Raw genomic sequence first — 132,895 nt, forward strand, 5'->3', positions numbered from 1 at the left:
CCCGCCTCAACCACCCACCAGCACCACCATCACTCCCACCTATCCACCACACCCTCCACCCCACCTCTCACACCTCATCCCCTATTAACATCCACCCCAGTACACCCTCGGCCGCGCCTTCTTCCAAGAAGCCTACCTCATCACCGACTGGACCTCTCGCACCTTCTCCCTCTCGCAGCGCACATGGAGCGACAACGCAACGCCGTCCATCGTCCCCATCCTTCCCAACACGAGCACCACTTCGTCGTCGTCATCGTCGTCATTGAGCGCCGGCGCCATCGCAGGCATAGTGCTAGGCGTCCTCGCGGCGGCAATGGCAGCGGCTGCGTGGTGGTGGCGGCGACGGCGGCGGCAGCGTGCCGGATTCGGTGGCGGCGGGGGAGGCGTTGCGGAGTTGGAGGGGGGTAGTGGGGCGGTGGAGCTGGGGGCGCCGGGGCGGACGGGGGAGGATGGCGATAAGAAGGTGCCGGTGCGGGAGGATGGGGTGGGGGTGCAGGAGTTGCCGGGGGAGATGCCACCGGCGGCGGCTGTGGTGCATGAGATGGATGCGGGGATGGTGGCGGAGATGCCGGGGACGCTGGGGACGCTGGAGAGGGATGCGGAGGGGAAGTAACGGTGGTGGGTGTCGTGGTTGTGGTAATCGTTCTTCTGCCTATGTGAGCTGTATGTCGTGTGAAGTGTTTAGTGAGGTTTGTGACTGTGCCGTTCCGGATCGCGTTCGTGCTGGTGTGGAGAGTTGTGCTTGGTCGACCACGAGACCTCGGACCTTCTGGACGACGAAGCTCTTAGCATGTATTTTGGTGAAGAGACTGTTGTTCGTGCTATATCTTGTTTTTCTGCTTTACCCTTTGGCGGAAAATCAGCCTTGTGGGCTCCGTATGCTCCGTTTCTGCCCTAATCGTTGGAAAAGTGCATATACACTTACATTAACAGGCCATACATCCATTCAGACCAAGTAGTTTGTTTTCATGGCCCGCAGGGTAGACAGGTGCAGGTGGGGGCGGGCAGAGTAGGAAAGTGCAGGTAGAAAATGCGGATGGGCATAGTGCGTTTCGTGCCTTAAATGACCCAATACGGTCATTCTCTGGGGCTACGACAAACGACTACATGGTAACAAACTAGAAAAAGAACAGCTTCCCTGCGTTCCCAGACTTTTCCTCAACACCCGACTCAACACCCGCCTCCCTCAACTTCTCCTTCAACCGATTCGCTACAGCTCTCGGATATTCTGGCGACGAGACCGCTGGGCCCTTTCCCTCGGCTACCAGCCGGCTGGTGATGGCGTTGTCCACTCTAAAGAACGGGACAGGAAGGGCACTCTCGGACCCGCAAGCGCCAACACATGCCTGGAAGAGCGTCTGGAAGGCTTCATCGCTGTAGCCGCCGCCGGTGACGACGGCGCGCGGGGCAAGCTGGAAATCGTTCGAGCCGACCTGGGTGTGGAGCGAGGCCGAGGGCGGCGGAGACCCGGATAGGATTTGAGGGACCTCCTTGGCGGATGCGGCGAGGTCGAAGCCAGCGTAAATGACTGGGCGGGAGAAATTGAAGAAAGTCAGACGAGACCGGTGGGTGCTTCTCGCAGGCAAATAAGGGCCGGGACTATGGAGGCGTACCGTTGAATTCGGGCAGCATGTTCGACCTCACCATGGTGGCCAATTGCTGCTTGGCGCCGCAAACGATGATGGGAACGGGGACAGACATGGCAGGATTGTCGCGGGGGCTGGGGGACGTTGTGATTCAAAATAAATATTCTGGAATATTATTTCTCGTCCTTCTTATATCATGTGTCTACTAGTGCTTATGCTTCGCATGCTCGGTAATCATCCGGATCATTCGGACGTGCCAAAAGCCGAACTACCGAGAGAAACATGACGTCATGCAGCCATATGAGCAGGACTGAGCTTCTCGTTTGCGTTATGAGCAAGTGGAGCTGAACAATTGATTCTAAGCGCACTAGATAGCGTCAGTCCTCCTGTGAGATCCTCCTAGAAGTCGGACTTGATTTTTAGATGCTTGGCTTTATCCGACCTGGGTCCGGAGGACGTCTGTCTGTTGATCCAGCAGTACATGAAGAACCTGAACATCGCCGCCTTCTGTATCCAGCGCGCTAAAGAACAGGATGGAGACCGGATCAATGAGCTCGCCCACCAAAAGATACATGCCGTTCACCATGCTCCTCGCCTCCAAGTACGCCTTCATATGTTCCGGCGGGTTCTTCGCCCATAGCTGACCCGGCTCGAGGTTCGTGTAGCCCAGCGCTCTGTCACTCGCGATGTACTCCGGCACCCGCTCACCCTCGCATGCGTCGATGAGAAGTTGAGCGTCGGGTTGTCGTCGCCTAGGTAGCAGCGCACGGCGGTGAACATGGGGTAGTGTTCTCAATCGGACGTCTTCCACTCAGTTAACCAAGACTAAAATATATACAAAGGCGCCGATGAAATCAAAATACGGGGAAATTACTAATACGGAAGACAAATGGAAGTTAAGATGAGCGTTATTTGACAAAGTCAAATGACAGTGATGCATTCTTTCCACAACCTCCAGTGGCTTTCAAGCGAGCTCGGGAGCTTCGATCAATTGAAGCAGCATCTTCGCGACTGCAGCTGCCGTTACAGCAGCATAAGCTTGCCACGTATCATTCTTGTGAGTGTCAGCGTAGTTGCTGATGCCTCGAATGACCAAGCATTGAAAGTCGTTCATGAGACCAGCCGCCTCCATTTCAAAACACAAACACTCTCCGACATCTTTCTGACGTAGTTGACTGACGACACTGTCTCTCACTTCCGCATTCTTGATGACTTTGTCTCCAGAAGCAATGAGGCCGTAGTGGATTTCCGGCGTCCATGATGAGTCTCGGTTTCCTCGTTCCACCGCTTTGTTTCGGTTGCAAAACTGACAATCTTTGAGCTCTTGCTGGGATGAATTGTCAGACCGTTGAAAAAGTCTAGATTTTGCGGCAGAGAAGCGCGACTTAGACAACTGGTGCTCGTATGAGGCTGGAAACAAGCAATCATTTTCCGGACCGGGACACGCGGGAGAGGGACCATCGTTGAATCTCGTGATCCCGGTACCCAACCTTTCCACTACCTGTCCGATGCTATGATCAAGATGAGATGGCACCATTCGTGCTTTGAAGACATTGAGCACAGTACGAAGCTCTCGTGGAGGAGGGCCCAGCGACCCCGTACGTTGGAAATAGCTGTTGCCATCTTTTGATTGCTCCTTGCCGAGATCGTATTGCACTACACCGGCGGCTGCGCCGGACGGGGCGCTGATGACAACATCTCCAAGTCGAACTTGATCCTTGGGTTTCTTGTTCGGATATGGTACACCTCCTCCAGTGCCTACGATGAGGAAGAACCGAATGGAAGGAATTGTTGTAAGCATAGCCATCGCAGTGGCTGCAGAGCTAACCTTTCCCGGCTCCTTCATTTGAACGATTGCGACATTGTGATTTGCAATACGACCCCAAGTATAGTTGTTCTGGTGTGCACCAGGCTGCGCGAGGTCGGATGGGGGGTCGTGTTCCTCGGCCAGTACCGCAATGGCCGCCGCCAGCTCATTGGGCAGAACTGTGATAATGCCTACTGTATAGGCACCATTATTCAATTGCTGGCGCGTGGGGATCTCGGAGCTCGACATGAAGCTATTTCGATTGGGGTGTTTTCTGGAGGAATGCTATCGAGGCTTTCCCCGTCAGCCAGAGTCCGGTGTTGGATTTCATGTTGGCTGGGAAACGAAGAGATCATTCCAGTAACCCTGGAATGACGAGATGGAAACTGGTTGCAATTCGAAAGTAGGGTAATGGCAATTGGGAAATACCACGCAAGAACGAAATGGGGGATGGGTTTGTAATCAAGGAGACTAACAGGAAAAGATTGGTGGTGCAATGCGTGAAGCGTGCGTTGAATTTTCTGATGAAGATTGAATCGAACAGGGAAAACAAGGCCGATGATTGAACGGGCAAAACTTGTTGATTAGAGAGACTGGGTAGGCAAATGAATAGCGAAGACTTGTTCAATCATTTATGCCCGGGATTGCATTTACATACGCGCCTCGATGGGCGCCTACCGTAGGCAGCAACCATTGCCTGGTTGCATTTTCGCGTACCTCTGGGCTGCGATTGGCTGTACCGGGGGCCAAGTAATCAACGAGAAATCCGACTTTGGCGACCGTGCTCCACTAATTGTATCGACTATGAGACAGGTCTTGCTTGCTGTGCCACACATGCAGATCCTGCCGTGTCAGACTCGCTCGTAAACTAGTGTTCCATAGCAGGTAGCTTCCCAGAGTGGACACGCCATATGAAGCATGGAGAGAAGGTTTATGGCGGTAAAGCGTGCGTTGATTCTACCCCGTGCTTGGGAGGGCGCTTAGAGAAAATCGTATCGTTGCCACTTTTGAACCGAAGCGCTCGTCAAGCGGGTTAAATCACAATAGCATCGCTTGGACGACCAATCGAAGTGGGGAGGCCAATCGCGGGCGCGATCCTTCCCGCCTATCCCTTCCCTTGTCGACAGACGGATTCTCTCCAGACAGCCATAGAATATTGAGGCGGTTATCGCGGCTCGTTGGTCTTTCATCCCACTTAGCCGCCGAGGCATCATGCTTTTTTAAGTTTGGAGTGCTTTGCGTCGCGATAACCGCTCACAATACCCCTACAGACGCAGGGGTCTTTGGCCTTTGCCGACAGAGGCTGTGTACAGCCACTCCGCCACCTTGCGAGTCGGTGACGCTAGTCCACACAAGGCAGGAGCGTGGCTGACAGTATGAGGCTATAGTGAGGACACCATGCACCGATGTCGTAACCAGCAATGCAGTGGCGGATAATTCGTAGGTTACGCAATACGACGACTTTGGCCACGCTTTTTCCCACCATCCCTTCCACGACACCGACACAAGAAACCCTCGACCTCTCCCCACCTCAATGCTCGCAAAAGTTGAAAACCCTCTATCGCACCACGCACACGTTAGCAAAACCCCAGCATCACACAAACACACACACACAAACACTCACCTCCTTGACCACCCCTTCCAACTCCTTCCCCAACCTCCCCCTCTCCGCCATCACTTCCTCCCTCACCTTAACCGCCTCCTCCCACCCCCACCCCGCATTCCATTCCTCCCCCTCGCCCAGGTACCCGACCACCTCCCTCCACACCGCCTCGGGCAAATCCCTCAACCTCGCCACACTCTCCCTTACCTCCCTCACCCACCAGTCCCTCCGCTGCGGCGGCACATTCGCACTCGACAAGACGCGCTGTCTCGGGTCGACGAGAAACATCGCAAGGATCTTCCTCCAGCCCGGACGCGTAGGATCAGCGAGCTGAAACGCGTCGACACGGTGCTGCAGGGTGTTGGGGAAAGCGAGGAGGCGGGCGGGGGGCGTGGCGACGCGGCCGAGGGGCTGGACAGCAGCGGCGGAGGGAGAGGTGGGGATGCCGTAGTAGGCGTGGAGGGAGGAGTGCTCGTATTGCGCGGGCTTCATGGCCATTTCTTCGATGTTGATGCCCTGCCGGAAGGCGAGGGATGAGGGCGTGGTGTTGTGGGCGTCGAGGTAGTACAGGGCGGTGGCGCAGATGCGCTCGTTGAGGGAGCCTTCGACGTGCCAGGTGCTGCCGCTGTAGGACGGCTGCGATGGCGTGAGATGGATGGTGGCGAGCTTGAAGATTACTTGCAGGCCGTCGGTGGCGAAGTCGCGTTTTAGGTCGATGGGGTGGGCGCCGGGGCGGTTGAGGGTCGAGGCGAAGGGGGCGAAGGCGGAGGGCTCGATGGGCTTGAGCACGCGGTTGGCTTTCCACCAGCGGTCGTATTCGGCTTCGAGGCTGTGGTCGCAGGCCCAGATTCTGTCTTGGCGGGGCGACCAGTCTTCGTCGCCGGGGAGTTGGCTGTCGGGGTGGTTTGTGCGTTGAGGGAATATGGGGACCTCCCAGTTGTCATCGTTCAGTTCCCCCGGGTGGATGCGGGTACGGTCGTGGAACCACGACAGACTTTCGTTCCAGAGAGGAACGGCCTTGTCTACGAATTGCTCGAGGGTAGTATAGAGATGGGCATGGTCTTGTGGATGGAGGTTGTTGATGTAGCTCGCGATTTTTGCGTGGCCGTCGGGTGTGAAGTCGATCTGCGCCGGCAGCCATTGGAAGTTGCCCCACGCCGGCAAATCCCAAGATTCATCCGTCCATTCGTCGATTATTTCAAAGTCATCGGTGTCATGCGCTGGAATCACCTCACCTTTTCCGATATACTTGGCACAGTCGTTCAGAGGGACACGCCCGCTGGGAAGCGCCCGCGTACGGCCAAAGACCACGGGATACAGCGAAGGATGGACCAGATCCAGGACCATCTTGTTTGAGCCGGGATGCCAATCCTTGAGAGGTTTTGGGACATCCTCCAACGGCCGAACATGTTCAATCAGGGCCTGCCTTAGAGTTTCGGGCACGGCGACATCAGACTTCATCACGGCGACTTCGACGTCCAGAACCGCGACCAGTCCTTTGTCTTGGTGCACCAGCGCTTTCTCCCGGAGTTCGAGGATGCACTAAGATGTCAATAAAAACTCAACTGCCTTGTACATCTCATCATTGACCTACATGATCGAACATCTGCTTGGAAAGATAAACATCCTTGATCTCATCATCGTAGCGCGTTGCTTCCATTTGCCATTTGGACACAATGGACTCGTCGAAGACTTTGCGATCCCATTCAGGCTTGTCTGAGATTTTGTTGACAAAATCCAGCATCCGTCGCTCCCGCAGCGTAATGCCATTACTAGCACCGAGCTCGAGAATGGCGTGAGGAAAGCGCTGTTTGTTGTCCTCTCGGCTCCATGGCGGCAGTTCGTCGAGAGGTAAGCCAAACCCTGGTAGAAAAACGTCTTGGCCAGGAAGCACGGAAGGCTCTGGAGTACTTGGGTCGTAACTTTCAAATGTCAATTCCATGTTTGGGATGTGCAGTCAAAATTTTACGGTCGAGTGCGGGGACATTGTATCTTAAGTCACCAAGGCTTGTGAGAGATGACGCAACCGGGGCCGAGCTAGACCAAAGAGCGTTAATTGAAAAGCCACTAATTTAGGCAGAACAGACGCTATCACAATTGGGGCGATCTCAACTCAGCTATGATTCGCCAACTCTCTTTGTTTTCATCGAATCATCAAACATTGACTTTTTAACAACTCGGTAGGAGCGGACAGCCCTCGTACTTAGGAGAAGTTGATGCGCGACGCTACATCTCCTAGAAGCTACATATCATATATTTCTCTCACGAGTATCTTTCTCTCAAGTATTGCCACTCTCCCCTATAGGCCCATAACTACCATATCGTGCGTCATCCGAGCTCGGTCCAGACGGATTTGGACGAAAAGATTTGTGAAAGTTGTAGCTCATACGTCCCGTATACATCGCTATAACAACCAAGATCTAGAGCTGCTAGCTTATTCGAAATCGGCATCTTTGTGAAGCAAAAATCACCATTTGACATTCACCTTAGTAGATTAGATGAGTATGATGCAACCGCAATCCTCCATGACGCTACCGCCTCGACTCAGTAGGCAGAAAAACGTCGAAAGCTTTTGTCGGTCGGGGTGATCACAGCCGGGTGTAGGAAGTGAAGCTGATAGCTGGATGATCTATTGAACACTGCTACTACATGAGGTTTATATACGCGCGAAGAAAGGGACAATAAGGGTCCTGATCATGATGATACGTTGCTGAATGAGACCCTTGTGGGTCTGATGATGAAAATCTTCCTCAACGAGGGTCATCTGCATGATGATGAGGTCCAACAGCTTTACTTACCTGGTCGAAGCTCTGTTGCACTACGTGACGCAATCACCGAAGCCTCTGCATCCCTTATGCCTAGCCGTTATCAAACTCAGCCCGGTAGCCGCAACCCCATATCATCTACCTACATTTGCTGGCGCAGCACATACCTACTCTCCCACTTTTGCCGCTGTACCGGCCAGGCTAGCTGGCAGCTCGTGTTCCAGCTCAGCGGTAAGGGCCGCAGTGCCCCTTCGTGGCCTGAGAACGCAGCCGCCGTCAGCAAGGATGAGACAAATGGATGCACACAGCGTGGGAACCTTCCTAAGACTACGTTAGCGAGATATCCCCTTGCGAAACTAATGGCCTCGGCACCGACGACAAGACGACGGTGGGTGAGGGTGCGGCCGCTGTGTTTCAGTGTGGTCGCGCGGGCCCGGAAAAGGCCGATGTGCAGATTTTCTTGACTGATAGCTTCCGGTCCCGAGAGCAGGCTTCATGCGAAAAAGTAGTCGCTGTCTGTGAGCATCGACATGCGGTGATATTTTGTCTCGCTAGTGATTACGTGACATTTGTGCGCCGGCTTGAGTGAATGCGAACGGTAGTCCGGCCCGAGACGCAAGGGAGCGCTCATTGCAGACCATGCAGTGGGGTATCATCGAGGGATAGACTAAGCATGAAAGAAGGGGGTAGAAAGAAAGAAATGGAGAGTGAGAGTGCGAAGGAATGAAGGAAGTAGATGTGTCAGTCGGTTGATCACAGCCGAGTGCAGAAGAGAAGATGAATGACTGGATGATTTATCAAACGCTGCTACTACATAGGTGAACGAAGAAAGAGGTACCCAACAAGGGTATTGTTCATGATAACACGTTGCTGAATGAGACCCTGTTGGGTTGGTGATGACGATCATCCTCAACGTGATGATTATACATGATGGTGAGGTCCAACAAGATGACATAGACAGGGCGTCTAGCAGGGAAAGTAAGCGCCAAAAACAGTTAATACATAAATCACTATATCTCGATGACTACCAACGTAGTCTCATACCATCTTTGATCTGCTCAATCGCATGAACCATGACAAGCACAGACCCGGATTCGAACGTGGAAGCGGTTCACGAGATATATCCAGATGGCGACATTTTACTCGTCTGTGGCCCGAATAAGGTGGTGCTCCTGATCCACTCCATCTTCTTGACGAATGCGTCCAAAGTGTTTGCTGCCATGCTCAATGGCAACTTTCGCGAGGGGCAACCGCAAGCCAACGGTGGCCGTCGGACCATTCCTTTGCCCGAGGACGACCCTTTTGCGATGGAATGCATTTGCGCCTCCCTCCATTCTCGGAACGAAAGACTGCCGAATTCGATGACACCAAAGCAGTTGCTAGCAATTGCCTATGCAGCCGACAAGTACGACCTTGTGTCTTCCTTGAGAATCATCTCATCGCATTGGTTCTCGGCGAACAAGGCAACTCAGTCTTCCTTCCACATTGAAGACTTCTGGAGTACAATGGCTGCCGCCTACATCCTAAAAGATGACGACTTTTTCCGTAGCACCACTGCTACCATCGTTTTAAACCACGACCAGTCTTTCCTTGGCCTTGACCAACTAGCCGGGAATATCGTGCCATCAGAAATCACACGTATGTCCCTGTCACCCAGACCGTGGAAAATGTCGCTAAACAGTGCTCGCAGTCAGCCTAGAGGAGAAACGCAACAGTGTCCGTCTAGCCCTCATGCAGCTATTGTATAGACAAGCATACATAACCCCGAACGACTGTTCCTGCATGGAGTCGAGCAGGTGCACCTGCGGATGGAACGCCCAGCATTGCTACGAATACATGCAAAAGCTGGGTTCTACTGAATTGCTTCCGGAGAAGATTTCCAGAACCGCTTTACATTCGGTCTTTACGACAATGGCGTTGATGCATCAGAAGTTCAATTTGGGGTTGTACTTTGTCACCAAGCTGGACGAATTGTTGAAATCTTGTGGTATTTCTCTTGATGCTTTTGAACAGGCTGAAGGGTATTTGTAGGGTTACGCGTAACCGAGAAACAATGCAGATCCAATCAGACGTTGGTCTATCTTATGAAAGTGCTTGCTCACGCGGCCAGAGTCTGCATTTATGAGGATTGATGCAGATTGAGCATTCATTCCCTCCCAGGCGTTACTTGGTGGGACTTACTTGCGCTCACTCTAAATTTTGGGTGCGACTTCCCAGCCTACTCCAGAGACCCTGCCCCGCATCTGTCCTACTAGCGGTGCAGACGACGACATGATAACCCGGGGAGTCTGGTAAGATCGACCAGGTGCGCTTCAGAGCTTGTCCAATACAAAAGTCTTCCTGAGTATCGTGGACCACGCCAGCACCGGGCGAGGTGATAGGCTGACAGCAGCGGAGGAGAAAATACACACAAAGTTCTTGACGGACGGGTGACTTGGTGAGCCATTCAAGGCGTTGGTGAGCCCGGCTACGATGTCTGGTATCATCTTGTTGGTTTGATTCGTTGCTCATCACCACTCCCATATGGACAATGGCGGTCACGTGTGGATTGAAGTCAGATGGGTCAGTTGTGGATCGGGTCGAGAAATGGACAGCCATATCATTCGTTGCGCTGTGGAATGCGTTCACGGCGACCATGTTAAGGGCTTGAAAGAGCTCAAATCTGTTGTGTCCGTTGACGTTGTCGAACTGGTCTCGCGGCCTTCGGTTCTGTTCCATGTTGCGCACAGCTCATCGCACGCGGTAACCCACTGACAGCCATTCACTTGCGACATGGCTCGCCAAGTAACCGTTGACTCCAGTGAGAAGCACGAGGTATCCTAGCGATAAGGTAGTTCTCGAATCCATTCCCTTTGGTTGGACCTCAGTGACAGTACTTCGGTGGAGCTGGTTAAGTCTGGTTCACGACGGCCGCGAACAGTTGTTTCACCATCTTAGCGCTGGCCAGCCGCATTCATTACTGTTTATGCCGCCCTAGGCATGCATAAAAGCTTACTAACGACGGTCGGGTAGAGCATTGGATAATGCACTGCAGGGGCAGTCGGCCCAAGCTCATTGGTCAACCCAGCGGAATTACTCGCTGATGAATGGTTTAATCTACTCACTGATGTTTGCAGTTTTGTAACTGTGTTTCATAGAGCAGAGAAAATGTATGCACTAAGCTCTGGATAATGTATAGCGTAAATTATCCAAAGACGGACTGCCCCACTGCCTACACGCAGTCGGTACCATATATATTAGCCCCATTCTTCTCGCCTGACCAGTCTGCACCATCCTCGGCAGCTCCCGATACAACGGCAGCGACCCCTCCATCCCCCACTTGAGCACATTCTCCGCCCTCACCGCCGTATGCACCGAGTCCGTGCCCCACAGATACCTCCCACCTGGCCACATCCCCTCCACATCCCCAGCCCCGGCTCATCCACCTCCCCCGATTCAAGCCACCCCCACCTGCACGCCTCCTGCACGACCTTCCCCAACATACCCCAACACTGCTGCCCCCGCTCCGCGAGATAACACCCCCGCACCCCCCCACGTCGACGTTCCCCGCCTCCTCGCCAAGCCTCAGGGGTACACTACTCACCTCCCACACATGCACGTTGCACCACCGGTTCCACCCCGCGCCCACCCAAAATGCATTCCCGTGGCGCAGCGTGCATCGAATCATCACTGGAGCTTGGACAGAGTGGCGGTTGGGTGTCCACGACCGGTGCCGGAGATCATCGGCGGGCATATGACGGCGGGGGTGATCAGGTCTGTGGCATTGTCGAGGACGATTACGACGATACAAAGCAAAAGAAAGCATCAAGAATACTCGGTTCACATGGTCAACACGCGGCACATCGTGATGAACCGCTTATTGTTGTCGTAGACTCTCAAAACTCTAACCGAAGAAGTGGAGGGGAAGGTTTTGATTACTCAAAATACTGTGATTCCGTAGGCTCGATGAATTTTGATCTAAAACCCGACTGCAATCTCAGGCTCTTAGCAGACCCGCTCCCGACCCAAACAAACGTATGAAAAACTCGTAACGATGCAACACTTTGGTGCAACAACCCCATGATCTATCAAACTCAACACAGACTCTCTATCTCCACCACGACCCCACCCCCTCTACGACGACGAAACCAGCTTCCCCAAGCTCCCCACCAGTCCACCCGCGCCCTTGACCCTCCCATCCGCCACCGCCGCCGCGCCCAGCGCCACAACAAGCGCGCTCACAACAGCACTGAGATTCCGCCTGCCCGCCCACCTCCGCAAGCTCCAGACGCGCCACCAAGCGGAGCCGCCCTCCATCTCGAACGCCTTCCAGTCGGGCCACAGGGTGGCGAACCAGTACTCGAGGGCGAGGCCGGGCCAGCTGGCGACGTTGCGGCCGAACTCGCTGCGGTACCAGTTGGAGCAGTTGCCGCTGAAGACGCTGCCGCGCAGCCGCAGCTGCAGCGCGTTGGTTGTGCGCGTCTCGACGCACTCCTTGACCGCGATGGCGCGCGCGCGGTTCTCGAGCAGCGGCGCGAAGAGCGCGCGCGCGGCGTAGCCGACTTGGGTTTCGCAGGCGTAGAGGGCCGAGTTGTTGGCGGGGAAGGTGTTGGGGCCGAAGCTGTGGGAGGGAGGTGAGTTAGCGGGGAGGTTTCTTTTTGGGGAAGGGGAGAAGGGAGCGGGGCGGGCTTACAGGATGGCGAGGTTGGGGAAGTTGTGGACAAAGGTGCCCAGGTAGGCCTGGGGCCCGCGGGTCTCGCGCCACTGCTGCTCGAGGGTGGAGCCGTTGGCGCCGGTGATGTCCATGGGGGTGAGGAACTGCGAGACCTTGAAGCCGGTGGCGAGGACGATGATGTCGTACTCGTCGACCCGGCCGGACGAGCTGACGATGCCCGTCTCGGTGATGCGCTGCAGGCCCTCGGGGATCAGCTCGACGTTGTCGCGGTGCAGGCACTCGAGGTAGTCGGGGTTGGCGATCTTGCGCTTGCAGCCCAGCTCGAAGTCGGGCACCAGCGTGTCGTGGTACTTTTGCGGCGCGGTGGAGAAGATGTACTGGCGGGCCTGCTCCTCTTCCTTGAGACGCTGGGCGACGCCTGCGTCGGTACCGCGGTACGAGTACGACTGCTTGTCGATGTTCCAGAAGATGCTCATGCGCCGCAGCTTCATCAGGCCGGGCACGTAGCGGAACAGGAACTTCTCCGTGGCGCTGAAGACGTGGTTCGGCCGCTCGTGGTACCATTGAGGGCTGCGGGCGTACTGCTTGACCGAGGCGGCGTGCTTGGCGAGCGAAGGGATGACTTGGACGGCGCTGCAGCCGCTGCCAATGACGGCCTGGGGGGTTGCGGTCAGCTCGGGCTCTCTGTGTGGGAGGCAACGGACGAGGGGGTGGACTTACGACTCTCTTTCCGGCGTAGTCAACATCGTGGCGCCAGCGTGCGGTGTGGAACATGGCGCCCTGGAAGTCCTCCATGCCCTCGAAACGGACCTGGAAACGCATTCATGTCAGCAAAAGGTCGACGGGCGGCGCGTGTTGACGGCGATGCTTACGTCGCGGGGGTGGGAGATGCCTCCCACTGCAGAGACAAAGACGTTTGCGGTCCGGGAGAACTCGATGCCGGTGCCGAGGTCTCTGAGGTTGACGTGCCATAGGGAAGCCTCCGAGTCCCAGCGGGCGCCGAGGCATTCGACCGACGGGTTGATGTGGGAGCGCAGCTCGAACTTGTCCACCGTGTCCTCCATGTACTGCAGGATCTCTGGTTGCTCGGCGAGCTCCTTTGACCAGTTGGGGTTCAGGTTGAAGCTGAACGAGTAAAGGTGGGAGTGGACATCGCAGCCGCTGGGGTAAAGTCGTCAGCAACAAGACGGAGCGGAGCATGCAGCAGCATTGGGGCTTACCATCCGGGGTATGTGTTTGTCCTCCAGGTGCCTCCAACACCATCCAACTTCTCGTAGATGGTGAAGTCCTCGAAGCCCATCTCATGCTTCAGCTTGTGGGCCATGGCAATGCCCGAAGGGCCTGCGCCGATGATGATGGCGTTGATTCCCATTGTTGCGGCGTGGGAGAGTTGGGGGTATCGAGTGCAGAGTTGGGTTGCTCGGCGGCTCTGTCTAAAAGAAATGGGCTGGCGAGGCCATGGCTTTGCAAGAGACGTCACCGGAATTAACTACTGCATAGAGCGGTCCGGTTGGCGTGATGTCGGAATTTGCGGGTTCGCCGCCGTGCCCCATGGGGTTGACATCACGTGCCGGATTCCAGTGTCCGAACGCACGGAAATGCCGACCGAGTGCGGGGTAGAGGCTGGCAGAGGCTGGCAGTTGCATCGCTATTCCGACGCCGGCAACGACGGTGATAATCCGCCGCTGTCCCCCTGCACTGCCGGCCGCCTGGCGCGGGTTCCTTGGTTTCCTTGGCTACACAAGTTCATTTTTCCGCTACGCAAATTACATACACGAATTCCGTCTGCGTCACGCCACGGAAAGCACCACGCCTGCCACGCCTGCCACGCCTGCCCTGTTTTTCGCCTTATAAATACCCCACATGCATCCCGCACGCACCCCACACGCCCCCCGCCATCTGAACAATTCCCCACTCCCAGCCCGCTGTCCTCGTCCAGCAACGTCCACATCGCCACCAAAGCCATCACTGCATTCCCACGCCCACGTCCGCAACGGAAACAGGGCGGCGGGGTGCGTGATGGAAGAGACAGAGTCCCGTTCGCGGTTCCAATTCCAATGCAGCCTGCTATCCGCAGCGCACGGCGCGTGGTGTTGCGCGAGATCCGACCTCCCCTCGTGCTGGCCATGGCCGAGGCACGACTACCACTTCCACAAACCCCGATCGTGCAATCCTTACGCCGGCGGGTTGGTTGAAAAAGGCGTGGTCGAGCACTCAAGGGCCAGCCGGGCAAACAAACAAACCCTCCATCCCCGGCTCCGTGCCACACGCCAGGCAGCCAGGTGGCAGGCAGGTCACATGGAGACGCCCGTCTCGACGCCATGCGAAGCACTGCGGCGCTTGGCGCGCTCGTCGCTGGCAAACGACTGAGCGCGGCGCTTGGAGCCGGCGGCGGACGAGGCGGCGACGAGGCGGGCCTGCCAGGTGCGCTTGACGTGCAGCAGCACGTCGAGGGTGCGGGTGGCGTTGTCGAAGGTGTTGCCCAGCTCGGCGAGGGCGCGGCAGCACGTGTCGAGGCGGGCGGCGATGAGCTGGTGGCTCTGCACGTCGCCGCCCTCGGACACGGTCGCGTACACGAGCACCAGCGCCGCGCTGAACGTCATCTGCACCGCCTGGATGTTGATCAGCCCCAGCGAGAACCGCTCCTCGTACCACGACAGCAGCGTCGCGATCCGCGACGCCGACCGCACGCACATCTGCCGCGCGTGCTGCGGCCCGGATCCCACCAGCGGGTGCGGCTGGATGTAGCGCTTGGCCACGAACGGCCGGTGCAGCAGGATGACGAGGTACTCGTAGAACATGCTGTGTCTGCGTGTTAGCGCTGTGGTCGGCGGCTGGGCGCTGGGGGGAACCTACTGTAGTATGAGGACGTGAGGCACGCAGTTGGCAGGCATCGCGCCGTCGAGGTCGAGGTCGAGCTCCCTCGGTAGGTTGCGTCTCCAGGCGAGCAGGCGGTCCCATGTCTTTTGTGCCAGTTTTTGCAACTCCACTTTGGAGGCGTCGGCTTGGAAGTACCTGCATCGGTCAGTGAGTCTGTCTTTGAGCCTCAAGTGCAGTGCCCGACTCACAAGGCGCCTTCGAGAGCAGACATGATCCTGGGGAGTTGGATGTACTGCTCCACCAGAATCTCTTGGTGATCCAGCACCCCGTGCTCCAGCCCTGACGCGGATGGCGTCCAGTATGTCTCCCGATGCTCCGAGAACGCGATTGGCGTTTCCATAGTGACCGTCGCCGAGATGTCGTGCAGCGGTCTTCCAAGATAGAGGCCCCACATGCTACCGCACCCGTCAGTTGACTTCTCTCAGCCCACCTACGTCGGGGGGAAGGGGCTCTTACCGGTCCGTCGCGAAGGCACCCCAAAATGCCACGCTTCGACCCCTTGCCTCTTCGATCGACATGGTCCCGGCCTCGACATAGGGCTTCGCGCTGGTGTGCAGCCCAAAATCAATGGCGAGCCGGACGGCCATCCCTAAAGTCACAACCCGGCGTCAGTCATGGCAGTTCCGTCTTTGAAGTGCATGCTCGGATCATACCGCCAAATAGCCATCCTTGCGTGTCTCGCGTGCACGCCGCCTCATGGCTGCTGAGGATGGCAAGCGCCTGCACCGTGGCGATGCGCGGGGACTCGAGTTCAATGTCGAGCAACGTCGTGGCTCGACTCGCGAAGAACTCGGCCAGGGGGGTGGGTAAGCCGGGGTGCTTGCGCGTCTCGAAAATGGCGCCGACAGCACACCTGCACACGTGTCAGTCTTGCCGCTGGATCGGGGGTGGGGGCTTGGAAGTTTGTACATGGCATTGAGGAGGAACGGGGAATAGAACGAGGTCGAGCGATCCCCGTCTTCGAACCTCTTGCGGGCGGCTCTGAAGATGTCTCGGTCAACCAGGTACAGGCTGGGATTGTGCCAGGTGAAGAAGAGGTGCAGGAGATGATCCTCGAGATCGCTGCTGATGCATTGATCGACACCGGCGGCTTCCAAGCGGGCGTGCGCCTGCCGACCCTTCTCGCGGCGTCTGGCATACAGCGCGGCCACCGTCTTGCTCCGGGCCAGGTTGAGGTTGGAGGTGGCGCCGTAGAAATGGCGCTCCCCGTTGTCGCCGGTCAGGAGGGAGCCCAGGCGGGCCGAGAGCTGGTTGGTGACGGCCGAGTGGTCTTCGTCGTCGGTCGAGTCATCGTCATTGAGCAGGGTAGGGGGAGAGGGATCGTCGGCAGAGCTGGAGGCGAACTCGGCCCGCATTGCGGGATCATCGCCTCGCGGCGCCCACAGGTCGAGCTCGTCGACGTTGACGGCGGCGTCCATCTGCGGAGCCATGGTGTGGTTCCACACCCAGTCGACATCGAAGCAGTGGTTGAAGGGCAGGGCTGTCCCCGCAAAATCCAAGTCGGCGGGTATGCCCATGGGCGGGACCTCACACGGATGCTCGGGTGGGTCGAGCATGGCGTGCAGGGAAGGCGTCGGCATGCTCAGGATGTCAATCGGGGGGCTGTTTGACGGCTGGATGGCCGGAGCATTCAGGGTGGGTCCCAGATCCGGCAGAATACGGGGCTGCTTGTTCAGGGCGGCCTCGGAATAAGCCGGCTGTGCGGGGCTCAGCTGGGGCGCTGGATCCGGGGCGTACAGGCTGGAGAGCTGGCTCATGGTCGCCTCGTGGTCTTGGTTCGGGGCGGGCGGGACGGCGAGGCCCTGGGAGCGGATATAGGACTCGAGCTGCGACACGCGCTGCGAGTAGGCCTCGACGGCCTTGCGAAGCGATAGCCTGGCCCAATCAGCCGTCTTGCGCGTCGAGACACGGCGCAGTCACGCTTACTTTCTCCTGTCAACGCCGGCATAGCTGCAGCCGCGGCCCTTTGCGGCGCACTGGCGACATTCCGGAGTGGTCCCGTCACACTGCAAGGGAGAAGGCATGAGATGCGGTCACCAATCAGCACGTGCGGAGGAGGCGGTACCTTGATCTTGTCCTCTCTGCAGGGCCAGCAGGCGGTGGTGATGTGTCGTCGGCTCCGGGCGGGCCGAATCTTGCCGTCCATGGTCGCAAGGGCAAGGAGAATTACCTACAGCCGCAAAGATGCGTCGCGTACGTAGTTGGCACGAGATGCTGTGCGGAGGTGGGATGTTTGTCGCAAATTCCAGGCCAATGCGGGGAAACGCTTTCCCCGCAATTTACGAAAATAGGGTTCCCTCGGCACTCCCCACACAAAACCGGCCAATCACGAGCCCGGCTCGGTATATAGACTCCGACACCGGCACTGCTACTTGCATGGCGATGCATCACAGCATCGGCTTAAAGCAAAGAGATTCCATGAGAAGAGCCGCCAGGAATCAATTCTGAGAAGAGCCGTCTCCTTGTTCTTGAAGATCGACCAGAAATCAATCAGTCATCATGGGTTCCATCGCATCAGCCAACCCCCTGGACGCGGTATGCTTGCTCCCCGCCGTCCTGGACAACAACCATTCTCTGACGTCTGCTCCAGATCACCGATCCTTCCCTTTTCATCTCCGACGCGTTTGTGGGCGGCAAATGGTTCAAGTCGGACAAGACTTTTGACGTCACAGGTAATATGTCACGTGCCCTGTCTCAGCCCGGCCCCCACTCACACGGCAACAGCACCCGCAACCGGCAAGGTCTTCAGCAAGGTCGCCGACCTGACAAGAGAGCAAATCGTCCAGGCCATCGACCACTCGGCCGAGTACCAAGACCAGTACTTCCAGTCCACCACCGCAACACAGAGATCAAACCTCCTGCGAGCATGGCACGACCTCGTCCTGAAAAACATCCGAGACCGTGCGTCCCCCGCTGCCCCCAGCCCTCCCCAGTCCATGTCTCACCCGCATCCCAGTGACCATCATCCTGTGCCACGAAAACGGCAAGACGTACGCTGAAGCCGAGGGCGAGATCAAATACGCCGCCAGCTTCATCGCCTGGTTCGCCGAGGAAGCCAAGCGGTCCTACGGCGACACCATCCCGTCCTCGCACCCCAACAGCACCGTCCTCACCTTCAAGCAACCCGTCGGCGTCTGCGCCATCATCACCCCGTAAGCCCCCCCTACTCCCCGTATCCACCGCAACGCTGACCCTCTCACCCCCACAGATGGAACTTCCCCGCCGCCATGATCACCCGCAAGATCGCGCCCGCCCTCGCCGCCGGCTGCACCGTCGTCATCAAGCCCCCGAGCGAGACGCCGCACACGGCCCTCGCCCTCACCCAGCTCGCCATCGCCGCAGGCATCCCACCAGCCTGCATCCAAGTGGTGCCGACGCGCGACCGCTCCGCCGCGACGGAGCTGGCGACGAACCCGCGCATCGCGAAGCTCAGCTTCACGGGGTCGACGGGCGTGGGCCGCATGCTGGCCGAGAGCGCGGGGCGCACGCTGAAGAAGCTGTCGCTGGAGCTGGGCGGCAACGCGCCGTTCGTCGTGTTTGGCGACGCCGACGTCGACCGCGCGGCCGAGCAGGTCGTGGGCTGCAAGTTCCGGTGCGCGGGCCAGACGTGCGTGTGTGCGAACCGCCTGCTCGTGCAGCGCAGCGTGTCGAAGGCGTTTACCGCGAAGCTCGTCGAGAAGGTCCGCGAGACGCTTCGCATGGGCAGCCCCTTCGACTCGGCTACCACCCAGGGCCCGCTCATCAACGCTGCTGCTGTGGCTAAGACGCACGAGCTCGTGCGCGATGCGGTGGCTAAGGGCGCGGTCGTCGAGCTTGGCGGCAAGCCTCGTGAGGGCGACGGCTACTACTTCGAGCCCACTGTGCTGACTGGCATGACGTCTGACATGGCCATTGCTAAGGAGGAGATCTTTGGTCCCGTCGCCGCCATCTTCGAGTTCGAGGACGAGGACGAGGCGGTGCGTATGGCTAACGACACCGAGTTCGGCCTGGCTGGGTACTTCTTCAGCCGCGACGTGAGCAGGGTGATGCGTGTGGCGCAGCGGTTGCAGTATGGCATGGTCGGTGTGAACACGGGCGTCATCAGTGCTGCGGAATCGCCGTTTGGCGGCATCAAGCAGAGTGGCTATGGACGCGAGGGAAGCAAGTACGGCATGGATGAGTACCAGATCCTCAAGTCGGTGACGATTGGCGGTATTGATAAGTGAAGAGGCTGGCATTATAGAGCTCTGTAGTAGATAGATGAATCCCCATATCGTAAATTTTCAGTAAATCAATCCGTTCTCACTCGTTTTGAATGAAAAGCCTGGTGATGCGATGTACACATTTACATGTACTTGGAAGTGTAGCTTGGGATAACGTGTTCCACCGGGTTATGAGACACACCAATGAGGGCGCGAGGTTGATTCAGGGCCGAAGAAAATCCACGAGTTGGATGCAGCATGTGGTTGGCTACCTGATAACCCGGTGCGTCGCATAACCCGATGGAACACGTTATTCATATGTGGTACACGCCATCGCATAACAGACAAAGCAGGCGACAATCAGGGCGGTAGAATCATCGCCTCTATCAGCTCCCAAAACTTGACATACCCTTCCCTCTGTATTAATGTCCTCTTCAAACCCCCCACCTCTCTCGACCGTGAGTCCCTCTCGAATTCCAAATCAACCAACACAAAACACGTACGGCCCCCCGATATTCCTTCACAAATACTCTTACATCGATGGCTACCTTCTGCAAAGACAGAAAGAGTCTGTATACACGACAACAGGAAGGACTAAGCATCGTGTCATGGTGTTGACAGGCAAAGGGAATTGCACGAGCTGAACGCGATTTATTTCTGTTTCACAAATAGCCGACTCGGCAAGCAAAAGAAATGTGGCATAATCATAGTCTATTTTCGAGCTAATCAATGGCTAATCAAAAAGCTATACATGGTGGCAAAGCGAAGCTGTGAACAGGTGGCACACTAAGTTCTACCGGCATGGATGCCTCCAGTGATGAACATGTCCGAGGCAGTCTGGTAGGAACTGGCATCGCTAAGCAGGAAAACCGCGGAGCCCTTCAGGTCCAGGCGGTCTCCCATTCTCCTCATGGGCGGCTCTGTCACGAAGACCTTGAACAGATCGGGGTTGGATTCCGCAATGGAAAAGGCCATGTCGGTGCCGATGTATCTGCTGTTGTTAGCCGGAGGTGCTTTCGAGGAGGTGGTGGTTGACGTACCCAGGAGAAATGGAGTTGACCCGGATTCCCCGTTCTGCGAGCTCGCAGCCGATTGCCGTGGCAAGAGAAACGACGGCTCCCTTGCTGGAACAGTAGTCACTTGTGCATTGGCCCTTGCTTACTCTGTGTGCCGCGACGGACGCAATCAACACCATGGAGCCGCCCCTGGGCTCGGCCTTGCCCTCGTCCTGCTTCACAATCTGTCTTGCCGTGAGCTGTGCGGCATAGTACGTTCCCAGGGTGTTGATGTTGAAGCAGCGGGCCACGCTCTGGGGATCCCTGTCCAGGAAGGGTTCGTCGGGGCAAATGCCGGCAGCCGTGATCCTACACACCAGGTCAGCCTCATCGAAACCGGGGGTATACAGGGCCAGGGCTCGGATGCTTACAGGCCATCAATGTGACCAAAGTCCTTGACGACTTCGGCAAAGGTCTTCTCCAGAGTGGGGTAGTCGGTGACGTCGGTGCTGCGTTAGGGTCAATACGCAAGCCGTGCGACGAGCCAATGGGGAATCCGTACTTGTACAGCTTGACCTTGACGCCGTAGTCGCTCACAAGCTTGTTGAAGTGCTCGTGCGGAGAGGCGAGGCGGTCAAGGATGGCGACGTCGCTGCCAGCCTCGGCGCAGGCGAAACCCAAAGCCAGGCCGATTCCGCGGGCTCCGCCGGTGATGACGGTGACCCGTCCCTTGAGCGAGAACAGATCTTGCACCGTCCTCGACAGGTAGAGGTCATTGGCGCGTTCGGCGGCTTTGCTTCCCATTTTGACGGTGATGACGAGGTGGCGACTGGTGATGGGAGGCGGGAACAATAATGAATTTGAGTTGGGATCAGGCGATGAGGGGCTCCAGGGTGCCAATGCCTGGCCCTTCTTTTTGTACGCAAACCCCGCCATTCAGGGACTGCGGGGTAGCAGCCAATCGGAATTCGCGAATAGCGCGGGGTGCGGGGCGGAATTGCTAGGCGGGCGGAGATCGACGTCATTGGCCCGGATTTTGAATTCCCGCGGCGACGCACTATTCCACCACCCACCTCCGAAGCCGGATGCCAAGCCCATCGTGATACCCCGTTAGAGAAACTGTTAAGCTCGCCGTTTGCCCTGGTCGTGTGCAAGCCATTGAGTGTTTTCCCCACCATCGCCTTCAACATGACCAAGCATGCAGGACTCGACACCGACGTCGCCGTGAACGGCAACGCATCACATCCCGAAACTTTTTCTGGCGACAACGAGAATGCTGTTCTTGCCATCCGCAACCTGGTCTTCGACATCTGCACCCAGAATGGTGGAGGCCACGGCGGTTCGGCCTTGGGCATGGCGGCCATCGGAGTCGCGCTGTGGAAGTATGTCATGCGCTACAACCCAGCCGACCCCGAGTGGTTTGACCGGGACCGCTTTGTTTTGTCCAACGGTACAGTTCTTCGCCCTTTCCGAGCGACGACTCCAATCTAATCCGAATCCACAGGCCATGCTGCCATGTTCCTCTACGTCATGAACCACCTCACCGGATACGACGTGTGGACCATGAAGGAGCTCAAGGGCTACGGAAGCGGCAAGGAGAACGGCTTCCACACCTTGTGTCATGCCCACCCGGAGGTCCAAGTCCCCGGCGTCGAGGTGACGACCGGTCCCCTTGGCCAGGGCGTTGCAAACGCTGTTGGCCTGGCAATCGCCTCGAAGAATCTTGCCGGCAACTTCAACAAGCCCGATTTCCCGCTTGTGCAGTCCAGGATATGGAGTGTGTGCGGTGATGGCTGCCTGATGGAAGGAGTTGCCCTTGAAGGTATGACATTCTCCAGAAACACTTGCAATTAAACCACTAACGTCTGTTTGACAGCCATCTCCCTCGCCGGTCACTTGCAGCTGGACAACCTCGTGCTCATCTATGACAACAACGCCGTCACGTGTGATGGGCCTCTGGGCTGGATCAACACCGAGGACATCAACGCCAAGATGAGGTCCCAGGGCTGGCACGTCATCGACGTCGAGGACGGCACCCATGACGTCGAGTCCGTCCTGGCTGCCCTTCGACTTGCCAAATCGTACACCGGAAAGCCCGTCTTCATCAACATCAGGACTGTCATCGGCGTGGGCACTTCCACGGCTGGCACCCACAAAGCTCACCACGGCGTCTTCGACAAGGAAAGCATCGCCAAGTCCAAGGCGCTTGCGGGCCTGGATCCCAACTCTACCCACGAGGTTCCAGCAAGAGCGCTCGACTTCTTCCGTGAGAGGCGGCACCATGGAATCGAGATTCAGCGGGAATGGGACGATCTCCTGACACGCTACTCGAAATTATACCCCAAGGAGGCAGCCGCCTTCATCAGACGGAGAAGTTCCAGCGTCGAGGATGGAATCCAATTGTTGTCGAAGATGGACAGCAAGGAGCTCGAGGGTAAGGCCACGCGACAGAGCAACGGTATCATCCTGGAGCGCCTGTGGGAAGCAGTGCCTTCGCTTTGCGGCGGAGGTGCCGATCTGGTCAACTCCAACATGGTCAGCTACGCCACCGACGACGTCTTCCTGCCGCAGACGGGCCACAAGGGCCGCTACATTCGCAACGGAATCAGAGAGCACGCCATGGCATCCATCGCCAACGGAATCGCCGCATACAACCCAGGAACATTCCTCCCCATCACGGCAACCTTTTTCATGTTCTACCTCTACGTAAGCGCCCCACCCACACCATCCGCGAACCACTAACCAACCACCCACCTCACGCAGGCAGCTCCAGGTGTCCGCATGGGCGCCCTCAGCAACCTCCCAGTAATCCACATCGCCACCCACGACTCATTCCGTACGTATCCCCCCGCCTCCCAGCACCTCTACCCGATCTCTCTAACCCCCCTCCAGAAGAAGGCCAAAACGGCCCCACCCACCAGCCCGTCGAGCTGGACTCCCTCTACCGCGCCATGCCCAATCTTCTCTACATCCGGCCCTGCGACGGCGAAGAGGTCCTCGGCGCCTGGACGCTAGCCCTCAGCAACACCTCGCAACCGACGCTGCTCTCGCTCGCGCGTGACCCGGTTCTGCGGAGCGTGCCCAACACGGACCGCACCAAGGTGCAGCGCGGCGCCTACGCCGTCGTCGCGCCCGACGCGTACGACGTCACGCTCGTGAGCTGCGGGTCGGCGCTGCACTACGCCGTGTCGGCGGCCGAGGCGCTCGAATCCAGCAGGGGCATCAAGGTGCGCGTCGTCAGCGCCCCGAGTCTGGATCTGTTCGAGGCGCAGGAGGAGGCGTACAAGGACGAGATCTTCCCCAAGGGCGATGCCAGGCCCATTGTGAGTGTTGAGGAATACATCGCGACGACTTGGGCGAGGTATGTGACGGCGAGTGTGAGCATGACTGGGTATGGGTACAGCGGGTCGAATCGCGGGAATTATGCGCGGTTCGGGCTGGATGCGGAGGGGATTGAGAAGAGGGTTGGGGGTTATTTGGACTGGTTGGCCGGACGGGATGCGAGGGGTTTGGGGTGGAGGCAGTTGTAGGCGGGGTGTGGAGGGCTTTCCTTTTGGTTTGATGCATGGGACGGCTTAGAGCTCGGTAGTTGTCTGTTTTTGTCTCTCCTATTACACGCGATAGATCCCAGCATGGTGAAGAGGAAAGAGCTCTTCCCGGGTATCTTTTCGTAGATTCAATTAATTGAATAGAAAATTATGCTTATAAGCTGCAGCATCTCTCATGGAAGTATGAGAGTTACAGACTGGTTTAGTGGAGAAGTCGTAAACGGTCTCTCTGATAAATGCACGCATCTTATTTACAAAAGCGCCGCGTGTCTCGTCGTATCGGTAAATGGAGGTCCTACCAATTTGGCCATGCTGCACTCTTATAGGAGAGACGAGTAACACGTTTCCACTTTTCGCATGGCTTAATTTGTTTCTATACAACGCTAGGTGAATTCCCTCGCCAGCCCGGGAAGCTAATGCACGTCGGGGTAAATTCACTCAGTAAAGCAGTGCTTGCTAGAATGGGCGGGTATGACTATCATAATAGTGACGGATGGTGTGATTGCAGCTATTGGTGTTGAGGTCTGCCCACATTTTGGGTAATCGATCTGCAGTCGGCGGACTGGAATTCCAATTCGAAGATTCGACGTCCTGTTTTACGGGGGTTAAAACAAAGAAAAATGTTGATTTCATCATTTCAAACTTTAAAAAAATTTATTACAGGTCTGTTCAAATGAACGACATCACGTTCAGCAAATCATAAAGAAAAAGATCTTCTTTCTTCTGAAACGCCTTACTATATAACGAAAAATACAATTTCCCATGTCGTACGTTATCTCCAAATGCATATTCCCGTTTACCGTTAATATTTTATTGGGAGAAGCGAAGAAAGGTTCTCAACCGACACCATACCATGCAAAATCCACCTCAGTGCTTTTCCCTTCCAGCATGTGACCCTCTTATCCCAATCATCTCATCACTATCAACCGTACTATGCCTCCCCAGGTTCCCGTCGTGCCCACCATGCCCACCCCCAATGTCATTCCCGTGACCGTTGTTGCCGTGTCGTCCGTGCGGATCCATGCTACGCTTTGATTCTGCATATCCGCCGTTGGCACTCTCCATATCGGACGCCGACTTCTTTCGGCGATGGTCGCGAACTTCGTGGAACGCGGCTGTGATGGCGTGGAGGATGCTGTGAGATGGGGCGGCGGGTCAGTCTGTGTGTCTCCGGAGCGACAGAGGGAGAAAAGCAGGGAAGAATGGAGAGGGAGGAGAGGGAGAGTGTAACGTACGTGCTGATGATAGCCAAGATGAAGGTGCCCCATGGGAGGTTGCAAGTGTCGTCCTGCTTTCCCGTCCTGCCCGTCCCCGTCGTAGATCTGTCATTATCCCCCGAAGTGTAGCAATGCCTCGGCCCCGCCGGGCCTCCGTTCGGGCGCGTCAACACGGCAACAGCAGTAAACGCCCCCACGAAGGCGAGGTCCAAGAGTACCCACAGCCAGCGCAGCCACTTGGCGCCACGCCCTTTGAGGATGCACCCCAGCAGCGTCGAGATGAGCGTGTACAGCACCGCTGCGGCGAGGATCCCTTCGACGGCGCCGAAGGAGTGGTTGATGCCGTGGCGTCGTTTGATGGCGTTGGTGAGGCGGTAGACTTTGTAGACGCGGGAGGAGAAGATGCCGAGTGAGATTACGGCGGAGAGGAATTGGAGGAGGCGGGTGAAGCGGAGGAACCAGCGATAGAAGGCACCGTGTTTGAACCTTTCGGGAAGACACCGAGTGAGGAGGCCAGTTTGGTTGTGGGTGTTGGACTGTGTCATGGTGGGGGTTGCAAATTGGACGAAGGTGAGAGTCCCCTTAGCCTTCCGGGTCCGGTCGGGCTGTCTTTTCAAGTGGCCATTTTTTGTCCATTTCAATGACCGCGGATGATGGTGTTTCCGAAACCGGTTTCAAATTTGATTATGACGAGTGCATGCTTGTATGGTAGAGGGGACGCTCAATAACCGGATTGAAGACTAGCGTAGAGCGGCGAAGGTGAAGTCTCATCCAGTCCTTGGGAGTAATGTTGCCATACGGTCGGATAGCTGCCCGATAGTCTGCAGTGGCAGATGGTCTAAATCTTTTCGCCCAGGCTGAGGGTGGGGTAGCGGGGTGCGGATGGATCGCCGCTACGGGTCGATGACGGCTCGCGACGTACAACGGCTTGCACAAACTCCGCTAAGCCTGGCACCAACGCCAGCTCGAACCCTTTTATTCGTTCGCTTCACCCCTTGCAGCCTATATCCCGATGCGCGTCATCCGCCGCCAAGGGTCTCGCCAGGCATGCCTAAGCTTGTTTTCCGGCTTGTCTAAACAAGTTGACAAGCCGCTGACCCAAGTTTCGATGGCCGAATATGTGAGCTCAACATGGAGAAGGACGTGATAGTCAGCGTATGGCCAGTACCCAAGTTGACTGGGGCAGAAGTGAGTATGTAATGGCCGCCTTACGTCAGCCAAGGAAAAACGCTGACAAGGTGCAACAACTGGTATGAAGTCCAATACGCGAATGGCCCGACTGCATCTGTTGTTTGGGATGTAGACACTAACATCGGTGGCAATAGTTTTGGAGAGGACGGGTGGCGGCTGTACCCTCAATATCTCGCCGGTAACCAACAACACCCCGTACTGCCTCAGCCGCGAATTCAACCCCGACCGTTCCACAGGCGCGGATTTCAACAGCCGGTGATGGCAGTGGCAGTTCGGCATCTTGTCCACCCGCCATTATGACATCGCTCGTCAGAAGATCCCCACCAGCTAGTTCTTGTCTGCCAGCTGTCTTGAGTCTCATCCGGCGCCCATGAAGAATTGATTCGGAGATGATGGGACTGTGGCAGTATTGCGTCATGACCTTTGGGTGGTCAGGCTGATTCCTAACGTCACAGTTGGCCATATCATGGACTTGGGTGGGGGGTTAATTTGTTCCGAGTATATCTGAATGTGGGTAGTAATACACGTTGCGGGGTGATGGCAAACGACGGAGCTGGATCCAGAAGACCGCCCGGCTTAGAGCAGCATGGAAAAAAGGGTGTTGGAGACAAGTAGAAAAAATTGAGAGAGAGATCTTTTCAGAACAGATATTCTGGCTGCGTGCATTCGGTATCTTACAACTCATAAAGCTGTTGCCACTATTGATGTGTTGTTTTGCCAACAAATACCGCGGGCTACGCTCTGGCTTGATCAAACAACGGACTACAACACCAATCTTCGAGCATCACTTCGATTGCCTTGTCTACTCGCTCAAAGAGAAACTACTTTGTTCGTGGGACGTAGAAAAACGGCCTATCACACTCATAGTACTTCATTCACAATGACGCCTGCAGCACTGCCCATTATCAGCTAACAATTCGGGGAGAGGAAGCGTGATTCGCAAGCTGCTCTGACTATGTATGCACAACAACCGCCTCCACACTCATATGATGGCTTTCAAATACACGCCGCCACTGGAAACATACTAGCCAGACGTAATTGTGCGGTGTCCCTTTCAGAGTTAAAGCGGTGTTCAAGGCTTTGATGGTTCCAAGTCATGCCCAGCATCGACGACTTGCGCCGGAGAGATTTGAAGTGTATATAATGCGTCTTCTGTTGCTCCACTTCTCTGCATCAATCACCTCCTCCACTGAATTCTCTACCCGACAGACGATCCCCACGACCAACTTCTACAAACACCATTCAAATCAAACATACCTTACTCTTTGCTCAAAATGTCTTCACCTACACAACAGGTGTCTTCACCTACACAACAGGCGTCTTCACCTACACAACAGGCGTCTTCACCTACACAACAGGAAGCGACACCGGTCACCAGTGCGACACCGCTCACCAGTAAGCCACTGCCCGTGTCGTACATACATGGCGCCGACCCCCATTTGGAACATACTGACCTTCGAAATGCAGGGGTCCGGCTCAACTGTCAGACTCCCAATGACGGCATGCCTGAGGTCGATGCATATGACCGCGAATTCACGCACGTATCACCACGGGAATTTCTTCTCGCTCCCGGAGCGATTGTGCCCTTCGGTTCGTTGGACCCTGTAGAGATCGAGCAGGGCCTCAGGCCTGCAAAAGACAATCTTTACACCTACAATCCAATCCTCGATTCTTGTCATGCGGAACTCACGACCGGTAAATACCGCTCAGTGAGTGCCCCCCCGCCACCCCACGCTTGTATGTACAACACACACAACCATAAGCGCTAACAGCATCCTCTTTCCGCGCCGCAGAGCATCTTCTTGAGGGACCTTGGCTCCTCAACCGGTACGTATGTCAACCATATGAGACCAGGAAAAGGCAAGAACGAGTACAAGCTGCTAAAGCCCTACAAGAGCATGGAAGTCGAAAGCGGGGCTCTGATCCAGTTCGGCAGAGACCCTTACATCGTTAGGATGAACGGGCAACAGATAGTGTGCCGGCCGCCTTCATGGACGCTCATTGTTGAGCCCTACGATCCGGAATTCGATAAGAAGCTCAAAGAGTCAATGGACAAGAAGGTTCGGGAACGAGAGGAAGCGAGTCAAAGTTCCAGTGCTCTACCATCGAGCGTGGGAGGGGGCTCTACTCGTTAGGTGCTGCTGCTTCATTTCACTCTTGTGTTTTCTTTGCTTGTAGGAGGTAATGGTGGCTTCATGACTGGCGTTTGTGGCGGGGTCCATGATTGGCGTTTATGGTGGGGTCGATGGCTTACGAGGTTGATGAAGGGATGACGCTGTGGCGGAAGCATACCAGTTTGGAGTCTGATTTACATCCTAGAATGACCAAATATTACTCCACAACCATTGATTTAAAAGCTGAAGAGAGAGAAACTTTACGTGCAGATGTTGGCTTCGGCGACCTACATAGGAACCACTCGCTTAGAGCCCGCACCCACCATCAAGACCACAGAAAGCCACGGATGAGGGTACGCACCGACCGCGGTTCCTCCACCTGGGGAATTTCATCCCCGTCTCTGAGCGGAAGATCTGCTGCTGTATGCACGGACGGATATTGACGGAGGATGTCCGTGTCAGTACAGCTCAGGTCTTCATGGGGGACTGCACCACATGCACTCATGCCTCGTATCCCTGCTTGGGTAGAGTTTCCTGGATCCATCTCAGGTTTGCGTAAAGAAATCGATATCGGAGAATCGTAGCCAATGCGTCGGTGGTCCGATTGTGGTGTACGGCATGCGGTGAAGTCGCTGATTCGGGGTGGGGGTCTTTGTCGACTATGAGAGATTGGAATATCAAAGCCTTGATCTTGCACAATAGCAGTGTTGTGAGTCCGAGCGTTGCCAACACTGGCAGTGTTCCAAGCATTTCCTCCACCACTACGTGTGACTGGGAATTTTCTCGACATTTCTACGCATCATCTGCTCGTGCAGCAGTCCATCCCGCTCTCTCTCTCTCTCTCTCTCTCTTTTTATGGCGTCTACGAAGCAGCTCGTGGATTTCCTCAGTACACCACTACTATCAAATAAAAGTTCCCCACACGCGCCACAGATTCAGGCTGGTCACCCACCCAGCCGCAAATTCGTCGCGGCGAGGCTGCGGCTGCTGCTGTTGACGATGTCACCCACCAGAGCGCAAGACAGGCGAACCGACACTGATGCTACCGCTTTCACGCGGTGGCGGCCATGCGGTGCGCCGGCTCGTAGTTACCCGCCCAAGCGCAAGCCTCGACGCGGCTGAAGACATTACCGTCACCACGCCGACCAATACAACCTCTTCCACGTGTCTGTCCTTCACGACCGACCACGCCGCCGCTCGTCCCCCATGCCGTCAGCGCTATGCGCCCTCCTCGTCAATCCCGCGAGCGAAGCACTGGCAATTGTTGGCTCCGCCGCACTACACACAAACACACGGCCCAACGCCATCCCGACGACCAGCTTCTCTCCTGCCGCCGTCTGCCAGCAAACTTCCTCCTCCCGGCAGAGACCACAGCACCGGAATCATACCATGGAACAATCGATGAGGGAGCGGGTCCATCGCCCCAAGATTGAGGGTGCCCGTAGCGTAGCCATGTCCCTGGTGAGCTCGAGATGGTAGACCGCAGCGCTGCGTGGACAAATACGACCCCGCTCTGAGCCAGCGTTGGCACTGCGTGTTGTTCATCCAGCTGCGTCTCGATGCTCGTGACCTGTGGTGTGGAGCACCTGACCTTCGCTACGGTGGATATGTGAAATCACCGCTCGACTTCCTTTGTCCTTCCACCGCACTCGGATACCCCGTCTCTTCGTGGTTTTCTCGCCTGGACGTGTAAAATGCGTATGTCTCCTGGTCTTCCATCTCATCGTCTTTTTCTGATGCCATCATTGGCATCCGCTGCCCTCCTACCGCGCTAAGTAGAATCCACCTCGAGCCAAGGAAAACTAAACGCCGCCGCCTGCTGCGTGGATTCGTCTCAATCGATCGTGGACTTCGCGGACAAGAGCGGCGCTTGGGGTTGTCATTCTGCCGTCGATAGACTGGAGAGGTGGTGGCCTCTGTGAGCGGGGTGTCGTCGGGATACATGGAGGAGGAGTTGCTGGTGGGCGGCGAAGGGGCGTGGTGGGTAAGCAGCTGGGAGGTTAACAGGGTCTATGGAGGGACTGGAGGAAGGGGGCAGTGTGGTAGGGTAGAGAGTGGTAGTGAGAGGATCGAGAAGTTTGGAGGAGTGAATGGAGAGAATGTGAAGATACGTGGGGTGGTGGGGCCTCGGATTCCAGAACTGAGGTGCCTGGGTAGAAGGATCAGCTCCTCATTCAGCGGAGCCGTCGATGCTGTGGAGTGTGGACCATTGCATTTCTCGGTGAGAAAGCCGACCCAGCGGTTCCGGGTGACAATCTTATAATCTGTAAGAGTAGTAGCGTCGTGCGTGCCGCTCACAGGTCCATGCATGGTTAACAGCAGCGCATCGTCCTCAGTCATGTTGTGGGCTGCGATGAGGCCGGGCTGCGGATCTATCGGGGTAAGACATTGTAGAGGTGAGATGTTGTCTGGGTGAGATGATGCCGGGGTAAGATGGCGTCGGGGTGTGGAAAGAATCCAATTCGGCATCAGCGATGACGGATGTGGTGGGTGCGAAGATGGAAGGCACGCTGGTCTCGGAAGGAACCAGGGAGTGCGCCTGCCGGATTTGGATTCACTTCGCGCAACGACGCGCACAAGACGGGGTTCGAATGTTCTAGTAAGCAAAAGCCCGCCGGCTGAAGAGCTTCCTCAGTGACGTCATTACAGATGAATGTGGCAGCTGCCACTGGCTGTGTTGCCTCCTACCGCATCACTTAAATAGAGCCGCGCCCTCCTCTTTTTGTTTTCTTTCTCATACTCTTCCTTCCCAACCGCATTCAAAGTAAACTTGCTACCTCCTCTTGCCCGCCCCCCAGCATCCTCGTCACTCGCCTCTGCCGCCGGCCTGATCTTTTCGTCTTCGTTCTCACTGACGGGCGTAGATACTTCATGCTCGTTGTCACTCTACCTTGTCCCTTCATTTCCTCGACCCCATCGAAACATTGTACCCTCACTCTCAGGCCTTTGGTCAACCGAGTCGCTGCTACTACGCAACTGGGCGGAGAGCAGGCCGGGGGAGGCTCACATTTGTGTGGCACGTTCGAGCCCAGCCAACCTCCATCTGTGGTGTGTGGGCGTGAGTCGGACTGGAAGACCCATCTGGAAACTACCCGGCCGTCCTGTCCACGACTTGACCGCTGCGCAACTCCGATGGACCATCTGCACCTCCGAGGGCGAGATGGTGGCGATTTGGCTGCACACCGCTTGGTCGGGAGAGTGAGGGGACATCCTATCGAGTCAGGGCTGCTCTACAAAGCCTGGGTGGGTGGGCATCCTGCTTCGGCAGGGGTCACCATCGAGTCGAGTAAGTGAGCCCCCCATTTTTTCGCCTTTTGGTTAACCCTGAGTCGGAGCTGCTCAATGGAACCAAAGCTCGGGTGGGTGGGGATCCCGCTTCGGCGGGGGACATCACCTTTGAATATAGTAATGAATTGCTTTGAACTTCGCTTGTTTCTTGTGATTTTATGTATGCGTGCGACGGAGAGTGAAGCATGGGAAGAGAGCGTAGGTGCCAGCATCCCTCGTCGCGTCCTGTGGTGGACTCTGAGGAACACCAGTCACGTAAGGTACATTAACTTCAGCTGCCGTGCGTACGTCTTGACCATGTGACATGCACGTTTGACCTGCGGTGAGAGTAAAGGGAAACAGGACCGGTCTTGCTATTTGGGCCAAGATGGGTGAGGGTGACACTGGGTGGGCGGACGCGTGATCGGTCGTAAATTTCATAATTCTTGAGCGAGGATGAGTCGGAGCTGGCGGCTCACACGGGTCACATAGTGGGCAGCTGGAGCGAACTTTCCAATAGAGATGTATTCTGAGCTGTCATACTTGATGGGGTAGTTTGAAATAAGACCCAGAGGTAAGATAGACCAAACACACTTGGTCGTTGGATCCCACTACCTATGGAAACCCATCTAATAGTACAAGCGCAACGTTCCTCCAATCATGTAGTACCTGAGCGCCTCCTTGTGGAACTCGTCGAGACTCTTCAGCACGTCAAACGCCGCGTACTCATTGCCCCTCTGCTCACCCATGCTCTTCAGCCACTTCGACGCACACTTGTGAAACTCGCCCATGTGCAGGTTGGACGCGTCGAACCGCAGGCTCTTGAGATTGGTGACGGTGGCGAGGGTATCGAAGAAGAGAAGGGCATCGCTCTTGTTCTCGGGCAGGGCCTCGCCCACCTCGATGGTCGTGATCCAGCCCTTGGCCTTCGCATCGGCCCCCAGTCCGCGAAGGAACATGTACATGGCGAACCAGGTCGGGAAGTGGAACGTGTTGTGGCCCCAGAAGATGGGGCCCGCCTCGGTACGGCGCTGCTTGTCGACGAGGAGCAGGTTGAGGCTGGTGGCGGGGCGAGGGATCTGGGTCGAGCCCTTGTCGTAGGTCTCCACCCGGTGCGGCTTCATGGGGCCCTTCTCGGTGATGGTCGTCTTGATGGGCGTGGGTGAGACGAGGGCGAATTCGTACACGAGGTTCTTGAGCTCGTTGGGGAGGTCGTGCCAGTTGAACGGGTCGACTTTGGCCGGCTGGCGTCCCTTCACCTTGCGGGCGGGTGAGGTCGCGTTCGAGGCCTTGCGTCGTTTGTCACTCGGCGACAGGGTGGCGGCCCTCTTGCGCTTCTGTGTGAAGGGAGTGGTCAGCGGGGAGAACGAGTGAGATGGGATTGGCGTCGGACGCGTGTCGTACCTTGGAACTGTAGCAGAGTTCGCCTCCAGGCTGGTAGTCCTGCTCGTCTTCATCGTTCCTGTCACGAACTGGAGTCTCTGTCTCTGCGTCACGGTAGCAGACGCGACCGTTGCGTTGGACTCGAGGGGAACGGCGGGCGGTCATGTTTGCTGAGTGGACTCGTAGAATGAATTGGTGAGCGTCTCGTTGTGCTGAGTGAAGCAGAGGTTCTCGGCGATGCAATGTGACGGTGGGTCAGTGACCGGAGTCGACAGGAAGATAGATGGAGGCGCTTTGAGCTGAGCCGCAGTCTCAAAGACGGAGGTTTGATGGTAGTAAGAGAGAGGAGGGAAAGAAGAGGTGGTGGGTAAAAGTAGTCGGGAGGAATGGAAACCGCCAAGCACGAACAATAGCAGCCGAAAAGCGGGTCCAAGGCGGCAGTGTTACAGCCCGTGGTGTTGTTCAGTCGAAGTGAAGTGAGCCGGCCGATCCCACCCAACGCTCTCTCCCGCAGCCAGTCAACCAGGGCAAACAGTACTACGCCTGCAGCGTAGAAATTCGTGCTGAACAGGTGTCATGGCACTGAAGGACTGTCTACCCGGCGCGCGGCTCATGGGTCGCATTGTTTCGGGTTGAGGTGGTGACGTCATCTGTCACGAAAAAGTGAAGGGGCCGGTCGGGTGGTGTTCACCTGGTCACGTGCTTGCTTTCTGGACACGAAACCGGGCGCGGTGAACGCCGACCGCGGGGAGCGCGCCCTCGTCCCACTTCGACCGTGTTTGTCAGCAACATCAACAGACCCTGGCGAAGCTCACCATCCAACCCATGGCTCCATCGGCGTCCGTTTTCTGTCCGTCGGTCATCCGATCGTCCGGCTCGGGTACGTGTTCATCCGTCATCTTTGTCATATTTAACAGTGGCGCCACGCATTGCTGACGCTTTATTGGCTCTCGTTTTCACCCCACTTCCCACTCCTGGTCCTGCGAACACGGCTCAGGTAAGCACAGGCTGAGCCCGATCAAATCACGCAATACCGTCAGACAGTATAATATCAGCACCAGCCGTTTAGCTTCAACAACCCTACAGACCGACCATTTCACGCCATGGCTGCACCAACGAACCTAAACATTCCCGCCTCGGATGCGACCGTCAGCGTCAGCATCATCAACACCGGAGCCAGGATCCGCCTGCCTTTGGCCGGCTTCATGGAGCCGCCAATCGAGGGCCACACTCATCTAGATGCTCCTGCCTATTCCTTCCTCATCGAGCACCCGCAGCACGGCAAACTGCTCTTCGATCTATCCATACGTAAGGACTGGAAGAACCTCGCGCCGGCCATTGTGGGTCAAACCGACGGCGATGCCCTCATCGAAGTGGAAAAGGACGTACTCGATGTCCTAGAGGAGAATGGAATCGCATCCACCGAGATCAAGTCCGTCATCTGGAGCCACTGGCACTGCGATCATATTGGAGACTCTTCCCGACTCGCCAGCTCCACCGAGCTGGTCCTCGGCAAGGGTTTCCTGGACGCCCTCACTCCAGGATACCCCGTAAACCCCAACAGCCCGTTCTTAGAGTCCGACTACAAGTACGCTTCGAGCCAATCACGCCCCGCTCCGATGGTATGAACTAACCCCACACCACCCCCAGGGGCCGAAAAATCCGCGAGATCGACTTCTCCACGCACCCCAACCGCCTCCAGCTGGGCCGCTTCGACGCCATCGACTTCTTCGGCGACGGCAGCTTCTACCTCATCAACACCCCCGGCGTACGTCCCACCCGCTTCTCCTCTCCCTCCCTCCCTCCCTCCACTAACACAAACCCCCCCAGCACGCCCTCGGCCACGTCTGCGGCCTCTCCCGCACGACTCCCACGACCTTCATCCTCACCGGCGGCGACGCCGCGGGGCACCACGGCGGCGAGCTGCGCCCCTCGCCCTACCTCCCGCTCCCGTCGCATCTCTCTCCCTCGCCCTTCTCCCTCCCTCGCCCCTTCCAGCCCGGCACCGCCTGCCCGGGCTCGCTCCTCGAGCAGCGCATCCAAGCGCCGCGCGGCCGCGACCCCGGCGCCACGACGCCGTTTTACAAACTCGCGCCGACGGGCATGCCGGACTTCGAGCTCGACGTGGCGCAGGCGACGGTGGATTGGCTGGCGGCGTTTGATGGGGACGAGCGCGTCTTGGTGGTCACGGCGCATGATGCGAAGTTGAAGGGGGTGGTGGAGTTTTTTCCCAAGACGGCGAATGCGTGGAGGGAGAGGGGGTGGAAGGCGGAGGGGTTGTGGAGGTTTTTGGAGGACTTTAAGGGCGCGGTGGGGGAGGAGGGTGGGGATGATCAGGCGGCGGGAGGGGTGTAGGGATCGTTGGTGAGGATGGGGCGGGGGCTGTGGGCGATCGGTGGGGCTCGGTCTTGTTTCGTCATGTGCTGTTGTTTCCCTCGAAGATTTGGGTCTTTGGATTGGTTGGAAGATGGAATTAAACGTGGCAGATAGAGTATATGCAAAGAGGTCTTTCGCTTAGGTAACTGCAGCCCCTTGGCGAATTGCACTGGAATACCTACTGCCATGTACAAAGAACATCCCTGCATATCTCTGACCTCAGCACTACTATTTCTTATAGTGAGGCAGAGCGGGTGCCATCAGAAATCAACCTACGGCGATCCTTCGTGTGGGCAGTGGAAGCAAGTGCACCGACATAGATGTAAGTTTCAACAACCTTTTTTCATTAGTAGCCAAAGCAGATATCCCGGTGTCGATGCGTGTTGGGCCGATACAAATGCATCGACTAAGAGGATGGGTTAATTTCTTTGGTCACCTACTGTGGAGGTACTACGATCGAAACGAGGGTGATCTACTAGCACGTTCGGCCCTCGGCTATTAGGCTGCGGGGATTAACAATTGTGGAGATCATTCACAGGGAATCCTTACAACCAAGTGGGGTTCAGGAAAGTCCGCGCTCGGCCGAGAGAAGCGGTGTGAAGATATAAGCCTTCTGAAGAAGCTTGACTGCACACCCAAAGACAACCGCCGTCAACATGCTGCTCGACACAAAGGTCAACCTCACTACCGACAAGCTGGTGTTTGCAGGACCAGCTCTCGTTGCTATATTCTTCGTTTTCACTTGTGTCTACCGCCGTTACTTCTCACCGCTTGCCAAATACCCCGGCCCCTTCTGGGCGAGCGTGACTGATCTCTGGTTGGTGTGGCTGCACTTTCAACCGGACCACCACCACAGACTCGTCAAGCTGCACAACCAATATGGTCCGGTGGTCAGGCTGAAGCCCAACAAGCTGTGAGACTCGGCAATCATGTGTTTTGCGGCCACGCTAATGGCTTTCCCAGGAGCATCTCATCTCCCGAAGCGTTTAGGATCATATACGGTAGTGGCATGCTCCACCCCAGCATGGGGGAAGTCTAATCGTGTGTTCAACAGGCGCCGGGAACGGGTTCCCCAAGAGTGATTTCTACAGCGTATTTGCAGGAACACGGCCATTCGACCTGTTCGCGCAGCAGGATGAGCGTATCCACGGACAGCAGCGTCGGCTTGTCGCCACTGCCTATACACTGGAGACGATGAAGAGCCTCGAGCCGTATGTCAACACAACCATTCACGTGCTGCTGGACAAACTGCGCGAGCTCGGCGCCAAAGGCGAGCCATTTGACATTGCCTACCTGCTCCAGCTCTTCGCCTTCGGTGAGTCTTCTCCTTGATCCAACATATTCATCTCCACCCCCGAACTCCCACTCACATCTCCAACAGACATCATCGGCGAGCTCAGCTTCGCCAAACGCTTCGGCTACACGGACGCCCTCTCCGACTTCGGCACCTTCTCCCAAATCAGCGCCGCCCTGGCCTCTGGCGCCCGCGTCGGCGAGGTGCCCTGGTTCTACCGGCTGCACCAACGGCTCGCTCCCTACATAGGCAACCACCTCGCCCTCGCCGCCCGCAACGGCGCGCTGCACGACTTCACCCTCCGCGCCATGGCTTCCCGCAAGGACCGCATGACGCCGAACGACGACGACAACAACGAAAGCAACCACGGCGACATCCTCTCCAAGCTCCTCGCCGCCAGCGCCCAAAAGCCCCAACTAACAGACCAATACATCGGCTTCGCGCTGACCAGCAATGTCGTCGCCGGCTCCGACACGACCAGCATCTCGCTCTGCGCCATGCTGCTGCACCTGCTGCGCCCTTCGTCGTCAACCCCGTCCGCCCCGTCCGCCCTATCCCGGCTGCTGCGCGAACTGCGCGACAAGGTCGACGCGGGCGAGATCCCCGACCCCGCGGCCGACCCGCACGCCGTGGTGCCGCAGCGCGTCACCGAGCGCTGGCCCTTCCTGCAGGCCGTCGTCTACGAGGCCCTGCGCTTGCATCCCGTCGTCGGTTCGCTGCTCGCACGCGTCGTGCCGGCGGGTGGGCTGAGTTTTGATGGCGGTTGCTTTGTGCCGGCTGGGGTGAGTTTGTTCGTGGTTGCGTGGCCCGCCGCCCCCGCGGGTGTTGGGGTGGATGGATGCTGATGATGCTTGTGCTTGCAGACGGAGGTCGGGACGTCGGCCTGGGTTATTCATCGGGACGAGAGCATCTTTGGGCCGGATGCCGATGCTTTCCGGCCCGAGCGCTGGTTGGATGAGGGGAATAAGCAGAAGATGCGTCAGTGTGCCTGTGTCTTGTTTGGATAACTTGGAGCTGTGCTGAGTGAGATGGTGCTGCAGATCGCTTTTTCTTCGCTTTTGGTGGCGGGTCGAGGACGTGCATTGGCAAGAGTGAGTGCTGTTGTGTGCTTGGAGTTTTGACTGGTGTTTTGGCTGACCACCCTTTCACTCCAGATATCGCCATGCTTGAGATGAGCAAGGTATGGCTGAGGCTGTGGCTGGAAGCTGGGAGAAGAAGATTCAAGCTGCTGATAAGACATAGGTCCTGCCCACGCTGCTTTTGCATTTTGACTTCAGGCTTGCCGACAAGAATGAGCATCCCAAGGATACATATACGTAAGGATATTCATCATGTGAGGGAGGGTTGAAGCTGACTTGAGCAAGTAACCTGGTCTCCCTCAAACCATTCCACGTGGTCGCCCGCCGGAGGAACATTCTGCAAGAGGCGTGAAAGGGGAAACAGAGGTCGATATCATGGATTGGGGATAACTGGCCTTACAATCTAATCGGTGCAGCCGGTAGTCTACGCTAGAGCTGAGGGATAGTTTTGGGTGGCGTCGATCGCATTAGATAAATTGAGCATGTCCGGGAGTAAAATGGAATTGGCAAAATCATTGCATGCTGTGACCTATGCGCGATGAACTCAGAGTATGAGTGATACGAAATGATGTTTCTCTGAAAGTCACTAACACAGATATCCATGTGCAAATTGTTCCCACTGGATCCAATCCTCATACTCCCTGCTCTCGGCCTCGAAAGAACACACTGAATGATGCGTTCCTCAACCACTATAGTCTGCGTTCGACACACCAACATGTCGTCCAATATCCTCCAACTCCTCGGCGCTCGGAGGTCTCTCAGGTGGTATCTGCTGCTCTGAATGCTCATTAGACGAAGTATCCCGAACCTCATTGACACCACGCCCAGGGTCCAACTTCGTAGAAGCCGCCAGATCGTACTCCTTTGTAATGCCGGGAGACGCTCCGGGGTTCTCATTGCTTTCACCGGCGAGCAGATTGTCGAAATGCGTCGGTGGTGCCTCCAGCCGTGGATGTTCCGGATTCGCGAGGTTAAGCGTGGCCAGCCTCTCGCCGTTGTCGGTGTAGGGAATGGCTTCCGCGCCATGGTGCCAGGTTCCCACGCCCAACCCCTCGTGCGCCATGCGTTGCAGTTGCAGCGTCTCGTTCGCACACCACTCGAGACGCGAGTAGTTGTCGAACCTGCGGCGCTTTTGGATCCAGCTGGCGAGAGGTTCGATTGTGTAGGAGAAGACGATGATGATGCAGCCGACTATGAAGGTGAGACAGAGACCGAAGGTGTTGAAGCTGGTGTAGGCGGTCGTTACGATTTTCTGGACCATGGACGGACCGAATTAGAACATCAAATTATTTCCGTAATCCGGGAGGGAGTGGATGATCCTGTGCTTACCTGATTTCGACAAATGGATCTTTCTACCTCATTCTTTGGAGTATCAACCCAAGCCATCATCTCTGGGTTCGAGGGACCCGTGGCATACAAGACCATTGATCCTTGCATGTAGGCCAACCATACCGTGAACCAGTATTCGACATCTATTTGCCACTGGCCATTTGGAAGAGGTCCCTGAACTCCGTAGGTGAGCCCATATCTTGCAGTCAACCCAGTTATTCCCAGATTCATTATTACTTGAGCTATATCGCTATCCAAAACAGGTAAGTACCACTCAATCATTGCCTCCTGTGTGCGACTAAGCCGAAGATTGGTAATTCCACCAAATGCATCCCCCATTGGACCCAAGGCGGTACACTGTTTATCCGAGGGTAGGTTGGGATTACAGAATTGGTATTGGGAGACGCATGCTAGAGGTGACGCTGGCTCATCCCCGGCATATGTACTGATGGTTCCGGTTGCTTGGATAGTCCCTACTTCGAGTAACTCGGAGTGTGCTGAATACCAAGGGTCGTCTGTCTCTTTCGCAAATGCCACGAAGTTGGACGATAAAAAAAAAATTTTAATGTCGCCATCATAGTAACGAAGCTCTGGGATGGGATCGAAGGTAGAAAAAGCATCCAGTGACTGGTTCCGGTACAACGCGGACTGGATACTAGAATTTGTAAGTGGTCTTTGTTAGTTTACTAGCGAAGAGGAAGGAACAAGTACCTGAGAGTATAATCTTGAAACGGACCGGTAAAGTTCTGGTCTAGCCACTCTTGAAATGATGAAATAGGGTACTCGTAAGTGTAGTTGTATGGAGACCTTAGCTCCCCATAGTAGTACCTCACGTACCGCGATTGCGTGCCTTCCGAGGCGTACGTGTACGGCTGCTTGTAGCCTTGTGTGGCCAAAGGTGCGCACCTGAGTATATGCCTGAATTTGAACCGTAGCTCAGGAGGGTCATTATGTCCCAGGTGCTCGTTGCTATCGATATACCCTGTGTCGATCTCGAGATTTCCGAACTCTGTCTGACAAATATCTCCTCCAAATGGACAGCTTGCGTTCCTTTTTGTCGAATATGGAAGCTTCAGCTGGACGTATCTTTGGCATTCCGCCGGATTAGAACTGTTTTTGTAACAAGTTTGGGCGAAGTTGGCCCACTCCACCACTTTCTCGTGTACAAAGGGTTGGTAGACGGTGTCTAATAGTGTTTCATTAGTATTGCCGTCTGTATAAAGTTGACCACATGAAGGGCCGGAGATGAGGACTTGTGATGCCGTCGAGGTTGCGATCTTGGAGGAGAAGATGCCGGCAACGGCGAAGCAGCCGAGGCAGGTGATTGTGAACAGCAGGAGTGGGACCATGCGACGATGTGCGTGAGGTGTCTTGTCTCGCCAGACCCAAGCCATTTGCGCAAGGGCCCAGAGTCCGCTTATTCCGTTGGCAGAGTTGCGGAGAACTGCTTGTCGTTGATGATGAACCCCATCTCGGGGAGCTTCAGACGAGCAGTAATGGTGAATGAAGAAACATGACAGTCTCCAAAAAGCTGTGCCGGTCCAAGTGATGAAGAGTGCGATTAGGGAGATCAGGAAACCACCGTCGCGGCGGGTGAGGGTGATGGTGCCCCCAAGGATTCGACCATCTGACCAGTTGATCCACGGACCGGTGTGGATGCCATAATAGTCTGCAGTGCTCGAAGGGGAGGTCGTACTCATGTTTTGCTAGCGTTGGGATGAAAACAAGTGAGTGGAGACAAATGTTCCAAGAAGATCTCATGCGCAAACGCCGAGGTTTGAGCTCTGTTAAAGGAACCAGCGTTGGTATTTATCAGGTTGCATGACCCCCAAGATACTCCAAAGATACCTTGATAGCTGCCCGATACAAGGGAGCTGCGATAAACAACGCATGGCCTTGACTTGTAAGGCGAGCACACCCTCAGCTGAAAGCCTCCTCACCAATGTGGTCTGTTTCCAGGTTTCGGAACTGTCCACACTTCGAAGCTGTGATACTTGAGCACAAACATGGGCGATGGCCCCAAACTCAATTCCGGAATCTCGCGGAACGAAAGGCTAGAGAGGATATACATCTCACAAATGGAGGCAGCATTTTTCTTGTTGTGCACAGCCTTACATACTACAGAAACTCACTCGGGAGGTGACGCCAGGCACCAACTTGGAATGTGGGCATTCTTGCATAACTGCATAGTGTACAAGGGGCGGAAGCCTGAACACACCACGGAATGCGTGCGATCATCGGTTTGGACTACTGCCTAGCACTAGGCACCGAAGAGGCCGCACCTTTGTGTGTGTCGAGGAGAGGGCTGAGGTGAGGGATGGGGCGGCCTCCGTTGTTCGTGATACATCAACTACAACATTGATTCGCTAAACAAAGCAAGGCAGTGCTTATGTGGTGGAGGGTGCAAGTTACCTTGAAGGAACTAATCACCTGGAAGAATATCCATATGCCCGAAAAATGAGGAAAATACATTCCGTACAAACAAGCTGAGCTATAGGGGCCACGCTGCACAGGTTCGGCGTACCCAGGCTGCAAGATGAGACACGTAAGTAAGGAGCACAAATGAGTAATGCCGCAGCGATAGAAGCCATCTGCAACAGCATCTACGCCTTCTTTCAAAGCCAAATGGTTCGCACTTCAGCCTCTCCCAAGTCTTTTGTGCAGGAACGGTGACTCTCTGCCGAAGCTGATTGAGACCCGGCAGTATTGCGTGTTAATCAGTGATAGGGTAGAGCTATTGCGACACTTCATCGCTGGTCATTACGCATGAATGGATGGGGAAGAAGATCCTGTGCAACATCCCACACTGCTATCCAGCGGACACGGGTCGCTCTTGACAATTTTCCTCGTAGATGTCGATAAGCCCTCAGATCTCGTCGCTAGAATGAACGGACGCAGGTGAGCTATCATCCATGAACTATACTTAGCAAGGTAGAGATTGTTGCTGGCTAGCGGGCCAGAGAAAGCTGTTGTCGCGCGGGACCTCCTCCTTCTCCTCGGCGGTCAAACGCGGCTAATGGAATTAAGCTTATCAATAGCCCAGTTTTTAATTATAGTCGCAAGACCCTTCTATCTTGACAACCAAAGCGGAGACAAGTCTAAACGTCTCAACGGATGCTGTAAGTTGTTTTTACTTTACGCTCTCCTACTCACTCTTCAAGTAGCCCTGTCAACAAAAAGAGCTGTTCATCAAGTAAAATTGATCTTCTCCACACTCTCCTAAGTATTTGGACTACCCGAAATGGCAACTCAGTAAGTAAACCCATTAGTAAAGTTAAACAAGTTGCTCGGGTCCCACGTGCTCTTGATCGACTCCAGCTTGGGCAGTTTCGCCGCCGTGTACCACGCGTCGCGGCCCTCGTCGCCGTGAGCATAATTGACGTATACCTCAAGGCCCTTGTCGCTATTCAGCTCCACCCACACCGCACGCCTCTCCAACGCAAAATCCGAGATGGCAGACGTCTGATCGTCCGTCGAGAAGCCGCTGAAACTCATAAACCTGCGGCACGCGTCAATCAGCACTTGCACCGAGCCACGGGTGAAAACGAAAGCAATCGCACTCACAGGTATGCCAGGGTATTTCTGTACGGATACGCGGTCGCGTCGTCGGCCGTCTGCAGGGTTACTTTGGTCGGAAACATCTCGACAACCGTGTACGAGGTGGTGAGGCCGGTGGCGGCGTAGAAGGCGACGTAGGCGTCCAGCGCGGCCTGGTGGGTGGCGACGTCGTACTCGTAGAGGTTCAGGCCGTAGGCGGCTTGGTTGGCGCCGGCGATGCAGCCGAGTGCGTCGGCGCCGAAGCGGTTCTCGTGGATGAGCCTGTTCCACGGGATCGTCGTGACGTTGGACTGCAGCGACGTCGCGTCGAGGAAGGGCGCGATGACTTCCCTGCCCTCGGCTTCTGCGCCCGCGTAGACGGCGTTGACCATGATTACGGTCTGCGGAGTGGGTTAGCGGTGCGTGGGGGGTGGTGGAGGGATGGTCAGCTGACTGAGTTGAAGGTGCTTGAGTATTGGATGGCGGTTGTGAGGGACAAGGCGTCGGGCTGGTTGCCGGCAAAGTCCTTGAGGATCTGGAAGATGGTGGCGTTTTCGCTGGCGGGGAAGAGGAAATCGCCGTTCAAGGCCGATCCGCTGTTGGTCTGGTCATGCAGTGTATACGTGGCGGAGGTGATGATCCCAAAATTCTGGCCGGCGCCCTTGATGCCCCAGAACAAATCACTGTTCTCAGACGCAGATGCATTCACGATGTCGCCCGTGCCGGTGACGATGGTGACGGAGTCGAGGGCGTCAATGATCAGGCCATGGAGACCCTGGTATGGACCAATGCCGCCGCCTAGTGTGGCACCAACCATGCCGACACAGGAACATGATCCAGTTTCTAGAGAAAGTATTAGTCAGTGCTCGGTTGCGGGGGATATACAAGGGGTCCAGACGGATTTCCTTTCCAGCTGCGAAGACAGGATCAAGAATGTCACCGAACGTGACTGCTCCGCCGATTGTCATGGTGCTTGCCGACTCATCAACAGAGACAGAATCAAAAGCACTGAGGTCAAGATTGATGCCGTTCTGCAGGGCGCTGGTCGTTGTCGTATAGCCATGCCCGCCACCGGTGCCCAGGAAAGGGATGCTGTTATTCGACGCATACTTGATCTGCAGCACTTTGATTAGTGTTTGCTTTCGTTGAATATAAGGGAAGACGTACGATGGTAGAGACGTCCTCCGCAGTGGCAGGCTTTACTCCCACGATGTAACTTGGGGCATCGTATGCATTCCATCTCTCGGTCAAGTCACTAGCATAGGCCGAGTCACTGGGAAGAAGGACTTCGGAGCCAGAGGAAAGATTGTCCTTGAGATAGGCCTGAATGGTTGCCGCGTCAATGGCCGAAGCCAAGTTGACAACGGAGAGTAGAGAAAGAATGAGTGCGGCAGCCATGTTCAAGAACGCCCGCCTTGCAGAGCCTTCTGGGCGAGATGGCGGTTTATGAGCGCCTGATGAGCAGAAGCGAAATTGCTGCAGAAGGATGATGGCGGGAGCTGAGCGGAGAGTGCCGAATGCTTGTATCTAGCCCCGAGTCAGCCAAGGAGCCGTGCGTGGATTGCCGCGTGTTGGCCAGGATTGTTGTCGGGCTAATAATATGCGAGGAGTCAGGACCTTGTTCGGCATCGAGACGCAGCCGCGCCGAATCGCGCGACTGACACCGAAAACAACATATGATGATCAGGCCGCGAGTCCCCAGCTGAAACCTCGTGCAAGCCACTTGGTCGCAAATTGCAATGGGGAAAATCGACGTGCACCACCACATGCTCCCGCCGGAGTATGTGCAGAGTAAGCCGCCGTGCCGCAACCGCCCGCTCGGGAGGCTGACTTGATGATAGAATGGAACGAAGCGTCCGGGATCCCCAAAGGGCTGACACTTCCATCGTGGAGTACTGAGATCGACCTGGAGTTCATGGACCGAAACGGCATCGAGGCTTCGATCCTGTCCCTCAGCGCCCCCGGGCTGGCATTTGTCAAGTCTCCCGACGACGCCCTGCAGCTCTGTCGATGGGTCAACGAGTACGCGGCAAAGATCAAAGCAACGAACCCTTCCCGATTCGGCTTTTTTGCGACCCTACCGCCGCCCGAGCCGGTTGGGCCTTGCATAGAGGAGCTGCGCTACGCCCTCGACGTGCTCGAAGCCGACGGCGTCACTCTTCTGTCCAGCTACAGCGACAAGTACCTGGGCCACCCGGATCTCCGCCCGCTCTGGCAGGAGCTGGACCGGCGCAATGCCGTAGTCTTCGTGCACCCAACCTTTGCCAAAACGTGGGGCGCGTCATCCGACGCCACGATCCCCCGGCCCATCGTCGACTTCCCGCACGAGACGACGCGCACGGCCGTCAACCTCATCACGTCCAACACGGTCCGGGATTTTCCAAACTGCAAGATCATCCTGTCGCACGGCGGCGGCACGCTCCCGTACGTGGCCACGAGGATCGCGAACCAGACGGCGGATCTGGGGCTGAAGGAAAAATCGGCCGATGACTTTCTTCGGGACGCGAGAGGCTTCTACTATGACCTCGCCCTGACCGGCTACGAGGGCCCTGTCGAGGCGGTGGTGAAGTTTGCTGACGAAGGCCATGTTCTGTATGGGAGCGACTTCCCCTTTGCTCGCGAACGGACGATTGTCCCGCAGATTGCAAACATCCAAGCGGCGTCCATGGATGAGGAGACACGGCTGTCGATCGACCATGGCGCTGCAAGGCAACTGTTTCCTCGTTTCTCCAAGTAGGGTTCGAATTTATCTTGTACTTCAGTACACTGTAGTCGTGATAACAATACGAGCCCCCGAGTGATGTATCCAAACCACCGATTCCCCACGGACCACCCCTTGACGACACTGCAAAGAAGGCAAAAAAAAAAAAAAAGAATGCCGTGGAGCTCATTGCGCCATGCCGTAAGCCCGATGTGTCAATGCCACCCTCGCCCTGCGGGGCTCCCTTACGCCACGGTGGAAATAGCCAATTGGTCCTGCAGCCAGTCAGCCAAGGTTGTAACACCACGGATATGGGATCCAACTCACCGGACCACCAAACGGCAGCACAAAATCCGCCGTCTCAGTCACATACGCATACCCCTCCGGAGACTTCTCCGCCCTACCCCTCTGCGCATAAGCCAAGTACTCAGGTGCGCCAGGAAACACGATGTTATCAGCCAGCACGACCGACCCAGGCCTCAACAGCGACTCTTTCTCGCAGATCTGCAAGTCGTCAATGTAAAAGTCCTTCCAGTGATCCAGCAGCACGAAGTCGACCTCCCCCTTGCCCACCACGCCCTCCTTCACCAACCTCCCCAGCGACTCCCCCGCGCTGCCCACGCTGATGGACACGACGTCCCGCAGGCCAGCCAGGTCGCACAGGCTCGCCGCGACGGCCGCGATGATGGGGTTCTTCTCGAACGAGAGGTACCGCACGCGGCGGCCGGTGCCGGCTGCCCGCTTGGCCATGGCGCTGGCGAGGCAGATGGCTGAGTACCCAACGTAGGAGCCAAACTCGAGGAAGGTGGTCGGGGCAGGCCCGGCGTCGCTGTCGTTGCCGGCGAGGAGGCGGGTGATGAAGGCGCGTTTGTCGGCGCCAATGGTCATCAGCCCGCGCGGGATGGTGGCGGCGAAGTCGTCGATGGCGTTGCACACGGCGTCGGGGTCGCCGCGGAGCTGGGCGAGGTCCGGTCGTGCGTAGACGTATTTGAGGAGGGCGAGCTCTTCGGCGCCTTCTTTCTGTGGGGGGAGGAAAGTGGGTGGTTAGTTTCTCTTTTCTGTTTTTTCTGGGCGAGTATGCTGGGGTGATGGGCGTAGGTACGTGGTTTGCGGCAACGGTGGCGTTGAAGAAATTGGAACTGTTGGCGACGGCGGGGGCTGAACCGTCAGCGAGGGCGGCCGTGTCGAAGTAGGTGGAGGTGCCGCCAACGGGCATTGCTGGGGCTTGGGTGGTCAGGGCTGCCATTTTTTTTTCTGGATGGTGGTTCTCTTGCAAGTGGCATATCAGACCTCCGCGCAATTGCATATAAAGCCACTGTCGACAGCCAGCGGGCCGGTCCTTTTCGGCCAGATTCGGCGGAGATGCAGGCGACTCAGCTCCCCGCATCTTAACTCCAGCATGGCGGGCGTTAGTCCCGGACATAAGGGTTATCCCCGATGTAAATATCGAGCCAAGTGTGCAGGCTGCCCGGGAGCTTCTTCAGCAGTCTACTCTCGCCGCCGCCATGGGTTTCGCCACTACCATTCTCCACTCGCAATTCTTCGTCACGCCGCCGTTCCCGTCGTCCGACTTCACCGGCCAGACCGCCGTCGTCACCGGTGCCACCTCCGGCCTCGGATTCGAGGCAGCTAAGCACTTCCTGCGCCTCGGCGCATCCCGCGTCATCCTCGCCGTGCGGAATGTCGCCAAAGGAGAGCAGGCGGCGAAAGAGCTCGCGTCCGCCAAGGCTGCACCCTCTAGCACCATCGAGGTGTGGCAGCTGGACCTCGGCAGCTTTTCGTCCATCAAGGACTTCGGAGCGCGGATCGGGACGCTGGACCGGCTGGATGCCGTGGTGCAGAACGCCGGCATCATGACCAGCCAGTTCACCCTGGTCGAAGGGTGTGAGAGCCAGATTGCAGTCAACGTCATCAGCCCCGTGCTTCTCGGATATCTGGTGCTGCCCAAGTTGCAAGAATCCGCCGCCAAACACGGTACCAAGGGCAGACTGGCCTTCGTGGGCAGCGATCTCCAGTTCATCGCGCCGCTGAAGGAGAAGTCAGTGCCGGGGAGCTTGCTCGACGCGCTCAACTCGGAGAAAACGGCGAGCATGGGCGATAGGTGAGTTTCAGCTCGGAGTATCGCTCGAGGACGTTGCTGATTGAGCCCAGATATGGCGTTTCCAAGCTCCTGCTGCTGTGGGCGGTGCGGGACATGGCCCAGCGCTTCCCCTTCTCCGGCCAGTCCAACGTCGTCATCGCCTGCCTGACGCCCGGCCTGTGCAAGAGCAATCTCGTCCGCGACGACGAGAGCTGGATTGCTGGCGTCATCAGGCGCATGCTGATCGGAATCGTTGCTCGCTCCACCGAGGTGGGAAGCCGCTGTCTCGTGAATGCGGTAAAACCAGAACTTGGCGACGAGTGCCACGGCGCCTTTCTGATGGACTGCAAGCCTTGCCCAGAGTACGTTTCTTCCCACGCCTCCGAGGATGATTGTTTGAACTGACCGGTGCCCGACGCAGCCTGACGGGCAACTCGAACAAGCCCGAGATGAAAGAAGCCCGGAGCAAGTTCTTGGACGAGCTGTCTACGCGCCTACAGAGCATCAGTCCAGGCATTTTTTAACCTTGAAAGGTATAGAGGGGTAGTACGCGGATAGATAACTTGCAAATTGACCGATTCCGAAGCGCGGGCAACTGTGCATCCATAAGAGTGATCCTCGCCCATCGCCCGTGCATCCTGGTCGACACGGCCTGGAACCCCCCTCCACCATGTCCTGGCCTTCCCAAATTCCCTTGGGCGCAGCCGCAGCCGTCCTGGTACGCAGCGCCTTCCCGCTCCCACGCCAGCACCCTAACGTGTCCAGCTCCTCCTTTTCCTCTCCCTCCGCGCCGTCTACCGCCTCCTTCTCCATCCCCTCCGCGCATTCCCCGGCCCCGCCAGCCGAGCAGTATCCCACATCCCACACGCGCTCTCCACACTGAGCGGCCACTTGCCACGCGACCTCACGTCCCTCCACGCCAAATATGGAGAGGCGGTGCGAACCTCGCCCGACATGGTCTCCTTCTCGGCTCCAGAAGCGTGGAACGACATCTACGGGCACAGCACGCGACAGCGGTTCCAGAAATGGGGCATGACGCGCAGCCAGGCAGGCGTGGACCACATCCTGTGCGCCAACGACGCGGACCACGCACGGCAGCGGCGCACCATCAACCACGCCTTCAGCGAAAAGGCGCTGCGGGCACAGGAAGGGATCCTCATGGCCTACGTTGACGGGCTGACGCAGGGGCTGGAGCGGCGGGCGGGCGCCGGGGCGGCGGCAGTCAACGTGAAGGAGTGGCTGGAATGGACGGCGTTCGACATCATCGGGGAGCTGGCGTTCGGCGAGCCGTTCGGGTGCCTGGCGGATGCGCAGTACCACCCGTGGGTGGCGCTGCTGTTCCCCTTCATCAAGGCGCTGTCGTTCTTGGGCGTCGCGCGGCTGTACCAGCCGTTCACGCCGCTCATCGTTGGGTTGATGCCCAAAGACGCCATCCGCCAGCGCATGCAGCACATCAAGCTCTCGGCGGCCAAAGTGCACGCGCGACTGGCCGCGGGCGAGCAGCCGGACCGGTCTGACTTCTGGACGTACATCCTGCGGCACAACGGCGACGAGAAGAAGGGCATGAGCCTGGCTGAGATGGAGTCCAACGCAGGCATCTTCATCACCGGCGGCAGCGAAACCGTGGCCACTGCCCTGTGCGGCATCTTGTACCTATTGGCCAAGAACCCCGTCGCCATGCGCGCCCTGCGGGACGAAGTGACGGCCGCCTTCGCCCGTAAGGAGGACATCGACATGATCGGCGTGGCAGGCTTGAAGGTACTGCACGCCACCATCTGCGAGGGCATGCGAATCTACCCGCCCGTTCCCGCCGGGCTGCAGCGCTTCGCTCCCGCGGGCGGCGCCGTCGTGGCGGGGCATTTTGTTCCCGAAGGAGTACGTCGTCCCGTTCTTGTCCTTCTCCTTCTTCTTCTTCTTCCCCTGACTGACCACCACTTCCAAACAGACCATCGTCAACGTCTCACAGCAGCCAGCCTACCACTCTGCCGCCAACTTCTTCCGGCCCGAGGCGTTCCTGCCCGAGCGCTGGCTCCCCTCTGCGCCACCCGCCTTCGCCAACGACCGCAAGGACGCGTTCCAGCCCTTCAGCACCGGCCCGCGCAACTGCGTCGGGAAGAACCTCGCCCTCGCCGAGATGAAGCTGGTCCTGGCGCGGCTCGTGTGGCAGTTCGGGTGGGAGCTGGCCGACGACGGGTTCGCACTCGACGCGCAGAAGGTGTTCATCATGCGGGAGAAGCCGGCGTTGAGCCTCAGGCTGTGGTTGCGCGCGGACGATGCTGCTGTGGAGTAGTGGTGCCTGGGATATATATACGTCTGAATTACCTCTCCATCTGGATATGTTACTGGCCTTATTGTCGACGTGTCGTGACGTGCTCGTCCCGTGGTGTTGAATGCTTCGTATAACCGCCACTACTACGCATGAATGCATTTTGCCAGAACGCAAAACCTTGCTTTTCCTGATTTCAACGCCATTGCTTCAATATCTCGCTCTCACTCCGTGCCCGTGGAAAGCGTCTGGCGCTCCTCCCTGCCCCATCGACTTCGCCGGGTGCTCGGCATGCGTGAAGGAAGTAATTGCCGAACCAAAGCGCACGAACGTCCAATCAAGTTTTTCACCGAAACTGACCGAAGACCGGCCCGGCCGAACCCGCCCGAAATTACCGAAATTCCCGTACAGACGTTGGCGCCGACGTTGAAAATCCGACGTGCCATAATGGGTGGCCGAAGCAGCTGTCCGGACGTGGATTCGAGCGTCAAAGCTACAGATGCATCTAGATGGAGGATTCCACTGCCGACATGAGCTGAATAATGCATGTAGATCGATGTTGGTGCAAAATCGGCCGGTAATCCCGACACCGAATCGATTCCCGAACGTCACATCACGCTGCCCACGGTAATGGCTGCCATGCACCCGCAGGCGAGTATCAGAGCCCGGACGATTCTTGTAGTTTCTGTCAACGTACGACAGTGTGCTCTCCAGGGTGATGGAGCTGGGTAATGGCTTGGAAAATTGTTCGCCCAACGCCGACTCTCTAATGAATGAAGGCGCTGGGAGCAAAGCCGGTAGCTATTAATGGTAAGGAAATGCGTTGCATAGTTTTCCACATATGTGTTTGTAGGAATTAAACTATAGCCGAAATCGAGTGTATCACCATCTCTTTTCATGTTAAAGTCTTCAATCTGGTTTTTATGTTCCATCGAAGCGTTAACCTAATATACAGAAAGGTAAATATAATAGCACTCACTCAACAACACATTAAACTCCACAACAATAGCAGTAACAATAAAAAAAAATCAAGAAACCCCCCCATCAGCCTCAGACGCCAAAAAAGAATATGGTGTCCCCTACCCTCTACGCCCCCAAATGCCCCAAAAGAAACTCATACCCCGGCGCAACCGTCTCCTCCCACCGCTCGCTGCCGGGCCTCAGCGACACATCATGTATATGCCTCGCCCCCCGCACAGTCAACAAGTGACCCTCCACGCCCGCCCGGCGCAACGCGTCGACAAACGCGCCCGCGCTCGCATACGGCACGATCTCATCCCTCGTACCGTGGATGACGAACGTCGGGACCCCGTAACGACCGCGCCGGACCTGCGCGAGCGGACTGATGGCCGCGATGCGGTCCGCGTCGGGCCACCGCGTCCACGCTTCCTCGTCGCCGCTGGGCAGGCCGTTGAGCATCAGCGGCAGGCCGTTGCCTTCTTTGAACAGCGACAGGACGAGTTCGGACCGCGGGTCGCCGGGGCGGACCCAGCCGAGGCCGGTGGTGTCGGTGGAGCCGTCGCCGTCGTAGCCAGTAATCTGTAGGGAAGTAAACGCGGTCAGCAACTGTTGTTCGTACGTCTAGCAGCACCGTAGCAAAAAAAAGGGCCACCGCTCAGTCAGAGAAGAGGGGAAGAGGGGCTAGTCTGTATCCCGTACCGGTCTTGTTGGCAGCGCCGCCACAATATCTCGCATGCGCAAGCTCCTCTCCGGATACTCCTCCGCCCTCCGCCTATCCAAATCGCCCGACTCGAAATCCGTCGGCGCATAAAACGCCAGCACCGCACTCGGCGGCGCCACCCCCGCGTCGCCCGCCGTCCACGCCGTCGTCATCGCGAGGTGGCCGCCGGACGACCACCCGACGACGACGACCCTGTCCGCGTCGACGAGCACGCCGCGGCGGAGGGCGAGGCGGGGGAGGGCGGCCTTGACCCACTTGTAAGCGTCGAGCGTGTCGGTGATGGGTCCGTTGACGAGGTCGACTTCGGGGCAGAGGCGATAGTCGATGCTGATGGGCAGGACGCCGTTGGCGAGCAGGAAGGCCGTCTGGTGGGGTCGCACGGCTTTGCGGGACAGCGTCATGTGGCCGCCGCCGTGGATCATGAGGGCTGCGAGGAGGTTGTGGGTGTTAGCAACGCGGGAGGGCAGCAGTTCTGTAGGCTGTGCACGTTCAGGAGGATGACGCACCGACTCCCATGGCGCTCGCGGGCGGGTGAGGTGGCCAGAAGACGTCTGCGTGGATCTCGACGTCCTCGACGCGCTTGTACGTCACCGTCTCGCATTCTGGCCGCGGGAGAGCGCGTTGCGGCACTGCTGCGTCCATCAGCATGCTGCCGATCAGCAGCCGCTGCGTGTTGAGCTCCGCCGTGGGGCCCTGCGAATACGTCACGCTGGGGAAGCCGGCGCGTTTGAAGCAGCGGACCCAGGCCTCGGGCGGCTGTAGGGCATAGGCGCCGCTCTGGTCGAGCCACCAGCTGTCGAGCAGGCCGTAGACGATGTCGTACCAGTCGACGACGTCGGTGACTTCGGAGAGCACGACGAAGCCCGACGATGGGTGGAGGAGCTGCTTGAGCCGGCCGAGCGTCGCGCTGCGGTCTGCCGTGGCGTGGACGCAGTTGGTGCCGATGACGATGTCAAAGGGCCCGGCCGCGGCGAGGGCGGGCGGCGGCGCGTGTTCCATGTTCCACGTCTGGAAGTGCAGCCACGGGTACTGGTTGGCGAACGCCTTGAGAGCGCGGCTGACGAGCGTGGGCGAGATGTCAGTGAAGGTGTAGGATACGGGTCGGCCCAGCTTTGCGAGCGTTTGGACCAGTTTCCTGGTCGTCCCGCCGACTGTGTTACAGCGTCAGTGAGCGAACAAAGTAGTGACGGAATCCTCATGTAAACTTACAGCCTGCTCCAACCTCAAGAATCCTGACTGTGTTAGTGGCCTTGCTAGCAGAGACGGCATTGACGACTGTGTCAACCAGCATCTCGGTTGCGGTGGCCAGCATGGGGGAGTTGAGATAGAAGTCTTCCAGAATGGCCTGCGACTGTTGCGTCTTGAACAGCAGGCCAACCGGGTCCTGCTTCCCGACCAAACACTGTGCCAGCTGTGATCCCGTCACGTTCATCAACCTGAAGTCACAGCGGTACGCTGGGAAATCCTTCTGCAGTCGCGCCAGAAGCTCTGCCGAACCGCTCTTTGGACACTCGGCGCCTCCTCTCACGCGCTGCATCTCGTCTTTGGTCTCCACCAACCCGTGCTTCTCCAGAATGATCCACACGCGCTGCATGAGCCGGTCATACGCACGTTTCGACTTGTAACGCACGGCAGGCAGCATCTGACCCTTCTCCATCGATTTCAAATCGACACCGAGCTCCGCGAGCGCCTCAACCATGTACGCCAGCATGAGTGCATCCTGAGCGGGGGCGACCGCTGCATCGAAAGCCTCGAAGCCGCATTTTGCCGCCTTGGCGGGATAAGTGTTCTCACTGGCCACTAGAGCGTCGAACGGGCTGCCCAAGTCAGCTGGAACTGCCGCGACAGCAACACTCTCGTATGGGACCGAGATCGAAGTGGTTGACGTACTGACGGAGGAGGAGGAGGGAACAGAAGCGCTGACGGTGGCGCTGGCGGCGCCCACACCTCCGCAGCTCGCAATTGTCTCTGCGATAGAGAGGTCGAGCAGGCTGTCGTCCAGGTCGGCGTCGAATGCGTCTTCCAGCTCGCCCTTGAGCTCCACCGCCGCCAGCGAGTCGACACCGAGGTCGCGGAGCGTCTCATCGTCGCGCATGGACGAAACAGCAGCACCACATGCGTCCGATATGATTTGGAGAACGCGCTGACGGACCGTGTTATCCCCTACAGGCGCGGGAGCCGGCGCTACGGAAACCTGCACCGCGGCTTGCACCGCCGGCGCAGCCTGGAACGACGGGGGAGCCGCCACGCTGGCGGTTCCGATGCCCAAGTATCCGACAATCTCGGCGATGGTCGAGTCCAAATGGACCGCATTCTCGTCGACCTCGACCGCAAACGCCTCCTCGATCTCGCCCTTCAGCTCCACCGCTGCCAACGAGTCCACGCCCAGGTCGCGCAGCGTCTCGGTGTCCGCGATATCCGCAATCGGGGCGCCGCACGCATCCCCCACAATCTTCAGCAGGCGATCGCGCCCTGGGCCCCCACCACCAGCGCCACCACTCTGCACAGCCGTCGTCGACGCAAACACCTCCACCACGGGCGGCGGCTGCGGCAACGCCAGCTGCCTAGCCCCCCTGGCCTTGGTCTTCGGCTTCGGCGCCAGCGACAAGCACAAGCGAGACAAGGCGCCGAGGTCGCAGCCCAGCAGGTCGGGGGCGGCGATGTCCTTGCCGAACTGCTGGCTCAGGTCCTCGGCGAACTCGACGGCGGCGAGGGAGTCGACGCCCAGGTCGGCCATGGTGGAGTCCGCGGCGATGGCGTCGGCCGCGGCGCCCGTGTAGGCGGCGACGATCTTGCGGAGGCTGCTGTCGTCGAGCTCGCCGGGCGGGGTCGCGATCAGGTCTTCGCCGTCGTCGGAAGAGGAGGACGACGGGGAGGAGCTGTTGTTGGCTTCGAGCTGTGGGACGGCTTGGGCGCTTGGGACTGGCGGTGGCGGCGCGGTGGAGCGGGTGATGGATGGAGGGACGGCTTTCTTCGCGGCGGTGGGGCCGGTGCTGGTTGAGTTTGCCGTGTCGAGGAGCTTCTCGAGGGTGGTGATGGGCAGGCGGGTGAATTTGACGTCCATGATTGTCGCGGCAACTTCGCCTGCGGCTGTCAGGACGAAGACGTCGCCGGTGGCGGTGGTGTCGCCGGTCGATCTGAACGTGGCGTATACGGTCCATGCGGATTCGCCACGCAGAAAGTCGCACGCCTTGGATAGTGTGGCGCTCTCGACGCCCGTGGCCACGAAGACGTGGTTGGGGATGCAGGCATCGCTGCTGTTGATCAGCAGCCCAACGACCTGGATGAAGGTGTCGAGGGAGACGGTGTCGCAGGGCCCGATGGCCGAGCTCTCGTCGGGAGCAACGTGCGGGGTGGGGACTTGGATGCGGGCGATGGCGCGGGAGCCGTGCATGGTGATGGACTGAATGCCACGCAGCAGCGGTGCGTAGGTGACGACTTGGGAGAACAGGCCGTACGCGCGCTTCGACAGCAGTGTCTCGGCGTCTGGTGCCTTTGCCACGTCGGCGACACGCTCAGAGACCAGGTGCTGGTAGCCGTGCAGCTTGGGCTGCTTGCCCAGACGCACTTTGCCGCGGCCATGGGTGGAGACACGCTGCCTGGGGTCGGATTTGGCCACGCTGCGGAGCTGAAAGCTCCAGGCGCCGGCTTCGTCTTTGCCTTCCTGCAGCACGACCGTCACGTCGCGGCTCGTGTCGACGCCCAGCGGCTGTTCGAAGGTGAGGTCCTCGAAGCACAGGGCGCCCTCGAAACGAGGGCCCAGATGCTGCTGGAGCGCCATGACGGCGCACTCCATGTACATGGAGGCCGGGCACAGAGGACGGCCACGGACGGCGTGACCAGACACGATGTCGCGGAAGCGCGTGGAGCCGACGTTGACGGTGAAGTCCATGGAGCCAGGCTGTCCCCGGGGAGTCACCAGCAGCGGCTTTTCCACCACCACGGCAGCAGCAACAGCAGGTGGCGCCTCAGCTGCCTTTGCCTGGGCCAGCTCCAGCGCCTCGACAGCCCGGTCGACGTTCTTCACCCACGCTGACGACCGCACGAACTCGTACGGCGGCAGCCACACCTGCGACACGCCCGACTCGGACGGTCCACCCAGCCACGGCCAGAACGACACGTCCAGACCCTCCTGCCAGAGCGTGCGAGTGACGTCGGGCAGCACATTGGCCGGGTCTTTGGCGCCTGCGAAGCGCATGCTGAGGAAGACGTGGTCGTCTGGCCGTGCAACCGCACGCTTCACCATGGAAACGATGGGAGCGTCGGTGCCCGCCTCGAGCCAGACGCAGCGAGAGCCCAGGCGTGCCTCGACGCGGCGGACGGCATCGACGAAGTAGACGGGCTCGCGCGTGTGCTGGGCGATGCGGTGTGGGGCGGGACGCTGCTCAGCGCCGTCAGGGAGGCACATCTCCAGCGGAATCCGGGGCTCGGTGAAGGCGAGAGTGTCTGCCAGCGCCACCAGCTCGGGCAGAAGCGGCTCGGTGAAGCGGGAGTGGAAGCCGTGGGTGACGTCGACGCGTTGACTGCGCACGCCGGCGAAGTGAGGGTCTGTCGCGAGCAGCTCTTCTGCCCTGCTGACGGCCACCGCGGAGCCCACCACGACCTGGCTGGCAGGAGCGTTGTAGCACGCCACCTCGAGCTCCTTGTCGCCAACCGCATCCACGAGCTCCTGCACGACCTCGCGACCGGCGTGGACGGCGAGCATGGTGCCTCGTTCGTCGCCCCACGACGTCGCCATGAGCGCCGCACGCGCCGCCACGACCTTCAAGCCGCTCTGGAGGCTCAGCGCGCCAGAGACAGCCAGTGCCGTGAGCTCACCGAAGCTGTGTCCGATGACGGCGTCGACGCGGATGCCGGCGTCCTGCCAGCAGCGGGCAGTGGCGTACTGCACTGCGAAAGTGCCTGTCTGCAGCACCACGACGTCTTCAAGCGGCTCCGTGGCGAACAGGGAGGGAAGGACGCTGGGGTAGCCCATGGCGACAAGGAGTCCGTCGCACTTCTCGATGTAGGCACGGAGCCGCGGACTGCTGTCGTAGAGAGTGCGAGACAGCCCGATCGTCTGCTTGCTCTGCCCGCCGAACGCGAGCACCACGGGCCGTGGAGTGTCCTTGGCGGCTGCCACGTCTACGACGTTGCTCGTGGCACCGGGGCTCTTCAGGATCGCACGCAGGCCGGGCAGGTCGCCTGCCGTTGCTGAGAGCCTGTAGCGATGACGCTGACGCCGCTCTGCGAGGGTGAAGGCGACGTCTCCGAGAGACAGGTCTGGGTGCTTGGCCAGGTGGCGGTCCAGGGCATCGCAGTACAGCTCTAGAGACTGCGTGCTTGCCGCACTAATGACGACAGGCCAGACCTGGGTTGTTGTTTCGGTTGCGGTGCGCGGCAGCTCGACACAGAGAAGCGCCGCATTGCTCCCCGCTGCGCCGTAGCTGTTGACGCACGCGGCTCGCACGGGGGCGTCCCAGCGCTCTACCTGCTTGGCCACGGCCAGCTTGTCGGGGGCCAGGGCGGGTATCTTGGGGTTCAGTGTCCGGAAGCTGGCAAGCGGTGGAATGCGGCGCTGCTGCAGCATGGCCAGCACCTTCAGCAGGCTCGCCACGCCAGCCGCCGTCTCGCAGTGGCCGATGTTGCCCTTGAGCGAGCCGATATGCAGGCTGACCGACTGGCGGTCACCGGGCTGGCAGAAGACGTCGCGCACCGAGGCCATCTCCAGCGGATCGCCAGCCTGGGTTCCCGTGCCGTGGCACTCGACGTACGACACGTGCTCAGCCTTCATGCCCGCCTGCTTGAGGATGCGGCGGTACAGCGTCACCTGGGCGGCTGAGTGTGGCACCGTGATGGAGGGCGAGAGGCCGCCCTGATTGGTGGCCACGCCAGGAATGACGCCCAGCACGTCGTCGCCGTCGGCCAGGGCGTGGCGCAGCGACTTCAGCACCACGAGCCCTGCTCCGTCGGCGCGGCAGTAGCCGTCAGCGCCGACGTCAAACGGCTTGCACTGGCCGGTGGGAGAGAGGAAGCCGGCCTTGCCAAGGTCCATGAAGTTGTTGACGCCACTCATAACGTTGACGCCGCCAGCCAGAGCCATGGAGCACTCACCACCCGCGATGGCCCGGCACGCCCGGTGGATGGCCACCAGCGACGCCGAGCACGCCGTGTCGATGACCTCTGCCGGCCCGCTCCATCCAAAGTAGTAGCTGATGCGCCCGCAGAGGAAGGCCCGGATCGTGCCCGTCGACGTGTAGGCCGTGGGCGCGTGGGCAGACGTGTTGTCCAGGTACTCGTTGAACGAGGCCCCGATGAAGCAGCCCACGTCGTCGCCCGCCGCACGCTTGTGGGTGCGCAGGTAGCCGCTGGAGTCCATGGCCTGGTACGCGAGCTCGAGCAGGATGCGTTGTTGCGGGTCCATGTACGCCGCCTCCTTCGGGTTGGTGCGGAAAAAGGCGTGGTCGAAGCCGTCGACGTCGTCGACAAAGTTGCCAAAGAAGGTGCGCTTGCTCGTGAATTTGTGGTCCTGCGAAGCCCGAAAGCTGGCGTGCAGCGGGATGCGGTCCGGCCGGATCTCCTCGGCTTTGGATGTGCCGGCTGCCATCAGCTCCCAGAGCTCTTCCAGGCTGCTGGCCCCAGGCAGGCGGCAGGCGGCGCCCACGATGGCAATGGCATCCTCCGGGAGCTTGTAGTCCTTGAGCTCGGCCTCGCGGATGGTGCGGTGCACGTCGATCTTGGAGATCTTGAGAGCCGCTTGGTGGAATGGCGTCAGGGGGACGCAGTCGCCGATGCCAAACATGGCAAAGGTATGGGCCTGCACCCCTGTGGCTTTCAGTGCCTGGGCCAGCTCGTTGAGAAGCGTCCACCACTCGCAGCGCGACGCCAGGATGGTCCGAACCGCCTCGTGCGTGAGAGAGCAGTCCCGCAGCAGCCGCCCGGTGATGTTGGAGTAGACGGGCGCCTGCAGCTGGCTGCACGCGGGCAGCGTGAGGCTCTCGAACTCGTCACACAGTTCGCAAAGCTCCTTGGCCAGCTCTGCATTCTCCGGATTGTGCACCTTTCCTCGCAAGTGCATGCCCTGAACCAGCAGGCCACGCTCGCGGGCATGGGCCGACACCTTTTCGAGAGTCGGGACCGGCCCTACTATGCTGATGGTCTTGGGGTCCGTCACTGCAGACACATATGCCTGCCAAAACACAAGTCAGTCGGCAGCTCGCGTGTCCGTGGTCTGCGTGCGGTGCTTTACTCACCCCCGGGAAGCCTCTCACAATATCCTCGCCTTGCCCTTCGTGCCGCAGCCGCACGACGATGGTCGTCGGGCCGGGCAGATTCTCGTCGTCTCCGAGCTCGCCGTACGCCCCCACGGCGAGAGCAATCCGCATTGCCACGGCAGCCATGTCGACGACCTCATCCTCGTCCTTGGCGCACGCCACGGCGATGGCCGGCAGCAAGCCTCCGCAATACCCCTGCGCCCCGCCAACCTTGAGGCCGTCGAGGAACTCGGCATGCGTCAAGCCCGCCAGCCGCAGGTACTGGAAGTACTGGCACGTCTGGATGACGACCAGCAGCGGCAGCGACAGGATGCCAGACATGGCGTTGGCAACTGGTGCCGACGCGCCAGTTTCGACCCAGTCGTGCAGGGCCTGCAGGTAGCGCGGGCCTTGGGCGAGGCCGGCGATGTCGGCCCTGCGGGCGGCCATGATGTCCCATGTCTCGCGTAGACGCTTGACGTCTTCGCCCAGCCGCCGGAGCTGCTCGTGCTCGGTGAGGAACTTTTGCAGTTGGTCGAGGTATTCTTTCGTCGGGGCTTTGCTCTGCGGGCAGAAGATTGCCACCGAGGACTTTTGGCGGAATTTCGAAGGAGCCATGTTGATGAAAGATGCGCACCAGAATGTTGAATGGTCCGCTGGAGTTGAGTCTCCTGCGGTTGCCGGGTGTTATAAGCCCGCGTGGGGGTAGGGACACGAGTCGTTGTTTGCCTTTCTGGCCATACAGGCCGATAAGGGCCATTCGGACATTGTTTCGGGCCTGCTTGAGACCGATTACTCGGGCTGGAGGCGCAGAACACATCCCAATTGTGTTGCGGGCGTGTGGTTCCCGCGCTCAAGGATTTGATGGACGTCTGTAAAGCTTGATGAGGTACACAGCGGTCTTACCACATCACAATGCCGAGCTTATCCTAAGTGTTGACACCGGGCCGGTGGTGAGTCGGGAATTTCGCACCGTGTGGCTTGGACCTTTCACGACCTGTGATCGGCTACTTAAATAACACCGGCTGTAGGCTACCAGATAGGTCAATAAAAGAGGCTCAAAGGCCCAAACCGTCTTTCTTCTCCGTTACGATCGTGCAGCTACCATGGACGTTGCAGTTTTTTCGAGCTTGGGGCAGACACTGGCCACTGGTGCAGTGTTGGCCGTGGCAGTAAGCATTTCTCGCGGCAGGTATGCTCCACAAATCCCGGCTAATGGTGTCCACGATAGTACTACGTCTTGTCCGCCATCTACTGCCTCTACTTCCACCCGCTCTCCAAATTCCCGGGGCCCCGAACAGCAGCCTTCTCGCGGCTCCCATTCGCGATTTCGGCAGCACGAGGGTCGCAGTACAAATGGCTCGACAGCCTGCACGAGCAGTACGGGCCTGTGGTGCGCATCGCGCCCAACGAGCTGACGACCATCTCGTCCGGAGCGTGGAAGGACTTGTACCTGCAGCGCCCGCAGCTGCCCAAGGACCCGCACCCGCAGACGCCGCCGCTGAATGGAGCAGACTCGCTCTTCACGGCTGAAGGCTCGACGCACCAGCGGATGCGCAAGACGCTGCTGGGGGCGTTCAACGACCGGGCGCTGCGGGCGCAGTCGTCCATCATCGAGATGTACGCAGACCTGTTCGTGCAGCGGCTGCGGCGCGAGGCAGCCAAGAGCAGCGACGGGGTGATTGACCTGGCCAAGTTCTACGGGTACGCAGCGCTGGACATCATCTCGGACCTGGCGTACGGCGAGAGCTTCCACGGGCTGGAGGGCGACAACGAGCACGGGTGGATCATGGGCTTCTTCCTGGGGGCCAAGTTCGGGGCGGTGCGCAACAACCTCAGCTACTTCTACCCGCTAGACCGCGTCTTCGGCTTCGTGTTCCTGCGGCTCACGGCGGGGGTGCGGGCGCGCAACTGGGCGTACACGGCCGGACTGGTGACGAAGCGGCTGGAGATGGGCGACCTGGGGGTGACGCGGTCAGACTTCGTGTCGCCCGTCATCGGCAACATCAGCAGCGACTCGAAGCAGCAGAAGGGCGGCATCACGCGTGACGAGCTCAACACGCACTCGCTGGCCGTCACCATCGCGGGTTCGCAATTGCCGACGGTGGCGCTGGCGACGGCGACGTATCTGCTGCTGCGCCACCCTGACAAGCTGCAGGCGCTGCGGGACGAGATCCGGTCGTCGTTCGAGGCCGAATCCGACATCAGCGTCGCGTCGACAGCCGGGCTGCCGTATCTCCAGGCGGTGATTGATGAAACACTGCGGATCCACCACCCGACGCCCATCGCTCTGCCGCGCATAATCCCGGCGACCGGGCTGCAGGTCGACGGCCAATGGATCCCTGGCAACGTAAGTCCCTCATCTGGCCACGGTTGGTGGGTCGGGGTGCTGACTAGAGAGGCAGACGGTCATGGGCATTGCGATGCAGACCGCGCAGACGTCGAGGCGCAACTGGACGGCGCCACGCGAGTTTCATCCTGAACGGCACCTTCCGGCAGGCCACCCGCTGCGCGACTCACGCTTCGACCAGGACGACCGCGAGGCCTTCAAGCCGTTTTCCATCGGGACGCGCAACTGCCTGGGCGGCAAGTAAGTCACTCCCATTTGCCCCCCCCTCCCCCCCCCTTCCACAGCCCCCGCATGCTGACACGGGCTCCCCAGAGTGTTCCTTGGCGAGGCCAGAGTGCTGCTGGCGCGCACCTTCTGGAGCTTCGAGCTGGAGCTGGCGGCCGACACGCCCGCCGATTGGATGGACCAGAAAGCCTATCTTGTTTTTGAACCGAAGCCGGTTCGCGTTAGACTATCCGAGAAGGCGTTGCATGGTTAGGCGGCGTGACGGCCCGTAAAGCTTGACTCGGACGGAGCTCGTAACGGCGACGAAGGGATTGGATTGTCTTGATACCTACTCGCACTTCCATCCTAAAGAAGAAAAGTCGTTCAAACTGGCATCTACGTACGTCCGTATGGCTGGGGAAGCGATAACGTACCACCCTCGAAATCTTAACGTACCACCCCCCCCTACTTAGTAGCGATTAGTGTAGCACGTTCGATAATAACGAATATAATAATAATACTTACTACTATAATTATAGTGTTTTAAACGCATATACTAAGCTATAAATTCTTCTACTTTACTTCGGTGCGACCGAAGGTGCAGTCCTTATAACTTACGATAGTTATTAAATAACGCAACCCGTAAGCCTCTAGTAATAATACTTCGTTTATATCGACTAGTATATCTAACTACGTTCCTAACGAAGCTATATACTATATTATACGTATTAGACGAGAACTATCTAGATAGAGATATATACGTATCTCGGGTATATACGCCGTCCGCTAATTACTACTACCGCCCGATCCGCTCGGTTTTAACGAACGCGAAGACGCGCCTCCTACCTATACTATTATAGAGATTATCGATCTTAGATTTACTAGCGAGTCTAATAATAGGCGCTAGCTCGTTAATAACGAAGCTAGTATTACCGGTAATAATATCTTCGCTAGAAACGAGAGGGGGTTTAGATCTAAGTCTAAAAAGAATATTATAGCCCTTAGTAAAATCGAAGAGAACTCTAATACCGCTATTAAGAATACTAGAGTTCTACTCTAGCTTCTTTATCCTTTATTTATAATAGACGAGGGCGAATAGATCTTTATTATTAAGCTTCTACTAATAGAGACGTTTAAGTCCTTCGCTAATAGCGAAAGGGCTTATTATAACTAGAGCCTTACGTATAGTATAGACTTTCGTAAGCGTAAGTAGAAGAAGATAAATAGAGCCGTCTATTAAATACGTATTATTTATAATCGTAAGGGGCGAAAGAATAGCATCCGTAATAACTTTAACCTAGACGATAACGATTATCTAGACGAATACTATTCGTCTAGGCCGAATTAGCTAAATAGTCGTCGTCCTAGAAGAGGTTCTATCTATATAAATTATAAGATAGGCTTTCTCTTCGTTACTACCGACCGTAATAACGTTAATAGCGAATAGAAGATTCGTTATTAATAAGAAAACCTAAGCTTCTATTATAATTATCCGTCTAGTATTAATAGCCGTATCTTCGCCTCTTAGCGTCGTTAGTAACGAGCCGAGATGCTATAGCTTATCGAGCTTATTTAAGAGTAGTAGCTTAGTAGTATTCGAGCGAACTAGTCTCTTACGTTTATTATAAATAGATATTCTACTACGCTCGTAACGTAATAGAATATCTATAACCTTCGGTAGGCTAATCGCCTTTAGAAGCTTATATACGAGAATATAGTAAATATACTACTCTCTCGTCTTTAACGAAAGAACTTTACCTTCTACTTTATCGTTAATAATAAGTATTAACTAGATTTCCTACTTACGCTTCCTTCTAAGACGATTAAGCTCTAACGTACTAATTTAGATATTCTACTTATTAATCTTACGTTTAAGACGAATAGATATAACCGGCTATTACTAAATATAGTTAGTATAATAGTAAATAACCGAATAATCCCGCTTAGTATTAGCCTTCTTTCGTCTTAAATAGAGGAGGTATATTACTAGACGCTCTTAAGCCTCTATAAAATCCTCGTTAAAAACGAAGTACTACTTCTAAGAGTTATCCTAATAGACCGTAATATTAGTTATATTAATATAGTAAAGCGTAGCTTTACGGGCATTTTAATTATTCTTTACTACTAGTATATTAATAAGAATATTCTTACCTATATATAAGAGAGGCATCCTTAATCCTAGTAAGATACGGAGTAGATAGATTTAGCGAGGGCGAAAGAGATTATAGATCGTTTCTCTATATACTATAACGCCTAGACCGAAGAGGAGTTTACTTCGATCGTAGCGAGTATAGAGAGACTTAATACTCGTATTTCTAACTATCTAGAGGCGGAGTAGTAGCCGTAGAAGAAGATATTTATTTCGGTATAGACGAAGGCTATAAGAATCTATAGCCGCGTCTCGTATACGCTTCGTATACGAGACCTATAGAAGTTACGTACTAGTTACGTAACTCTCGCTTAGCTATATATAAAAGCCCTTTAGCCTACGGGCGAAGGCCGAATTTCTTAAAAATTCGTTTATTAATTATAAGCTCTCTTCTTATATCTATCTTAAGCTTTCTATTCGTATCTTATATCTTATATTCGAATCCTTCTCTTTAAATAGCCGGTTTAGGATACCTTCTAAGCGGATTTCTCTTCCCGTACGCGACGCGTATACGTCGCGTACTAAAAACGCTATAGTCGTATAAGACCCCTTAACCGGGTTAGACTATCTAACCTCTAGCGAATTAAACGATAACGCCGACGAGATACCCCTAATATCTACTACTATAAAAGAACCCCCCTCTATAATAATTACGCCCGAAGACGTTATTACGAACCTAAAGACTAAGATCTATAGACTCTCTATAGTAATCCCGACCTCCTCGGCTTAAATTATCGAATTAAACGCTTTAATTAAGGGTCTATAGAAACGTATTAATATACTCTCTTAGCTAAGCGTATCTAAAACGTATACTTCTCGTATATATCTCGACTTCGAAGCGCGAAAGGCGATCTAGCGAGAAAAGAACGTTTCTAAACTATAAACCGCGATCTAGTACTATTTCGATAAGTAGATTAACGAGTTAAATAATAAGTTTAATATACTTAATCTATAAGACTAGAATATCGAGAAGCGGACCCGCTAGGCCCTCTAGAGCCTCGCGAAGTACGAAGTAATTACCTAATACGTCTACTAACGCCTAGATAAATCCGTAACCCGAAGAGAGCTTCTCTTCGAAAAGTTTAAAGTAATCGTTTAAGATTAAGTAAGAAACCCTACCTTACGGCGGTACGAGAATACGATTATATTCTACCGCTCTCTAATAAAGCCTAGTATATTATATTAGAAGTACCGCGCCCGTATAGAAAGCCTATATAAATAGCTTCTATACGCGGTAGCCGATAAGGACCTTCTTATTAACCTCTTCTTTACGAATCTTCTAGAGGTCTATCGTAAAGAACTTCTTAAATACCCTACGATAAAGACTATCCGGGGGGTTAAGAAACTCTACGACTTAATTATTAGCCTTAAGTAGACGCTCGGCTTAGTTAAGATAGCGTAGACGGAGAAATAATAGCGCTAGAGCGTAGACTATAAACGCCCGCGTCCGGCCTACTCTACCGATAGTAGGCGAGGTCGGTCGAGGAACTCGAGCCGATATAAGCCGCCTCGCTAAGAAGACTTCTAGAAGTCGACTTATAGATAAGGCGTAGGCGCTTCGTATATAAAGCGTAACTCGGGCTTTCGCTAATTTAATAAAAACCCGGCTAGTAACTAACTCCCTTCTAGAGCTAATAGCTCGAAGAATAATAAGACCTTAGAAAAAGAATAGTCCTAGTAGCGGCCTTAAGCCGCCTATCTCTAGGACTAGTCGACCGAGGCTTAACTAGACGGATCGTTATAAACGTCCTTCTAGAGTCGCCGAAAGGGCTAATAGCCTTAAAGGCCCTCTTAGATTCGGAAAGCGATATAAACCTTATTAGATAAGATCTAGTAAATATTTATCGCGTACTCTCCTCGTACGTTAAGCGTACGCTCCGCGTATAGTTCTTAAATAGCTACTCTATAACTATATAGAACTTCTATAAACTTACCCTTCGGGCTAAAGACGGGATAGACGTTAAGCGAACTATTAGACCGCGCCTATTCTAGAGCGCGTTCTTCGAGGATTACGATCTAATCCTCGGCCTAGACTAGCTAAAAGCGGCCGATCTTATCGCCTACTTTAATACGAATACCCTTAAATAGAGTAATCTATACTAAGACTATATCGAGCTTATCTCTACGATATAATTCGCTAGCTAACTAGCCTTAGACGATCCCGTCTACTAAATTAATCTAGAAGGTAAGGTTTCTAGTTAGAACTAGCCCCTACTAATATAGAAAAACGGAGATCGTAATTCTACGTACTATCCGCGACGCACTAGCGCCGCGTATACGTAATATATATACTTCGTATTAAAAGCGTAGAATAATTCTATTCTTATAGCTATAACGGTTACCGCGCTATAAGAAGGACTTTTAAGTTAATACTAAGACTTTACGGATATCGTATCGAACGAACTAGCCGGTAAGCTAGCCTAGAACTCTAAATACGACTATACGATCGATCTAGAGAACGGTAAGTCGCCGCTCTAGATATCTATCTATAACCTCTCGCTAAGAGAGCTATAGATTCTACGAGAATACCTCGATAAGGCTCTTAAGAAGGACTAGATTCGGCCTAGTAAGTCTTCTACTAGCGCGCTAATCCTCTTCGTCCCTAAGCCTAATAGAACTATACGATTATATATCGATTATCGGGAGCTAAATTAGATTACGATTAAGAATCGACACCCGCTTCTCCTTATTAGCGAACTATTAAACCGTATATCTTACGCGAAGATCTTTACGAAGCTAGACTTACGTAACGCCTATTATAGGCTCTATATTCGTAAGGGCGACGAGTAGAAGACGGCCTTTAAGATAAGATACGGCCTATTTAAGTACCTCGTTATACCCTTTAATCTAGCTAACGCGCTAGCTACGTTCTAGAGCTATATTAATAAAGCTCTCGAAAGCCTCGTAGATACTATCTACGTCGTATATCTAAATAATATCTTAATCTACTCTCGAAACGAGAAAGATTACGTCTAATACGTTCGGTAGATACTCTAGCGCCTCTAGAACTAAAGCTTATATATTAAGGTATTAAAGTATACCTTCTATATAATCTACGCGGAGTTTCTAGAGTTTATTATAACGCCTAACGGCGTCGTAATAGATCCTAAACGCGTAAAGGCTATTTAAGAATAGCCGGAATCTAGCTTCTTTCGTAATATATAAGTATTCCTTAGCTTTACTAACTTCTATAGGCGATTCGTATAGAACTACTCCTCTATTACTAAGCCCCTAAATAACCTTCTCTAGAACGCTACTCGGGCACCTAAGAGAGTACCTATAAAGAAGTTCTAAAAGGGCCTAACTAAGTAGTATATTTAGTTCTACTAGCTAGACGACGCTACGTATACGTTTCGTATACTAAAAGACGCCTTTTCGTACGGCCCGGTCCTCTAGTACTATAACCTAGTATTATAGCTAATACTTATTACTAATATATCGGATTTCGCCTTAGCTAGTATTCTACTCTAGCTCTAAGCGTAGAAGGGCGACTAAAAATACTAGTTACCTATTACCTACTATAGTAAGAAGTTTACGGCTATAGAAGTACGCTACGATACGTACGATAAAAAACTACTAGCTATCGTTAAATACTTTAACGTATAGCGATACTTTCTCGTATACGCCTCGTACCCGACGCGCGTACTCTACGATTATAATAATCTTAAGTACTTTATAAGCACTAAAAAGTTATTAAAACGTTAGGCCCGCTACGCTAAAACGCTAGCGAAGTTCGACTTCGAGATTAAATATAAATCCGAAGCCTCTAACCCCGCCGATTCTTTCTCTAGGCGATTCGATTACGTATTAGGGTTTAAAAAGGTTAAAAAGAAGATATACCTAAACGCTATATTACTAACGTTATAATAGAAGCTACGGATACGAAAACTTATAGATAGTTTCCTAGGGGCTACTACCCCTACTACGCGCGGCGTATATAAAGAGTATATAAAAGACCCGCGCTACGATAGCTAACCGGATAATACGCTCTTCGTTTCTCTACTAGAACTTATCGCCGCCGTATATACTAGCGCGACTAGCGAAAACCGTAATAACGCGAGGATCTAGAATTCTAAATCTCTAGATAAGAAAAGCTTACGGCTAGTATAAGCCCTCGCCGATATAAAAGAAGCCCGGAGCTTCGTACTACGTTAAGTAATAGTAGTAGCTATACTTAACGAAAAACTAGCTATAGAGAAATCTCTAAGATTACTATTCTTATTTATTAAGGAGGTCTAGCGGGAAGACGATACCGTCGTCTAGCGCCGGACTTAAACCCTAGAGGAACTTACGGCTAAGAATTAGTCCTTCGACTAAGATAGCCTTCTACGCCGCTATATAAAGGTCTATATTCCTTATAGCACCCCTCTACGGGACGAGATTATTAGGCGTAACTATAACGATTCTACGGGCGGCTACTATAGCTTTAAACGTATATATAAAGTAATCGTACGTAAGTACGAGTAGCCCGGCCTAAATAAGAAAGTTAAGGCCTATATTAATATATATAACGCCTACTAGAGATATAAGATACGTCGCTATAAGCCCTACGGCCTCCTATAGTTAGTCGAGATAGAACGAGAACCGTAGAAATACCTCTCTCTTAATTTTATTACGGACCTCCCTAAATTAAGGGGCCGCGATAGGGGCTTATATAACTCTATTCTAGTAGTCGTAGACCGCGCTACTAAGAAGATATTTTACTTCCTAATACGTAAGACGATCGACGTAAAGAATTTTACGGCCCTACTCGAACTATACTTCTTATAGACGATCGTTCTAGACTCTATCGTCTCGAATAGAGGATTAGTATTTACTAGCGAATACTAGTCTACCCTATACTACGAACTAGGTATTAAACGACGCCTTAGCATGGTATTCTATCCGTAAACGGACGGGTAAATAGAATATTAAAACTAAGAGATTAAGACGTATCTAAGAATATACTCTAACTAGAAGTAATCTAATTAGGCTAAACTACTACTATAAGCAGTATTCGCGTATAATAATAAGTTATACTCTACTACTAAATATACTCCTAATATCCTAAGCTACGGTACGGATAACGAGGCGTTAGACGGTATTCTTAGACCTAACTAAATAAGAAGCCTCGTAGTAGTATCCTTAAGTATCGAGGATATTACTCTCGCGCCCGACGTAGTTAAAGCGTATATCGAACGTATACGTAGCGTATACGTACGTATATACTAGGTAATTCTATACGTATAGTAGCTCTAGGCTCGATACTATAATAAAGGCCGCCTAGATCGCCACTTTAAAATAGAGGACGAGGTCCTACTATCTACGAAGAATATTCGTACGAAGCGATCTTATAAGAAGCTAGACGACCGATTTCTCGGTCTCTTTAAGATTATTAAGAAGATTAGGAACTCCGCCTATTAGCTTAAGCTACTAGCCTTAATAGCGCGGCTCTATTCTATCTTCTATATATTCCTTCTAGAGCTATACTCCGTAAAGCCCGGTTTCTAACCGCCCGCTATAGAGTTAGAGAATATATAGGAGATTAAGATCGTCGTTAACTATAAAGACGGCCCCCGCGGTTCGTAGTACCTTATTAAATAGCTAGGCTAGCTAAATAAATATAATAAGTAGAAGTACGAGTACGAACTCGAGAACTACTAGAAACTACTCGACGAATACCGTCGACGGTATTCTAGGGGAATAAACCTACTAAATACGAAACGCGTACGAAGAGTACGCGGAGAACCTTCGTAACGAGGCGAAAAACCTTAAAAAGATCTACCGGGGAATAACCCTAAAGGTGCGAAGAGCGTACGAAGAGTACGCGGAGATCTACCGTAAGTAGGCGAAAAATCTATAAAACGCGGGCGGGGAAGGCCTCTCGGCTTAAGAAATAAGACGAAGCGGTAAAAGCTTAGTCTTCGGAATTTAGAGTTAGAGGGCGAAAGCTACTAAATATATCGTATACTACGGCCGAGATTAATACGTCGCCGAAAGATACCTAGAATAAAAACCGTAGTTTCTTTCGTAGTTAGGAAATTCTATAGGACCGATTAACTTACGAAAACTTTCGGGTTAATAACTATAATATAAGAAGAATAGATTTTTATTACTAGGCGTAAGCGCCGCGTACGAGAAGCGTATCTAATTCGTATAAAACTCTAAGTCTAGCCTAACTTATAAAGAACCCTAAAACCTCGCTAAATATTAAAATTAAATTTTACCTATCCTCTACCCCTTACTTTACTAAAGGCCTATACTAGTACTATCGTATACTCTTCTAGCTATTACTCTCGTCGAGGGACTTATCGCGGTTTAAATCGAGGCTATTCTTCTTAAAGAGGTTATTTTAGCTACGTAGAAGGCGGTTCTCGGTAGCTACGTCGATACGTTAATTCGTAGAAAGTATTAGACCGATACCGCCTATACTAAGCTATACTAAGAATTAGTAAAAGTAAAAGCGGACGGTTAAAAAAGCCCTTATCTACTTACGTTAGAGGTTATAGTCGCGAGAGACCTACCGAGCGTATAGATACTTCTTAAAACCGCTAGCGTCCTTAACGCGAGTCTTCTCGAGTCGGCGGAAGTTCTTAACGTAGTTAAGATACTTAGAGGCGTAGCTATAGACTAGATTTTACTTCTTAGAAGTATTATAACGAATAGCCTACTAGCGTATAAACGATAATACGTTTATAGCGCGGCGAAACTCGAGAGGCGGCTAGATAGACGAAAAGAGTTAGCTAAAGATATAACGCGTATACGAATCGTAGAATAAAACTTACTTAAGTATAATCGTACCGCGCTCTAGTATACCTCTAGTACTTCGAGAGCGGTATCTTACGTATATAGCCCTACTTAATAATATTCTTTACGTTATTATCGATCTAAGAAGCGGAAGCCTAGTATAAAAGATAACGTTTATAAAAGGCCTTATAATAAGGCGGAATTAGCTTCTAATAAGAAGCTAAATCGCGTATACTAACGAGACGACGTCGAGAGACGTCCCGTATACTAAACGGCTTATAGCGAGTTCGAGTCTTATCTTTATCTTTATCTTAAGCTAATTTAAAACCGAGCTAGCTTATACGAGATAGCTTCTTCTCTTTCTTATCTATACTACCTATAGGACTAGCTTCTAGAGTAATAGAAGACGTTAAAGAACGAGCGGTAGAGCCGCGGGGGGAAGTTAAAGATAAAGCTATATTAGAAAATAGATATAGCGTAGAGTTAGAAAACGATCGCGTAAGAGAATTCTAATATACGAAGGCTTCTTACTAGCTCCTTCTACGGTACGCGTACGTAAAACGTATAGGCCCGAATCCTATAGAAACGTATCTACCTAATAGAAGAAACTATATCTATCTAACGCCTAAGTACTACTCGTAAAGGGGTAAGAACCTATTATCTAGCTAATAGATATAGATATAACGATACTAGCTACTAAACCTAGCCGTAAACTAAGAATTACGAGTAGTAATAGTAAACTCTATAAAGATAAGTACGCCTAATATAATTACTACGAAGGGATATTAGGGGGGAAGTACGCGCCGCGTATACTATACGCATCCGAAACGTATAAATAATAATTCTAAAACGCTTAAGCTATATACGAGACTCGCGATTATAAATCTAAAAAGATAAAAGACGGAATAACCGCTATTACGTAGAAAGTAATTACTACTTCCCCTACGTAGAACTAAATTCCTAATAAAGTTCTACTCCCGAATACTCTAAGCCGCGTAACGGCCTAAAGTAGCTAAACTTTTCTACTATCCTAGCGTATAGCGCTATATATCTAACCCGCGTATAATAGTCGTACGCGTTAAGCACGCTCCGCGCACCTACTTATAATATAAATAAAAGCGGATATTCTAAGGGATATAGGCTACGGCTTCCGCGCCTAGAGATTTTTTTAACGATTCTAGCTACGAGCTTTCTTCTTTCTAATAAGAAAGATTTTCCTCGTAGAAGGTATATAAGGTTCTTAAGTTTTTTTATTCTTTACGGGGTCGTAGTCGACCCCTATAGTAGAAGGGGTAGTATAAGAATCTATAGCCGCGTCTCGTATACGCTTCGTATACGAGACCTATAGAAGTTACGTACTAGTTACGTAACTCTCGCTTAGCTATATATAAAAGCCCTTCGGCCTATAGGCGAAGGCCGAATTTCTTAAGAATTCGTCTATTAATTATAAGCCCTCTTCTTATACCTATCTTAAGCTCCCTATTCGTGCCTTATACCTTATAAAGGCCCACCTATATTTCGGTAATATTACTACGTCTCGTATTAAAGGCGCTTATATCTAGATTAAGAAGTAGATTATTAACTCTTATAGTAACGTCTTTACGCTTATTCGTAGGCTAGAGACGTAGTAGGCGCTTACTACTACGATAATCGTTTACGACGAAGCGAAGAATAATATTTAGCGTCTAACCGCCGTTCGTAGCGAGTTCTAGAACTACTATTAGAGTTAGATTTACCGCTACGCGTTAATATAGACCTCCCTTAAGCTTACTAAGGCTAAGTAAAACTAGATTAAGAGCTAGTCTAACCCTCGTTTCTAACGAAGATAATATACTAGTTCGTTTAAGGCGATATATAGCCGACTATACTACTAAATACTCTTTACGCTTTTATAAGAACGAAGATACTTTCTTAATTCTCGGTTATTCGACCGATACTAGTAGATTAATAGAGACTCGGTACTAACGATAGAACTAGAAACGCCCGTCTACTATAAACCTACGATTATTCGGCGCCGATAAAGGATAGGACTAAGAGCATCGGCACGCCTAATAGAATTTAGAGTATATAGTATAAGAAGAGACCCTCTTCGTTCGAAACGAGTAGATTAAATAACGTAGTATTACTACCGATTCTATCTTCTACCCCTACTCGGTTTAAATAAGTCTATATTATTTTCTCTTCGTAGTCTTTATAGCCTCCGTAGCTACGATAGCTACTATAGCTATTACGGCTACTATAGCCACCGGCTACTATAATATAGCGGGAGGTCTAGTATCTTCGTCTAGAACGAGTATAAACTCTAGTATAGCTAATCTAGTAACGAGCTCTACTATTCTTTTAAGTATTCTCCTCTTCGCTACTAACGATATCTATATAATATTACTACTTCGCTAATAGCGAACTATAGTATTATTTCGCCCCGCTAATAGTATTCGCTTATAGCGAACTATAGTATTATTTCGCTCTACTAGTAATATTCGCTTATAGCGAACTATAGTATTATTTCGCTCTACTAGTAGTATTCGCCTATAGCGAACCTACTCTACTAATATACCTAATCGTACTACCGTAATAATACTAATAGATATTCGTTCCGGGCGAATAGTAGTTCTTCTATAGCCGTATACTAGTAAGGGCGTATAGCTAGTTATCTCGCTCTTCGTTTAGTACGAATACTATATAAGTACTTATTATTAGCTAGTCTTTAGTAATAGCGAGTATAAGTAGCTATCCGGCTATACGGCCTAAGAGCGCTAGTTACTCTACTATACTACTTACGCTCGCTATTAACGAGTACTACGCTACTTACGCTCGCTATTAACGAGCGCTAGCTATCCGGCTATATAGCCTAGAAGCGCTATTAACGAATACTAGCTACTTACGCTCGCTATTAACGAGCGCTAGCTATCCGGCTATATAACTTACGAGCGCTAGCTACTAGGCCGTATAGCTTATACTCGCTAGTAGCGAGGGCTAGCTATTCGGCTATTTAGCTATAAAATTAGCTATTTAACTATACTACTAGTACTCGTTAATAGCGAGTATAAGCTATACGGTCTAGTAGCTAGCGCTCGTAAGCCGTACGGCCGGATAGCTAGCGCTCGTTAATAGCGAGCGTAAGTAGCTAGCTAAGTAGCTAGTATTCGTTAATAGCGCTTCTAGGCTATATAGCCGGATAGCTAGCGCTCGTTAATAGTAAGCGTAAGTAGCGCGGCTAAGTAGCTAGCGCTCTTAGGCCGTATAGCCGAATAGCTACTTATACTCGCTATTACTAAAGATTTAGTATATAACTAACGTCTCTTACGATCTTACTTCTCTTTCTTATACTATAGTAGTTTACTTCGTTATTAACGATAGCTATATCTTTCTAATCTTTCTTTACTCTTCCCGGCTATCTAGCCGGTACTAGTTTTTAGAGCGGCTTTAGCTAAGCTAGCTAAGTTCTAAGATTCTATACGGCTAATTAGGCTAGGCGTATAGACGGTTTATAGTAGAGCTTAAGTAATTTAAGAAAGGCGTAAGTTTAACCCCCCCCCTTCGTTATAAACGAACTAACTATAAAGAAAGTCGGGTTTAAGCGTATACGGCTCGTTAGAGCCCGTATACGAAGCCTTAAAATACCTAAGATAAAATAGAGGAGTTTATTCGATAAGAACGAGCCCTTCTTATTATAATTCGTTACTAACGAGTAAATTATAGTATAACTTTTTAGCGTTCTACGGGTGGTTCGCTAAAGTACTATACCTACTAGGCGTTAAATACCCCTATACCTACCGAAAATAATATTATCTACGATACTTAGATCGTCCTAGACGAAGACACCTTACCCTATAGCTACGTATACGAGAATGCGTTTTTAGAGGCTTAACTAATCTCGATTAGTAGTTAGACTAAGCGGTAGACGGCTTTAAATAAGTTTAAGATACGTAATATTAACTCTAAATCCGTTCGTTACTAACGAAGCGCTAGGCGATAGATTAAAAGTAGCGTAATCTTATAAAGGATATCGTTTACGCTATCTTAAATACTAGGCCTACTCTAACGGCCTTAGTTACGTACCGTACGCCTACTACTTACCCTTATTAATTACTATTTAGGCTTTAGTATAAACGATAAGATTAGGTTAGCGAGTAGATAGCTTTAAATTATATAATAAATTCTCTCCCTTCGTTAACAACGAATAAGTGTAATAATACTAATATATATAAGTGCTGCTAAGAACTCGTCTATAACGAAAATAATAAAGGTATATATTATACATTCGTTATTACCGAGCGATCTGCGCTAATTACCACTAAGTGGGGGGGGGGTGGTACGTTAAGATTTCGAGGGTGGTACGTTATCGCTTCCCTATGGCTGCTTCAACTGCCCACCCGACCGATCGCCGTAGGCATTGCAATCTCTTTTATCGCCCACTGTGGAGCCCCCCCTGTGGGATTCACCGCGGGGTAATCGGTCGCCACGCACCGTGTCCGTACCCAGTGATAGTTTCGCCGCGTGCACGCCCTATTGCTATCTGGATTCTCCAAGGCGCCCCAATAAATCCCGACGCTCCGTGATCTTCATCAATCCGTATATTTACATGAGAAAAAAAAACCGAGCGAGCGACTCGCGAAGAAACAAGCGCAAACAAGCAATCAACAAGAGAAGCAAGCGAGCAGGAAAAAAAAAACACCCAATCACACCCCCGTCCCGCACCCACCCAACAGCCGCCTAACCCCCGCAATCCTCTCCCTCGTCGCCTGCACATCCACACCCCCACCGCCGCAGCCGCCACCAGTACCGCGCTCCTCCAGCATCATCCTCAACAGCCGCGGCGACACCGCCTGCGGCAAAATCCCCCCCTCACCTCGTATCGCCGCGCCCTCGTCCCCCGCCGCCCACTCGCCGCTGCACGTCCTCGCCTCCCCCGGCAGCGCCAGCACGTTCTCGATCTCGCCCAGCACGCAGATGCACATCTGCAGCAGCAGCCGCGCCCCGAACGCCCCCCCGCCGCCGCCGCCGCCGTTGACGCACACCCCGCCCACCCACACGTCTGGGAATCCCGACGACGACGACGACGCCGCTGCCGACGCCTCGCACCCGCCGCTCGCAGACGCCGTCGGCGTGGTCGTGGCGTCGCCGGACAAGCGCCGCAGCATCGCCTCGAGCAGGCGGTCGTACAGCTGCACGAGGCGCACGTACGGGATGAGCAGCTGGAACGCGGTGGCGATGTCGAGGTGCTGGTGCTGGTGCGGCGGCGAGAAGAGCGAGATGGTGGCCAGGTAGTCGTTTGAGCTGCGCAGCACGTCGGCCGCGAGCGAGCCGAGGTGGTGCGCGGGGTCCGAGTGGTCTGCGAAGTCCGCGTCCTGGTACTTGGCCGTCTGCGTGTAGAGCCGCAGCCCCAGGTCCGAGAGGTGCTGCATCGCGCGCCGGGGGTCTGGCGCCGCCGAGAGGGGGGTGGATGCCAGCGCGGCGTGGTGGGGGGGAGGAGGGAGCGCGCTGCGTGGGTGTGGAGGGGTGGGGGCGGGCGGGAAGGAGAAGCTGTTGCTGTGGCTGGAGGGTGGGGTGAGGAGAGGGTTGGGCTGGTGCTCGCTCGTGGTGGCGGTTGCGGATGAGGACGCGGTTGCTGCTGCCGATGATCCGAGGCTGGCGCATGTGGAGTCGCTTTGGTCGCCGGGAGAGGGGACGGGGTCGTGGTAGAACAGGTCGTCGAAGCCGTGTGCGTCCAGCATGGTGGCGTCTGTCGGCGTCTCGGCCAGCAGCGTGTTGAAGTAGTTCTCGTCCAGGTAAAGCGGCTGCTGGTGGTCCACCACCGTGTCTGTCGTGCTCGGCGGCGGTGGGGATTTGGGACTACGTGATGATCTCCGATGTGCCTTGGGCCGTCCAACCGGTCGTGATGCCGCGTAGTTGCATTCGGCGTCTGCTTTGCGGCAGCGGTCGCACCGGTTCGACGCCGACGCCTGCGGTGATTTGAGACATTTGAGCTTCTGCGTGCGGCAACGGGTGCAAGCTACTCTCTTCACCGGCTCTTGCGCCGAAGGACTCGGTTGAACTGAGATGACTTCCATAGGTTGAACTTGGCACACCGCGAAGCTTTGGAGCTGACATGTTCAACCCGTGCGAAGTCGTAATGGGTTTAATATGAGCTCGTGTGGAGGCCTTGGTGCTGACTAGCAGGCCGTTGAGGCGGAGTCCTTATCTTGCCACGATTCAAGATCAAGGCTAGCAGACACGGCACGAGTAGCGTGAGCAATATGTCTGGCCACTGTGGTCGGGTGCATAAGTAATGTTAGCCTGGTGTTTTGCAGCAGGAGGCGAATGGTCGTGGCAATGAGAGCCCAGCTTATTGGTTGTGGAACTTCATCGCTAATCGGATCCTCGGTCCACTGTTTCAACTGGGAATTTGGTCCGGCAGTTCAGTGTTGTCTATCATCTGGTCCGTGGCATCTTCCGTCTGACATACCGCGTAAAGCCGGTGACAAACTCCCTGGTATCCGACTCAGTGAAACCATCGCTACTCCTGACAGCCGCTGCCATGTCCTGCTGGAGTAGCACTTTGACTAGATCATCTTGCGGGCGTTCCTCTTGAGTGGGACTGAGGTGGCTGGCCATTGAGTGGCTGCGAGACTGTGGTAAGCACGCTGGGAGCCAGTGGCTGCGAGACTGCGAGACTGTAAAGGGTGAAGGGTGAGAGACGCGCCATGAAAATGTTTTCAGGTGAGGATGGCGAGCCGGTCGCGAGTTAAGTAGGCGGCGCCTGCCCTTACTAACCGTATAATTTAATAACTCCGTCTAGTAGTCAACGCTAGAGCTAAAAGTATAGTTTCAAGTAGCGTTAATACCGGCGAGTAGATTGTCGAAATACGTCGGCGGTGCCTCTAGCCGTAGATGTTCCGGGTTCGCGAGGTTAAGCGTGGCCAGTCTCTCGCCGTTATCGTTATAGACAAGGGCAGCATCACTCTCCGCTGGTCCCACCGGCACGCTGTGGGGTTTGTAGTGGCGAAGTGGGGCTGAAGATACGCGCCGTATCGCGGGGCTCGACGGGAGGCTAGGCGTTGTAGACGGCGATGTGGTAGGTGTTATTGGTGGCGAATTGGGGCAAGAAGGGGGGTTGGATGGCGGCGTCGATGTAGAAGTGGCCAAGCAGGGCTTTATATCGCTTGACGATAGGACAAAGGTCACGCTGGCGCAAGTCCAGGTGAGAGTGAGGTGAGAGTGAGAGCGGCGCAAGGCCAGAAAGCGGCGGAAGTCCAGGTGAGAGTGAAAGCGGCGCAGGGCCAGAAAGCGGCGCAAGGCCAGGTGAGAGTGAAAGCGGCGCAAGGTCAGAAAGCAGCGTAAGGCCAGGTGAGAGTGAGAGCGGCCACTGTTTGGTGAACATCCGGTTTTGTGCTGTCCATTTCGGGTTAGCGTCATTTTCTCTGCCCGCCTACGCGACACCAAACTCTGCTCGCTCGCCCTCTCTCTTCCTTTTCTTTCTCTCTATCCGACACCGCCAGTGCAAACCCCCGCGACTGGTGTTTCCTCCCCCTCCCCCCCATCGTCGCGCGACCGCCGACGATTCTGCGTCTCCGGGCGCCTTCTGGCGTGCTCGACACCTCTTCCCTCATCCTCCCCGCCTCACTCTTCCTTCCCCTCCTCTACGTGGCTCAGCCGGCCCTGAATCGGCTTCCCTCGAGACAGACTACCGTCTGCTCTCTACGGTGGGCTACTTCATTGTAGTCCCACCTTCTGTAACAGGGTAGCCTTCGGGGACCCTTGTCCAGTGTATATCACGGACCACACAGAACTCTTGGCAATGGCTTCCGCCTCTGCCTCTTCGCATGCAATGCATGCACCTTTGGTCATCATGGGGGGTACCGAAGAAGAGCCAGCCCGCACGACAAAGACGCTTGTGTCCTGGGACAAGGTACCACCCTCCAAGGAGTTCACCAAAGACTCGCCAGGGTACTTCACAGACCCGGCATTCGACATGAGCATGGTGCACCGGAGCCAGAGAAGTCAAGGATCAAGTTCCATGGCATTAACCCCGGTCGAGTCAATGAACTGCGGGTGATGATGCGCGAAGTACTCGAATCGGGGAAACCGGTTGGGGACGACCCGGAGCGTCGTGACTGGGAACCAGTTGAGGGGCTATCCGGACAGGAAGAGCTCGTCGGCCTCCTAGCACAAGGCGTTAGTGTGGTTCAAATATTCACCAAGGTCTCCTTGGATGAGCAGCACGCGCGGGCCTACGAGAGCTGCATGTTGTACTGGCAGACCCTCATGAAGGCTTCCTTGACGATCGGTCACTTTTGGTTCTACCGGAAGCAGAACCCAGAGGGTGCCAGCCTCTTCAGTCATCACTTCGCGCTCAAAGGCTTAGCCGTTCCCAGATGGTTAGTGTCGGTATTCGAGGTGGAATACGACGAGAAAGGCATGCCTCTCAACATGGTTCCAGCTAAGTGGAGCACGTTCCGTCTGCCAAAGATCCTCTGTCCAGAGGACACCGCTTTCCTGGTCACTCTCGGCGCACAGAGAGCGGCAGAAACCCAATCGAAGACCATCAGCCGGTATCTCACGGACCGCAAAGCCGACTGCACCATGAGCTTCACCGAGAACTCGCAGAAGAATGGCCAGTTCCTGGTTGAGGTCATCCTCACTTCCATTTCCGCGGATGCAGGCGACGACGTACGCCTCCCGGCCCCCGACTCTCGCGTTGTCCCGACGGTCCGAGCCTCTGTAGGAGGATCGACGAAGCTTGCGAAGATTAAGCTCATAGGTTACGTTACCGAAGATCTCTACAAGGGAACTTCTCACTTCGCGGTCTTCTGTCAAGGAATAGGCCTTGCGAAAATGGGCGTCCCCATCGCTGGACAGATCGAGCTCATCGACGACATAACAACGACCGCTCGCCACATCAACGCAATGCTTCTGGGTGCTAACAAGAGGCAGGATAGCGGCGTAGACATCGGTGCACTACTCCACCTCAGGGAGCCCACGGTTGAGAACGTCGCTGTGATCCAGCAAGACTTCGAGGGAAACATCTAGCAACAAGAGGTCTACGAAAGGGTCATCGACAGCAGCCAGCCTGGCTTCAACAACAGGCAAAAGCAGGCAGCCATGAAGATCACCAAGAGTTTGACAGGCCTCGAGCTCATCGTGGGGCCGCCTGGCACTGGCAAGACCGCCCTTGGGCAAACCATCGTGGAAGGTCTCGCCCAGTGTAACTACAGAGTTCTCGTCTGCGCTTCGAAGCATGAGGCTGTGGAAGTTGCCTTCCGGAAGTTCCAGGCCGTAACACGACTTCCGGCTAACCAATTTGTCCGCTGGGTGGGCGAGTCTCGGTCGATGTGTCGACCCGCGTCGAAGAGGGTTTGATCGTCGCCTCTTCAGTCCTGCCTGGAACGAAGTCGCAGTGCAACGAGACGGAGGCCGAGCTTGCCGTACAACTCGTCCAATTCGTTCTTGGCTACACCCCCCAACGAGGACCAGGGTCAAAGGAAGATAGAACCAAAGGATATCCTTCTGATTTCGCCTTACACAGCTCAGATCCAGTTGATTGAGCGGAAGCTGCTGACGCGGAACATTCCAGGTCTCAAGGTCTTGAACCTCTGTTTGAAGACTACGTCGCAAGCCCAGGGCTCCGAGGCCCCAATCGTCATCGTCTCGCTCGTCCGCAACGACCACGAGAATGCGCTCAACGTCGGTTTCGTCAAAGACGGCAGCCTGCTCAACGTCGAGATGTCGCGCGCCAAAAACTGGCTCTTCATACTGGGGAACTTCCGAGGTTGGATGAACGAATACCACAACCACAACAGCACGCTCTTGCTCCCGAATGGAGTCTTCAAAGTCTTCTGCGGCTTGTTGAAGCACCTGGATGCAAAGGGTGACTTCGTCACCGGGCCTCACCTTACCCAAGGGCTTAGCGGTGGCAGGATTGAAGGTCCGGGTTTTAACGATCTTATCCAGGGAGCTAGTCGAACCGTTCGGTCCGGTCAAACACCTTCCGGACTCTTGGCTCAGCAAGGCCAATTTGCGGGGATGCAACATGGCGGTAGAGGCGGCAATAACAGAGACGGCAATAACAGAGGCGGCGGCAGAGGCGGCGGCAGAGGTGGAAGTAGAGGCGGAAACCGTGGAGGAGCCTAGACGAGTCTAGAGCTGATCTCAGGGATGGCAAAGGTTGGTGAGCCAAGTCTACACTAGGTATGTACAAAATAACAGCATTGTACAAACAACGCAACCAATCTGCCCAGCCGCCAATTGAAGACGCCACGGCCAACTTCAGTGCCTTGAGAGTAACATCTATGATATTGTGTGCGTGGCATGAGCAAGGAACATGAGACAGGGTTCCTGCTTGTAGAACACTGGGCGCATGACACAGGTTGATTATGGATACGTCCACCTAATCTCACTGGAAGCCAGTAGCTACGGGGAGCGGGACGGGACAAGACCAAGCACATTGGGAACCAATAGCTATGAGCTGCAAATGCCCAGAGATGAGGTAATGTGAGCTCACTGGAGACAAATGGCTGTGAGAAACGGAAATTGAATGAGCACACTGGGAGCCAGTGACTGTGAGACTGCGGTAAAGCACACTGGGAGCCAGTAGCTTCGAGACTGCAAGACTGCGAGACTGTGCAGGGTGAAGGGTGAAGGGCGAAAGACGCGCCTTGAAAAAGTTTTCGGGGGAGGATGGCGCCTGCCCTCTGGACTTGCCTGCCATCTGGATGCCTGCCCAAACGGCGCTAGTGCGGCCGAGAAGTTTCCCGAAGCGGCACCCCCATCGGAGACGTGTTCAGCGCGGAGCAGGAGCCTCAGACCGCCAGCACCACGCCTCCGGATGCCTTCGAAACCGATCCGGTCCTCTGCTTCGCGAGATCCCACCTGCCCGGATTCTATGAGCAGGCCAACAGGGGCGAAGACACGGCTCGCCAGATGCAGGGGCTCTTGATGCTTATGAGAGTGGTGGCTGAAGATGAGGGCCTTCTCTATCAAACCAGCGACGGCTACCCGGTGGAGGTTACCACTGGATACGACATTTCAGACGGCTGCAGGATCCCGTTCCTCGGGCTTTGTCAGCTGTGGCCAAACCGTCGCGACAACGAAAGCTGGCTTGGCTCAGCCATGGTTGACGCGCTTGTGAGGCTCAACATCAAAGGAGCTCATGGGCCGACGCGCATGTTCCTGTCCACTGACGACTTGGTGCCATGGCTAACGTGTGGCCCGCAGCAAACTGTCGAGAAGAAGCTCCGCGACGCACTCCGAGATCCCGTCATCACAGTCAAGCCCAACGGGCGAACCGTCTTCCGCTACATGGACACGCAGGCGGAGCCTCCAAGATTTGTGGGGCTCACCTTGCCTGCTGTACCAGACGAAGTTGATACAGTTCTCTTGCCATACAATCCGAGCGGCATCACCGCGTTTGATAAGACCCTGGAGGAGCACTTGCTGCATCTCGATCAGCTCTTCCAACGGATCAGCGAGTACGGTATCACTTTATCACCGTCGAAGAGTTTCATCGAGTACCCGTGTGCGACCCTGCTGGGCCAGAGGGTCAACGCCTTCGGGCTCGGATCTACCCAAGAACGGACCAAGGCGCTCACTGAAATGCCGTTCCCGCGCACCTTGAAGGATCTGGAGCATTGGATTGGCGCGACTGGGTTCCTGCAGTCCACTCGTCTTTTCATTCTCAGGACCGCGGCGTCGGGTCGACACAGACCGTCTGTTTGACCAATCCGAGACCAGAAAGTGTCAAAGTTGCGGAACTGCTACGACCGAGCGGCGATGGTGGCGCGGCCAACTTGAACGCACTGCGATACTCTGCAACAGCTGCGCCAGCGGCGCCTTGCCGGATCCCTTGCCAGATCTCACCAATGAGGTCCAAGCACAGTCAACGCAACGAATAACAAGAAGCAAGAGAAATAAAGAACCACTCACCCGTGGGGTCAGGCACAGCCAGCGCAACCGATAAAAGAAATCAAGGGGAATAGAGGACCGGCATGCTCCTCCTGCCGTCGCAGGAAGCTCGGATGTGGTAGGGTTCATCTTAGGTGCACGCGCTGCATCGAGGGGGGTCACCAGTGCGACTACAATGGGCAGTCCACTCCTCAAAGACGGCGATACGGGTCGCAATAAGCGGCAAGACCTTGCAAGCGTTTGAGCAAGGGGGTTACAAGCCGGCAATATCACCACGCTTACCGCATAAACTCGAGCAACTCGCCATCGTAGCGATTTGATCTTTGTACAGCGTTGCTCAACAGCTTGGCAATTCTTGCTGTGAATGCAAGTATACAGGTCCCAAAGTGCGTCGAGATGTGGACGTCATCAAGGAACTGGGTCGAAGCGGTGGTGATGATGCAGCACAGGTGCCGAAGTGCACGGGATCCCGCCGACGCAACTGCCGAAACCTTATTCTGCCTCAGGCACGCCATCATCCAAGCACCTTGGCACCATCCCGGCCGTTGCTGGAGCCGACTGGAGCCGACTCATTGGCTACACCGCTTACCCGTTCCTATCGATCATCCCATCGCTTGTTCGCAACATGCAACAGGAGGCAGCCCACCGGCTCAGCCAATTTGTAATGCGCCAAGCGCACCTCACAACCTGCCCAGCCCGTATTTTCCCTCCGGCACCATCCGTCGGTATATAGCACTCCCCAGATACAGCTAAACAGTGTAAAAATCTGTCCACAACTTGGCAAGTGTTGATCTCGTGCCTATAGTCTGTCCTGCATTAATCAGTGATGAGTCGACTTGGCGGCACAGAGCAAGCCCCGTGGACGGGGCTACTCGCTTCCGCTGTGAGAGCCGGCCATCCAGAGGCATTGAAAAGGGGAGGGGTATAAAAAGAGCTGCAAGTTAGCTGCATCGTCCAATCAACCACTTCTCTCCACCTCCTCTCAACCAGCATCCACCCCCAGAAGCAAAGCACCATCATGCGCCTCCTCACCGTCGCGGTCACCACCGCTCTGACCCTCCTCGTCCCCTTCGCCGTGGCCAACCCCCAGCCGGCAACCTCGAGTGAGGGCGCCCTCAGCACCGCCGTCGACGATGGCGCGCCGTATTGCCCACCGCGGGCCGCCTCGGCCGCCACGCAAAGCGCCATCTTCTCCTCCTTCATCCAGAAGTTCCTCATCGAGAAGAACGCCACGCGCGCCCTGCTCGACCACGCCGCCGAGGACTACATCCAGCACAACCCGTCCTTCCTTTCCGGCCGCCAAGTCGCCATCGACGCCCTCTCCGGGTTCCCCTCCTCGGCTGTGAACTACACCATCATCAACCAGGGCTTCGATGCTGACCGGGGCTGGGTGCATTATCGGCTGGATGTGGCGGGCGCAACGCAGCCCAGCGCGGTGGTGGATATATTCAGGCTGGAGGGAACGTGTGTGAGGGAGCATTGGGACGTGATGCAGCAGAGGCCGGAGAACGCGACGAATCCGCTGGCGATGTGGTAGTGGATTGGAGTGCGGAGGGTTTGAACTGTTCCATAGGGTGGGTGTTACGTCATAGCTACGTATACCAATGTAAACACCTACCATCAAATCGATTTGGTATCACGGTTGGAAGTACACCGCTAGTGCGCAACGGTGCTGGTATAAAGAGTGTTCGGCTTCCTTTCTCACTGTATCTCAAATGGGAATACCTTCTAGGCAGGCGTAGACAAGGTCCAGCGGATGACAATCGGAGAGTGCGGCGTTAACGCGGTTTCGCGCGCTCACGTGACTTGGTTGAACCGCGAACGCCAGCTTCAACGCGCGCCCGCCGACCTCCGCTTCCTTTCCTCGGCCCCGCCCTCACCCACCCTGCCACCACAACCCATCGCTTCATCTCGCTTTCATCGCGGCTACCATCTATTGCTACTGCGACACCTTACCACCCACCGTTCATTGCTTCCAGACGCATCATCGCACGGCCCAGCGCCTTGTTCCACACTCGCTGTTTCATCGTGGACAGCCTCCCGCCGCCGAAGCCTCGGCCGTTCAGAGCAGACCATAAAATTTCGCCAGAGCATACCATTCGATCGTCCGCGGTGCGTGCACTGCGGGTCCCATTGAAAAGCATACTCTGGGGCCTGTTGCAGCGACCGCGAAAGCGGCACCGCCATTCTGCTCCGCCGAGCGTCCCCTTCCTCTGCTGCGCTGTCGCCTTAGCCTGAGCTCAACCGGCCTCGGCGTCTGTCTTGATAGCTGGCGCGCACCCGTGGCGAAGTGAGACTCTTCATTACAGGGCTCAGTTTGTCGTGGGACACGCGCTCCTTCGGCTCGCCGCAGTGCCCTTGTTCTGGCTCACGCGCTACGTGCTTGATAACCGCACCAAGTTGGGGACTTCGCTTTGCTCCGGACGAGTCAAGGCTGCTCGCGAGCGTGTCCGCTCCCTAAAGCCTGGGTGGGTGGGATCTGCCTTGTGCAGGGCTCTTACTTTCTCCGCCCTCCTTGTTGTATTTAGCTAATTAGTCCCTGCAGCAGTCGCTGCTTCCTTTCTTCTCCGACGAACCCTGTACACCAATGCCTGATGACAATCCCCACATGCCTGGCTGGGGAGGGCTTCCCCGTGTGATGAAGGAGCAAGTGCTGGTAACATGGAATGGTCAAGATGAGGGAGATGAACAGTACTTCGGATGCCTTTCCCCGACCAATGACAAATGCGACGATAGCAAGAGGGGATTGAGCCTGGAAGTTTACGCGAGCGAAGGCGAAGAACATGCCGTGCTGGTCAAGTTCCATCTCTCTGTCTGGACCCCTGCCGCAAGGACCAAAAAGCCTCGGGACATGTACGTCATCTTACCTACACCGGCTCTCTCCATGACAAGGCATCTCGTCAACGCTGTGCCCGAGAACGTGCGCAACCATCTACCCCATGCACCCTCCTACAATCGTATCCACTTCGAACTCTCCGACTCGGGAGCACCGTACGTAGTCATGCCTGAGCTCGCACGGCGGCCTGGCCAGCTTGGTAGGCGCGTCACAGGCCCTACAAGAACCCGGCTTATTTGTCTCAAATCAATGTGCAAGGCGAGGAGTCTGGATGTCTATCTCGTGGGTGACAGTACCATACAACACCAGCTCGACAATGTGTGCCGACTACTCTGCTCGGGTTGTGCCAGTAAACCGAAGATTGACCTTGGCTCCATCTACAGCGACGGTATCCGTGGTCTCATCAACAACTAGGTGGATTACCCTTACAGTCGCCATGATGTTCCGTCTGATCCGCCGCCGTACAATGAGAAAGACCTGAATCCAGACAGTAGCTCAGGGCCTGAGGTGGGTTGGAGGACATCTCCGCTCCCGGCTGCCCTCTTGTCCAAAGGTGTCGCGGCCCAGACTACAACCACCACTAAACGGAAGAAGGCTGAAGCTGGATTCTCGTCAAATGAGGGTGCTGTAGTTCACAAACATCCCCGCCAGGCTCCTTCCGGTTCGGATTCGGAGCCTGATCAAGGGGGTCGGCTAGCAGCTTTTGATCCGCAGCTGGCTCTTGCCCAGGAACTGCCACCCACCGAGGCAGACCCGGAGTTCACAGCACCCGGCAATGAACCCCCGCTCGTACCACCTCCCAATGTGCCACGGGATCCCAGTTCCAGCCCCCAGCCCTTCCCATCCTCAACTCCCACAGAGCAAGCCAAGGAGGGTTTGGCACAGCCTCGCCTGCCGGCCGCACCATACCACCAGAAGGTCGGCGACGTGCTGCATTACAAAATGGTTCACTTTTTCCTCTATGCCCTCCGGCGGGATGGTGATGCGATAACGAATTACGCAAAGGACTTTCTAGAAATGGGCCATCACGTCAACGCTGTGGATGACAAAGCCTTCCGCGCGGTCAAGCACCGTTGCTACAGTTCCCTGGCTACTCGCTCCGCCCGCCACGGGTTTCCCGCCCCGTCGACGCCGGACCAGATCAGCGACCAGGTCAACGTGCTGCTGGACTGGCTGGACGACGCCATTTCTGAAGAGGCCTATGCTCTGCTTGACCGCCATTACGCTTGCTTGGCGGGAATGGTTGCGGATGCCGAAGCTGGCGCGGGGTTCGTGCAGGAGGAATTTGAGATACGCAGGGCTGACTTCTACGCGGCGGCGTTTCGTGTGGCTGATGGGATCATGCGTGATTGTCCCGAGAGGCCACCGCTTCTGTGTGCGGAAAGTGTACACGGTCTTTGTCGGTCGTACAGTTCTTTTAGATGACTTGATTTAGCGGACGAACTCTCCACGAGCGATGTCATCTCGATGATGCCATGCTCATTTACTTAAAGTTCAGATCAGCTCAATACAACATCGGGACCTCGCCGCTCTTCCAATTGTAGCCCCATGACTTTCGACAGCTTTATAATCAATAGCAGGTGATTTTCTATGCTGGAAGACCTACGATTCCTGTCTCCTACCATCCTCACTCCACAACGTCAAACTCCACCGGCTCATTGACCTGTGTCAGCAATATCCTGGGTCTTCCCCTCGGGCCTGACTCCCACCTCTCCTCCTTCTCCTGCCTGGTCCCCTTCAGAAGATCCTCCTTTCTACCGTACATCCACTTCCCGAAAACATCGGCATTCAACTCGGCCTTGTACCTCTTTCCCGCCACCAAGTGCTCCAAGCCACCAATGCTACTCCGGCCATGGAGCTCGACCGTGTACTCGTGGCGCCACGGCCTGCCGGGCCACAGCTCGACGAAGAAGTCGTCGTCGGGAAACTCGAGGTGCGCGTTGTCGAACCAGCACAGGTTGACGTATGGGAAGTCGACCTCGACGCCCGTCTCGACGTCGACGCAGCGCACGAGCTCGCCGACGCTGGTGATGGCGCCGTAGTTCTCGCTCAGCCGGCTGCGCCCGTTCAGGTCGCCGCTGTTGAACGACGTCCCGTACATGTCCACCGTCACCGGCCCGTCGAAGGCGTCAGATGGGTCGAGCGTGACGGTCGTGACGAACTTGAATGGCGGTGAGCCTGAGTTGTGGCAGACGCTCGGCTCGACGCTGAGAGTCGCGGAGCAGGTCGGCGCGGGCGGGTCGGCGTAGACGGTGAAGTGCGTCTCGCCGGGTTCGCGGAGAACGGGGAGGCGCCGGTCGGGAGAGTCGGGGTAGTAGCACCATGCGTCGCCACCTGACTTGGAAAAGCGCACGCTGTAAGTCTTGTTGGGCTGCAGCACCGCCTTCCAGATCGGCGCGGTATGATCGGGGCCGAGTGCAATCGTCTTCTGGCCATCTCGAGGATTTTCCTGGGGCGGTATCTCGACGCAACCTACGACGGGCTCATCCACTACTGACTCCCCTTCTTCTGGGGGAAGGTGAACTATCTCCTGCGTGGTTTGATCGACAAGTTCAAGGAGGCCGCAGCGTAGGGCACCGACGAGATCGAGCTTCTGGTAGTGATGGGTTCTTGTAGGTGTGGTGTCCGAATGGTGGTGCACAGGGGCGTTGCAGGCAAATATGACAGTGCGCTCCGAATCGAAGGTGGTGATTTGAATGCGTGCTCCCCAGCATGGCAGGTGCAGCTTATTGAGCTGAAAAATATCAGAGCCGAAGCCACACCATTGCTGGAGCTGTAGGGCGAGAGGGGCTTCCGGGGGGTTGTCATCCGAAGCCATGATTGGGGGTTGGAGTTTGGAGGTTGCAGCATCCCAAACCCGGGCCCCAGGCCTCTTTTAAGCGTGTAATGGCGGCTGCCCACACGATGGGGCCAAGTCGGACTGACGTCATGTGACCTCTCCACGAATAGTACTACAGCGGCACAGCAGGATTACGCATCAAGTAGTGGCCGACATGCTGTGCCGCCAACAACGTCCATCACCGACCGTCTTTTCGCAGTTTGCAACCCAACAAGGCGTCCCGCTGTGGCTGATTTTTGAAACCTCTCCTTGGTAGTGACTGACATGGTGTGCCGCCAACTGCGTCCATCACCGACCGTGTATTCGCAACAGCGACCATATGTCCCGCGATTGCTCAACCTCACAACCTCTGCCCTGGGTCGAGCATGCTGTGCCGCCAACTGCATACATTTCCGACCGTCCGTTTGACGCCTAGCCAGGCATCCCCAATTAATTTACCCTCAGGTCAACACGGACGGACCGAGTCACACTCAGTGGATGCAGGCATCAGAGCACTTCAAACTCGGATACGGAGACGCCTATGCAACATGCAAAGTTGACCCACCCAAAGACGTTTTCGGAAAACAGCAGCGCTGTCCGTATCCCATGCTTCCGCAGCGTGGCTTTTCATGACCTCCGCCATCGACATAAAGCCCGCAGAATTCTTGACCAAAGCATCAGACAAAACACCACAATCAACGAATCACTACTTCCCACCCAATCACGCTTAAGCTCCCAGCCGAAAGACACCATATCATTCACCTTCCAACGATGGGCTTTCTTAAGTCTGTGACAGTCGGCATCCTCGCCCTCTCGCAATTTGGCAATGCCATCCCTACGAACTACACAAACCCAACCCTCGAGGCTCGCAAACTCTACGCACTGGATGGCGGCCAGGAACCAAGTCTTACCAAGCGAGCCCTCTTCAACGTTGATGGCATCCTGGACGACAATCGCAAAGAAGTACTCAGGCAAGGTTTGAAGGATGCGGTTGAGGTTGCCAGCGTGGTGCTCGACAAGATGGGCAAGGAGAAACACAAGAATAAGATTTCGGCGTGGTTTGGCGATGTGGAGAATGAAGACTACGAGGGAAAAGTTCGCGATGTTTTCAAGAACTTTGTGGGCGAGAACCACGACCACGAGGGCGCCAACGTGCTCGGCCAGCTCATCGTCTTCCCGGACGACTATTGGTACGTCGAAGAGCGGGGTCAGAACTTCTGCGACGTCGTCAAACCAGACGGCAGTACTGGTACCGCGTACTACATGCCGCGCGATAAGAAGTATTACGGAATGCACTACTGCGACAAGTTCTTCAGGCGGTTGAACCTCAAGGATTACACCGAACAGTATCTCAGGGATAACTGTGCCGGCATGCCTGATCACATCGATACAAACCACATCAGCCGTGTCTTCCAAGGCGCCAACGTCCTGCATGAGGTCATGCATTTCCCACTCGTTGGCAAGGCAGGGACATCCAAGCAGATTGGAGATGCTGTTTACAACGCTTACAACTGCTACACACTCAAAACCACCCCTGACGCTCTGAACCAAAAAGGCAAGCCAAAGAGGACCATCGACAACGCAGATTCTTACGTTTACTACGCAATGCACATCTACCTTGAGGAGAAGTGCGACAGGGCTTTCGGATACCCGCAAAGCATGGTAGACAACTAGATTTGGACTACATGATCTATTTACCGTTTCGCTGTGGAACAACCATGATGTCACTGAGTATGGAGTGGCTGGGGTGAAGACTTCTGTCCCAGCATCGACGTGTTCATCGGATTTTCCATCGGAAAAGCGTTCAAGATGGACGCTTCTTAGATAGAAAAAATGCATCATCACTACCATCACATCTTCAAATCTCACGGGAAGGGCAAATTTTCAACGCGCGCGCTCTTTCATATTTTAGAGCTAGAAACGAACAATCCGCAGTTCAATGTTCCGCCTCATGAGCTCAGACATCCAATCGTTTGTTTCGTGTGTCCCCTTTCATGCCTTGAGTCCTGCATACCTGCCTCAGTCAAGCGGTAATGAATCTGACAGGACGATACGTAGGTACAACTGCTACGTGAGGATGAGCGTACATCTAAACAAGGATGCAAACACAGTGGGTGACAAGAGAAACTGACCTACAGAGATTTCACGTGTAGGCATTGAAGCCAACACACCGACGTAAGTATAAGTTCGAACCGCCTTTCTTCGTTAGTAGCTGAAGTAGTTAACGAGCGGTAAAAACACAAAATGCATCCATATATAGAATTTCGCTGCCCATGTAGGAGGGTCGATTTCCTTCGTCATCCACTTTGCAACGCCATTGCTTAGATGTGGCTGCCGTAAATCAGACTCAGGTGGGGTTTGAGAGTCTTAAAACTGACAGTAGTGGCAGTGCTTGTTCCGTACAACCCACTAAACAGCTTAGCGTCTAGACTAATAGAGTTAGCCTCGATCGCGAAACACAGCCACTCGGAAGGATTCTTAAATACGCGTATAGTTTCCGCCCCCAAATTTTCAGCTCTGACAATCCGCACTGAAAGTGTCGTCATTGGCTTCTGTAGCAGAGGCTATGTTGCGGGAAGCAAGGCTTAAAGGGAGGCTATGCTCACCGCGTGAAATCATATAGATACACGGCCTTCACTCAGTCCTCCAAACTACACTGCCTTTCATCATCATCAAGACTTTCCCACAAATTCTCTCCGTCTCTCTTCCCACCCTCTACAGCAAAACACGAACAGAAACGAATCCGGACAAAAACCCAAACACAACCCCACAGCAAACCACCAACATGAGCTTCGAAAAAAAGCCCCTCTACCAAGCGCCCCAAGCGCCCTTCCAACCTCCGCCACCCGCATACACCGCGGTCCCCTATCCCTATCCCAACGCGCCCGTGCAACCACCACAGCACGCCAACCACTTCGCATACACCGAAAGCTATCCTCAAAACTTCGGAACCGCCGCCGCACCACAACCCATCGCGGCACCCTTCCCACAGCCCACGACCTTCTCCCCTCCTCCCGCCCTCCGCGTCTTCCCCGCCACCATCAACGGCTACTACAGCTGGAAATCGAGCACGACCATCTACCTCGGCCCGTCCAAAGACACCCGGACGCACGCGCTGAAAGTGCACGACTCGCTCTTCTCGTCGAAGCAGACGCTCGCGCTGCACGCGGGGCCGGGCACGGGGCCGGAGCACGCCGTCATGGCGAGCGTGCAGAGCAGAGGGTACAAGGACAAGGAGTTTGTGGTCACGGCGTCGGGAGCGGCGATGGGCGGATCCGACGCCGTGGTGCAGGTGCACGGCGTGAAGACGAGCATGATGAGCGAGGCCGCGCGGTTTGAGGTCGATGTTGGATATGGGAGGGTGGAGGCGTTCGAGTGGCGGAGCAGTCACGGCGAGGATATCAAGGAGGTTGCGACGGGGTCCTCGTTTGGGTGGAAGCTGGTGAGGTTGAGTGAGCATGGCGGGCCCACGGGGATGGGTCGCGGGTTTGCGAATGACGGGAAGGAGATTGTGGCGGTGGTCGCGCATAATGCGTCGTGGAGTGCGAGCAAGGGGTTGAGGTTTGCTTTCCTGGGGAGCGGGCTGGCTGGTGCGTTTGGGGAGGTGTGGGAGGTTGTGGCCATGGCGTCGGGGCTGAAGCTTTGGTATAAGGATGTCGAGCACATGGCTTCTGCGGCGTCGGGATGAGTGTGCGAGTTGGCTTGTTTGGCTTTCACGTTTGCATGTTTCTGGGCGATTCTGAACTTTCGATGGCGTGCTGTTTATATCCTTGATCGAACACTTCGAATATGAACGGCTTATTTACTTGCACGAATTTAACTACTCCGTCCTCCCTGGGCTCGCAGGTAAATCTCTTAATCTCTGCTTTGTTAGGCCACTTTGACACCTTCTCATTCTCTCCCCTGTTCCAACTAAACCCCACAAACTGAAGCTTGGCCGCGTACCGCCTGCCACTGTCCAAGTCCCCTAGGCCCTTTCCCTCCGAGTCGTAATAGTGGTGGTAGCAACAGGCTTCCCCATAGGACAGAGAGAAGCAGACTACATATATTTGTGCAGGCGGTCTTTCCAATTGGGACGATGGTGTCAATGGTGAGGCGGGCGCGAAGCTGATAAGTGCTGAGGCTCTCCTTCGATGGAACAACCACGAGGCCGATGGGCACAGACTCTACTTGGAAAGCATCGGGCTTCTATATATCCTGGTCAACGTGTTCTATGAGACCAGTGGAAAGAGCAGCGATGAGGTCAAACTGGCGGTTTTACTCATCAAGGCTGGATCAGGCAAAGGTGATGGCTCGCTTTATGCAGAGAGTGATGATTTTTAAGATGTCCAGAGCATCCATCGTCCGCGGATTCAGCTCTATGATTACGTTATCCCGTCTATTGCCATAGAGGAGAGCTGGCGAGAGCGGAAAACCCGGAGCTTTGTTCTACGCTGCTACAGTGATACGGGATGGAGCACTTGTGGCAGACCAGTCAGCCATTCGTTCGACCATGAGGGCTCTTTGATAAAAGGTCAGGTAGCTACTGCATCAAAGCACGGTGGGAGGTGGGATTCAAAGCGAATTGACGTCACTGTACTGCCAACACGCGAACCGTGCCACCGCCGTCTTCTCATCGGCTTCGACAAATCATCGACCGACGACAACTTATCTACGCAACAAGGCGTCCCTTGTGCTTCGGCTTTCAAAACCTTCTGATTTCGATCGGCACGGATCGGCTGTCTGGGGTCGTCACAATTTGCATTTCTACGGCTCTACTCGATTGCCCTAGCACACCACCTTCAATTATCCTCACCAAGTAATGTAGCTTCTCATTCGAGTTTTGTGCTGCTAGGAGCCCCAAGCGTAATTGGACAAACAAATGTTGATTCCTGGATCCGTACGGAGCTCGAAATGCAACGCGCACACAGCGGAAATAAGCCATGTTGCTGGCTAGTGCTTTCCAAGTGGCCCAGTAAGTTCTTTCTTCGAGAAGGCTACATAGTCCACAAGCCCATGGGCCGAAACAATGAAGTCAAATAATGCAAAGTACACTGCATAACCATTCCTTTCAGACATAACCAGAAACTCGACAACAGCATCGATACTCCACCTATCACCAGTCTATGCACTGGGAGACGGAATCCACATTCCGGAAATCTGCTTTATAGATCTTCGGGCGCAGCTTGAAACACGGTGTTTGAGTCCGGGCTTGTCCTTTTCTTCCGGTGACAGGGGCTTCACGGCAAATGAGCCGGGGGTAGGAGATTATCTTTTTTTTTTGAAAAAAAAAATAAGATAAAATAAATGGGTAACAATTACAAATGAGACAGACATGTAGTCTTGGTAGCAGCTCCTCCAAGCACCTGCCAGTGCCGACATCGGCGTTGGGGCTGGTCACAACGGTCAGTCCTCCATGCGCCTTCGATAACGTTGCTATTTTCCTTGCGTGAGGTACTGACGTCTGCACCCTACTCCATCCGGAATATCATGCGACCCGGAGAGCACCGGCGTTGATTCACCACTATATCTGAGACATTGGTCCTGCTCGCAGGGGAACCAGCTGCCGCGTTTCAACACACGTTTCAGCGTCCCTACCGAAAGGAGTAATGCCACTTCTGGCAGAAATGAGACACTTCCCAAAGGAGATATTCTCCTTTCAGTAATTGAGTCTAGAGATGCTTAACCAAGCAAGCACATGCGTCTATTTGTCAGCTTACCATGGGCAATCAAGTATCTCAACTACACCTGCATGACAAGGTCCTCATGCTGTAAATCAAGCTAAGAAGACAACTGAGAACGGAGAGACGTGGCATCGGAAACGGTAAAGAGAACTGATTTTTTGACGTTTGTTTCCGCCATCTCGACGTCGCCGGCGCGGGCCTTGGGGCAAGGCTGAATGAGAATGAGCCCAATCGGTCTGCTGCCGCGTTGCTGACTAGAAACCCATCATCTAAAATACAGGGTCATACAGATGGTTTTACCCCCTCCACCTCTAGCTTCCATGGTTCTATCTACTCGTGGTCGGCGTATGACCCCATCCTTGGTCCTGAAGATAATTAGTATACTCAACCTGCAGCATTACCAATCTCTTATTCAACGACTTCAGCCGTTCGGCACACCAGTGCACCGTCGTCGCCATGACGACGACGCTCGCCACGAAGCTCCACTCGAAGCCGGCGAAGCGCATGAAAAAGTCGATGAGCGGATTCCGCCACAAGCGATACACCATCAGGTGGCAGAGGTAGATCTCCCACGAGATGGTGCTGATGTACTGCGGCACGCGGCAGCGGGGCAGCCACTGCAGCCACCGGCCGTTCTCGTTTTCGTCGTTGCCGTCGTCGTCGAGGCTCATGCTGAAGACCAGCAGCACGGCGGCCAGGGCGCGCCAGTTTTGCTCGGACCACTCGCCCCACGTGGCCGGCTGCAGCGCGGTGAGGAACGAGTAGCCCGGGGTGGCGGCGTAGTTGTTTGGGAGGCAGAGAAAGTACCAGGCGACGATGAAGAGGGCGGCTTTGGCGGGGCGGCGCCACGTGCTGCTGCTCTGCTCGGAGCGGCGGCGCAGCAGGCTCAGCTCGGCAATCAGGTAGCCGGCGAGGAAGGTGTAGGTGTTGCAGTTGCCACGGTACACAAACGGCGCGATGAGGGCGGCCAGGACGGCGGGGCGGGCGCGGGCTCGCACGCCGGCCAGGGCCAGGGCGGTGAGGTAGATGGTCAGCGAGCCGGCGTACTCGACGGGAATGACCCAGTACTGCTCGTTCAGGCCGGGGTTGTCGGTGACGAAGATGGGGTTGGTGATGTCGAGCAGGTAGGCGGCGAGGTACTTGAGATGGTCGACCGGGGCGCGCCACGGCTGCAGCGTCGTCTCGGCCGGGCGCCAGTTGTACAGGCCGCAGAAGAGCAGCAGCTGGGCCAGGGCGCTCATGACGAAGACGGGCACGTACAGGCGCAGGCCGCGGCGGAACCCGGACCGGGACAGGCTCACGGCCATGGCGGCGGGGCCTTGGGAGTCGCGCAGCCGCAGCGCGGAATAGCAGGCGCAGTAGCCCGACACGACGAAGAAGATGGGCGGCATGGCGTGGCCGCACCACACGATGCGGAGGAAGGGGAGCTGGTGGATGTAGCGGTTCTCGGGGCTGCTGCCGAAGCCCAGCCACGGCGCCGCGAACTCGCCGTAGAGATAGTGGTTGAGGGCGACGACGACCGAGGCCATGCCGCGCAGGCCGTTGAGCCACGCGGTAGACGCCAGCGCCGCTCGGGGCGGTGGTGCCTTGTGGAGGGGGAGTGGTGTCTCCATCATGTCTGCAGGGCACAGTGTCTCTCCACAAAACAACACACGGACTGGAGGGCGTGAAATGCTTGTATGTACTACTACTAGTAGGTAGGTAGTAGGATTTAAGGTTACGGCCAGCGGATCTAACTCCGGCCCGGTGGCGAGTCCCGGCCGGCGCCCATGACGAGGCAGAGATCTTATCCGGGCTCGACTGCCGGATCAGTGCTAGGTCAGTGCTAGCTATCGGTACCACATCTCTCTCGGATAGCCCAAACACTCGGCGACGGACACGAAGCGGAAGCCCTCGCGGCCAAAGGCCTCCAGCACAGCCGGCGCCACGGTTGTGACGGTCGTGTTGGGAAAGGCGTGCATGAGCACAATGTCGGCTGACGCGTCGCTGAGCTCGCGTGCTTTGAAATCGTCGAGATACTCATGCACCCTGAAGACGCTGCGGTGCACTGTCTCGGGAGTGTTGTGCTTCCAGTCTTCCGTGTCCATCCCCCACCCGACCACCTTGTACCCCGCAAGGGTCAGTGTCAGGGCGCACGTGGCGTTGCACTCCCCGTACGGCGCCCGCATGAATCGCGGCGCGGAGATGCCGAGGTGCGATGCGAGCCACCGGTCCAGCCGGGTCTGGGCGCCGCGACTCTCTCTGTTAGCACCGCCCGCGGCCAAGGTTGGGGGGTGGAGGTTGGGCTGGGTGTTGGGCTCACCATCGTGTCCGAGACGCTCTCGGCATCCGCAGTCTGGAGATTGACATGATCGTACCTGCATGCTCACGCGCCGCTCAGCCCTTGACTCGGCTCCTCCGGCCAACCAACGGGCCCGGGTCGGCCGGGATGGGTCTGGACCTACGTATGCGACGCTATCTGGTGCCCGGCGCTGTGCATCTTCTTGACCCGAGGCGCCAAGGTGGCGTCCTGCAGCATCGGCGCTCTTGCGTCGTATGGCCCGTTTACGAAAAACGTCGCCGTGGCGTTCCACGCGGCCAGGAGCTCGAGCAGCTCGTCAATCCTCTCGTTGGGGAAGTCGTCGAACGTCAATGCCGCGACTCCGGGCATCCGGCATCTTCCTGCGTCCTCGCCAATGTTTCAGTCTCGAATGGGTGCTCGGGGTTTCGCACCCCACCAGAACGGGAGCGGCTCACGTGCGATCAGGTTCCGGGGATTCTGATAGTGGGGGAACGGCTCTGCGCTGTTGGCCCCACTGAGCGACAGGAGTCTGGCATCATGGGTTAGAATCTCGCTGCCTCCCATCTTCATGTATGGCTTACGTCAGGGAAGCCAAGATACACAGCCCACAAAACGCCCGCCATAGGGTAAGAGCGTTGCCGGTAGCCGCGGGAGACATGTTTCTGAAGCGTGCGAGGCCGACGATGTAGGTATGGTAGAATCGAATAGACAGCGGTGGTCAGAATTGTGCCATGCAGTGGCATCATGCCCGTTTTATGTCAAACCAGCCTCATCTCCTCCGCCGTAGCCAATCACTCGAGAAAGCAAGGGATCGGCCTACGCGCCACTGGGGCTTAATGCAGAGCCGGCTCCCAACTTACTCGCGACACCACGCCGAGGCTCCACAGCACGACGACATGTCGCCACCGTCGGAACAAGTCTGCAGCGACCCACTCGGACTCGGACCTGTCGCCGGCATTGAGATCCCCCGGTCCAGCTTTTGTTCGTTCCCCAGGCCTCTATCGCCCTACTTATTGCCTTCTCGCCGCTCGCCGTCATTTCTCATTGCACTCTCCCCGTCGGCCTCTGCTACAGGAACCAGCCATGATATTCAACTTCCGCCAACTTCATAGAGCATTGACACCTGTCTTGCAAGCACTGTTGTTGATCGTTACCATTTCGTTCGTCTACAAGCTCGCACTGCACTATACATTTGGTTTTCCGCTCCTCATAGAAGGCTTCTTTCAGATAATATGCTCCGAGGTCAATCGCTACAAGCAAGACCGCCGGTACAAGCGCGTTCAGAATCAGGCAGATTTGGGAGAGAAAGGTAATGCTCGTACCGAGTGCGTGGGCATGGTCATTGGATACCGAGAAGACCCATCGCTCTTCCGCCAATGTCTGGAGAGCTACCGCAACGACACCACCCGAACAGTCAGAACGCTCGTTATTGGCATCGATGGCAACGAGCCCGAGGACATGCCCATGGTGGACGTGGCCGAAAGTGTACGTCTACCAAACAGCCTTCTCGCTCTCAAACACTGACACACGACCAGGTCTACGGCGCCGCCAACCTAACAGTGATCAAGCTGGACAAGCCCTTCGGTGCACTTGCCTCAGAAATGATCGACGGCTGGAAGGTGCAGCAATCGCTGGGCGAAAAAGCCCACCAGCCGAACAAAGACGAATTCTTCGACCACGTTTGTCGTGTCCTGGTCGGGCGGGCCGCAGCCCTCCTCCAGGATCTGAAGCTGCTGCACGACCAGGGCGGCGACCACGCCGCCAAAGCCATCTGCATCACCCAGCCACACATGTCCAAGAAGGACATCATGTTCAGCGCCTTCCTCTTCTCCCTCGCCCTCGCTCGCACGCACCAAACCCCCTTCATCTGGTCCTCGGACTCCGACACCTACTTCGACCCCTCTGCCTCCCCCATCCACCGCGTCCTCGCCACCATGGCCGCCGACCCCTCCATCGCCGGCTCCTGCGGCGCCCTCAACGTCCACAACCCCACCCAATCCCCCACCACCCGCCTCATCGCCGCCACCTACCTCACCGACCTCGCCCTCACATCCGGCCAAAACTCCGCCTTCGACGTGACCGACTGCCAGCCGGGCCCCTGCGCCGCCTTCCTCACCCCCGCCCTCTCCAGCATCCTCGTGCCGTGGTACACGCAAACCGTGCTGAGCACCCGCCCCCTCGTCAACGAAGACCGCCACCTCACGACGCTGCTCCTCGCCCGCGGCTTCCGCACCACCTTCCACCCCTCCGCGCTGCTGCACACGGCGGCGCCCTCGACGGCCGCCGCCTGGATCGTCCAGCAGTGCCGCTGGAGCCGCGCCATCGTGCTCGAGACGCTCGCCCACCCCCGCGTCCTCGCCGCCCGCAACCCCATGCTCGCCCTCTACGCCGTCCGCCGCATCGCCGGCCCCTACCTGCAGGCCTGGATCGTCGTCCGCTACCTCGCCTCTGGCACACGCGTCGCCATCTCCAGCCCTGCAGACATTGCGGCTAGGGTGCTGCTGTGCTCCGTGTACACGGCTGCCCAGGGTGGCGCGAGGCGGAGCGGTGACGCCGGCGCTGGCGCTGGCCGCTGGTGTCGCGTGTGGCCGTGGCTGTGCGCCAGCCAGGTGTTTTTGCAGTTTCCGCAGCCGCCCGTGGTGTTTTGGGCTTGTGTGACCGTTTTTGATGGGAGTTGGGGGAATGAGGGCGTCGGCGGTGGTGCGGGCGGGAAGGGGAGGGCGACGCTTTGGACGCGTTTGCGGACGCTTGGGTGGACCTGGGCGCCCTTTGTCTGTGTTGCTGTCTGGGTCGGCCTGGTCGCTGCTGCGGTGTGTAAGTTTTTGGTGGAGAGCTCCACCCTGGTTGGCGGTGGCGGTGCTGAGGGCCTTTACGTGGCCGCTGGAGGAGTGGTCGCTTCCATGGGAACGTTTTATGTATTCACGAAGGGGTAGTTGGGGGGTGGAGCAGTGTGTGGCATATTGAGACCAGAAGTTACGAATGCCCCAGGCCCAAATGACATTGTGACGCTGCGCAGCTACGTCGTGGCGGTGACTGCTGAAGTCCAAGGAATCATGTGACGTAAGATGAAGAAGGAGGATTGCTTGTTGAACTCAACTACAGGCGTTGTGCTAATATATACCCAGAAGTGAAGGTTGAACCCGTGATATGACATCATTGGTACAAAGTACTTCAACAGTGACTGCCAATCCAAAAGACGTTGTGGAAAGCGGGGCTAACCACGGTCGAGCGAGACTAGCCGATACCTTGATTCTCTTCTCTGCTGCGCTACTGAAGCCGGTAAGGGGTAGCAGGAGAAGCCGGTTGACTCGTCGGTGAGTTGTTGCAATTTGCGAGCTGCAAGACGGCAAGAGGGAAGACGGGAAGGCGGGAAGGTAAAACAACGAGATAGTGCGTTGCCGGCATATCGGGCTAGGTGCTGCGTTTACTGAGGGTGGCTTTCTAAACCCAGTGCCTATGCCACTATTTGATCAACCATTACATTCAGTTGGCGCCATTTCCTTCAGACACTTGATTTTTGTCAAGTACTCCGCCCCCTCCCTCCCCTGACATATCTCCCCTTCGGCGGCGACCACAGACCCCATCTGGTCGTGTGACAAATGAGACAGTTTGGGAATGAAGTGATCGCCTACTTGATCATTTCAGTACCATTCGGGCATCCCCCTTTGTGTGAGCCACAAAGCGAAATAGTCCATCATCACCCGGTCCTCTCGTAGCGTCAACACGCGCCATCTCTAGCTCGACGCATCTGGCAAGACCACGCCGGTCTCCGTTCCTTCTCGCCAACTCCTACAGACATACCTAATGGGACTGTTCCTGCGCCGACGAGGCTCGCGTAAGGCCGAGTCCCGAATGGGAGGGTCTCAAAAAATGGCGCAGAAGGGATTGAAAGCCAGGAAACGAAAAACGGAGGAGGATTTCGTAAAAAGGTCTCACGGAGGTCGACGCTCGAGCGAAGACGCTTCTGGCTAAAGTTCAGAGGAAGTCCTCGACAGGATGCGGGAGTTCTAAGCCAAAGCGATATTGCAGTCCCCCTCGGAGCACGTTTGCGTACGTGGCGTTAATCTGGGACTGTAAGCTCAGATTCCTGCGCGTCGACTCTACGAGCGCCGCAATCTGCTTCCCCATCTTCCCTATGTGTTCCTCCATCTTGGTCTGCGTTTCCTCGGACATCTCGAACGCGCTACGTAAGCGCCTAATCTCTTCTTCGTTCCTAGCCACCTGTTCCGCGAGCTCTTCGTTAAAGCCTGTGGATCACTTGGTTTATGGTAGTGATCCCGTCGTGGGATCACGGTCTTGGCAATCCACGTGACCGTGATTCTCGGGGCAACGTTTTCCCGGGCGGTTAGGGCGCTGTCCTCAGCTCTGCTGCCTCTGCTTTCGTTGCAGCGCCGCAGGCTTGATCCGTAACATATAATAGCTGGAGCCTGGTCAAATAGACTACACAATACACATCCGTTGCCAATATTATATATACTATTTGTCAACCAAAAATTAGCTTATCTAACAAGCCACCGTTTGTGCTAGCTTACTGTGCCCAGAAACCATGTCATACATGCAGCTTAGCCACATTGCCATCTCGCCAGACTTTTCGACCTTTACGCGGATAAATAGCAATCTCCGCCCACCGCTCACCCTCAAACACTTTCGTGTGGCACTTTCATACATTTATGGATTATCAATATCAACCACTCAACAAGTTTGAGAAAGTGATTCGAGTTCTCTTTCGATGCCACGGCCATTCAATCTCCCGAAAAGAGCCGCTACAGTGTAAGGTGAAGCATTTCAGCCTTCTTGACACTCCACCACCTCGTTACGCGGCGATATCGTACTCCTGGGGCTCTTCAAAATCTGTCGAAAGGATACTACTCGATGGCCGTTCAATTGAAATATCAGCAAGTGCGGCAGGCGTGCTCCGCTTTGCGTTCAACGCGGAGGATGAATCTATGCCAGTCTGGGTCGACGCTGTCTGCATCAATCAGTTTGACAAAGAAGAGGTCGGACACCAAGTCGGGATGATGCGAGATGTCTACACCAAAGCCGATCACGTCCTTGTCTGGCTCGGCGAAAGCGATGGAGAGACCGAAGCAGCCTTACAGTCTATCAATGACATAGTCACGCAGTGTCGACAGAGCACAAAAGACCTTCGAACTCTGGACGAAACGCTTTGGGGTGGCGTGGGGGCCGCACGATGGTATCTGTACTCGGACGAAGCACTGCCAGACTCCTGCAACTGGTCCGCACTGCGCGCTTTCTTTGCGGCACATTGGTTCACACGTCTCTGGCCTGTCCAAGAGGTCTGCCTGGCCAAAGTGGCAAAGTGCTTCCGAGGAAAACACAGCATTCAGTGGAACGATATCGCCTTGGCCGCTCGATGGCTGTATCACCGCAAGTACTGGAAGGCAGTGGGTTCCAGGCTCCGCGGTATCGACTGCGCCGCTGAGGTATTCGACAACATGCGAGGCGTAAACGGACTATACGAGCTCTTGCAGATTTGCATGTACTTCGATGCAACAGATCCGCGGGACAAAGTATACGGCCTTCTTGGAATGATTCCACCAACAAGCGCACAGGGTCAGAAGATCTTACTCGAACCAGATTACAAAGATGCATCTCTGAAAGATGTTTACGCAGCGGCTGCCAGGTGCGCTATCTCTGAGGGAAGTCTCACTGTGCTCAAACGAGCAACCTGGATGCGTCCGCCGTTGTCTTGGAAGCCTTACAACAACCTCGAGATTGGGGACTTTCCTTCGTGGGTGCCAAGGCTGGACTGGGCCTGGGACCCCAGTCAGGGCTCATCTTCTTCAATCAATGCTTTCACAGGCGTCAGTAACGGTACAAGGCCTCTGGTGGCTGAAGAGATCGGCAGACCCGACATACTACGTATACGAGGTCTTCCTGCCCAAGCAGTAGATATCGTCTGCGGATCCCTTACGTTCGATATCCTTCAGATCCGTGGAGAGCTTGCAAAGGCGATAAAAAATGCTTGGGGTGTCATCAGGCGCCACACGGGCGGCCGAACCACAAGTGAGCTGCTTATGGTCTTTGCCGCTACAATCTGCGCCGGTCAGGATGCGAATCAGGGCCGCATTGACCACGACCAAGCGTTCAAGGCAGCGTTTGCTCGGTTTATGTTGGACCATGCCGGAATACACAAAGCGGATGATCCTGTTCTTGCCGAATGCATTCTCGAGAGTCAAGATGCCACCTCGGATGAGTTCACTGATGCAGCCTTTGAAAACTCGATGAACCGATGCATCTTTCTCAGCAATGAAGGACGGCTTGGACTTGGACCATTGGAATCTCAGCCCGGGGACCTTATTTCCGTTCTGTTTGGAAGTGATGTTCCAATGATCCTCAGAAAACACGGTCCCTATTGGAGGTGTATTGGGGATGCCTACGTGGAAGGCCTAATGGACGTAAGTCTGCCCGACTCTAGTTGGAAGAAGTAGCATCTTACTAACCTTCTCTACTTTCTTCTTTTTCCAACAAGGGTGAGCTCGTTGCCTCGCTGAATTCCTTGGGGGCACTAGACAGCCAATCAACCTGGTTTGATTTACACTAAGGAGCAATGACCGCTGATGCCGCCAACGGCAAAGCGGATATTGGCAGATTGTCAACAAAATCAAAACATAAAGCGGTTTCCGCGGCACATTTCCTATCTTCTCGATAGCTTTTTACTTGCGCCTGACGAATTAAGTATTAAAGTTTTAAGCAATAGAGCAAATGGGCTATGAAAGGGCAGCATGTCACCCTGGAGAATGTGCAAGCATAGTGAAGAATGATTCAGCTATAGTGAGAGACTACGTAGCTAAAGGTTGTCGCGTAGCTTGTCCCTATCTGTCTTCCTCCATTCTGATAGACTTTGGGTTCTCTGAAACAACCCTACTGGTTTGCTTCCCCTAGGTTCGTAGCATTTTGGGCTGCTTCCTCCGACTGGTCCGCAGATTCGTTGGCAGAATCGTAGTTGCCAGTAGCAGCATAGTTGTCGGCATCACTACTATGCTCCATGGCGTTATTTTCCTCCTCGCGCTGTACGATCTCGAGGGCCTTCTTTGTGGTGTCCGACATTTTCGATTTGTAATGTTGAATTGCTAATTGAATTTTAAAACGTGAGCGATAATAAAACGGTAGTTAAGTGTTATTTACTTACTGATGATGTGGGTTCGTCAAGCCTTTATACGAACTTCAAAGTGTCTTAGACCTTACTTAACAGAATATCTAAACAGGTTGATGGGTTGCTCTTATAGAGTTCGAAATGTTCGCGGTCTTGCATCCTGTGCTACTGTAATTATCTAGTCCGGAATTCTACGTAGAGTCTGACGTAAATGGCGCTACATCACCGTTGTTTGTGACTCATATGTGCCTTACTGACGAGATTAGTACTAGTCTGACATATAGAAATCATCGACATGGCATCTGCTGTTGCTTCTGATAACCGACGGTCCGGTTATGTCTGCATGTGATTGCATTTCCAAGGCCATACTGCGAAAGAAATTCACTTAGTGCCAGCGCACTTGCATGTTGGGCTTATGTTAGGCGAAACTGTGGCGTCTTACGATAAGAGCGAGGCGTCGTGGGATTATATTCGTTGGCCAATCGCGTACCGCCGCGTCATCAGGAGTCTGCACATCTTGAATTTTAGAAATGGAGTGCAGCCTTTGCCACCTCATCAGCCAACGGATGCGTTATTCCAGCATTCTAAGACATATATCCATCTATTCATGTATGTAAGCTCGGTGGTGCGTTGGCCTGCATGCCCGTCAGCGCAGCCCGATGATCCTCACGGGCGATGAAAACGCATCGTTTGGACCAGAACAAATGTGGCTTGAAGTAACATAGCTGAATTAGAGAGGCGGAAAAATCTGCAGGATAGAAACCCCAACGCAATAATTTGAGGTAGAGGGTGAACGCAAACACGTTCGAGGGGTAAGCAGGTCGGGATGAAGCAGTCGTGGTTAGGGCCACCGAGTGTCCCACCGATGATGGTGGAATGGCCGAGGTCAGGGTCTTTCGACACGCTTGGAGGGACGCGGTCGCGCAGGAGGGGCAGGCGGCTTGGGCCGCGGCGGCGTACTGCTGGAAAATGGCCCGGCTCCACAGGCTGTACACGCAGGCAGTCGCGGCCATCCAAAAGGAGAGGAAGTTAAGGATAGCCGAGCTTATAGCTTCCGGCGGTAGGACCGGGGGCGCTCTCGCCAGCAGCGGTAAAGCGACGGCAGAAGCCAAGCTCTACCTCTTCACGCAGACGCGAGACAGTCCCGAAAAGGCAGCCGAGGCAACGAACCAGCACGGCTCGCTCGAAAGCTTTCGCAAGCAAGCCAACCAGGGTGGTTATGCCGCTCAGGTCAGCGCTTTCCAGAAGAGACTCGAGCGCGCGGCGAGCTGGGACTTTTTCGAGCGCGCGCTTGGCGGTAAGGCCGTCTGGCTGGCGACGTTGGGAGCGGGCTGGCCCAGGCGATTTATCGAAAAGAGAGCTAATATAGATAATATTATTTATAATCTTTTAGATAGCTACCGCGATCGGCTTTTTTTTTATTTAAGTTAGTATTTAGCTTCCCACACCCAATAACTATCTATATTAGTTAATCTTGGGATGAATGTTGCAGGGGCATTGCGGGAGCGTCCTTCGGGACTGACTCGGATTCTGTGGGGTAATGGGGATTAGTAGTTGGCGCTCGGGACGGTCCGTCAGGCGAGGGGCATCGGATCCGCGTCCCTTTTCGATGCAATCTTGACGAAAAGAGAAGTAGCGGTTCGTGAGACAATGTACTTTACCTTCATCCAGCTGGCAATTTTCACGCGTCGAATCGGAAGACGGGGTTATGGCTGGTGGGTTCGAGGGCGGCTCTCGCAGTGACGATCAGGCCGCTGCCAGGAGAAAACGTGTGTAGGAGTAGCAGTAGGTAGGGTATGATGAAAGCTGGAATGGGTGGAGATGAAACGCGGAAAGGGGCGGTGTTTGTCGCGTCAAGCCACACCTATTTGCCACCGCTAGCAGGGTCTCGAGGCAAGATCCCGCGTAGGTTGACGGTTCGATTTGATCTATTTGTTCCTGAATCCTTCGCCTCTTCCTTCGCGTTGGCCCAGTACTTTCCGGATAGTTCCCCGCATCGCCAATCGCATGTCCCCCACATTAGTACCTGCATGAAGCCCCTTGGACTTACGCCATGTTCCGTGCAGCCCGCTCCCGCGGCTGGGGATCGATGCTGTCCAAGCCATTATTATTATTAATACGCCCCGCTCAGCGCCGGCGGTTTGGAACGTGCGTCAAGGTTGCAGCTAGCTAGCGTAGTACACGCTAGCTAATCTGGGTCCCGCCTTATATCACGAATAGATGGTACCGGCAGCAAACATTTGCAAGTTGCAACTGGTAGAGACACAGATGTGCAAGCCCTTGCGGTATTTCATCCATCCAAAAATGGGATCTCCAAATCCTACACCTTCAGCTCTTGGCGCTCCTGCAACCGCGGTACGCAAGGAGCAACTGAAAATGTAACGTAGGGGCGCGTATCAGAATGACATTTAAGTGACGCCGCCGCTACCTCTTCTGAATCCTTGTGTTGGACGTGTGGTTTGCCCGGCTCTGCTCGATTCCAGACTCCTGCCATCGCCATGGCCCTTCCAGCAATCCTGCTAGAACAGTGGGTAGAGTATCCCATCGGCGTCTTGGTTGTTCTCCTACGCCTGTTTGCTCGCCTGTACGTTGTCGGCTGGCGAAACCTTTACTACGATGACCTTTTTGCCGGTCTTGCCATGGTAAGCCCCTTATCATTCTGAGAAGACTGGTTGACTGATACGGGTATGCAGTGTCTGTGGACTTCCGAGGCAGTAACGATATATCTCCTCAGTCAGTTGCCCCGTTGGCACTTCTCACTTGTAGTTGCTGACTCCAAGCACACAGACAAATACGGCACCTTCATTGGACTCACGACCGAAACGGCCGATGCTCTCACCGACGTAGAAGCAGAATCCCTAGCTACAGGATCGAAGGCTCTTTTTGGAGCATGGATGAGCTACATCTGCCTCATCTGGTCGTTGAAAACTTCGGTTTTGTTCTTTTACAACCGTCTCACGTAAGTGTAAAATCGTCCGATATGTATCGGAGCAAAGAGCTGACGAATTCCACAGGAAAGGATTGAAAGAGCAGAGGCTTGTGAGGATACTCGGCTGGTTCGTCGGTGTCAGCTGGTGTGCGATGATCATGGAGATTCTTCTCCAGTGCCGGCCCGTCCAGAAGAACTGGCAGATCAAGCCCTACGCCGGAGGTGAGTTTTACAGATGAGTAAACAGCGTTACAAGCTAACCTGTGGCGGGCAGACAGTTGCACGTTAATCTACGTTAGATACTATCTTCTCCTCATTCTCAACGTCTCGTAGGTCCTCGATAAGCCGACAATGCTGACACAGCTGACCGATTACCACCAGCACCGACGTCGGCCTCATGGCCTTCATCCCCGCCCCGATCCTCTGGAAAGCGCAGATCCCGATCAGACGCAAATTGCTCGTGGCACTCCTCCTATTTTCCGGCATCTTCATCGTGGCCGCCGCCATCATCCGCTGCGTCATGTCTGTCGGCGAGATCCGACGCATCGGCACGTCGGGCGTCTGGGCCATCCGCGAGACCTTCGTCTCCATCTTCGCCGTCAACGCGCCCGCCATCAAGCCGCTCTTCTCGCGGCGCCACAGACGCACACCCGACAACAGCGGCGGCGACAAGTCTTGCACCGGCGGGACGGCCAGGTTCGGCAGCAGCGGTACCGCCCGCGGTACAAACAGCCACATGATGAGTCGCCATACGACGCACGAGACAGATGAGATGGAGCTAAAGTCGACCGGTCAGTGGAGCACGACGGATTGGGGCAGCGTGGGGGATATTGAGCAGGGGGGTTCTGACAAAAGTGTTGATGGCCGTCTTCCGGAGCAGAAAGGTGACCGGCTGCGGATCGAGGTTATCAAGGGGTTTACGACGTCTTCAGAGAACGCTCTGGGAGTGCAGGGTGAGGGCGAGCCGAGGTCGTGGACCGAAGCGACGGGCCATGGGGTGCATGATCACATGCAGACCCGGGACGGGTGGATGAAGATCGGGGCGAGTGGCCGGGGGATAACGGATGCGACGGTTATTGCGGAAAGATAAGCATCTAGTAATCATCGAACCAAGCCATGGCGGGTTTTCCTTTGGTCACTACTTATTAGACTAGATCATGAGGCCAGAAAGCTCGAATAGTCCCTTCTGTGGTGGTGTATAAAGTAATAATTGAAACGTAGCGACGGCTTTTCTAGAATCATCAATGCGCGCGGCAACCTACCAAGTCAGGGGTATAAGCAGCGCCCTACCATCACTAGCTCCAACCTTAACCCACACCTCCGCCTCCTCCGCCTCGACGAAGCCACATGGGCGCTAGGTGTCGACTCGGAGGAAGCTGCTGCAAGGTACCTGGGCATTACTATCTGACCGGTGGGATAAAGACGCACCACTGTTGCTATTTAAAGCACGATCTACGATGCAGATCGAATCTTCCGCACCATGGTCGGAGGGGCATCTGCTGCTAGCGCGCTCCACACTGACAAGGGTGAAAACCAGGTTTTTTTTTTCAAAGGTTGTAGCCGATAGGATATCATCGATACCCCCGGCAACGATGGATCAAGTAGGTACTGGATGATGTTCAGAGTGGGCGAATCCAACCAAGTTCCCAACCTGAAGAAAAGTCTCCTACCGACTTCGAAACCACCCATCCCTCTCGGGAGCCACCCGTTACACCCACCGAGCCACCGCAAGCCACTACGCCGCCATCTTGACCTTCAGCCTCATCCCCCCCTTCGGCTTCACCGTCACGAACCCACCCGGCACGACGTCCTCCTCAGGCATCCCCAACACCCACTCGAACCGCCCAGTAAACGCCGCAACCAAACACCTCAACTCGGCCATGGAAAACCTCTGCCCCACGCAGCTCCTCGGCCCATGAAAAAACGTCATCTGGGCGTAGTTCCCGCCCGCGGCCCCGCCATGGTTGTTCGCCCGCAGCCGGCCGTCGTCCGTCTGCTCCAGCCACCGCTCCGGCACGAAGTCGCCCGCGTCGGCGCCCCACAGCGCCGGGTTGCGGTTGACCGCCCACGGCACCAGGTTCAGCATCGTGCCGGCGGGTACGTGCGTGCCGGCGACTTGCGTGTCGCGCACCGCCGTCCGCGCCACGATGGGGACGGCCGGGTACAGCCGTGAGACTTCGTTGCATACGGCGTTGAGGTACGGTAGTGCTTCGAGCGTCGCGTCGAGCGTCGTCGTCGTCGTCGTCGTCGTCGAGGGGCTGGCGGACAATGTTGGCGGTAGGTCGGCGGCGCGGAGCTCGGCGCGTAGGCGCGATTGCTCGGTTGGGTGGAGTGCGAGGAGGTAGCAGGCCCAGGTGAAGGTTGTGGCGGTGGATTCGTGGCTTTTTGTGCGCGAGGGGCGGCGTCAGCATGGGGACGGTGTAGAGGGGGGAAAGGAGAGGGGAGCGGCTTACCCGGCGGCCAGGATGGTGAGGAGCTGGTCGATGAGGGTTTTTTCGTTGAACATGTTGGTGCGGAGCAGGCCTGATAGGATGTCGTTTTGCTCTTCGCCGTCGGGCGTGAATTTTTGCTTCTTCTCTTGCATCAGCTTCAGACTCGCCTCCCTCAGTCGTTCGGTGTTGAGGTTTAGACGACGGTTGGCTTCCCAGGGCACGAGGCGGAGCAGCCGGTCCGGGAAGTACAGATACAAGAGGCAGAGGATCCTCTTTTCCGTCGTCGGCTCCAGGATCTCATCGTAAAGCGCCACTAGCGGGTCGTCGTGGTTGTGCAACGAATTGAAGGCTCGGCCCAAACCCGCGAGACCGATGATGTCGAGGGTAACTTTCGTGGACCAGTGGCTGATATCGACGATACCCTCGCCAGTCTTAGCGTCATATTCCGGACAGTCGGGAAGTTCGGCGGCAATCCTTTGGGTGAGCTCGACGGACTTTGACCAGAAGGTGGGATAGAGCTCCTTTATCTGGCGAAAGCTGAAGGACGGCGTAATGACTTTACGCTGGAACTTGTGCTCTTCTCCCTCGGTGTTGATCAGGCCATCACCTATAAAGCGACGGAGGAAGGTTCGCAGCTTTTCCGGCTTGGCGAAGTCGTAGGGGCTGTGCACCAGGATGTCGGCGTACGCCTGCGGGTCGGTTGGAATAAGAGTCTCGGCGTTGAAGAGGCCGCGGTATCTGATGAGACCGTTGTTGGGAACCTCTTTGATCCACCTGAGGTACTCTGTTGCGACGAACTTGTCGGTAAGAACCAGCCAGCGCGCGTAGTGGGGATATCCGCTCTGAATCCGATTAGAGCCGTCCCGAGCCAGAGTGCGGGAAAGGGCATACCTTGGGCTCTGGGAGATGGCGCAAAGGGCTGAAGAAGACGGGATACACGATGACCAACCAGAAAATCCAGACGGAACAGTTGAAAGCAAGCAGGACTGGGATGGCGGTGGTGATGTTCGGTTCCGCAACCAGGTATTTCAAGAGAAAAGCCTCTGGGGCGGCGAGCAGAACGAGCAAGACGGGGACAGGGACGTCTGTGGCCATGGCTGGTGGCGGTGATGTTGGAGGTTGCTATCGCCCAACAGAGTGGGCAATCTTTCTCACGGCAGGAGATTGGGCAGCGGGTTCTTATCTCGCATTGTCCCCAGTCACGGCTTGGCAATGCCTGTTCTTGCTCTCTGCGGACTCTGCAGCAGACACTTATTCGTGCGGTGTCTTGGGCGGTTTCAAGTTTCCATGACGTTACGCCAGATCCGGAGTCTATCTCGGTGGACCTGCCCCAACTACAACAACCCCGGGTTTTCCTTACTCGCATGCTCGACATCAGCCAAACAGCGCCGTCGTCGTGACTCGGGTGAAGCCGCCAAGCTCAGGCCTCCACCAGAAATTGCGGGGATTGCAATGCCGGGGCCCCACAAGTGCCGGTGAGCCGGGGTTTGAGCATTAAGCGAGACGGCAGAGCATTGTGCCCAAAGTCACGGCCTACAGACACGAGTAAGACAGGTCCTCCATGGGTGCAAGATATAAGATGTGAGGAGCAATCACGGGAGGATCTCTCCACGTCGCTCCTCCACCGTACCCTTCTCACCCCATTTCGGTTTCCAGAATGGACGGCAGCGGCACGGACTCCCCGCGGCCGACGCGGCCCATGCCCATTGCCATTGTAGGCATGTCATGCCGCATGCCTGGCGCCGTCTCCTCCCTCGCTGACTTCTGGGACATGATGGTCTCTGAGCGCAGCGGGAGGACCGCCTTTCCGGTCGACAGGTTCAACCCGGACACTTTCTACCACCCCAACCCGGACCGCAAGGACTGCATCAACACGAAGCATGGCTACTTTGTCGACCAGGACGTGTCGACCTTCGACGCTTCCTTTTTCAAGATGGGCGCCACAGAAGCGGCGGCCACGGTGAGCCCTGACCTCGGCCACGGATTACCATGGACAGTTGTGCTGACGAACCGAGCAGGGTCCGCAGCACCGGCTGTTGCTCGAATGCGCCTTCGAGGCGCTGGAGGATGCGGGCATCCCCAAGGAGCGCATTGCCGGCCGCGACGTGGGCGTCTTTGCCACGAACAACATGTGTGACTACACATTTGCCCAGATGAACGACGTGCACAGCAGCACGCCCATGAGCGCCGCGCTGGGCAATGCCTGCATGCTCGCCAACGGCATCTCCTATCACTTCGACCTCAAGGGCCCCAGCGTCACGGTGGAGACGGCGTGCTCGTCGACGCTTTCCGCCATGCACCAGGCGGCACAGAGCCTGCGTTCGGGAGAGACCGAGGTCTGCCTGGTGGCGGGGTGCGCTCTGAACCTGACTCCGTGGAGGTGGATGTTGCTGTCCAACCTGATGTACGCCCCCAGCTTCCGCAAGAGACTGCATGCTGACGCGCAGCCAGGATGCTGAATCCCTCGGGCGAGAGTGCCGCCTTTGACCGGGCGGCTGACTCGGGCTATGCCCGTGGAGAAGGGGCCGGATGCCTGGTGATGAAGCCGCTCGACCACGCACTGCGGGACAACGACCGCATCCACTGTGTGCTTACAGACGTCGGTGTCAACCACGACGGCCAGAAACTCAGCTACACAACGCCCAGCGAGGCCTCGCAGGCAAAACTAATGCAGCAAGTGTATACGCGCGCCGGAATATCCCCTGAGGACGTGGGGTTTGTGGAAGCACACGCCCCTGGAACCCGAGTGGGAGACCCCATAGAGCTCTCTGCCATACACACTGTCTTCGGCAGTGGGCGGACCGCCGCAGCCCCGCTGCTCCTCGGCTCGGTCAAGTCGAACGTGGGCCACCTCGAGTCGGCCAGCGGCATCCCTTCGGTCATCAAAGTCGCCATGATGCTGCAGAAGGGCATCGTGCCGCCGACTGTCGGCTTCAGGCAAGAGAACGAAAAGGCACCCCTACGCAGCCGCAACATGGAGGTGCCGGTGCATTCGGTGGCGTGGCCACAAGGCAAGCGTTATGCAGCAGTCAACAACTTCGGCTTCGGCGGTACCAATGCCCACTGCGTGCTGGAACAGCCGCCCGCAAGCCAGCCTGCTGCTTTGCCAGCCGGCGAAGATGACGCCGGTGCAGACCCGCTGCTCATCCCGCTCTCGGCAAATGACGAGGCTGCTTTCACGCAGCGGAAAGAGCAACTGGTCCGGTTCCTACAGGGCGACGTCCAAGTGTCGGCTCGTGACCTGGCCTACACGCTCGGCCAGCGCCGGACTCACTTCACCTCGAGAACCGCGGCGGTGGCCTCGACGACATCAGAGCTCTCGATTGCCCTGGCCAGCAGCGGCAGCGGCGTGAGGTCCGGGCAGCGGGGACCGAGACTGGCCTTCATTTTCCCCGGACAGGGTTCACAGTGGCTGGGCATGGGCCGCGAGCTCTTCCACCGGTACCCGGTCTTCACTCAGGCGATCCGCGAGACGGATGCGATTCTGGTCAAACTCGGGGCCGACTTCACGCTGGAAGAGCAGATGTTCAAGGCTGGACCCGAGTCGTCCCGCATCGACCAGCCCGAAGTCAGCCAGCCCGCCACCACCGCCCTGCAGGTCGCCCTCGTGCTCCTGCTCCGATCGTGGGGCGTCGAGCCGCACGCCACCGTCGGCCACTCCAGCGGCGAGATCGCAGCGGCCTTTGCGGCGGGCATCTTGTCCCTGGAGAGCGCCACCCGCGCCGCCTACTACCGCGGGCAGTTTACGGCAGCTCTTCGCACCGAGCAACCGGACCTGCGTGGAGGCATGATAGCCATCATGGCAGGGGCTGACGACGTTTCGCCACTGCTCGGTGCTGTCAGCGCAGGGACGGTTGTCATCGCGTGTGAGAACTCGCCCAAGTCGGTCACGGCGTCGGGTGACGAGGCGGGGCTGGCAGAGCTGGAGGGCCTCATGCGACAGAAGCGCATATTACACAAGCGTCTCGACGTGGACGTGCCCTACCACTCTCCATTCCTAGAGCACGTGCTGGAACTGTACAAGAACCTCGAGGGCCTGGAGCCGCAGCCGAAAGAGAAGCACACGGCCGACTTCTACTCGACCATGCACGGCCGCAAGCTAGCCGGCTCCAAGGTCAAACCCTCGTACTGGGCAAGCAGCGCCAGGTACCCTGTCCGATTCTCGCAGGGCGTCCTCGACCTGCTGTCCAGGGACAACCCACCGGATGCTTTCGTGGAGATTGGACCGCGTACCACGCTCCTGGGACCGACCAAGCAGATTCTCCACGCTGCCGGCAAGGTCGACAAGACTCTCCTCTTCTCCATGCTGGAGCGCGGCAAGGACGCCCGCCGCACGAGCCTCGACCTGGCAGGCAAGCTCTTCAGCCTGGGCATCGGCTTGGACTTCAACCAAGTCAACTTCCCCGCCAGCGATGCCTCGCCGCCACGGCTGGTCGAGGGGCTGAGCCCCTACCCGTGGTCGCGTACTCGGCACTGGCTCGACTCGCGGCTGCTGGAAGAGAGCCTTCGCGGCAGCAGCACGCGGCACGACCTGCTGGGGCGGCCGCTGGAGGGCCTGAGCGGCGGCGAGGCGGCGTGGACGAGCGTGCTGCGCATCGAAGACCTGCCGTGGCTGCGCGACCACCGGCTGGGCGCCTCGGCCGTCTTCCCCTTTGCCGGCCTGCTCAGCGCCGCCGTCGAGGCCGCCGCCCAGCTCGCTGCTGAGCGTCGCAGCCTCCTCGACTTGGACGCTGCTGGTGCCGGCTTCATGCTCCGCGACGCCCGCGCCCTGAGCCCCCTCGTGCTGCGCGAGGGCAACCGCTGCGACTTGGCTACCAAGCTGCGCCCCGTGCCTGGCGCTGGCGGCTGGGACGAGTTCGAAATCTCGACTTGGGATGCCGGTGCCAGTGGCTGGCTGCACCACTGCCGTGGCCTGATCTGTGTCCGCGCTGGATGTGAGAGCACGACGAAGACGCGGCCAGAGGATGCTGTGGCCAAGTGCCGCCGCAGTGTGGACGGGAACACGCTATACCGGGACTGGGCACGGGTGTCTCCCCAGCGCGGAACGACGTTCCAGAACGTGCAGAGTCTCCGGTACGGTGGTGGGAAGGCCGTGGGCGAGATCAGCGTCTCAGACACGCAGGCGGTGATGCCATATCAGTATGAGACGGCGCTGACGGTGCACCCGACGACGCTGGACGGTCTGTTCCAATGCGTGCTACCTCTGCTGGTGGCCGAGCCTGCGAGAGGCCCAGACAATATCTGGACACCGACAGGGGTTGGGCACATGTTCGTCAGCCGCCACGTACCTGGGAAGCCGGGGGATCGTCTGGATGCTGTGGCTACGGTGGGGGGTGTGTCTGGAGACTTCTCCATTACTGCCTGGGCAGGGCAGCAGATGTGCATCGAGCTGGACGGGCTGACCATGGGCGCTGCCAACTCAGGGGCTGTGAGATGGCCCGAACCGACGAGTGGCTGCTACAAGGTGGCGTGGCAGCCGGCTGACGCCTTCACGGCAACCAAGAGCAGCAGCCAGCCCTGGCTCGTCGTGTACACCGACCCCAGGACCGAGGACTTGGCCTTCGAGGTGAAGGATCAGATGACCCGTGCGAAACTGACCGTGTCGGTGTGTGCCCTGGCCCAGGCTGAGCCCGGGAGCAGGGGAGGGGTGGTGATATGTGATGTGCACGGCTCGCTTCTGTCTGAGGCCGATGAAGCCGGGTTCGAGAAGCTGAAGCGCATCTTGTTGACCGCCGACGAAGCGGTGTGGGTGACCAAAGGGGCGCAGAAGAAGACCACCATCCCGCATGGAGGCATTGTCGCCGGCTTCGCCCGGACGCTGCGGTATGAGCTGGGGACGAGGATCGCCACGCTGGACCTGGATCCTGACGAGGACGACGAAGATGATGCCGAGGCCCAGGCTTCGTTGGTGGCCGAGGTCGCGGCGCGGATTGGTAGCAGCAGTCCCGGCAGGATCGATCTGGAATACGTCGAGGAGGACGGGATGCTGTTGGTCCCGCGCCTGGCGGACAATGAGCCCGTCATGCGTGCCTGTCATGCCGCCACCGGTGCTTGCGGGCCGTCTGCGCAGCGTTTCGACCCCGAAAGACGCATGAAGCTGGCACTGGCAAGGCCAGGAGCGCCCGAGACGCTGTACCTGGAAGATGTTGACGCCGTTTCAGATGTACAGGACGGCGAGATCGAGGTGCGAGTGGCGGCCACGGGTGTCGCCATGGACGACGCCAGAGCCGCATCGAATCTCTCCATCAGCCGTCCACTGGGCACCGAGTGCAGCGGCATTGTGACCCGTGTTGGCGGCGGGGTCGAGGGGCTGGCCGTGGGTGACCGCGTGTGCTGTCTGTCGGCCGATGCGTATGGCACGTTTGTGCGTTGTCGAGCATCGAGCGCCGCCAGGATTCCTGATGACATGCCGTTCGACGTCGCCGCTGCGCTGCCTGCTGATTACACCCAAGCCTACTACGCCACCGTCGAAGAAGGGCGCCTCCGCAAAGGAGAGCGTGTTCTCGTACATGCTCATGGAAGCCTGGGCCAGGCCGTTGCCCAGGTTGCTACCGCTCTGGGTGCCGAAGTCTTTGATTCGCGCACCAACAAGAGCCCCAAGGACGTCGATTTGGTCATCAACACCCTGCCCGACGATGCCGAATTCGTGCAGAGTGCATGGCAGTTCCTCGCGCCGTTTGGTCGCTTCGTGCAGCTTGGCGACTCCCATGGGACCTTGACGATGCCTCCTATCGGCGCCCGCGGCAACTGCTCCTTTGCATACGCTGCTATTGATGTCGTTGCTGCAAATCGACCACGCCTGATGGCAGACGTCTGGGCCCGTGTCATGGAGCTTGTGGCGTCGAACCGCATCGGTCCGGACCCATCGACACTGTCCATCATTCCTCTCTCCCAGCTACCGGCCGCCCTCCGTGATGTCTCATCCGGCACCGCTACGACCAAGCACGTAGTCATCAACAAGCCTAGTGACATGATCCAGGTATGCATATCCTGCCCTTCGCCTTCCCCGTCCGTCTGCCGTTGCTGATCTTGATACAGGCTACCTTGCCCACGCCTCCCGCCCCTGTCCTCAGGCCCGACGGCTGCTACATCATCGTGGGTGGCACGGGAGGCTTGGGCCGCATCATTGCCCAGTGGATGGTTGGATTGGGAGCCCGCAACATCTTCTTGCTGTCTCGGGGCACCAAGGTCAACGACCAGGTTGAGAGATTGATCCATGACATGCAGGAAGCAGGAGCACGCATCGAGGTCAAGACCTGCGATGTCTCCAACAAGACTCAGGTGAACTCGGTGATCAGCGAGTGTGCTGAGAGCACCGGGCCGATCCGTGGTGTCATCCACGCGGCCATGGTCTCAACAAAGGTTGGCGACACGTATATCCATCAAGTTTGATCCATCTGACAATCGACTCCCAGGGTGCCCCGTTCGAGAGTACGACTTTCGAAGAATTCAAGTCGGCGAGTGAGTCCAAAGTCGCTGGCGCGTGGAACCTGCACTGTGCACTCAGCAGCGCCCCTGAGCTGGACTTCTTCATCATGTTCTCCTCCACTGCCGGTGTGCTTGGCATGCCGGGTCACATCGGCTACTCATCAGCCAACACCTTCCTCGATGGACTCGCCCAGTTCCGCGTACGCCAGGGCCTGCCCGCCGCCTCACTTGCCCTGGGATTCGTCCTGGATGCCGGATACCTTGCCGAACGCGCCGACCTGACTCAACTGCGCCGCATCGGAGGTCTGGAGGGCGAGTATGTGACGTCCGCCGACGTAATAGCCCTCTTGTCCACCGCCATCCGTGGCAGCGTGGGCGCGAACTGCATCATGGGCATCGGCTTCGGTGGCGACAGCAGCAACGCAAAGATGCATCCAAGCAAAGACGACGCGCGTCTGGCAAAGCTGCGATTGAGATGCCCGTCGTCATCGGCCCAGACCGAGCGGCGGGACCAACACTCCCTGACCAACGGCGACGGCGGCGAGACTTCATTGTTCGCCGAGCTGCGCCACGCGGTCGACAAGCAGACGGCACTCGACCTGCTCTTCGACGCCGTGACGAAGAAGGTGGCGGCGCTGTTGCTCGTGCCCGTCGAGCACGTCCGCTCCACAAATAGCACCGCCGAACTCGGCCTTGATAGCTTGACTATGATGGAGCTGATGAACTGGGTCGCTACCGACTTGCGCACCAGGCTCAGGATGACCGACCTTTTCCATGTGGAAGGCTTGCTCGACCTGTCCAACCAAATTCTGGAGAAATCTGGTATTGTATTCAAGAACTAGAATAGTCTACATATCTAAGAACTACTTGAATAGATGAAATTAGGTCAGGCAGAAAATAAATTGTCTCAACGCCGTCGTTCGTCGTTTGGGATAGCTACGCGTCACGCGTTAGTCAGATCAGCTATATGAAAGGCCTCTTTTCCTATTTTCTACTACCCTCCATTAGACTACCAAGTCCTTGGGCTATTCGAACCACTGGTTCTCAATTTTGCATCAGAAGAAGCTCATCAGACCCGCGTCCCACTTTCTCACCATGCCGAAGAGCTACCATTGGTAATGATTACTTGCTTCCTCTATAGCCTTCAAGAATTCGCTGACACCAGCTATAGTTCTCGAAGACGGGGCTAAACCAGGCTGTCGGTGCCATGTAGCAATGCTGTCTGTCACATACAGATGCGAATTGGAGGAGGCCGGCATACGGATCTGCTTGCGAGCCGTAGCGCCGCCGTCATGGGGTCCGCCTCGACCTCCTTCTTGCGTTTGGAGGGGGCACCATCGGTAGCTTCGACCGTGTCATCTTTACGTGATCTGGCAGGCCGTCTTGGCGGGCTAAGCCTGTTCCAGTTATCGGGAGATTGCCAGCATGGGCTGCTCGAGCTGTGCTAACCAAAGGGGGCAAAAATTTATAAAGTGCTTCGCTACGCCCGTCCCTACACACCCTTATTGTCACCAACCCACCTCGCGTACCCCTTTTGTCTCTGCAGTCCACAACTCGGCCTAACAGCGCTTGCCTCAGCTTCGAGCGATGATCGACACTAGAAAGCTGGTGATGAAAAGAATTGACCCACCTGTAGGCGTAGTGGAATTGCCTTTCCGGAATCCGGATGCACTTGTACTTTCTCATCTACATTCGGCTCTCTGCTTCAGCTACTGATGGAGAAAGGCCGTTCCAACCTGTATTTGCTTCTTTCGGCAATCACCGTGCTCGGGATCAGCCTCGCCGTCTTCGCTCTCCTACGCGAAGTCGATCATCCTCTCTTACTAATTCCTCTCTGCACCACAGCCGGTCCAGCACCCGCCCGATCCCCATACCGCTCCCCCTTCACAGCGCAAGTCCGATGCATCAACAACTCCCGCACCGACCAATCGCCGAGACTCGAGAGTTGTGAGAAGCACAGAAGTAGATGGCGGACGCGTGGTAGATTGCAAGTAACGCAGGGATTACATGTACAGGTGAGAAGTCAAGATGAGAGTTATCTCGGCAGTGAACAAAGGGCCATTCATCGTTTCAACTGACTTGAATTTGAGCAGGCATGCCAAGGGGGAAGAGGGCTCGGGTCTTGAAAGAGTGGCCCACAAAAAGTTCAACCAATTAAATAACAAAAGTCTGCACCGGATCTTGAAGCACTGCCGAAACCCCTTCTGCAAACCAGGCCGCCTCGTACTTGATGATATCCGCATCTGCCCACGGATTGATCAACGACTTCTTGGGGAACGACACGCGACCCTTTCCGTACCAGATATCTTTCAGCTCCATATCCATCTGCACGGGAACGAGTTCCCGGACGGCTGGCGGCTGTCCCGGCACGGCCGAAGGGATAACGCGCAAGTTCAACACAAGCTTTGCTGCTGTCGATGGCGATGGCGGCGGCGCGTCCGCCCGTCGCTCCGGCAAAAACTCGAAACTGACGGCTTCCTCGCCAATGGGGCGCTGCACGCTTCCGAGGAGAACGGCGTTCCCGGTCGAGCGCTTGATGTCGACACGGCCGAACACCTTCGGATAGCCAAAAACCTCCCTGCCGGCGAAGATGGCAGACTCGTTGTCGAGGATGAGCACGATGGGGAAGTCGTACTTCCTTCCTTGGTACGTGACCTCGACCAGGTGGACGAATTCGTTGTAGGCGCCGACAGTGCTCATTCCGTATTCGAGAAACATGGACTGGACAAGGGGCTCATCTTCGACTTCGAGCATGTCCGGAATGAGATGTTGGATGCTTGCGAGCGTGACTCGGTAAGCGATGGTGACGACGGTGATGCCCGAGAATTGGTTTGTGGAGGTGGGGTACGGCGGAGCAGACACGGGAATAGGATCCCCCTGGAGGGTTAATGTTCCGCGGGGCATCTTGAGTCGTCTTGCTTGGGATTTGCTGGGTTGGTATTTTGATCCGAGGGGACGCACCAAGTATTTATGGGATTCATCAGCGATAGCCCCACCTACACAGGGACGATCATCTACCAGCAGTGCCGGGTCCAACGTATCCCGATTGCCGCAAAGCCGAGTGCCGGACGTAGTAGCCGATAGCCGATAGCCGTATACCTAACCCAAAAGCAGAAGACTACATATTCACACCTCAATCTCGGCCCAGGAGCTTTTTTCCAACACTCCCGCCACATCCTCAGAAATACCATTGACCATGAAGGCCTTTCGATACAGCACCCCTGCAGCAGGCCTGCAACTCCAACAAGTCCCGGTGCCGGAACCCGGTCCTGGGCAGGCCCTTGTTGCAGTCAAGGCTGCTGGACTGTGCCATTCCGACTGCCACATCCTAAAGGGACAGGGTGAAGCGTGGCTCGCCAAAAAGCCCATTACCCTCGGCCACGAGGTTGCCGGCATCGTCGTCAAGGTCGGGCCTGGACATTCTCCCTCACCAGTCCGGACAGGTGACCGCGTGGCCATCGGGTACTATTTCGAACGCTCTCAGCAGGGCGGTCCCGACAGTCCGCCCGGACTGGGCTACGATGGCGGTTTTGCCGAGTATGTCGTCGCTAACGTCACGAGCCTCATCAAGATTCCCGAAGGAGTCTCGTTCGAGCAGGCAGCCGTGGCCATGGACTCGGTCGCCACCGGATACCATGCCGTCGTGCAAGCCAACGCCACGCGAGATTCGACCATCGCCATCGTCGGTCTCGGTGGCCTCGGTACAAATGGACTTGCTACGGCGCTGGCAAAAGGTGCCAAGGTTTACGCCGTGGATACCAACAACGAAAAGATTGAGGAAGCAAAACGAGCCGGTGCCGTCGACGGCGCCGTCAGTCTCTCTGCTTTCAAACACGTCACGTTCGACGCCATTGTTGATTTTGTCGGCGGTTCCGTCACCGCAGATGCTGTCTCCATCGTCAAACCAGGAGGCATCGTCGTCCTTGTCGGGCTCGGGGCCGACACCATCAATGTGCCTGCGCATTTGTTGGTCACACGATACGTTACCCTAAAGGGATCCATGGGCGCCACCTTTCAAGAGTTGAAGGATGTTCTTGACCTCATTGCTGCTGGTGTCTTCAATCTGCACTTGGAGGAAATCGATTTCGACGACATACCCAAAGGGTATGAGCGTCTTGAAAAGAATGCAGTTCCTGGACGTCTCTTCACGCGTCCTACACAAAGCGTTGAACTGTAAGGATCCTAGTATTCAAGACTCGTATTTATAAAAGCATGATAAATACTACAGCTCATGTGGGTGTTTTTTTTTTTTCTTTCTAAAAAAAAGAAGCTACCCGGTATCAGCTTAAAATATAGTAATTATTATGCCGTAACACTTCTATCATCTAATAATTGCTCTCCCCCTTTCATCCTTGAGACAACGGCTGGCTTCGAGCGACGAACTCGCCCGACGGTAGACCATGCAAAGAAACAAGCTGCACAGGGTGAATGATATTAAAGGGTTGATGATGCGGGCGTACTCGATACCGTCTAAACTCCGGGGGCGTATAGGTACCTGCGGCGATGTAGATGGCGTCGGTGGAGTAGACGGGGTTGCATTGTAAGTGTAGACAGTGTATACGCCATAAGGTTAATGGCATACGTGAAGCTACGGCGAAAGAGAAGAAGCTCTTCTACGGGGCTGTTAGACAAGGCAGCCAGAAAATCCATGTCCGGCATAGACAGGGAGACGACCTGCAAGATTGGGAATTGTTGATAGTGATATATTCAACCGGTAGAAAAATACGGATAGAAGTCACGATATATCCAAAAGGCAGTAAAAAACAGATGCAGTGCAAGAAAGATCCGGTAGATTTAATAAGAGTCGGCAATTAAATCTATTAGGAGGTAGTAATACATCTTCGTTAAGTGCATGATTCTTATCAGTTGAGACCAGGACCGGCCTTGCCCCATCTTTTCCCTCCCCATCGTTCGCCATAAATCTTCGCCTTTCATCTCGCTCTCCATCTAGCCCTTCTGCTCGCTTATCGTGCATGCAGTACCGCCATCATCCTGCCCGAATTCTGCCTGCAAATTCCTGTTATCACTGCGTCAAAGATTTCTTGTACTCAGCTCTGTCTCCGACTGATCTCTGAGCATAGAGAAACGGTCGTCGATAGCTTGTGTGTACTGGAATTGAGTACCGCTCTCGATCTATTTTTCCGCTGATTGGACATTTCCATCAGTCTGCACGTCCAGTATTGACAGAGAGAGCCCCGCTGCCGACTTTCGGGACCTCTTAACCGAGTGGTAGTGCTTGCCCCAACTGCCTAAACCGTAGCGTACATCTTTCTTCAATAAACCCCTACTCGTCTACTAATGTCGTCATCCTCCTAAGTCTCACGACAGTCAAGTTCCTTGCCATTCCCTCGATCAGTCGTCCCCGAGGGCGTGAATGATATGGAAAAGGGTGGTGCAGCTGCAGTGGTCTCGTGTCCCGACCTTTGAAGACGGTTGAATACAGCCTCGTCGCGGCCCAATCAATTAGAATTCAGCTGGAAATGGCGAGCAATGCAATCGATTTACGGCAGGAAGAAGTGTTCAACAAAGGTGATGCCCCGCTGAGAGCGGTGTTCCCGCCCACCCGGGCATTCATTCACGCGGGTATCCCTTACTCGTAGTAACGAGTAAAATGATGGCACGAGTTCTAGAAACAAGGCTTAGGCCATAAGAGCTAGTGTTCTAAGTCGTCCCTTTCAAAAGAGGCACTATGCACCCGCAAAGATGGCAGCCGGTGCCAGGCAGCACACACGACAAGAGGGTACCTGATATTGCCGGAAGCGGATATAGTAGCAGAGCGTCAGCCAGGTGCTATGAAAACCGGCGACAGTACAGAAGACCACCAGTCCTAAGATGATTTTGGTACCTCGTCTCCTGGAGACAAACGACGTATGCTTCGGACGAGCTTTAATCGTGAGGTCTAAGGCCGGAAGATCGACAGCCTGGCATCTAAGCTAGGCGTCGGCGTTGCCATCATCAGAACTCCATCCTCCCTGGCGTGCACTGTGCTACTGCTCACCACCGTCGATGTAAGCCGTGACGTGAAGGATGGACGGCATCTCTGGCAGCAGCGTGAGGCGTCTGATGGAGTTCTTCGAACTGAGGGTGAGAGAAGAACAAATTGACCATGAGGCTACGTCCATCCCGCTCTTTGCCTCAGATGATGATCTGGAAGCTCGGAGCGAGTCTGTCCTCCCTGTTGATACATTCAGTGCCATTTACGTCGGAATCGAGTATTCTAGAAACTCTTCCGAAGGCCTCTATTCCTTCCCACCGTTTGTGCCATGGCATAAATCTCGAAATTGGTATCGCTCTGTGGTCCATGGCTCTGGGTAAGCTCCTTTGATACCGAAGGCAGGAAGTTCGTCAAGGGTTTACCTTTTGCAATTCTGCTGCTGTTCAGTATTCGAATCAATCAAATCTGGGCATGCGCTTCGCAACATGTTTCGACGTTGATTCCATTACGTCAGCCCATAATTTGGATTTAAAAAGTCCGGCAATACTAATGCGCAGTTGGCGATGGAAAGAAATGAGTGAATCATTCCGCCTCCAAAGCATTCCAGGAATATTCCCACGACGGGACATCGTCCTACTATAGTAGAAACCTCACAAACTCAAAAAGATTGGATGTCGGCACAAACGTTGAAAAGTAGTTTACAACCTCACTAGATCAAACAAGTGCTAGGGAGGAACGCGTTTCACGTGACCCACCGGCAAAACGATAAGGTCTGGCCGATGGCAGACCTCGCACGTGTCTAGAAGTCGCTAGGCAAAGGCATTTGTCATGGCAGAGAAGATGTGATTAACACCGGCCTGGGCGACGGAAGCGTTGGCGAGTTCCCCGTGGCTCTCTTCCTTGTCCTGAAATTGACCTTCGGTTGCGGAGACAACAGTTGCGCTAAGTTTGAGTACCATCAATATGCTGAGCTTCATCCTATGCTTAGCTAAAAAGCGCTCTCGTCGCACACATGATTCCATAGGCCTCGCCAGAGAAGCCATGACAGGTGCAATAAGTAGCTCGTGATATGCGTGTTTTTTCCTTCCACTTCGCCTGTTAATTCGGTAGAGAAGGAAAGCACGGCTAGGCATATGCAGGGATGGGAACAAGCCGACAATAGCAAGAGGATACAGGAAAGAAAAGCCGGCAATAAAGCTGGCTGTCCCAACCAGCGAGTCAATCAATTACTTGGCCACTCCCTTTGTCCCCAAGTCGCAGCAGCTCCCCCACCTCACAGTCCAGCCGCGTGCTCTCTCGTCCTGCATGTCCTCTGCACTCCGCAACTCCGTTCTGCACGAAAGCGGCGAAATTAGCGTAAGTGGAGCGGCCCACGCAGTCGGCGGCTCTCAGCCTCAATCCGGCGCTCCGGGTGGCGGTCGAGGCCCCGTTGCACTGGCTGGCATTCGAGGTGAGCTGACGGGTGGGCGCTATCGGCACCGAAGTCATGGTGGGAGCGGCTTTGCTTTCTGTTTTCAGCTCGGCGCCGTGTACCCTGGCCAGCAAGCTTCAGCCTTGTGGCGAACGTCGCGCAGCTCGCCATCGAGGCCTGAAATTAAGCGTAGCTCGCTTCCATTTCGGACATGTTGGCCTGTTCTTTTGAAGGATGGAATCAATAGCAAAAGCAAATGGAGCGAGTATTCAGCAAGGAATATTCTGTCGCCAAGAATACGCCTCTCATGAGTATGACCTAATACTGAGCAGTAGCTACTTTCCAGGATGCAGCTCACACGGCGGAAGGCCTTATTTGGCGACTGCATGTCCAACGTAAGCCGCGGACGCTTTCCAGGCCCCGAAAACGAACGATTAACCGACGGTCGCAGCTGGAGGCCTGAGCGGCGAAGCGGCCGGTGTGCTTAAACAACGCGGTGGAGCCCCAGACGTGTGACAGCGCGATGCCTGCGTTCCCTTGGCAATTTCCGCATCACACTGGGCTTTGTAAAATCGCTGATTGGTCGGCGTGGAATTGGCAGTCGAGCCGGCTCTGCGCATCCGGCTCGCCTACGCCCGAGACACCGACCATGTGGAGCCTCCCTTTGGCCTGACTCGTGCTCGGCTTTCATGCTCCTCGACGGCGGCCGTGCTCTGAGCCGCGACCGATTCATGTCATCCTCGATTTGAGTGGTAGAGCGCGGCCTTCTGCTGGCTGGTGGGCCCGCTAAGAGATGGTGAAATCGGAACGACCTGCTGCTGCGACCTGGCCACATGTCATGGTCAACAAGACACTTGCTGGACGATCCGCTACTGCACTCGGCCCTGGGGTCTGCATCAGCCAAGTCACATGCGTTCGATGGAAAGGAGTATTGGAGTAGTAGTGGGAGGGGCAGCAGGCGGGGTGCATCAAGACAATAGGTCCAAATCGTCAAAGGGTCGAGACTTAAAGAGAAAACAAGCATCCGGCTAGCGGGCGGCAGGATCGAGGTCCTTGCGGCGCTTCGGATCGTGCGGGGTTCCAGGAGCTTGGCGGCGCAACGGGCCGGGCGGGGGTTTACGCGTGCGGGCAGCCTTGCGCCCGTGACTCAGTGGCTCCGGAAACTTGGTGTCACGGCGTGGGGGGGCACCGTGGGATGCGGTAAAAACCCCTTGGACGACAACTCTTCAGCGCTCGCCCAAAACGGAAGGCTGTCAGCATGAGTAAGGCAGCAGATGTCACCATACCGCTCCACACATCGCCAGCCTCGCGAGGAAGACGGAATTGGACGTGATTCTGGCCACGCCGGTCGGCGTTGCGCGGCTGCTACGATGGATAGAGTATGGATGTACAGTGCTTCAGCCAAGCCCCGGCACGAAGGCCATTATCTGTAACACGGCCCATGTCGCCTTGATTTGTGCTAGCATCGCCTGGAAGAACGCTAGATCGACCCGAGTCCAGAACCCTCGTTGAAGAGGGTAACCGCAACTCCCCCGCGGCTGCACGTGTCGGTGCGAGTAATTGGATGATCCTATGGAAGCGATGGTGAAGTAGATTGTTGGGCCATTGGAGTGCAGTCTGCCTACATTACTCGAGCGCCAGTCGATTGTAACCAAGACGAGCTCGAAGAAAAATTTGACCACGGCGTCTGCCATCACCAACGTGGCCGCGTACGTCTCACTGCCTCTTTCCGGCCTCAGCGCGCTTCGTATCCACGCCGAAACCATCCGTTCGCCCTCCCGCGTTTGCTGAGTGGCTGTCTGCACAATGACGCCTTGGTACGCTGTGATGCTAAGCAGCAAACGTAGCTGGCCTAACCAAGGAGTGTGTCAGTTGTATGGCTTAGGCGCCCGGGTGGGATCCACAGATGGCAAACGCGAGTCAAAGGATGAAGTTGACTCTGCAGAGCTGGATGTCTCATTGCCACCGGATGGAGAGCCACCAGAGAGTTTCTTATATATAGAGTGCTGGTCGCCGTCCTTTGGGGGACAAGAACCCCAACTCGTCCTTCATATCCATCAAGATGAACGCCTTTGTCAATTCCTCCACTGGCTTCAATGCCACAGGTGCGGCCGGTGCCGAGGTCAGTCAAGAGTTTGTGAGTGGCGCTCGCGCTCTGGGCGTCCTCCATGCGTCTGCTGCCGTTGCCGTCACTGCTATCCTGATGAGCGGCTTTGAAGCTGGACGCAAAATCCTCCTCCGAATTCTTTGGTTCTTTGACAGTCTGCTGGGCGCCGCCCCTCATTCAGTCACTCTTCCTGGCCCTCCCGGCCTTCCTATCGTTGGTAATCTTTTTGACGTGAGTCTTTGGCATCCTCATCCCATCCTGTGTGGCTCTTTTCTAACCACTTCCTTCAGTTGAGCGGTGGCCACGTCCAGAAAATCAACGAGTGGACCGGCAAGTACGGCGATGTGATCCGCGTCTCACTTGGTCAGCGTGAAGCCGTCTTCGTCAGTAGCCACAAGGCTCTGGCAAAGACTGTCGTCCGGCAGGGACCCGCATACCAGTCGCGGCCCACCTTCAAGCTCTTCCACAACGATTTTGCGTCCTCTGGTATCTGGACTGTGGGCAGTAAGTCTCAGTGAGGTCTTGTTTGTCCTGACAATCACTGACTTTGCACAGCCTCGCCCTTCAGCGACCGCCTCGTTCGCACTCGCAAGGCGCTCTCTGCCCAGATTGCCCCTCGTCTGCTGCCTGTCTACACGCCCGTCATTCACCCCAAGCTTAAGAAGCTGTTTGGTGACATCCTTGAGATCAGCAAGGGTCCTTCTGTGGACATGGCTGAGAAGCTCCACCGTTTCGGCACCGGCCAGGTCTCTGAGCAGCTCATGGGAACCCCCCTGGACGACGACATGGTGGGCATGCTCGCCGAGAACGAAACAAACATCTGTAAGCAACCCAATCACTAGCAGAAATAAAGCCAGCTTGAACTCACTCTCCAACCCAGTCCGTCAGCGCACCGTGGGCTCTCCCGCTCGGGACTACATCCCCATCATGCGCGGCGCCAGCTGGCTTCGCTATGTAGCCGGCAAGATGCTGGGCATCAAGGAGTGGACCGTCGACGAGAAGGAGGAAAAGGCCCGCGAGTACCGCCGGAAACAGCAAGTATACATCAGTAAGATGCTCGACGGCCTCCGGGCCCGCGTCGAAGCCGGCGACCAGACTCCCTCCATCCTGGGCAACATCCTCCGCCAGGGCCTTCTGAAAGACGAGGAAATCCTCCTGGCTTCCTACACCGGCAGTATGTGCTCCCTAACCATCCTTCTGCTGGATTGTGTGTGTCATCTAACCACGACCGGTCAACAGTTGCTGCGGGCGTCAACCTTGGCTACTCACTCACATGGATCATCGGCTACCTCGCCAACAGGCCAGACCTGCAGCAGAACGGCTACGAGGCTATTCGCGAAGTGTACAACGGCGAGCCGCCCCTGCCCCATGAGTTTGACCGCGTCGAGTATGTCAAAGCTCTGCACACCGAAGGCTCTCGTATCTACACGCCCGTGCGTCTCGGCTTCCCGCGCGAGACACTTGACGGCGCCAGCTACGACGGCCACGAGATCCCTCCCGGCATGGTATGTGTTTTTTTTTTCTTGCCAACTTTCCGCAATGCCCAGGACGCACAGCTCTGACTTCTCCATCTTTTAGCTCGTCATCATGAACCTGATGGCCGGCAACCGCGACCCCGTCGCCTTTGACCGCCCGAATGAGTACCTCCCCGAGCGCTGGCTCAACGGCCGCAAGGGCCGCACCGACCTGATGGGCGAGGGCGGCGACAAGCTCGGCGTCACCCACCTGACCTACGGCGCCGGCCGCCGCGTGTGCCCCGGCATCGACAGTAAGTTTTTCCTTTTTCCAGCCGACGGCGTGCCAGCCGGCGCATATGTAGACCGACAGCGCTGACCCTGCCCTTCCAGTGGCCAACCGCGGCCTCTACTCGACGCTCGTGCTGCTGCTGCACTTCTTCACCTGGGAGCGGCAGCCGCTCGCTGAGGAGCAGAGGAAGCACGTCTTCCCGCCGTTCCGTGCGGAGCGTGAGTGCTCGCTCGAGATGGACGCCTTGGCCGACACGGCCACGCCCACCGAGGCGCAGGCCATTCCGTGGTCCGCCGGCATCAAGTTCCACTGCCGCGACCCGGCTGCTCTGGAGGCTTGGATCAGCTCCAAGGACACGTAAGGACGTTGGGGTCGTCCTGATCTATTGATGAGACGGGTAAGAAAAGCCTGGGAGACGGCGCGCTGCCTGCTGTATTGGCTTTTGGTATGACTGTCACTGTATGCACACATGCACGGAAGGGATGGGAACACTCTCTTTTTCTGTCGTTTTTCTCTTCTAGCAACCGCGGTTGGGAGTTTTTGGGATGGGTAGAGATAGAGCTAGCTCGTTATTGTTGATCAAATTGAGCGCTTATTCTCATCGAGCTGTTCATTCCCGCGTCTATGTGACTGTTGAAGTATTTCGTACTTTGTACTCTATGATGTCATATCACGGGCTCAACCTTCATTGCAGAGCCTGTATATATCTTCAGCTAACCTTCAGTCAGTTCAATAAGCAATTCTCATCTTCATTCTCCTCGTCTTACGTGACGTGATTCCTCGGACTTCAGCAGTGACCACTGTGGCTGTCTGATCAAGAATTCGGACGCTGTTTGCAGCGTGGTACCGTGGTCGTGTAATCTTTCTCAAGCCGCCAAGAAGCTCGCGTGGTCCACTGCGAGGATAAGAACGTGGTTTTCCAAAAAAAAAAAAAAAAAAAAAAAGGCAAAGTCACCATCACACGAACACATTCAAGGGTGGTCGTGATGGCCGGGTACCGTTTGAGAACCAGCTGATGTGAACCGATTCCGAAGATCTGGGCCAGTGGCGAAACGGGGTCTGATACGAGGGGTGGGGACAAGAGAACGCCACGAGTCGCTTAGTGGTCATAGGGTTCTTGTAACAGTTAGCGCCTCGGCAATGCCATAACGGGGAGGGATGGCGAAATTCCATGGGAAAGTCACAGGATGCGAAGCGCTGCTCGCTCGATTTCACAAGCCACCAACCCGGCCTATGGTTGTCGGGACATGCCGCACCGGGGTCATCAGGCGCCCCGCCACCGGAGCCTTGTCTGTCACATAGCAATAATCACATTTTCTCAACAACAGGTCTGGAAAGACGACTCTTCAACATGATTCACATTGCCTGCCAGTATACCGGGTCCAACCCTTGGGCATCACGTCAGCTATCTACTGAGCCACCTTTTGCTCGGTCCCGGCAATGGCCGACACCCAAGGAACCCGCTGAGTGGTGAACAGTTCAGCTGCCGGCTTCGCAATCTCAATGGCGCCGGGACTGTCCAGCGTGCCGGCCTTGATGATCCTGGCATCGCCAAAAGCGGGGCTCTGGCGCCAGAGCGTCGAGCCGCAGTCGCCGCAGAAATTGGACGTGATGGTCTTGCCACTGTCGGCCGTCTTGGAGAACTGCTTGGGCGTGCCCTGCGTGACAGAGAAGCCATCGCCCGCAACGATGATGTTGGTCGAGTAAGTGGAGCCGGTGATTTTGCGGCAGTCGAGACAGTGGCAAAGGGCCTGTGTCGTGTCAGTCACTGCCAGAGGTGGTGTGTTCATTTACCTCGCACCTTGGCCTGGATCTCGCCGGTGGACTTGATGCGGACCGCACCACAGCAGCAGCTGCCTTCGAGCGCCATGACGTCGTGGGTGGTTGAGCTTTGTTGGACAAGGGTTCGGGTGAAATAGCCGGCTTGATGAAGCACTGTGATGAGGGCCTCCAAGGAAACGACAGGCTTTTTTATACCATTCACAGACCTCTCTACGACACTGCTGTGCTTAAACATGCCGTCGTACAGGCAAATCTGCGGCTCAGTCTGGAGCTTCAGGCCGACGCTCAGCCCCCGGGTCGACGTTCCTGTTCCTGTGAAAGCCCCACTAGTGCCCCCGCGTCAGCTCCAAGCCTCCCACGCCGCCCACCCTGCGGGGTGTTTCACAGAAGCGGGGCAACAGAGATCCGGAACCGGACTGGGTGCGCAGCATGGAGTCTCGGAGTTCATGCGGGATCCTTGCGATAGTTGCTCAGAGGATGACATCAATAGAAGGCTAGATGCAAATGAGAAAGTCTCGATCGTCAGCTCGTAACTGTAAGACGTGATCGGCACCTTAGCTCAGGCGCCAAAGCGGCTCCGCCTGGCAGAGTCAGGCGCTTGCAACATCAACCACATGCTGTGGATCACCCAGATACGCGGTCGAGGACTACCTACCATAGCTTACGTAGTGAGAAGTCCATGCTCCGAAACACGAGAATTACCCGCCAATCCCTCCACCCTGCTCTTTGGACCGAAACGCCGCGGACGTACGACGAGGCGTAAGCTGAGCCATGCACGGCAAGAGGCGGAGGATCACCCGCCCTACGCTGACTCCTGACGCACTTCATTACTCGGTAGCCTTGGGACCTTGTTCTGTAAGAGTCGTCGAGGACGGAGACTGTATGTGTGGCAAGCAGTAGAATCAATTTAAGAAGAGAGTATTGCGGCGTTCGGCTCTGGACTATCAACGTTATCCTTCAATTGCAATCGATATGTCTCGTACCGTCGTGATAAAACTGGGCACTTCTTCCATCATCGATGAGACTACTCACAGCATACGGTACTCGCTTGTACAGGATGTAGCGTCCACCATTGCTGCGCTGCGTGACTCTGGCTGCAGAGTAGTCCTTGTGAGCTCTGGAGCTGTCGGGTTTGGGTTGCAGCAGATGGGCTTTGCATCGCGTCCCGACAACCTGTCTGGAAAGCAGGTGAGCTGACCCGTCGGCGTCGTTCAGTCAAGATACTCACCGTTCGAGCTTTTAGGCACTCTCGGCCATTGGGCAGGCTGAAATGATCTTGATGTGGTCCAAAGTCTTCGCTCAGAGAGGCATCACTGTGGCCCAAGTTCTGCTCACGCATGACGACATCGCATCGGTACGATCCAAGAAGTGTGTGGCGGGCTCAGGGCTGATACTTTGCTTGCCAAATAGCCTGAACGCTACGACAATGCCGTTCGAACACTGAATGAGCTGCTCTCCATCGGTGTGGTGCCCATCGTGAACGAAAATGACACGGTATCCACCAAGGCAAGTCCACGAGCCCGAAGTCCGAAACGGCGGCTGACACTCTATGCTCCATGTAGGAAATCCAGATAGGAGACAACGACACCCTCGGAGCCATCACAACCGTGATGATTCGCGCCTCTTATCTCTTCCTACTCACCGACGTCGATGCCCTCTACGAAAGTAATCCGAAATACGACGTCAACGCCTCGAGAATCCATTTCGTCACGTCAATCAGTTCGCTCAAAGACCGCAGTAAGTAGAGCTCCTTCGGCTGTTTCTGTGTGGAGTTGGTGTTGATGATACGGCCCAGTCGACTCGTCCAACCTCGGCCCCGGCTCGACGAGTGGGACAGGTGGAATGGCGACCAAACTGCGTGCAGCAGAGATTGCCTCTGAAGCGGGCATCTTCACCGTTCTCGCGTCTTCTTCAAGACCGTCCGTCGTCAGTGACATTCTCAAGTACTACGACGATGAGCCAATGTTGGATTCTATTTCGATGATGTCCGAGTCCTTTTCTGTTTCCGGTGACAGCAAGGGCGTGCGTCCGCTGCATACCCTCTTCATCCCGGACAATTTCCTGCCCTAGGCTTTTCCTGACTGTCCTCTTTTTTCTATATTTCGGGTGGCTTTGCTGTCTGTTGAATGATTGTAGTCTCCAAGGGAACTCAATGTAGACAATGATGATACAAATCTTGCACGGCCACTAGACCTTCCGCCATTTCCAGAACTGTTTCCAAATTGCACGCCTCCCAGCTAGTCTGGCCAAATCAACATCTGCAGCGTCCATGACATGTTCGTCCCCGTTCCCCATTTTCATGACCTCGTTGAGCTCGCCCACCTTCCATCCGCGAAGGAGAAGCATGCACAAGGCGGCGGCGAAGTACATGAAGCCAACGAAGAGCTGGGTGCCTCTGTAGCCGCCGGCGCTCCCGGCCAGCTCGAGAGCTATGGGCTCGCTAAAGGTGCACGGCAGCACGATGACCAGCCACTCGAGGTTGAGTGCAGACGGAAGGTCCTGCATGCCGATCACCTCGGCGGTGACGGGAGCAATGGTGGCCCAGAAGGACCCGGCGACGGCGCCGCCGACCAGGGCGTAGAAGACGAGCACGCCGTAGCTCGTGGCGAAGATCCAGATGACCAGAGCGAACAGGGCGCACAGGAAGGCGGTCAGCCCGGCCATGTTGATCCGCCCGACGTTGTCGGAGAAGTATCCGATGGGTGGCCTTCCCAGCCCCTGGCCCAGGTTCAAGACGGCGGTGATAACAGATGCCTGCGAGGCGGTCAGGCCGATGCTGCGGCCGTAGCTGGACAGGGAAAAGACCAGGGCGATGTAGCCGAGCATGGAGAAGAAGCCGTACGCGTTGAGCAGGAGGTATTCGGGCCGCCTGAACAGCTTCAGGTCCAGGGCCTTGTGCCGGGCCCCGATGAGCTTATTGCGATCGCGGATCAGGACGGTGCAGACGACATTAACGCCAAACGACACCAGCCCCAGCACGCGGAAACACCAGGCCAGCCCAAGGGACCTGATCATGGCCCCGGTGGCCAGCGCGTACACCAGCCCGCCGAAGCCGGAGCCGGACGACCCGACGCCGTTCGCGAGCGACCTCTTCTTGGTGAACCACTGCGGCGGGATGCCGACCGACGCCACGAAGAGGAAGCCCATGCCAAGACCGAAGGCGACGCCCTGGCTGGGGAACAGCTGCCACATGTCGCGGGCAAAGGAGGCGCCGATCAAGCCGGCCGTCTGCAGGGCGATGCCGACGGAGAGGGAGACGTGGGTGCCGAAGTGGCGTGTCGACAGGGTGGCCAGCGGAGACACAAGCATGGCGCACGAGATGGACAGGCCGCCCACGAAGGCAAACTGCAGGGGAGTGGCGCCGGGGAAGGCGTTGGTCGAGAGGTAGTGGGCGAGGAAGACGCCGTACGACGAGTTCACCCCCCAGGTGTGGGCGTTGATGAGCACCACGCACGCCACGCAGACCCAGCCGTAACCGCCGTCCGGGGGTGGGGGTGCGGCTCGTGGCGGCTCTGATGACTTCTCGGGCACCATCTCAGGGTCTGGAGCTGTCTGCCTGTCGTCGTCCTTTTCGGAACTGGTGTCGGGCTGCAGCGGAAAAGAAATCCGGGGTGCATCGGAATCTCCGTCGAATGTGTGCTTGGATTCGTCCGACATGGTGGTCTTGAACTCTTTAGCCGACCGGTGCTGGCGTTTGATGAGGCTGCCAACATATCGAGTATCCTTTATGTAGCTCAATCTGCGTCTTTTTGGCCGCTGGGCAACGCGACCACGTATTTGCCTTGCAGCGTAGGGCGGTGGGGATCCGATTGCTGCTCGTCTTATTACGTATCGCGATTCGTGTGTTTTGCAGAGCCTGTGTAGATCAATCGCCCCATCAGGCGGCCATGTTCGACCCTGACTAAACCAGGCCCGCCGTGTCAGATCAACCGTGTTTCCCCATCGGGCAACCGTGCTCAACCCCGAGTAAATCAGGCCTGCCGTGCTAGCACGTCAGCGACGCACGAATCAGTCTAGTACCCACATGCAGCACCCTGCGTTTGACTACCTAAGACATTGGACCCCGCACATCATGTGTCTCGGGGACACTCCCCCCGACCGCCGTCATACCCATGCCGGCTTCCGCGCAAATCCCGCCCGAAACCATCCCAGCGGTAGCACCAAGAAAAACCTGCAGCCGCCGGGCTGAATCAATCCCACCCATCTCCGGAGCCGCACCCGCAGCCCCCCGGCTTGGTCGCTATAGGTGCCTAACAGTAATAGCTGACTACCGCGCCTGGGAGTGGGGGATGTCGGAGTCATTGTGCGTGGGGCGATCGAGCGGTTTTTCCA

The 132,895-nt window shown here is 55.7% G+C and overlaps 43 protein-coding genes across 43 annotated transcripts; 23 read left to right on the top strand and 20 right to left on the bottom strand.

Moving 5' to 3' along the window:
• Positions 1-132: 132 nt before the first annotated feature.
• On the bottom strand, positions 133-1,701 carry BKCO1_750001 (programmed cell death 6-interacting protein; the record flags this gene model as incomplete). The annotated part of the gene is made up of 3 exons (XM_020278922.1): positions 133-648; positions 1,266-1,528; positions 1,614-1,701. The coding sequence occupies 3 exons, from the start codon at positions 1,699-1,701 to the stop codon at positions 133-135; spliced, it is 867 nt and encodes a 288-aa protein (XP_020125947.1).
• An 849-nt stretch (positions 1,702-2,550) lies between these two features.
• BKCO1_750002 (pfs domain-containing protein) lies at positions 2,551-3,642 on the bottom strand (the record flags this gene model as incomplete). Its single annotated transcript, XM_020278933.1, has 1 exon — positions 2,551-3,642. The coding sequence occupies one exon, from the start codon at positions 3,640-3,642 to the stop codon at positions 2,551-2,553; it is 1,092 nt and encodes a 363-aa protein (XP_020125918.1).
• Positions 3,643-4,924: 1,282 nt separating this feature from the next.
• On the bottom strand, positions 4,925-6,938 carry BKCO1_750003 (uncharacterized protein; the record flags this gene model as incomplete). The annotated part of the gene is made up of 3 exons (XM_020278944.1): positions 4,925-4,951; positions 5,018-6,538; positions 6,591-6,938. 3 exons carry the CDS (start codon positions 6,936-6,938, stop codon positions 4,925-4,927), a joined length of 1,896 nt encoding a protein of 631 aa, XP_020125919.1.
• A 1,896-nt stretch (positions 6,939-8,834) lies between these two features.
• On the top strand, positions 8,835-9,792 carry BKCO1_750004 (btb poz domain-containing protein; the record flags this gene model as incomplete). Its single annotated transcript, XM_020278955.1, has 2 exons — positions 8,835-9,399; positions 9,452-9,792. The coding sequence occupies 2 exons, from the start codon at positions 8,835-8,837 to the stop codon at positions 9,790-9,792; spliced, it is 906 nt and encodes a 301-aa protein (XP_020125949.1).
• Positions 9,793-11,874: 2,082 nt separating this feature from the next.
• On the bottom strand, positions 11,875-13,787 carry BKCO1_750005 (monooxygenase protein; the record flags this gene model as incomplete). The annotated part of the gene is made up of 5 exons (XM_020278966.1): positions 11,875-12,361; positions 12,434-13,071; positions 13,136-13,213; positions 13,276-13,576; positions 13,636-13,787. 5 exons carry the CDS (start codon positions 13,785-13,787, stop codon positions 11,875-11,877), a joined length of 1,656 nt encoding a protein of 551 aa, XP_020125950.1.
• A 922-nt stretch (positions 13,788-14,709) lies between these two features.
• On the bottom strand, positions 14,710-17,441 carry BKCO1_750006 (fungal specific transcription; the record flags this gene model as incomplete). Its single annotated transcript, XM_020278967.1, has 8 exons — positions 14,710-15,217; positions 15,272-15,430; positions 15,484-15,690; positions 15,752-15,884; positions 15,949-16,148; positions 16,205-17,170; positions 17,222-17,301; positions 17,361-17,441. The coding sequence occupies 8 exons, from the start codon at positions 17,439-17,441 to the stop codon at positions 14,710-14,712; spliced, it is 2,334 nt and encodes a 777-aa protein (XP_020125948.1).
• Positions 17,442-17,794: 353 nt separating this feature from the next.
• On the top strand, positions 17,795-19,500 carry BKCO1_750007 (succinate-semialdehyde mitochondrial; the record flags this gene model as incomplete). Its single annotated transcript, XM_020278968.1, has 5 exons — positions 17,795-17,830; positions 17,886-17,967; positions 18,020-18,196; positions 18,252-18,447; positions 18,504-19,500. 5 exons carry the CDS (start codon positions 17,795-17,797, stop codon positions 19,498-19,500), a joined length of 1,488 nt encoding a protein of 495 aa, XP_020125920.1.
• Positions 19,501-20,262: 762 nt separating this feature from the next.
• On the bottom strand, positions 20,263-21,275 carry BKCO1_750008 (sorbose reductase sou1; the record flags this gene model as incomplete). Its single annotated transcript, XM_020278969.1, has 4 exons — positions 20,263-20,467; positions 20,517-20,840; positions 20,903-20,980; positions 21,034-21,275. 4 exons carry the CDS (start codon positions 21,273-21,275, stop codon positions 20,263-20,265), a joined length of 849 nt encoding a protein of 282 aa, XP_020125945.1.
• A 384-nt stretch (positions 21,276-21,659) lies between these two features.
• Positions 21,660-24,001, top strand: BKCO1_750009 (dihydroxyacetone synthase; the record flags this gene model as incomplete). The annotated part of the gene is made up of 5 exons (XM_020278970.1): positions 21,660-21,921; positions 21,976-22,293; positions 22,348-23,177; positions 23,235-23,307; positions 23,364-24,001. The coding sequence occupies 5 exons, from the start codon at positions 21,660-21,662 to the stop codon at positions 23,999-24,001; spliced, it is 2,121 nt and encodes a 706-aa protein (XP_020125946.1).
• Positions 24,002-24,886: 885 nt separating this feature from the next.
• Positions 24,887-25,781, bottom strand: BKCO1_7500010 (uncharacterized protein; the record flags this gene model as incomplete). The annotated part of the gene is made up of 2 exons (XM_020278923.1): positions 24,887-25,154; positions 25,255-25,781. 2 exons carry the CDS (start codon positions 25,779-25,781, stop codon positions 24,887-24,889), a joined length of 795 nt encoding a protein of 264 aa, XP_020125931.1.
• A 1,920-nt stretch (positions 25,782-27,701) lies between these two features.
• Positions 27,702-28,562, top strand: BKCO1_7500011 (uncharacterized protein; the record flags this gene model as incomplete). Its single annotated transcript, XM_020278924.1, has 3 exons — positions 27,702-27,822; positions 27,895-28,136; positions 28,200-28,562. The coding sequence occupies 3 exons, from the start codon at positions 27,702-27,704 to the stop codon at positions 28,560-28,562; spliced, it is 726 nt and encodes a 241-aa protein (XP_020125932.1).
• A 3,875-nt stretch (positions 28,563-32,437) lies between these two features.
• Positions 32,438-33,356, bottom strand: BKCO1_7500012 (short-chain dehydrogenase reductase sdr protein; the record flags this gene model as incomplete). Its single annotated transcript, XM_020278925.1, has 2 exons — positions 32,438-33,145; positions 33,213-33,356. The coding sequence occupies 2 exons, from the start codon at positions 33,354-33,356 to the stop codon at positions 32,438-32,440; spliced, it is 852 nt and encodes a 283-aa protein (XP_020125933.1).
• A 938-nt stretch (positions 33,357-34,294) lies between these two features.
• Positions 34,295-35,546, top strand: BKCO1_7500013 (metallo-beta-lactamase superfamily protein; the record flags this gene model as incomplete). The annotated part of the gene is made up of 3 exons (XM_020278926.1): positions 34,295-34,779; positions 34,842-34,959; positions 35,022-35,546. 3 exons carry the CDS (start codon positions 34,295-34,297, stop codon positions 35,544-35,546), a joined length of 1,128 nt encoding a protein of 375 aa, XP_020125934.1.
• A 677-nt stretch (positions 35,547-36,223) lies between these two features.
• On the top strand, positions 36,224-38,292 carry BKCO1_7500014 (cytochrome p450 family protein; the record flags this gene model as incomplete). Its single annotated transcript, XM_020278927.1, has 9 exons — positions 36,224-36,480; positions 36,531-36,568; positions 36,622-36,882; positions 36,949-37,643; positions 37,725-37,839; positions 37,902-37,952; positions 38,016-38,041; positions 38,104-38,177; positions 38,226-38,292. 9 exons carry the CDS (start codon positions 36,224-36,226, stop codon positions 38,290-38,292), a joined length of 1,584 nt encoding a protein of 527 aa, XP_020125927.1.
• A 330-nt stretch (positions 38,293-38,622) lies between these two features.
• On the bottom strand, positions 38,623-40,969 carry BKCO1_7500015 (cytochrome p450 protein; the record flags this gene model as incomplete). Its single annotated transcript, XM_020278928.1, has 3 exons — positions 38,623-39,192; positions 39,270-39,924; positions 39,981-40,969. The coding sequence occupies 3 exons, from the start codon at positions 40,967-40,969 to the stop codon at positions 38,623-38,625; spliced, it is 2,214 nt and encodes a 737-aa protein (XP_020125928.1).
• Positions 40,970-42,518: 1,549 nt separating this feature from the next.
• Positions 42,519-44,204, bottom strand: BKCO1_7500016 (fad binding domain protein; the record flags this gene model as incomplete). The annotated part of the gene is made up of 5 exons (XM_020278929.1): positions 42,519-42,768; positions 42,834-43,207; positions 43,261-43,649; positions 43,705-43,921; positions 43,974-44,204. 5 exons carry the CDS (start codon positions 44,202-44,204, stop codon positions 42,519-42,521), a joined length of 1,461 nt encoding a protein of 486 aa, XP_020125929.1.
• A 341-nt stretch (positions 44,205-44,545) lies between these two features.
• On the top strand, positions 44,546-45,543 carry BKCO1_7500017 (amidohydrolase family protein; the record flags this gene model as incomplete). The annotated part of the gene is made up of 2 exons (XM_020278930.1): positions 44,546-44,597; positions 44,648-45,543. The coding sequence occupies 2 exons, from the start codon at positions 44,546-44,548 to the stop codon at positions 45,541-45,543; spliced, it is 948 nt and encodes a 315-aa protein (XP_020125930.1).
• Positions 45,544-45,752: 209 nt separating this feature from the next.
• On the bottom strand, positions 45,753-46,723 carry BKCO1_7500018 (catechol o-methyltransferase; the record flags this gene model as incomplete). Its single annotated transcript, XM_020278931.1, has 3 exons — positions 45,753-45,782; positions 45,835-46,527; positions 46,610-46,723. The coding sequence occupies 3 exons, from the start codon at positions 46,721-46,723 to the stop codon at positions 45,753-45,755; spliced, it is 837 nt and encodes a 278-aa protein (XP_020125925.1).
• Positions 46,724-47,012: 289 nt separating this feature from the next.
• On the top strand, positions 47,013-48,111 carry BKCO1_7500019 (retinol dehydrogenase 12; the record flags this gene model as incomplete). Its single annotated transcript, XM_020278932.1, has 3 exons — positions 47,013-47,608; positions 47,659-47,949; positions 48,009-48,111. The coding sequence occupies 3 exons, from the start codon at positions 47,013-47,015 to the stop codon at positions 48,109-48,111; spliced, it is 990 nt and encodes a 329-aa protein (XP_020125926.1).
• A 146-nt stretch (positions 48,112-48,257) lies between these two features.
• Positions 48,258-49,877, top strand: BKCO1_7500020 (toxin biosynthesis cytochrome p450 monooxygenase; the record flags this gene model as incomplete). Its single annotated transcript, XM_020278934.1, has 3 exons — positions 48,258-48,305; positions 48,353-49,462; positions 49,533-49,877. 3 exons carry the CDS (start codon positions 48,258-48,260, stop codon positions 49,875-49,877), a joined length of 1,503 nt encoding a protein of 500 aa, XP_020125921.1.
• A 1,062-nt stretch (positions 49,878-50,939) lies between these two features.
• BKCO1_7500021 (polyketide synthase) lies at positions 50,940-59,384 on the bottom strand (the record flags this gene model as incomplete). The annotated part of the gene is made up of 5 exons (XM_020278935.1): positions 50,940-51,392; positions 51,513-51,961; positions 52,041-52,685; positions 52,744-58,702; positions 58,767-59,384. 5 exons carry the CDS (start codon positions 59,382-59,384, stop codon positions 50,940-50,942), a joined length of 8,124 nt encoding a protein of 2,707 aa, XP_020125916.1.
• Positions 59,385-59,872: 488 nt separating this feature from the next.
• On the top strand, positions 59,873-61,594 carry BKCO1_7500022 (cytochrome p450; the record flags this gene model as incomplete). Its single annotated transcript, XM_020278936.1, has 4 exons — positions 59,873-59,938; positions 59,998-61,116; positions 61,172-61,356; positions 61,429-61,594. The coding sequence occupies 4 exons, from the start codon at positions 59,873-59,875 to the stop codon at positions 61,592-61,594; spliced, it is 1,536 nt and encodes a 511-aa protein (XP_020125956.1).
• A 13,283-nt stretch (positions 61,595-74,877) lies between these two features.
• BKCO1_7500023 (uncharacterized protein) lies at positions 74,878-76,792 on the bottom strand (the record flags this gene model as incomplete). The annotated part of the gene is made up of 2 exons (XM_020278937.1): positions 74,878-76,030; positions 76,644-76,792. The coding sequence occupies 2 exons, from the start codon at positions 76,790-76,792 to the stop codon at positions 74,878-74,880; spliced, it is 1,302 nt and encodes a 433-aa protein (XP_020125955.1).
• Positions 76,793-77,975: 1,183 nt separating this feature from the next.
• BKCO1_7500024 (dna helicase) lies at positions 77,976-80,308 on the top strand (the record flags this gene model as incomplete). The annotated part of the gene is made up of 4 exons (XM_020278938.1): positions 77,976-78,124; positions 78,184-79,159; positions 79,208-79,489; positions 79,553-80,308. 4 exons carry the CDS (start codon positions 77,976-77,978, stop codon positions 80,306-80,308), a joined length of 2,163 nt encoding a protein of 720 aa, XP_020125952.1.
• A 789-nt stretch (positions 80,309-81,097) lies between these two features.
• On the top strand, positions 81,098-81,892 carry BKCO1_7500025 (uncharacterized protein; the record flags this gene model as incomplete). Its single annotated transcript, XM_020278939.1, has 1 exon — positions 81,098-81,892. The coding sequence occupies one exon, from the start codon at positions 81,098-81,100 to the stop codon at positions 81,890-81,892; it is 795 nt and encodes a 264-aa protein (XP_020125951.1).
• Positions 81,893-83,096: 1,204 nt separating this feature from the next.
• Positions 83,097-83,615, top strand: BKCO1_7500026 (snoal-like polyketide cyclase family protein; the record flags this gene model as incomplete). The annotated part of the gene is made up of 1 exon (XM_020278940.1): positions 83,097-83,615. One exon carries the CDS (start codon positions 83,097-83,099, stop codon positions 83,613-83,615), a length of 519 nt encoding a protein of 172 aa, XP_020125954.1.
• Positions 83,616-84,665: 1,050 nt separating this feature from the next.
• Positions 84,666-86,339, top strand: BKCO1_7500027 (uncharacterized protein; the record flags this gene model as incomplete). Its single annotated transcript, XM_020278941.1, has 2 exons — positions 84,666-85,069; positions 85,346-86,339. 2 exons carry the CDS (start codon positions 84,666-84,668, stop codon positions 86,337-86,339), a joined length of 1,398 nt encoding a protein of 465 aa, XP_020125953.1.
• A 202-nt stretch (positions 86,340-86,541) lies between these two features.
• Positions 86,542-87,732, bottom strand: BKCO1_7500028 (uncharacterized protein; the record flags this gene model as incomplete). The annotated part of the gene is made up of 1 exon (XM_020278942.1): positions 86,542-87,732. One exon carries the CDS (start codon positions 87,730-87,732, stop codon positions 86,542-86,544), a length of 1,191 nt encoding a protein of 396 aa, XP_020125923.1.
• A 771-nt stretch (positions 87,733-88,503) lies between these two features.
• On the top strand, positions 88,504-89,406 carry BKCO1_7500029 (uncharacterized protein; the record flags this gene model as incomplete). The annotated part of the gene is made up of 1 exon (XM_020278943.1): positions 88,504-89,406. One exon carries the CDS (start codon positions 88,504-88,506, stop codon positions 89,404-89,406), a length of 903 nt encoding a protein of 300 aa, XP_020125922.1.
• Positions 89,407-90,517: 1,111 nt separating this feature from the next.
• Positions 90,518-91,420, top strand: BKCO1_7500030 (uncharacterized protein; the record flags this gene model as incomplete). The annotated part of the gene is made up of 1 exon (XM_020278945.1): positions 90,518-91,420. The coding sequence occupies one exon, from the start codon at positions 90,518-90,520 to the stop codon at positions 91,418-91,420; it is 903 nt and encodes a 300-aa protein (XP_020125935.1).
• Positions 91,421-93,721: 2,301 nt separating this feature from the next.
• Positions 93,722-95,011, bottom strand: BKCO1_7500031 (acyltransferase-like protein; the record flags this gene model as incomplete). The annotated part of the gene is made up of 1 exon (XM_020278946.1): positions 93,722-95,011. The coding sequence occupies one exon, from the start codon at positions 95,009-95,011 to the stop codon at positions 93,722-93,724; it is 1,290 nt and encodes a 429-aa protein (XP_020125936.1).
• Positions 95,012-95,181: 170 nt separating this feature from the next.
• BKCO1_7500032 (polysaccharide deacetylase) lies at positions 95,182-96,334 on the bottom strand (the record flags this gene model as incomplete). Its single annotated transcript, XM_020278947.1, has 5 exons — positions 95,182-95,195; positions 95,260-95,630; positions 95,840-96,056; positions 96,132-96,205; positions 96,258-96,334. The coding sequence occupies 5 exons, from the start codon at positions 96,332-96,334 to the stop codon at positions 95,182-95,184; spliced, it is 753 nt and encodes a 250-aa protein (XP_020125943.1).
• A 425-nt stretch (positions 96,335-96,759) lies between these two features.
• BKCO1_7500033 (glycosyltransferase family 2 protein) lies at positions 96,760-98,609 on the top strand (the record flags this gene model as incomplete). The annotated part of the gene is made up of 2 exons (XM_020278948.1): positions 96,760-97,161; positions 97,212-98,609. The coding sequence occupies 2 exons, from the start codon at positions 96,760-96,762 to the stop codon at positions 98,607-98,609; spliced, it is 1,800 nt and encodes a 599-aa protein (XP_020125944.1).
• Positions 98,610-100,346: 1,737 nt separating this feature from the next.
• BKCO1_7500034 (ankyrin repeat and sam domain containing protein 6) lies at positions 100,347-102,128 on the top strand (the record flags this gene model as incomplete). Its single annotated transcript, XM_020278949.1, has 1 exon — positions 100,347-102,128. One exon carries the CDS (start codon positions 100,347-100,349, stop codon positions 102,126-102,128), a length of 1,782 nt encoding a protein of 593 aa, XP_020125939.1.
• A 3,163-nt stretch (positions 102,129-105,291) lies between these two features.
• On the top strand, positions 105,292-106,812 carry BKCO1_7500035 (sedlin protein; the record flags this gene model as incomplete). The annotated part of the gene is made up of 6 exons (XM_020278950.1): positions 105,292-105,435; positions 105,487-105,526; positions 105,581-105,752; positions 105,808-105,944; positions 105,997-106,051; positions 106,104-106,812. The coding sequence occupies 6 exons, from the start codon at positions 105,292-105,294 to the stop codon at positions 106,810-106,812; spliced, it is 1,257 nt and encodes a 418-aa protein (XP_020125940.1).
• A 645-nt stretch (positions 106,813-107,457) lies between these two features.
• On the bottom strand, positions 107,458-109,249 carry BKCO1_7500036 (cytochrome p450; the record flags this gene model as incomplete). Its single annotated transcript, XM_020278951.1, has 3 exons — positions 107,458-108,103; positions 108,176-108,996; positions 109,046-109,249. 3 exons carry the CDS (start codon positions 109,247-109,249, stop codon positions 107,458-107,460), a joined length of 1,671 nt encoding a protein of 556 aa, XP_020125937.1.
• A 562-nt stretch (positions 109,250-109,811) lies between these two features.
• Positions 109,812-116,424, top strand: BKCO1_7500037 (polyketide synthase; the record flags this gene model as incomplete). The annotated part of the gene is made up of 5 exons (XM_020278952.1): positions 109,812-110,114; positions 110,173-110,558; positions 110,606-115,133; positions 115,193-115,516; positions 115,570-116,424. 5 exons carry the CDS (start codon positions 109,812-109,814, stop codon positions 116,422-116,424), a joined length of 6,396 nt encoding a protein of 2,131 aa, XP_020125938.1.
• Positions 116,425-117,736: 1,312 nt separating this feature from the next.
• On the bottom strand, positions 117,737-118,486 carry BKCO1_7500038 (acetoacetate decarboxylase; the record flags this gene model as incomplete). Its single annotated transcript, XM_020278953.1, has 1 exon — positions 117,737-118,486. One exon carries the CDS (start codon positions 118,484-118,486, stop codon positions 117,737-117,739), a length of 750 nt encoding a protein of 249 aa, XP_020125941.1.
• Positions 118,487-118,778: 292 nt separating this feature from the next.
• Positions 118,779-119,759, top strand: BKCO1_7500039 (alcohol dehydrogenase; the record flags this gene model as incomplete). The annotated part of the gene is made up of 1 exon (XM_020278954.1): positions 118,779-119,759. The coding sequence occupies one exon, from the start codon at positions 118,779-118,781 to the stop codon at positions 119,757-119,759; it is 981 nt and encodes a 326-aa protein (XP_020125942.1).
• A 5,231-nt stretch (positions 119,760-124,990) lies between these two features.
• On the top strand, positions 124,991-127,142 carry BKCO1_7500040 (cytochrome p450 phenylacetate 2; the record flags this gene model as incomplete). Its single annotated transcript, XM_020278956.1, has 7 exons — positions 124,991-125,266; positions 125,326-125,539; positions 125,591-125,857; positions 125,916-126,209; positions 126,275-126,540; positions 126,614-126,803; positions 126,883-127,142. 7 exons carry the CDS (start codon positions 124,991-124,993, stop codon positions 127,140-127,142), a joined length of 1,767 nt encoding a protein of 588 aa, XP_020125957.1.
• A 1,048-nt stretch (positions 127,143-128,190) lies between these two features.
• BKCO1_7500041 (uncharacterized protein) lies at positions 128,191-128,651 on the bottom strand (the record flags this gene model as incomplete). The annotated part of the gene is made up of 2 exons (XM_020278957.1): positions 128,191-128,532; positions 128,583-128,651. 2 exons carry the CDS (start codon positions 128,649-128,651, stop codon positions 128,191-128,193), a joined length of 411 nt encoding a protein of 136 aa, XP_020125924.1.
• Positions 128,652-129,535: 884 nt separating this feature from the next.
• BKCO1_7500042 (glutamate 5-kinase) lies at positions 129,536-130,633 on the top strand (the record flags this gene model as incomplete). Its single annotated transcript, XM_020278958.1, has 5 exons — positions 129,536-129,751; positions 129,807-129,917; positions 129,974-130,069; positions 130,126-130,300; positions 130,359-130,633. The coding sequence occupies 5 exons, from the start codon at positions 129,536-129,538 to the stop codon at positions 130,631-130,633; spliced, it is 873 nt and encodes a 290-aa protein (XP_020125917.1).
• A 117-nt stretch (positions 130,634-130,750) lies between these two features.
• BKCO1_7500043 (mfs transporter) lies at positions 130,751-132,220 on the bottom strand (the record flags this gene model as incomplete). The annotated part of the gene is made up of 1 exon (XM_020278959.1): positions 130,751-132,220. One exon carries the CDS (start codon positions 132,218-132,220, stop codon positions 130,751-130,753), a length of 1,470 nt encoding a protein of 489 aa, XP_020125961.1.
• Positions 132,221-132,895: the final 675 nt, after the last annotated feature.

Source organism: Diplodia corticola (assembly GCF_001883845.1).
Source record: "Diplodia corticola strain CBS 112549 chromosome Unknown scaffold75, whole genome shotgun sequence".
In the NCBI taxonomy this organism is placed as follows: domain Eukaryota; kingdom Fungi; phylum Ascomycota; class Dothideomycetes; order Botryosphaeriales; family Botryosphaeriaceae; genus Diplodia; species Diplodia corticola.